The sequence below is a fragment of the Cryptomeria japonica genome, chromosome 9 (assembly GCF_030272615.1).
Source record: "Cryptomeria japonica chromosome 9, Sugi_1.0, whole genome shotgun sequence".
Lineage (NCBI taxonomy): Eukaryota > Viridiplantae > Streptophyta > Pinopsida > Cupressales > Cupressaceae > Cryptomeria > Cryptomeria japonica.
In genome coordinates, this window is record NC_081413.1 from 670,963,536 (window position 1) to 671,107,714 (window position 144,179).

At 36.5% G+C, this 144,179-nt stretch overlaps 1 protein-coding gene across 1 annotated transcript; it reads left to right on the plus strand.

Annotated features, from left to right (window-relative positions):
• The first annotated feature begins 41,974 nt into the window (after positions 1 to 41,974).
• On the plus strand, positions 41,975 to 92,386 carry LOC131033852 (uncharacterized). Its single transcript, XM_057965147.2, has 2 exons — positions 41,975 to 43,083; positions 91,424 to 92,386. Exons 1-2 carry the CDS (start codon positions 42,386 to 42,388, stop codon positions 92,103 to 92,105), a joined length of 1,380 nt encoding a protein of 459 aa, XP_057821130.2. The 5' UTR covers positions 41,975 to 42,385; the 3' UTR covers positions 92,106 to 92,386.
• Positions 92,387 to 144,179: the final 51,793 nt, after the last annotated feature.

Here is a 144,179-nt window from a genome sequence, read left to right on the forward strand (position 1 = left end):
ATACTTTGCAACTTCGTATAATCCTGACTTGGCATGATTTTTGCATGAATTGGCAATTATGGTGAATATCGCTCTGGTCCCTGCCTGAGGGACAGGAGCGAACTTCAATGTCCTGGGCTCATGCTTGCTTCCATCAACTTGTAATTACTTTCATAATGTAGAATGAGGTCCCTTTGATCCCCTTGGACACTTGATACTTGTTAAACCTTCAAAATCTAGGCCCTTATGAAAATTTCGCTCTGGTCCCTGACTGAGGGACAGGAGCGAACTTGGACACTTGATGTAATTCTTTCAATATTGGCGACCTTTGATACTTCGTTCTTCATTGAGACGCTTCAAAACGTCCTTGCCACCTTTCACCTTGACTTGGAGTGGTTTTAAACTTGGAGGAAAGGCACATAACTAAGATATCGCCCTGGTCCTTGGCTGAGGGACAGGAGTGAATTTGTACTTGTATGCTCCATCACATTTTGCCAACTTCAAAATTTATCTTCAACGGATTCGTAATGTATCTTTTCATTCATCCATGGCTTGGAATTCATTGTAACTTGGCAAGAAATTTGTCTAAGGTAAAAATCACTCTGGTCCCTGACTAAGGGACAGGAGCGCCCAGGCTAATATAGGTCCCATTTGGTGTCTTGCAATCTTCAATTTTGTCTTCAACGAATCCGTAACACCGTCTTTGCTTGCCTCAAACCCTAAACTTGCTTGATCTTTGCCTAAAACATGCCTTATAAGGAATTTCGCTCTGGTCCCTGGGAGAGGGACGGGAGCTACACTGAACTTCGCCCTGGTCCCTGACTGAGGGACAGGAGCGATTTTGCATTTTGGTCCACTTTTCTTCATGTTTGTGTCTTCAAATTATATTCAACTGGTAAAATGCACTTCCTTGGACCTCTTCAAATCGTCAAGTTGTTAAAATCCTGCAAGGACAAAGCAATATTTGATTTTGAGCTCCGGTCCTTCACTGAAGGACAGGAGCGATTTTGACTCCTGGGGCATTTCCGTGTTCGTGAAATTCTTCAATTTATATTCAACGGAAAGATCATGCCTTTCTTTACCATTTCTACTTGAAAAATCATCTTGATCCTGCAGAGACAGTAAGATTTTTGAAAACGAGCTCCGGTCCTTCACTGAGGGACAAGAGCAATTTTGCTCTTACAGGCCAAAATATCATGATTTCACAAGTTTAATCACTTCACAAGGCAAAAAACAAATCATTTCCGATGCCCGGGATCAAATATCAAAAAACTCAAAATTTGGTCAAACATACTCAATTGGACAAAACTCAATTTAGGACTATGCATTCAAAATTCCAATTGAAAATAGACCATTCTGGCGAATTCACTTTATTCAAAATTGCATCCTACGAAAGGAAGCTCAAAAAGCTCTCAAGACTGACTGGATTCTGGCCTGAAAACGTCAAAATGAAAAAAAACTAAGGCTTGACCCTAATCCAGACAACGGACAAACTAAACCAAAACCCTAAAAAGCAAAGCGAAAACGAGCAAAACGAGCAAAAACATGGGTCCCCATTTGCAATGGGGCGATGTGTGAAAACGTCACAACAGAACCCCCTGGTTCCAAAGTTCCTTCCCCCTTTGCCTTCTCTCCTTAGTTCCTTCGGAACTCCGAAACCCCGAGTTCCGAAATTCCTTTCCTAGCCCTCCTTTCTCCTATCCCGGAAGTCCGAAACCTCGAGGTTCCGAGGTTCCTTGCTCCTTCCCTTGTCTTCCTCACTTCGGGAGTCCGAACTTCCGAAGTCTCCGGGCTTCTTTCCGACTGGCGATACTTCCTGATGGCGTGATCGGCACTTAAGGCTTTGAATGCTCCGACAGTTTTGGTGACTTATGCACTTTTTGTGGAGCCACAGGGGTGCATTTAATGTTTTTGGCAGGATTTCCATCAAGGGAGGTACGGGGCCATGCTGGGTGACTTATGTCATGCCTGACTTTGGAAGGTAAGTCAATCTATCTTCCTCAAAATTGCCTTTGGAGGTATGGCTAGGTTGCTTGAATGTGCAAGTCAAGTGCATGCACTTCCCTACACTTCCAAACTGACATGCAGTGGTCATGATCACCATTGTAACCCATTTTTCTATATAATGGCTTTTAAGCCTCATTGTAAGGGGTTCTCTCCCTACTGCCTGGAGTTTTCTTATGCTCTCCTCTTCTCTTGAAGACTTGTAATTTTTGCATTTATGCAACTGTAAGATTGGCGTTTGGCCTTATGATTAATTGAAGAACACTATTCTTGCCTTCTTTCAACCTATGTATGTTGTGTATGCTTTCTTACCTTCATCATAGGTGCATGTTGTGGCTCTTTCTCTTCATATATGTTGTGTTAACTGGTTTTCTGAGTGTGACTTGTGGGAATCCTTCTCCCCTCTTGGCATTCAGTGGATTCTAACCTTCATCTATGCATTGGGGTTACTCATATAACTAAAAGTTGTGCATCTTCAAGGTGTTTCAGTTAATTACTTGTGTCATTTCAGTAGGGAGAGGAACTATCTCTTCTTGGTGCATCACCTCCCTTTGTTTTCAAGCAATTTCTCTCTTCTCTTTTCCTTTGCAAGTTGTTAGGGTAGGCTTAAGAATTAGCTTTGAAGTGTTGAGTTGGTTCAAAACCTGCACCTAGATAGAGAAGGAAGCCGGCCTTCTCCGGAGATTCAACCCCTTGCGCAAGGTCCCACACTTCGGGGTTGTTTCCATGTTTCACAAGGTTGCTGAGTTGATAGCTCAGCAAGGGTGCAAGCTTTTGTGATAACAGTTTTTGGCACGCCCGGTGGGACTTATTCAATTCACATGCTAAGGATTTAGTGCTATTCTTAGTGTTTTGGCCTTTTGAGGCAGTCATCTCTCAAGCACTTGGTGACTATGCTCAAGGACCAGTTCGTGCTCACACAAAATTCATAACTCTGGGACCCCGGAACCCCCAGGTTCCCAAGTCATCGTAACTTTGCTTACTCCGGAACCCCAAAACCCCCAGGTTTCGAGGTCAGTGAAGCCATCTTACTCCAGAATCCCAGAACCCCCAGGTTCCGAGGTGCTTAGCTCCGCAACTCCGGACCTTCGAGCTCCCGAGGGCAGTTGCAGATTTCATGCCCAGAATTCATACAAGGGCATCTTCTAGGGGTAGTTTCCAATTCATAGAGCTCCCATCTGCAGGCTCTAGAAGGAGGAGAGGTAGACATTCATTATCACTAATCAGGGGTGACGAGGTTGTAAACACTCCATCTCTTAGGTCTCGTTCTACTCCTCCATTTACAAGACCTTTTCTATCAAGGGCTCCCACCACTCATATCAATAGACCATTGTTTCACATGGCAAAAAATCAAGTCTTTGTTACCTTCAATGGGGGGAGTCCCCTTGTTTTGACTCAATGGAATGACATACCAGTGGTTGCATTGAAGAGTATACCATACTTCACTGGTGAAACAACTACTACACCCATTGAGCACATTCAAGACATTGCAAACATCTGCTCCGTCCATAACATCACTCAGGACGATGTTGCTGTCAGACTCTTGGCCACATCCTTGAAAGGCAAAGCCTTGCAGTGGTATAGAGGGTTGTCGTCTAGCTCCATCCACAATTGGGACGAATTGGGGGAGAAATTGTGCAACCATTTTGAAGACAAAAGTGATCACCTATCACTTGTGAAGCAGTTAACTACAATCAAGAGGGCACCCCACGAGTTCATGGGAGACTTCAACTTCAGATTCCATAAGACATGGAATAGGATTCCCGCTCTAGTGAAGCCATCCCCAAATCATGCCTTCTTGTATTATCTTAGAGCTTTCAACAGCGATATAGCTGTCATGGTACAATCGATGGGTGGAGCCTCTCTACCGGGTGCATATGACATAGCCATAAGAGCAGAAAATTGTTTGATCCAAGCTGGGAAGATAGCTCCAAGGCCTCCAAGGCCTCCAATGCCTCTCTTCCCAGAAGCTCCTACTCAACAACCAACCTTGGCCCCTATTCCCATGGCACCCGCAAGTCAACCATCCACGCCATCTACATCCTCTAATGAGCTCCATGAGGTCAAGGCTCTATTACAAAACTTTGGCAATGAATTGGTGGCACTGAAGAGGCAGCAAACTCAGTATAACAAACCTTACCAAGCACAAGGTCAGAATTATCAGCAAAACAGGCCACCCTTTCAAGGGCAAAACCAATGGAGCAATGCCAGGCCTTTGAATAGTGTGAACACCACAAACGCAAGCAAATCAAAGGCAATAGTTCCAATGCAAAATAACCTTGCCCAAGAGCAAGATTGGTGTCAACCATGTAATCAGCCACACAACCAAGGTGTATGCCAAAGTGGAGGGTTTGCCCAAACTTTAGTAGTGCAAGATGAGTCAACCACTTCGAGCCAGCAATATGACCCAAACAGCCTAGTGTGGGTCCCCAGGCTCACTTGCAAGGGGATTCTACCTTTGTCAATTGGCACGAGGCAGAATTTTATGGTTTGAACCAAACAAATGGTGAGTCCATGTTGCAGTATGCGAGGTCAAAGAAGAGAGCCATGGAGGCTACCTCACCTTCAACATCAGTCCAAGTTCCAACACCCAATGTAGTTGTCCATGATACAAGCCAAAGTACCATGCAAGGGAACAAGAGGCATGAAGAGGTCCAAGTCGTCCAAAGAGCAAAAGTAGACCTTGTAGCCTCAAAGGGGCCTCTAAAGTCAGCTAGTGTCCCTTTCAACATAGTTGATCAAATGAAGAAGGCCAACCTCAACGTCAATATGTGGGAGGCCCGTTCAATCCCATCTCAAAGGGATTTGCTTAAGGAGGCACTAAAGGAAGTCAATCAGTCAAGTGAGGATGCAATAGTCCGCGAAAAGGCAGCCTCCACCAGCTTGGTGCAGCCCAAGGAGGAGGAAGATTCAAGCAAAATCAGCAAGCCTCCCCCTTTCTATCTCTCCTTAATCATAGGAGATAATCTGGTTCACAATTGCATGATAGATTCAAGAGCTAGTAGCTCAGTCATGCCTAAGAAGGTAGCTGATCTTCTTGGCATAGAATATGAACCCGTGACCGAAGGGGTGGTCCAATTAGATGGCACTTCTATTAAAACAGTAGGGGTGGTAAAAAATCTGAAGTTAACCTTGCATGCATGCCCTGGTTGCACTGTCTTGCAAGACGTATCCATCATCGACCTCCCTTCCTTCTTCGCCATCTGCTTGTCTAGAGACTTCACAGCCAAGATAGGTGGGTACCTGTCTTCCGACTGGTCCCATATGCTATTTCGAACAAGGTATGGTACCAAGGTCACCATAAGGGCAGAGCCCATTGCCCAAAACCATATTGAGCCCTACACCCCTAGCCCTATAAACATGATTTGCACTTTGCATGAAGAGGGGGAGGAGTGCGTTGTCCGTGAGCCTGCTACTCTCCTACAGGAGGTCCCTGATTGCCTATTGGACGAATGGGCCAATGCTTTTCAGTTTGATCCATTAGCTGAGACTGAAGAGACTAGGCTTGGCACCTATTGTATCCATGAAGAGGATACTCCTCTCCCTAACCTCAACAAGACGCTTGGAGATTCAGAGGGGTTATGGAACATGTTTTTTGATGGTTCAAGAAACAAGAATGGTGCAGGCACTAGGGTAATGCTTGTTTCTCCTGAGCAGGAGAAATATTTTTTCTCTTTTAGGCTTCAATTTGGTTGCACTAACAATGTCACTGAGTATGAAGCCTTGATCCAAGGTCTCCAACTTGCACAAAGTAGAAAGATCAGATCTCTGCAATTATTTGGAGATAGTGAGTTGGTTGTTAATCACATCCGAGCCCAAAGTGTAGGAAAAAACAACCTACTCAAATCATACAAACGCAGGGTTTGGGACTTGATTGAAGGATTCAAGGCCTTCAATATCCAGAGCATTCCTAGGGGTCAAAACAAGCATGCTAATAGGCTTGCAGCAGTTGGTGCTCAATTCGACATACCAACGCATGTTGCACGAGAGGAAGAGCAACACATTAGACTTGTTGTGAGGCTTGTTGTCCCGGACAATCAAGTGAATTGGCAAGTGTTTGAAAGCGATCAGCATATTGTCAACTTCTTGCAAAGTGAAGCAGAGTTTTCAGCTAAAAATCAGTCCAAGCTGCAAGACCAGTATGGAGATCAAATCATGCAGCTCAACTCCAACAAGTTGCCAAAAGGTCTAGTTACCTTGGAGGGCATTTTCAACTCAGATGATCAGTTGAAGAAGAAGATGAACTTGGCTGCAAAGAGGGATTATTACAAGCCAGTTGTTGTTGCTGAGGGTAGGTCCTTGAACTTGGGCAAGGTGTGTTCCTCAACCGAGCAAGAGGCCTTCGTTGAGCTTTGCCAACAATATGATGACATAGTTGCTTGGGCCTATGAAGACTTGAAGGGTTTTGATCCTAGCTTAGCCCAGCATACCATAGAGCTAAACCCTGATGCAAAGACAGTTAGACGGAAACAAAGGCCAATAAACCCCAAAATTGAGCCACTAATGAGGAAGGAGTTGACCAAGCTCATAGAAGCCAATATCATCTTCCCTATCAAGCGCTCCTCCTGGGTGGCCAACCTTGTCCTTGTAAGGAAGAAGAATGGGGAGATCAGACTATGTGTAGACTTTAGGGATCTCAATAGAGCCTCCCTTAAAGATCACTATCCCCTTCCCTCTATGGAGCAGATTCTCCAAAAGGTCAGTGGCTCAGCAAGATTTTCATTCTTGGATGGGTATTCAGGCTACAATCAAGTCTTGGTCCAGGAATCAAACCAATATAAGACTGCATTTACTACTAAGTGGGGCACCTATGCTTATTGTAAAATGCCCTTTGGGCTAACCAATGCAGGTGCCACGTTCCAAAGAGCAATGGACATGGCCTTCAAGGTTGTATTAGCAAAGTTTGTACTTGTATACCTTGATGACATAACTGTTTATTCGAAACATGCAGCTGACCATCTTGGTAATCTTGAGCAAGTGTTCATGAAATGCAGGGAGTATGGTGTGTCCTTGAACCCTAGCAAGTGTGTATTTGCTACTGATCAAGGAAGATTGCTAGGACACATCGTATCCAAAGAGGGTTTGACCATTGATCTAGAGCGAGTGGAGGCTATTCTTTCTCTTCCACTCCCTAGTCACAAGAAAGGATTGCAAAGTTTTCTTGGTAGGATCAACTTTGTGAGGAGGTTCATTCCCAACCTTGCCACCATGGTAAAACCCCTCACTTCCATGTTGAAGAAAAACTTGGTTTTCAGTTGGACCAAGGAAGGAAGGGCCGGTTTCGAAGAGATCAAACAAGCAATTGCTCAGGCCCCCACCCTCGTCAATCCTAATTATTTAAGGGATTTTATCCTCTATACCTTCGGAGGAGAATCCAGCATTTCAGCTGTCCTAACACAGCTGAATGATGACAAGTTGGAGCAACCTATTGCTTTCTTTAGTGAGGGGCTAAAGGACTACGAACTTAGATATAGCTATGTAGAGAAGCAAGTCCTCACTATTGTAAGGGCATTAAAAAAGTTCAGGCACATGTTGTCCAACAACAGGATCCAGCTCTTAGTTCCGCATGCAAGTGTCAAGGATTTCCTTCTAAACAAGGATATTAGTGAGAAGAGGGCTGGGTAGATAACCAAGGTCATGGAGTATGACATCAACATCAAGATCACCAAGCTTGTAAGAGGCAGGGGCCTATGTGAACAACTTGTCTCATCTTCTGAGACTACTTCAGAGGTCGCCCTTGTGTTACAAGAGGATCAATCAACTGACAATAGCACTCAATTCAGTTGGGTAAGTGACATGACCACCTTCTTAATGGAAGGTAGATACCCCCAAGGTCTAGACCGGACCAAAAGAAGACATTTCAGGTTGCAGTCCATTCCCTATGTCTTGGTGAATGGCACTCTTTTTCGAAAAGACTCCAATGGAGTCTTACTAAGATGTATCGAGCAAAACCAAGTCAGCAGATTGTTAGAGGAATTTCATGATGGCTCTTCAGGGGGCCACTTCTCTGCAAGGACTACGGCTATCAAAATAATGAGGGCTGGTTATTACTGGCCATCCTTATTCAGTGACTCACATAGATGGGTGAGGAATTGCAAGAAATGTGCTCTCTTCTTTGGGAAGCAAAGACTAGCTGCCCTACCTCTTCATCCCATCCAAGAAGATCAACCGTTTGCCCAATGGGGTTTAGACTTCATTGGCATGATAAACCCACCTTCTAGTGCTGGCCATAAGTGGATCTTGGCCGCAACAGATTACTTCACTAGGTGGACAAAGGCAGTTGCATTGAGGGATGCTACTGAGGCCTCAGTATTAGAATTCCTTGAGGGAATTGTGACGAGATTCAGTATCCCCTCCACCATCATATCAGACAATGCCAGGGCATTTGTTGGAACCCAAATCAGTTCTTGGGCAGTTAAGCATGGTGTATACTTGAAGACATCATCCAACTATTACCCTCAGGGTAACGGCTTGGCTGAATCTTCCAACAAGAACCTCATCAGGATAATTAAAAGGACAATTGAAAACAATCAGAGGGCATGGCACACTAAGTTGAGGACAGCCTTATGGGCTGACAGGATCACACCCAAGAGGGCGATTGGCAACTCCCCTTTCATGCTAGTATATGGGAAAGAAGCAAGACTCCCAACTTCCCTAGAGTTGCCCTCTCTTGAGCTAGCACATCAGCTGGAATTAATAGAGAATGATGCCATGATAGTAAGACTAGCTGAGCTGATGGAGTTGGAGGAGGTTAGAAGTCAAGCTATGCATACACTTAAGACTCATCAAGAGAAGGTTAAGAAGGTTTTTGACAAAAAGGCTACTAATAGGGTCTTCAAAGAGGGAGACCTAGTTCTCAAGTGGGATGCAGACAGAGCCAAAGCTGGGCGACACACCAAATTTGATGCTATCTGGAGTGGTCCATATGTCATCACTAGTTGCAAGGAGGCCAATGCATTTCATCTCTCCAAGCTTGATGGCGAAGTTCTTCCAATCCCAGTGAATGGGATTCATCTCAAGCCTTGCTTCTAAAGAGGGTGTTGATGACTATGTAAATATTAGACTAGAGGTTGTTTTTCTTTCATAAGTGCTTATGCACATGCCGCATTCTCCTTAAGAGGATCTATGCTCTAGTTTCAGTTTTCCTCCAAGTGATGGCACACACATGCTTGGGTCTTCCATGACTCAGTGCCCAATGGATGCTTAAGGCTTCTGGACTTCATGCTTAGCAGGCAAGCATCCCGCAAAAATCGCCAAAAATGTTGTCATTTTATGACACCCTTGGTCCATCAGTGAGAACCGATCGGAGATATGTTCCATGGACCAAAGCTGCCCAGTTGATCAGGGAGAAAAGCAATGAAATCATGGTTTGAAGTGTTGTCTTATCGGAAGTTCCTTGGCCCTCTCTTTCTATAGCCCGGAACTTCGGAACCCTGAGGTTCCGAGTTTCTTTGCCTTAGCTTCTTTCTTTCCTACTCCGGAACTACGGAGACCCCGGTCTCCAAAGCTCCCCAAGTTCCTAAGTCTTCCCAACTACAGTGACTCCGGTCTCCGAACCTACCCCGAAACTCCGGAACCCCCAGGTTCCGAAGTTCCCTAGTCTTCAACCTCGGAACTCCAGAACCCCCAGGTTCCGAAGTTCCCTAGTCCTCTACCCCGGAACTCCGGAACCCCCAAGTTCCGGAGTTCCCTTGTCTTCTCCCCCGGAACTCCAGAACCCCCAGGTTCCGAAGTTCCTAGTCCAACTACGGAGACCCCGGTCTCCGAAGTTCCCCAACTACGGAGACCCCGGTCTCTGAAGTTCCCCAAAGCCAGAACCCCCAAGTTTTGAAGTTCCTAGTCCAACTACGGAGACCCCGGTCTCCGAAGTTCCCCAACTACCGAGACCCCGGTCTCCGAAGTTCCCCAACTACCGAGACCCCGGTCTCCGAAGTTCCCCGGAACTTCGGAACCCCTAGGTTCCGAAGTTCCTAGTCCAACTACAGAGACCCCGGTCTCTGAAGTTCCCCATCTAAGGAGACCCCGGTCTCCGAATTTCCCCTTCTCTCTTTAACCCTTTCCCTCTCTATCCCGGAACTCTGGAACCCCTAGGTTCCGAAGTTCCTTCCCCCTTTGCCTTCTCTCCCTAGTTCCTCCGGAACTCCGGAACCCCAAGGTTCCGAAATTCCTTTCCTAGCCCTCCTTTCTCCTATCCCGGAAGTCCGAAACCTCGAGGTTCCGAGGTTCCTTGCTCCTTCCCTTGTCTTCCTCACTTCGGGAGTCCGAACTTCCGAAGTCTCCGGGCTTCTTTCTGACTGGCAACACTTCCTGATGGCGTGATCGGCACTTTTGGCTTTGAATGCTCCGACAGTTTTGGTGACTTATGCACTTTTTGTGGAGCCACAGGGGTGCATTTAATGTTTTTGGCAGGATTTCCATCAAGGGAGGTACGGGGCCATGCTGGGTGACTTATGTCATGCCTGACTTTGGAAGGTCAGTCAATCTATCTTCCTCAAAATTGCCTTTGGAGGTATGGCTAGGTTGCTTGCATGTGCAAGTCAAGTGCATGCACTTCCCTGCACTTCCAGACTGACATGCAGGGGTCATGATCGCCATTGTAACCCATTTTTCTATATAATGGCTTTTAAGCCTCATTGTAAGGGGTTCTCTCCCTGTTGCCTGGAGTTTTCTTATGCTCTCCTCTTCTTTTGAAGACTTGTAATCTTTGCATTTCTACAACTGTAAGATTGGTGTTTGGCCTTATGATTAATTGAAGAACACTATTCTTGCCTTCTTTCAACCTATGTATGTTGTGTATGCTTTCTTACCTTCATCATAGGTGCATTTTGTGGCTCTTTCTCTTCATATATGCATTGGGGTTACTCATATAACTGAAAGTTGTGCATCTTCAGGGTGTTTCAGTTAATTACTTGTGTCATTTCAGTAGGGAGAGGAACTATCTCTTCTTGGTGCATCACCTCCCTTTGTTTTCAAGCAATTTCTCTCTTCTCTTTTCCTTTGCAAGTTGTTAGGGTAGGCTTAAGAATTAGCTTTGAAGTGTTGAGTTGGTTCAACACCTACACCTAGATAGAGAAGGAAGTCAGCCTTCTCCGGAGATTCAACCCCTTGCGCAAGGTCCCACACTTCGGGGTTGTTTCCATGTTTCACAAGGTTGCTAAGTTGATAGCTCAGCAAGGGTGCAAGCTTTTGTGATAACAGTTATGAAGCTCCTAGCTTCGCAGACTTGGTATTTGGTGATAGCAGAACCCCTTAGGCAAAGGATATGATGCAGCAAAGTCAGGATATTCTGAGGATTTTGAGGGACAATCTCTAGCATGCAGAGAATCAGCAGAAGTTGTATGCTAATCAGCAGCGTATTGAGCGCACCTTTGAGGTGGGCGACATGGTTTATTTGAGGCTCCAGCCCTACAGACAGTCTACTCTCAAGAAGAGTGGGGTTGAGAAATTGAAGCCTCGATTCTATGGGCCTTTCAGAGTCAGCAGAAGGGTTGGAGAAGTGGCTTATGAGTTGGAATTACCAGCAAGCAGCAGGATCCATAATTTATTTCATGTGTCTCGCCTTAAGAAGGCTCTGGGACATAATGTTGTTGCTTCAGCTGAGTTACCTCCGCTTGATGAGGAGGGAGAGTTGGTTTTGGTTCCAGAAGCTATCCTTGAATTCAGGGAACGAACTTTGAGGAGAAGAGTGATCAGGGAATACTTGATCAAATGGAAGAATCTACCAGCAGAGGATGCTACGTGGGAAAATGAGGAGATTTTATTGCACCCAGCCTTATATTTGCTTGAGGACAAGCAATTTTGGGGAGGGCAGACTGTAATGTCCCCTTCTCATTGACACTCTTTCAGTGGTCCATTAGCCTATTCCTGAAACCCGTAGGCTAGGTGGAATGAAGAATGAGGGTCTAGCATTGATGAAACGAGAACTTACTATTTTTAGTAAGTCAGGGAATGGCCATTCTGGTGATACTGTACTACTGAGCTCTCCATGTTTTGCCTCTGGACGCAATGATCATGCTTTTCTGAGCATTAGTTCTTGACTTACTATTTTTAGTAAGTGGCAGTGTGGCACAATTCTATTTTTGGCAGTAGACAGGGTTCTGATTCTGTAGCAGTTTTGGTGGTCGTCCTGACTCAGTTTCATCCTAGCAGTGTTAATAATCAGTACTAGAGTCATATGCGAAATAATTGAATATTAATTCCTTATCCTAAGGTTTAATATTTAATTAACTTGATTATTGACAACTGATTTATTAAAAATTGGGATTAATGCCTATTTTTCCTAAGTTCTTGGCGAATTTCATGTTTATTAAAGAGATATCGAAATATTGAGAAAGATATTATATTTTTTATAACTTATCTCTAATATTTGCCAAAGTGTAACGTGGGTCAAACTCAAAAGTAAACAATGCAAACGAAACACAAGACAACACAAACAATTATCATGGGAAAACCTCCCTCTTGGAGGAAAAAAACCTAGCCAAATTTCTCAGATCTTATTAATCAACGATCAGTAGGTCTCTTTACAATTAGCTTCAGCACATTAAGTATTTAACACGGTAGTATTAGGTCAGCAAATAGAACAAGCATGTAACTTATCTGCAGTCCACAAATGAAGTTTGTTGATCACTAATAAATTGCAGACCTGAAGGTATGTGTGCTGACCCTGCAAGATGGTTTGCTGACTATGATAAGAGGTTCACTATGCCAAAGGAGTTCACTAATCACCAAATTGCAAACTTGAGGATATGTTCGTTGTGCCTAGGAAGGATTTCGCTGATAGAAGATTGAATTTACTGAATGGAGAAGTTTGCTGAAGATGTGTAGATACAATGAATGATACTTGCATATATATAGGAGACTTGGCCTCCTTAATTCACCTCAGTCGGTTAGCACATATAATATTAATTTTATCCTTTAACTTGGTGCCAAAACCCCACAAGTTACATATAGGGCATGATTAATTACAAGACTTTCTTTTACCACCCAAAATAGGTCCAGACCTATTATAGTTTAATTACAATTATTTTGGGCCCAGCCCTAATGAGTTTAAACGCATAGATAATGATCAAACTTTAATTGCTTTTAGCAACATTAAAGTTTGATAATCCGAGCTAAGGTGGCATCCCAATCACTACTCCCTCAATCAAAGGAGGTCCTACATCAGCATCTTTGGATTCAATGAACCACGTTCATCCATGGGGACACAAACTCCAATGTACCTACCCCCAATATCTATTAGTCAAACATTCAAAAGAAAACATGTGTCCAAATCTTGCAATTATTTCATTGGCTGAGAAGAATTTGTTGTAACAAACCCTAATTAGGGTTTTCATCTTGTAATCTTGAGCATTGATCTCAAATCGATCTAAGCCTTTGAATTGTAAGGAGCTCTCTATATAAGGCTCAAACTTCTCATTTGTAAAGGTTAATGGAGGTTAATAGTTAATAGTTGTAGACACATAAAATTTGTCCTCCTTGCATGATCGCCTCCTTGCCTTAGGCGTGAGTTGACTTGTGGGAAATGGCGCCACTCTTGGGGTCCACATGTAGTGGAGCGAAATGCAAATGAAAAGCATTGAAATTGAAGGAAATGGCATTTGGGTTTGAGGTGTGTGGAGTTATAAATATGAGACTTGGGCTCCCATTTCCACATCTTTGAAAATTGCATCGTTATGCTGTCGGTTTGGCTACTGAAAATCTAACCTTCGAAGTTGGCTTTCTAGCTGAGTCTCAGTTTCGTACTTGCAATATAGTACCTAGCTGTGTCCTTGTGTTCCCATTGCTGATTGGTGAATGAGTTGCAGATTATGGAGTGTTCAATGTTGGATTTGAGTGTTTCTGGTTGCTAGTCACGAGACTGCTGAAAGTGAATTTTGCTCACACCTCTTAACCAGGCGACTCCATCATTCTGGGTACCGGCTCATCCTTCCTTCCTAGCCATGGCGATACAATGTGTGAGTTTTTAGCTATTTTAAATGAGCAATGATTTTATTAGATAAAATCGAACTTCCCAGGTATAGCATGGGTTTTTACATTTTCCTTGGGATGCGTGCCAAATGAATAGTGGTATGATTGAGTTGTAATTTGGTTGGGATGTTGTTGTTAGAGTTATATTGGGGGATTGGGATTGATTTGAGTTGATTCGGGTGAAAAGTGAGTGAGTTATGAGTATTTTGATGTTTCCATAGGCTGCTGAAACTGTACTTTTAGCCTGCAGATTAGTTGTAACAGAAAATTACAGTCTTGTGTAAAATCTAAAATTACTCTTCTCATCTTATCTCTATTTTGTAAGGTTGTTTCAGTAGTACTGATCATCCCTTCTTTTTGATATTATTTGTAATCCCCACTGCATAAGTGGAAGAGGCTGGCTTGCTGCCTTCTAAGTTTTGTAATTCAGTTTTTGTACTTAGTCCTCTCGCTGAATAACTGGTCGAGTGATAAGTTCAATACAATGGTCCTCCCGCTGAAATATGCGGTAGATTGATAGCTTAATGTAATGTCCTCCCGCTGAATATGCGGTAGAGTGATTGAATTTCAATTTCTTGTCATTTTCCCTTGGTCAGTTTACCGCCAAGAGTTTGGTTTCTATCTTGCTGGATAAGCAGAAGGGGCTGGCTTTCCGCCCAAGCATTGTAATTTTAGTTTGATTATTGTTGCTAACGATCCCCAGAACACCGTATGCTCTCACCCTCCCAGCCTGGGCTCTCGGTGAACAAAAGGTGGAAGGGTTCCCTTTCAGTAGTTTGGATTATTTCTCTAACCTTAACAGGTTATTTGTTGTGGATGAATTGTTATTGGCCTAAAAACAAAAGAAAAAATTACTGGGATATTACACCAGTCGCCTCAAAACAGAAGCATGCATCCCAATGCACCCCAAGAATGGTACAACCCAACTGAAAGGTACGATTTGCAACTAAAAATCCAATTCTCCAAATCAGCGGCTATAAAATTGCAAACTCTATCGCCTCCATGCCATGTTTTGATAGAGCCAATACCCAGAATGAAGGAATCACTTGGTCAAGAGGTATGAGCAAAATATGGTTTCAGCTACTCCGCGACCAGCAGCAAGGAAACACTCCAAAATCCACACAAAACACTCCACACTCAGCAAAACACTCTCTAACAGCACTGGTAATACAAGAACACAGCTAGGTACTATGTTCCAAGTACCAAGCTGAGACTTAGCTAGGAAGCCACACTTCGAAGCTCAGATTTTCAATCGCCAAACCGGTAGCATAACAATACAATTTCACAAGACAACCAAAATGAAAGCCCAAGGCACATACTTATAGTTTTCTCCTCAAATCAAACTGCATTTCCCTCCAATATGGGATCATTCAAATTACCTTTCATTTGCTCGTATTTCATTTCATGTCATTTCCTAGACTTGGTGTCCATTCCAAGACTCTTGGGCGAACTTTTTAAGTTGACAATATGTTATAAAATAATAACATTACAAAGCATCAATAACATGAAATTTGGGTGCCCACCTGACTTAGGAAAGATATGAAACGTAGGATAAAATAATATTACCCTTTTTTCCTAAGTTGTCCATCCAAAATCAATTAAATATTAAAACTCATGCCTAAGGTATTAATATATTAAAAAGTACCTTCATCAAAAATACAAATTATTGCCAAAATCAAGCATGAAGTTGTGCGATGAAGACCACTGAACTGTGCTGAATCAAGACCCTGACCGAGACTGTTAAAAATAGAAATGCTCAACACAGCCCTTTACTAAAAATAGTAAGTCAAGGACTACTACTCTGAAAAACATGATCTTCGCACCCAGAGAAAGAGCTTGGAAAGCTCAGTAGAACTCCATCATCCAAACAACCAAACCCTAACTAAAAATAGTAAGTTCTCACTTCACCAAAGAATCACATGCATGTTATGCCACCCTGGAGTCCATGGAAAACCCAGAAGGAAACCATAAGCAGAACTGAAGAATTCCCTCCTGACAAACCCTAAAAAGCTCGTGCAGAACTCCAGAGAAGTTGGAAACCCTAATTCTCTTTTCCAAATAGCCTACAGGTCTCCGGAATAGGCCAATGGACCACTGAATGCACATCACTGAGAAAAGGACATTACAGAAATCATCACACACTTGGTGTCCACCCAAAATAATGTAAAGCCCTTGTATCTTCTTATTACACAAAATTTTGAAACCATCTACCACTGACATTGAGACCTTTGAAATCTTATGATTCCAAACCTCTCTTGGATACCAAACCCTCATCAATGAAGTTATGGGTGCATGACTATCAATCAACACAATAATTTTCTGTCCATATAAAATCTCACAACTCTGAAGGATCATTACATAGGAGAACTTGGAAGTGTGGCAAGAGTACCTCTAGAAGTCTCTTCTTCTTCCTTCGCTTATAACTCTAGTTCTTCATTCTATATCATAAGATCTTCTTCATCAAACAACACCTATCAATAATGTATGTGTTCTTAGACAAGGCACCAATGATCATGAATCCATGGCTCTGTAAGGTCCCCTATCCTTTTTGCACTTATATTTTCAGTTTTGTGTGGTTTGTCATTTTGTCAAACACTTGGCATGTATTCATCTTTAGGACTGATTTTCTGAGTTTGTTTTTTTGTTTCAGAAGTTTAGAGTTTCTATTTGATATTTGTTCTTAATGCCAAATCATAGATAAACACATATAAATGATAAACAATAACATGGGACACAAATGATAAAGGAACAAACCATAAATTTATGATTTCTCCTTGAACAACAATGGAAAATACAATGATATCTGATACAAGTCTAATATTACTACAACAGCAAACGAGTTCCTTCAGATATGAGGGTTATAATTAATCAAAAAGATTTCACACATAACCGAATGCATAAATAGAAGCCCATTATCAAGTGGAAAGCACAACTACTTAAATGGTGCCCAAATATGAAGTATCTGGCTGATATAGGCAGCAAATGACCCTTGAAATTCTGATATATGAAGCTGACCTCCAAACCCTAGCTGAACAATGCCAAACTCTACCAAAATATGCCAGATCCTTCTTCAAAAATCCCCTCCAAACCCCAACTTAGAAAAGAAATACTAACAAAACCTTGCTCAAACAAATCAAAACCTACTACTAACACTGTTCACGTCACTGTAGCATCACTATTCACGTTCCTGTTCATGCACTATTCATGACACTGTTCACATCACCATTCACGCACTATTCATGTCACTGCAAATAAACCTAAACTATAGATTCATACAACCTCCAATCTGTACATTAGCTCCATTATTGGATCCAAAACTCTGTGAATAAGCTTAGTAGTGAATTCTAAATGAATCCACCTCTCAAGAAGAGTTGGGTTTTCGTCCAACCTATGAATTCTCAATGGTTTTCATCCTAGGGCACTGTTGACGTGTATTTTATACACAATCATACACAGAATAAAATACCAATAGGCATCTTATCCTCTCTTGAGAAAATAGTCTCTAACTGCTGAAGATTCGCGTAAAGGATCAGTTAGGTAGACTCCAATGTTCTTTTAGTAGGGTCTCTACGTGTGGACAAGCTTCCAGCGGTATGATGTGATTTGCTGTTTCCTCCAAGGGGCCTTACGTATTCCGAAAGTTCAAGATTTGCTAAACTAAGAAACTTTTCAAAAATAACAAAAGGATAGGGTTTGAAAGAGGTCTAATCTAATCTAACCCTAAGGATGACTTCGTGTAGACAGGACTTGGCAAGATTCAACCAACTTCAATTTTGCCATAAGATAACAACTCAATTGAAATTAGTGCGATCTTCTAAGGTATAAAATGATATTCAATGCATCAAAGATCAAGGACACTACCACGAAGGTACATATCCAAGATACAACAATGATTGAAGATTAGGGGATTCAAGGTATTTTCCAGTCGACCACGCAAGGCATTCCTACAATCAGCAAGAAGCTAGTGGTTTGGATTACGAATCCTACCAATGATCAAGTCTCACACTATGTCCTTCAAATTAACAAGCTACTTTGATTGAGCACAATTCAAGTAAATCAAACAACCATGAAGATAACTCAAGAAATTTGCAACAAAACACCATAACTTCAATATTTCATTGATTTCCAAGTCATCATATACAACAATTGCTTGAATTCCTCTCTTCAAACTCAATCTTGCTACAAAAATAAAATTGCTTCTAACTCTAATCTTTCTTCTCTATTACATCAACTATTGACTATTACACTCTTTACTATTTCCAAATGAAATGAAAAAAGGGGGTATAAATAGCATCCCCAATTACAATGAAAGGTCCAGATCGAAAGTAGATCAACGGACAAGATCATGACACCTAAACCCTAATTAGGGTTTGTTACAAATGGCCTCCTTTTTACTGAACAATATTAAATGCATAGCCAAATATTAAATTTTGGCACAAAAACCTAGGAGACATAAACCAATGAGAAATAAGATGTCATGTCATCTGTAACAACCTTTCATCTAGAATCTTATTCCCTTTCCAATTCTCTTTCTTAGCATATGCAATGAATCTTGAAACGATTCCTTCGATTTCTGCGATTGGAATCTCGGGAAGATTCTTCATACTCTCTTCTAAGTGGATGACCTGATCGAATGCATCTAGAAGAGCTGCGTCCCAAGTAGATTCAAATTCCTTTGTTCTTTCAATCAGGAGCATGATGGCGAACATCTGATCATACTGCTCATCTGTAACATTTGCGTCCTTGCAAAAGATGACCTTGATTCTATCCTCTAGTTCCTGCATATCCACATCTGTCTCGACCTCGATCCTTCTGCCAAGAATGGTACGAAGTACCTCAAATACTCTGTCCTGGATCGGATTGATCACCTCCTCAACTTGGCTACACCTAGTACTGATGTCCTCAAAGAAAACATTCTTCATATGGAGTAAGGTTGACCAATGAAACAAACTGTGAGATTCTCCCTCCAAGATCTTCTCTTGCGCTAAAATCTTCCTTGATGTGTGTCTAATAACTTTCAAGACAGGAATGATAACGTCCTTGGTATGGGCGAATGCAGCTACTGTTATCATCAAATTGTGGATCATCTCAAGAACCTGGATAGCTTGATGAATAATCTTCATCATCCTTGTTACAAACCCTATAGCCACTGTATGAGATCTATCCATCCAATTACTTGTACGTTGGACCATGTTCCTGAATCTTTCTGCTTCATTGATTGATTGAAGTGGAAGTGCCTGCACTGGTGATCTAGCTGGATCCTGACGTCCCAAAGGTTCATTGATGTGACTGAAATACGTCCTCCATGCACTGACCTCTCTCTCAAGTTTTCTATTCTTCTCCATTTCTTCTCTAAGCTTGTCTTTCAATGCTTCAAATGAATCGGTAGCATCATCTAAAGTCTGCTCTGCTGTAGGTGGTCCTAACTCAAAAGTCTGTATATCATATTCTTCTGCTAGGATCTCACCTTCATATTTGTCTGCTGCCGGTGTAGCTATCTGCAATTTCCTGGATCCAGTCTCATCTCGAATCATCTTGGACATTTTGGTAGCCTTTCTCTTCTCTGTTACTTCGTGTGAACGTCCAACAAGGCTCTCTAAATCAATTGCATTGTCCTCGTCTTCTACTACGATCACCTTGGTTAATCTTTCCTTCAACCAATCTGGGATAATCGATCTTGTTTCTTGAACTTGAATCTCTTTATGCACTATTTCTTCTTTTCTGGGAGGAGATGTTATTTCATTGTCTTCTTTGTCTTCATCTAACTCATAGTCTTGGAGAGATCCATCGGGTGAACCATGCTGTGCCTGTCCTTCTTCCTGCCTATCGTTCTGTACCATCGACTCCATGGATTCTTCCACTTGAATTGTTCTCTTCTCTGGTCTAGAAGATGTACCGAATGATCGATCTCTGTTGGCCTCTTGCTTCTTCTTGGAAGATTCCCTCTTTCCAGGTCTTTCTTTCCTTTTCGAACCTCTTGAATGGAGATTGCCCTCACTGGCACATCGAAGGTTTCCTTCACCTGAATTTCTAGGATTAGGATTGCCTTCACTCACACTAGCTCCACCTTCGGCAGGTTTCTCTTCCAAAGTGAAAGACATAGCTATGCCTTGTTCTCTCAACTTCTGATGCTGAATGTCAACCCATCTGCGAGTACAAGACAATACTGGTGCCATCAAAGTATCTAAATCCACGACCTCGGGCTCATTCCAATCTAACCTTATTGTTTTGCTTTCTCGATCATAGGAAGACTGGATATGTCTGCCACTGTCCTGAGCTTGGTCGGCCACTCTGTATATCCTGCATTTCCTGATGAAATCCAAAGGCAATCTAGAATGCATTTTTCGTTTCACTTCAAGATCATCTAAGAGATTCATCATAAAATCTTCAATCTGATACTCATGCCTAAACTTCCTGCCGACTGTCTCCTCTAAATGTCCATGTGGATCAAAGCTTTCTCTCAAAGCAAAAGATGAAAAAGAATACAAGGTTAACTCCTTCTCTGCGTCATCCATGGCTAAAGCATTAGGACATACCTCAACTGAATTACCCAAAATAATAGGTACTGGAACTCCATTCTGATGTCTGTGTCTGTATGCCTTCACATATGCTGCCAACTGTCTTGTTACTTCAAGTAACACAATTCTGTCTGTCGGATATCTCGGCAACATGTATGGAGGTAAAGGACATCCATGCACTCTAATATAAGTGAACTTCGGAAACTGAATGAACCAAGCACCGTACCTCTTTATGAATTCTTGTGCATCCTGAGATAACCTGTTGTGAATTCCACCTTGCAACGTCCTTGTGATGTTCATCGTGAAAGTATCATTAACCAACTTATAGTTGCTCCCTGGCGGATGATGCAAGTAGGCATAGGAATCACAAGCTCTGACCTCGCCGGGTCCTCTTCCAATCACTCCTCTGTGAGGTAGTCCTGCATACTCAACACTCCTGATCAAGGCATAGATGACATATGAACTCATGTGGAAGGACTTAGTAGCCTTGAGTCTCCTCAACTGTACGTCTAAGCAATGGCTAATCATCCTAGCCCAATGTATCGTACCTTTCCCTTGAACAATCACCTGGATGAAGTAAAACATCCACTTCTCAAAATAGAAGGCATGAGGTGCTCCTGTAAATCGGTTGAGCATGGTAATTAAATCTCTGTACTCCTCCTGGAAATCAATCCTGTGCGGTGTGTTCGGGACCTTGCTCAGACGGGGATGGCTCTTAAGTAGCCAGTTCTTATTGATAATGCTTAGACAAGCATCTGGATCATCTTCGTACATTGATCTGGCTCCTTCTATGCTCTTGTATATCATGTCCCTGTGCTCTGGAAGATGGAAAGCTTCACTTATAGCTTCCTCTGAAAGGTACGCCAAAGTGTTTCCCTCTTTGGACACGATCGTTCTGGACTGTGGGTCATAGTGACGAGCACATTCGATCATCAATTCATGGCACTGAATAGCTGGAGGAAAGCCGGCCGCCTTAATGATGCCACTCTATTATTCTCCAGGCGACAGGTGATGGCTTGCCAATGTAAGGGACCTCTCGAAACTTCTTCGTGCTAAAGTTCCCCAAGTTTGTATCTCCAATGTTGCTCCACTTCGACACGATCTTGGTCTCCACTTCTTCGGTCTTCTGATCTTCTTTCATGAGAGCTGAGCGACTGGTGGATGCTCCCGCCTTCGGGGTCGCCATACCTACACAACATTTCATAATGAGAAGCTAGATATTGCAATAAATAACATAGATTAGAGAATATTTTAGGAAACTTCATGATAAGTCTTTGAGTTATCATTTCCTAAAATAAAACGATTGAGCTAGGAATTCAAAACTTCAAAAATCAAAATTTAGGCTATGACGATGAACAAATAAAACAATAAAATCAAATCGCCATACCTCAATAGAGAGCTAACTCTAGAATGCAAAAAAGAACAAAATTCGCCTAGGCAAAATTGAGGTATAGATGGTCTTCAACGTGATCTCCTCAAGATAATAATTTCGCCACCTTTTGTGTCCTTGACGTGATCTTCAAATTCCCCTTTAACGCGATCTTCAAGCCTTGGCAAATTCGCTCAATATAGATTCGCACCAACTTGGAAGTTACTAGCGCCACCTTGTATTGATAGTTCGCACCACCTTTGATTAATAAACTCCAAATCGCACTTTCAAACACAATTTCGCACCTTCTTTGGATATAAATTCGCACTTCTCCCTTTGATCGCATATGAGATGGAAAAATGATAATGTGAAAATAATGATTTTCACCTCTCCCTTTATAGCGCTCACCTCTCCATTCACCCCAAGGCCGACTTTTATAAAATAAGGCAATTAAAAATGATTTTTTAATTAAATAACAAGGCCGACTCACCAAACCAAGCGCTCTTTTTATTTTTTAATTAATTTAATAATCAATTATTAAATGCCATCGTTTTTAATTAATAAACTTCGATTTTTTTTTTTTTACAAGGCAAAAAATAATTAATTAATACCAAGCGCAATATTTAAATGCCATTTTTAATTAAAATATCGATTTTGCTAGCATTTAAATAAATTCAAAAATGTTTATTTGAGCGCCAAAATATTTTGAAAATGAAGTATACGTACCTCATCGCCCTGGTCCCTTGGAGAGGGACAGGAGCGATCCATCATGTTGGTCTCGATTTTGGCATTTTTGACGTTCAACCTCTGCATTTCCACGTTCAAATCATCATTTTTGTCGGGTCCTTCGAGTTTGATTGACTTGCATGTGTGAAGGGATGCCCTTGGATGTAATATCGCCCTGGTCCCTTGGAGAGGGACAGGAGCGATCCATTCTTTTCTCCTTAATCTTTGTAGCTTCGAACTTCAATCCTCGTTGTGATGGACAAACAATGTCATTCCTTTATTCCACGCTCATTTTGCTTGAATTTTACAAGGCATTTTGGTGTTTAGAGGATCATCGCCCTTGTCCCTTGGAGAGGGACAGGAGCGATCCTTGTCTTCTAGCTTGAAATTCATCGTTTTTGATTCTAACTTCTCCTTGTATGGTGAATAATAATTTTGCTTGTTCATCCCATGCTCGTCCCACTTGCTTTTCACAAGACATTTCGATGTTTAAAGGATCGTCGCCCTTGTCCCTTAGAGAGGGACAGGAGCGATCCTTGTCTTTCTCCATTTTAAGCTCAAATCGGTGATATTTAACGTCCATTTCCCTTTGCATCGCCTTCCAAATGATGTTTAAAACCATGTGCGACTTTATCTTAACGTGATCTTCAAAGGATATCATGTGTTTTGGCAAATATCGCCCTGGTCCCTTGGAGAGGGACAGGAGCGATCTCCATGTCCTGGCTCAAATTTGTAAACGATTGATCTTCGTTCTTCGTTCATTGTCTTCCAAATAATGTCCTTTACTTCGTCTACCTTGCATTGTCTTGATTTTGAAGGAGCATGAATGTTTTTGATGAAATCACTTTGGTCCTTGTCCAAAGGACAGGAGCGATATAGGCTCTATAGCTCATTAGATAACATTTTGACGTTTCCAAACTTTGATATATCACTTTCAAAAGACGCCTTGAACCTTGTATGACCTTGTGAAGTCTTGTCTTAACGTGATTTTTGCATAAATCGGTCAATACACTCAATATCGCTCTGGTCCCTTCCTGAGGGACAGGAGCGAAGTTCCATATTTTGAGCTTGTTCTTGTTTTGATCAACTTGCAATTATCATCATCGTGTAGAATGAAGCCCTTTCGATTCCCTTGGATACTTGGGACGTGATCAACTTTCAAATTTCATTTCCTTATACAAATTTCGCTCTGGTCCCTTCCTGAGGGACAGGAGCGAACTGGGGATTTGAGTGCAAATTCCTTCAACGTGACGACCTTTGTAACTTCGTGCTTGATTGAAATGCCTTGAAATGCCTTTGCCACCTTGTTCCTCGTCTTAGAATGTCTTGAACTTGGAGGAACGGTTTCGAACTTGAATAAGAAGCAACAAACTCATTGTATCGCCCTGGTCCCTTAGAGAGGGACAGGAGCGATCCTGCTCTTGTAGGCCTTATTTCATTTCGTCATCTTCAAAATTTATATTCAACGGATTCGCAATGTTCCATTCCATTCATCCACGCCTTGGGATCGATTGTAACTTGGCAAGAAAATCATCTACAACAAAAATCGCTCTAGTCCCTTCCTGAGGGACAGGAGCGAACTAGGCATTTTGGGACCCTTGTTGACGTTTCAAAATCTTCAAATTGTATTCAATGAATTCATTTCACCGTCTTTCTTGCCTTCAAACACAAACTTGACTTGATCTTCACCTGAATCTCGCCCTATGAAGAACATCGCTCTGGTCCCTTGGAGAGGGACGGGAGCTACAATGTATTTCGCCCTGGTCCCTTACTGAGGGACAGGAGCGATTTTGGCATTCTGGACCATTTTTCTTCATGTTTGCTCTTCAAGTTATATTCATTTGACAAAACATTTTCCCTTGGACATCTTCAAATCGTTAGGTCATTAAAATCCTGCAAGGACAGAGCAATATTTGATTTGTAGCCCCGGTCCCTTACTGAGGGACAGGAGCGATTTTACTCCTGGAGGCAATTCCGTGTTCGTGAAAATCTTCAATTTATATTCAATGGAAAGATCTCGCCTTTCTTCATCACTTCCAACTCGAAATTCATCTTGGCCCTGCAGGAATAGTAAGATATTTGAAAACGAGCTCCGGTCCTTCACTGAGGGACAGGAGCGATTTTGCTCTTACAGGCCAAAATATCATGATTTTACGCATTTTATCACTTCACAAGGCGAAAACAATTCATTTCCAATGCCCGAGATCAAAAATCAAAGAACTCAAAATTTGGTCAAAATTGGTCAAAATTCACATTTCCCCTTCAACACTTAGACAAATTTAAGCTCTGCATTCAACATTCAATTGAAAATTAGACCATTCTGGCGAAATCATTGCATTCAAAATTTGCATTCTTACAAAAGAAGCTCAAAAGCTCTCAAAACTGACTGGATTCTGGCTTGAAAAGACGTTAATTAAAACCCTAAGGCTTGACCCTAAATCCAGACAACTGACTGACTAACAAAATCCTAAAAAAAACGAAGCGAAAGGCGAGCAAAAAGAGGGGGTCCCCATTTTCAATGGGGCGATGTGTGAAATAGTCACAACAGGCACAAAAAAACTGAAAGCCAAAAGCTCCCAAATTCTCCATGAGAAAATAATAAACCAAGCATGTCCATAAATGAGCTCTTAAGAGCTTTTTATAACTTTCCTGGGAGAGCTCACACTTTCCAGCCGATGTGGGATTAAAGATATATTTTTCCCTCTAACATTCATGCCTCCACATACTTTAATAAAAGGAACTTTTAATATTCAAATTACTTTCCCTTTTAACTTAAGTTCCCACATCAACAAAGTTAAATATTTTAATTTAATTTTATAACTTAACTTTATTGATAAATTAATTAATAATCACAAATGATTATTAAAATCTCAAATCAATATCATCAATAACCATTGACATGATATTATTCATGAACCACTGATGATCCTGACCTGGCCCAACTAACTTACCATAAATAGTAAGTATCCTTGAAACATATCAAAACACTTCAGAATTGCCTACACCTGAAACTGCCTAGGCTAAATATCCTCAAGATCCCTTAAATGTCCTGGTTAGCCTACATGACCATGGAGAAATAGGCTAACAACAACATTATACAACGTGTGCTAGAAAAGGGTACATTACATGTTCTTTGCATGAGATAAACGATATCTTCCTACTAATCTCATTCTTGGATTCCTCTTCTTTGATTGTTATTTATGGTATATCTCTTAGATGAGTAACTCCCTTTGAAATGGTTTTTGTGGCTGGCTCAAGGGTGGTGCCTTCAAGTTAAATTTTTTTTGGACACCAAGTTTTCCAAAGTTAAGGCTCTCTCAATGGCTTCTCGCAAAGTTGATGGGTCAAATATTACACCCACCCTTAAAAGAACAATGAGCCTTCTCTTGAAAATATCGAGAATTATCTTTAGAAATCTACCAAATAACTATCCATAGTGTTATACTGTCTCCAATGTGCTAACTCCCTAAAATGGATCTCTAGATCTTTCTTGTTAATCCTATAAATCAACCATTGGTTTAAATCATCATATGTGTTAATCAAGTTGTGCCCTTGGATGACTTACCCATAATACCACCACAAGTGTGCTATGCCTTCAAATGTTAGGTAGAAAATTTTATAGCCTTTTCCTCATACATAGGATTTAGTAAAATGTATGTATCCAATTTTGGAATCCAAACACAAGACAAAACAAAAATGGTTAACTTATCCAACTTATGTTGCAGATCTCTATGAAGCTGATTTGCATTTGGTTTCCTTATTCTTTTCTCCACTTCCCATCTTCAATTTGTAAAAACTTGTGAGATGCCTGGTTGTGTAAAATTCAATGCAAGAACCGCGCACTCCTCAAAGTAGGCTGCAAAATTATCCTTACTCTGAATTCGTTCTTCTTATTCAGCTGGCTCTTCTTCCCTTTGTAGAAATTTAGGCTAGAAAGGCCTAGATGTGAAACCAATCACAGTCCTATTGTTTGTGGTAGCACTTCCATCACCTATATGGTTATTGACTACTCAAGAATCTTTGGATTCTGCATTATTTGTAATAATTGTATCATGGGATCTGTTATTTTTTGTTGAGCCTAATTTATACCAAGAATGACATTATACTACATTACTACCTTCTCTCCATCTACCAAGATTCTTTGGCTTCACTTCTCCATTACTTATATTCTTTCACCCTAATCTTGTACCCTTTTAATCTAATTTCTTTTTCACCAAGCTGCATTTAAAATTTAGATCTAACCACAAACTAACAAGATCAAAGCTTTGATACCACTATGATATCCCTAGTTGGGAACCCTTGGAAAATGTACAGTTTTTTGTATATTTTTTGTTATAAAGGACTGAAATGAAAAGCAAAATAAATGAGCATCCTACAATACTATAGACAAAAATAACTTTTAGAATTTAACTCAGACAAGTACTAATCAAATGAGCAACAAATGATTGTTAGATAATGCTAAATAACTCTAAATACTCAAATCTAATTGGGAAGACAATGGTTCGTATTTGATTGAAACCCTTGATAAGGTAATCACACTTAAAACCTTAACTAACAATAATCATATCAGCATTAGAGGGTAGATCTGCCTTCGAACAGTAATAACAAATCAGATTCTGATTATAAATTAATCCCTTAGGTCTGTCTCAACTCAATATGCAAAAGGCGAACCCTATACATAAATTATCAGATCTAGGTGGCTAAATCAGCAATGCTTTACCACTGTGAGAGGTAAGTAGGAGCAATTAATAACCTAGTTTTAAACTAATAATGAATATCATTACTTTCAAGTAGCCATACAGTCTGTACAGCAGTGGTATAACCTTGAAAACGATGTTACAATGGCCCCTAATGAGTGCTGATGGCAATCACATACAAAAAAGTTTACAGAGTGATGATTAATGTGCAACGCAAGCCCCAAACCCAATAATAACGATGCAGTAATGTTGGTCACTGATTGGAATGGAATAGCAATGGTTAATGTTTGACAAATCTTCTACAAATCTGTAATAAAAAACTAAAATCTAATTTGCAAAATATCACTAAAAGTTTGCATAGCAATAGATAAATGTACAAACCCCACAAAGATGACAAATTGTCGATTTCCTTGTAATCATAAATGTTCTGACTAAAAATAGGCATTACGATAAGCTCAATTTCAATTCCAAAATAGAATTACCATTTATTCAATTGGATGATTTTCATCCACATATCCAAATTGAAACCAAGAGTATCTTCATCCTCTGGATTTAACAAACATGAATTTTCTTCCTTGAGAGTTCACAATTTAAAATTTTGAATTTAAAGATGACAAAAATGGATGTTCCAATTTGGATGCCAGTCTCTCCTTATATAGGTGCTCACAAAATAAGGCCCTTCATTATCCTTATTATTTCCCTCTAAGTGAACTAAAAAGTAATTTTAAAAAATAAAAAGGCCTCCTATGTCTCGTTTATATAGTTGTCAAAAAAAACATCTAATTTGATTTTTCATTTTGAAAAGGGAACATGACAACCAATCTCTCTTATAGGGTGGAGCTTCTTAGTGTTTCAGCCAATTCAATTGTGCACTTAAGTTCATATGGCAGAATTCCTAAACCACAATGTGAAATGAAGACATTCAATGTAATCATGTCAATCTCCTCTAATTCTTTTAGCCAAAATTTCATCACTAAGACCAATTTCAATACCCTAGGTAAGGATAAAAAATGTCCAAACCATTAGAAAAGTGCACCTTTATTAACTCAATCATATGCATCCCCTTCCTTCTGCCAATGCCTTTGATATTTTCTCTCACATCCTCATTTTCTTCCTATTGGACTCGTGGTGATCATCATCACCATACAAAAACATTAGTTGAAGCATTTAGATCATGACAAGTCAATCTGGAAAACAAGATTAAATGGATAACAGTAGAACAAATTTTGAGTTTCATATGGGTGTGACAATTGACTCTCTCCAAGGACAATTAAATAGTCATAAGTCACGAGAGAAATTTGGAATCTCTAATTAAAAATGGATGTGGCTAATCTCCACACAAAATGGCACATTTGTACATGGTCATACAGTTTCTAAAATTTGCAAAACGCGACGGATTTTCGTGAAATTTTCAGATGCTCAATCTTCATGATCCGCCTCCCCATTGCTGTTAAAACAAAAAAAATTGGGCAAAAAGACGATGTGTTTTGCAGATTTGGGGGTTTTTTGATGGTCCCGTTTTGTGTGGAGATTAACCTCGAGTGTTAAAAATTTGGCCAATTGCTTATTTGTGGGCAACAAAATCAAACCTATTCCTAAACATCCAAACAAATGATTAACCTATAGAAACACATCATGGAAATGGGAAACACATTACTAAAGACAAACATAGAGATATAACTACCTATGAATAGACATGAGGGGGTAAAGTAGAGATAGACAAAATTATTTACAAGCTGGGAAAAAACCCCTATTTGAGCTAGTAGTCCAGCCATGGTATCCCACATCTTAGAAACCTTTGCAAAAAGTTTATAGGAATCCACAATTTCCGATGATAAAGATGATCACGTAGAGAAAACTCAAGAAGTTCTATAATTTAGGATATTCTTCTTCCTCATTGAAACTTATAGCCATCTAATGAAGATACACTAGTTTCTAAATACAGCTCACAAATCTTCCTATGACCACCTCGTGTTTCATCTAACCTTTTCACCTATCACTTGGGCACACTAAATCCTTAACTTAGAAGAAAAATTGCTCAAAAGAAGTTGGAATTGTTGTAGAAAGGGCCATTACATACACTTGTCACTCCAAGGCTTCCTTGCATGTTGATGGTGAACCTTGTGCAAGTAATGCTTCTTCAAATTCTTTTCTTGTGCTTACTAAAACATGGTTTGACAAACCTTCATGTTCTAAATCTCCTTCAAAGAGTCCATTCATCAAAGGCAAGAAATACTTAGATTTATCATCTCTTGTAATTGTGTAACAACTATCTTTTGAGACAAGAGCCAAAGCGGGAACTCTAATAGCATTGCTTCTACACACATCATTAATAATTTTTCTATTGTAGTGAACCTTCTTGATACACCCCTTGACAACCATTGAGTTTTTAATAGTTGAATCCTCATTGATAATTGTAGGAAAATCTGAAAATTAGGATGAGTCAAAACTCAAAGAAAGTTGTTCTGCTCTCACTAGGTGTTATAGGGAAATGTTTAGTTTTGGCAACTAATCTTCTAAACATGCTTCTAACATGACACTGCCTCTAGAGATAAGTAATCTTCAAACAAAAGATCTTGTTCTTTGTCTAACTGTGCTATTTCCTCAACCTTTTCCAATGCAAGTTCTTCAAGAATCCTTCAAGTGCAATAAAGAAATCATCTAATGAATCTTCATCCACAATATAGGTGTCTTCTTGTTGAGTTCAAAAATTTGAATTAGCATTTTTCTTTGCAAATGCCTGTGATACGTTGTGTTCCTCAAAAAACAAACAACAAAATTATGCCATTCTTTCTATGTCCAAGGCAAAGGGTTGTTTTTCTTCAATTGATGGCCCTTCCTCTTCTTTATAAAAGAGGTTTGCAAGACACAATCAAAATCTAACTGGTCATCATGATTTATTTCTATAGACACAAAGATAGGCTCTTGATACAAGAGCATCTAGGGGGGTCAAGCAATTCTACATCCCCAAAAGAAATTATTTTATGTTGCTTTTTTGGGTGATTTTTAGTTGCAGCCAGTTTTCATGTACCTAGTTTGGGAACTCTCAGAGGAAAAGAAATTTATTTATTAATCTATCTGGGTATTTTATGGTTTAAAGGTTATCCTAAGGTGAAAAATGGGCCTAAATTAATGTAACTGATATTTTATTTATTGGCCCAAAATTTGTAATTTGGTGACTTGTAAAATGCACATTTTAATATGTCAAAAAGGACAAAAGTTGTTAAAATTGAAACCCAATGCCCAAATTGGGAAAAATACATGTTGGTATATTAATTATTTGTCAAGAGGATGTTTTCAACACCAATGTATAAAAAGGAGCCAATTTTGAGAGCTGAGCATGCTAGGAGTTATTGCAGGAGGAGTTTCAAAGTCGGAGGTTACAAAACTTGATTGCTTCTGCCAAAATTTTTGGGAAATACACAAGGGAGGGAATCCAAAATCTCATATTGGAGCTGTTTAGTAGATAATAAAATGGCAGTCCCAAGCGTGAGAAATACAATGCCCAAGGGTTAAGAAGGAGAAAATTTGGTGAAGGCTTTGTAATGTCCCCTTCACATTAGTCCTCAGTATTTCTCAGGATTGGCCTATCATCCGACACTTGTAGGCCAAGAGGAGTGTTTTGGGGGTCAAGTTGCAGTAATTTGAGGCTTCACATCTCATGTTTTATTGGTTAAAAGGAGTAATAAGGAGTTTACACATATTACAAGGCACGTGCACCTTGATTTTAATATAATATTATTTTATAAAGTGCAAATTAAAATAATATGTGCAATTAATAATAATAAAGTGTACCTACCCTCATAAAGTGAAGCTGATATTCAAAGGAGGAGTGTTGAGGGGATATCACATGCTAGATGTTCACATTTGAAGTCTGAAGCAAGTTCAAAATTCAGGGCCTTAATCCCAATTTTTGCTCATCCCACATTATTAAGGCATCAAAGGCTTATTGGGAGGGCAGCGATTTAATTAGAAGACAAAGGCGATTTACCTTTTGATGAATTGAAGGTGGATTGGGGTATAATCGGCCACATATGGACTGAAAACAAAATCAAACCAGGTCTGCCATTACTCATCGATTTTGCACTTATCATTCAGTTTGGCCTCCAAATTCTATATTGAGGATGGCGCTATACTTGAGCAACAAAGGCTATCATTCTTGGTGAAAGTTTGAGGTGATATCAGCTGTCATTCACTGTGATCTCAGACCTGTATACTGCAGCAGTAAAGGCGAATTTTGAAGAGGTTCGATTTGGCTTTTGGAGAGTCTTTGGACATCATTCCTTGCTTGCTCCTATAAGGTGTCTTGGCCAGGTGCTTTACCAAACTTTCATTGTAAATTTTCAGTGTGAATGCATAGGAAAAGTTGCAGGCTTCGTGTCTTCAGAAGTCTGAGAATCGATCATTTATGACAGTCCATGTTTTTGTTCATTAAGCTGCCTAGACTGTCTATGTAATGCTAATTTGACCATCATATGAATAGAGAAGCTTGGGTTTGCATTTTACCTTCTTTCTGAGGACGCATGATAAGTGTTTGCTTAAATGACAGTTGACTGAAAGTATTATTTATGTGCCTTCTATGTGTCTAATTTGGTATCAAACTCTTAAGTTAGTTGTGCGAGCATCTTAGACTAGTCCTCCAATCGTCAAAACACGCTTATATATGTTCATAATCACTGTTAACTTCTTGTTTCCAATCTGAGACAAACTTATCAGCAGCCTATATAAATCCAAAATCAGAGAGCATTAGCAAAATACTCCTTGTTTTCAGTCATCCGTTGGACGGGATATTTCAGGCTTTCAACAGTGAAGTTGTTGGAAGAATTTACAAAGGAAGATCCCAATGCCAAACTCAGTGATGCGGAAGATTTGGAAATGCATTTGTGAGTGCTTGAGGCTGATTTAATTAGTTTTGATTTTGTATTGCCAAATAATAAATTATGTAATGGATTTTTCAATTTGAATGAAGGTTTGATTTGCTCAATGTGTTGTTTGAAGAAAAGTTGTAAAAAATATAAATTTGTTCCATGAAATTTTTAATTGAATATGATTGCAAAGTTCTGGTATGAAGTTTAGGTGGTATTAAGGCTGCTTGGATGGTTGTTTGAAAAGACCCTGCATTTACGTACTGCATCAAATATTTGAGTAGGAGGTTTTGCTAAGCTGTGTTGAAAACTTGAAACAGGATATGTGGGTACAGTTTGTTGCTTGGATACGAATCAGATGAAGTTGTTTGCCTAAATGCATGGAGAAAGTTGAGAGGAAAATTAAAAGAGAAGAAAGTGCAGCCTTGGAAGTTGGATGGTGTCTCAAAAGGCCCTAGAAGGATTTGTTGCAGGTAAGAGAGACTTGTGACCATGAAGGGTAAAGGAGGCCATGAAGGGTAAAGGAGGCATTGAAAAATAGAAAAGGTATGTTTCACTTCAGTAATTTTGATTGAAAGTTGTGAGGTTTTGAAAAATAGACGGTGTTGAAAAAAAATTAGTTTTGTTTGAGATCAGGTTGGCTATCCTCCAACAAAGGAAGACTGGGTAGAAGGTGTGCAAACTTCCTCCCCTATGGGAAAGTGGGTGGAGGGGGTTTTGAGAGGTGCATCTTCCAGATCTTTGTTAGGTAGAGGATAGTTGTAGATTTTGTGATGGGAAAGATGATGAGTATGATGAGGTTCTCCTTGGGAAGTGCTTTAGAAATTTCGGTTCTTGAGAGAAGAGTAAGAATGTTCATGGCTATAAAAAATGAATTGAAGGGTATGTTGGGGGAATGTGAAGAGAATGAGGATAGCAATAGAATAATGGAAAGAAGAAGAGAAGAAAATGGTAAAAAAATGAAGAAGAAGTTACAACAGCAATAACAAAAGGTACTATTTCATTTTTCTGAGTTTTTGCAAAAATAAGAATAATGTTGATTTGCAAGTTGGAAAGATAGTAGATAATGTTAACCTAAGTGATTGTGAAGTTAGGGTAGCAATTAATCCTTGGAAGGACACAAAGTTGTTGAAGAAAATGACACCATTGATGGCAAGGGAGGAGCTAAAAGAAAAGAACAAGATTGCAAAAGGCAATCCGGAAGAAAAAGTTGGGGCAGCAATAGAGAAGTAAGAGAACACACAAGTGAAAGGTCATTTTTATGATATTTGTGAAAATTAATTTCATGTTAAGTTGCTTGCAAAAGAATTTTATGAATTTGTGGATGCGAAAATGAAGTTGCAGCAAAATTTGGCCCATTGAAGGACTTGAAAACACCAAAAAGTTTGGCACAGCAGTGTTAAAATTAGCCTTTCAGATTAATATAGGAACTCAGAAATCAGAATTAGCTCCTAATTAGATTGTTTGCTGATAAGTAGGGATAAGCAAAATGAACACAGAGACACAAATACCCTGGGAAAACATCCCTCTAGGAGGAAAAACCCAGCAACAACAGATCCTCAAATCTGATTATGTTATATTGAATTGTAAGTACAATAACAACCCAGCTAGGGCACAATTATCAGCTGAAACCAAACTTATCTCATAACCGCCGATTTGTGTGTGATTCAAGGGCTTCAGCTTGTTTGCTATCTTTGCAGCAGACTGTAGTAATTCGCATCACCAACAGAAGTGTTTCACAGCACCTTCCTTGCTAACCTTTGGAGGAAGAATTCGCACTATAAGGAGCAGAGATATTTCGCACCTCTCAAATCAAACTAATTCGCATGAATGTGAATGTGTATTTAAGCCTTGCAAGTGGCTGGTATATATATGGGGTTCATCTTTTTACTTATCTCTAAGTCGGCCCATTTAACCTTGGGCGCTAAAACCATTTTTGCATATACAATGATGTGGATAGGTCCACACGTTTGAAGGGCTTAACTTCGTACATTCCAATATAGGGTCGGCCCTATAATGGAAGCATGTGTTTCTTTTATGTTTGGTGTGTAGGAGATAAAGGGGCCAGCCCTATGCACATAGAGATAGGGCCCAGCCCTAGTTACGCGCTTCCTTAATGAAGCAGGGCCCAACCCTATAAGGATTCGGATGATGCCTTTAAGGCAATCCGAATCCTATTTTGTTTCCTGACCTAGTTACAAAATCAACACTCCCTCTTAACTAGCGAAGAAAATAAATACATAACCAAATTCACATGGACAAACCCATGGCATGAACATTTACAAGGTTTAGGATTAGGGCCCAGCCCTAATAGTTCAATCAATATACAATTCGTGATTTGATCACGCAATTACAATGAACCTTTACATGATCTTCTCTAGCAATGCCTGCAAAGGAAGAAGCCAATGCTTCATAACTTCACACTTTCCTGGGAACCTGCATATAACACCATTTATCTTTCATATAACACCATTATCTTTCATCATGCACATCCACAGAGGATGAAAGAGACTTTTCCATATGCACACCTACAATAATTAATATTCAAAGATATATATAGCCATATAACATAAATCATGCACAACCGCAGAGGATACATAAACTTCTCCCAGAGAAGGACAATCTATCACCTTGCACACTGTAGAGGGTGAACTCACCTTGCACTCCGCAGAGGGTGAGAGAAACCTACCACCTTGCACTCCGCAGAGGGTGAGAGAAACCTGCCACCTTGCACTCCGCAAAGGGTGGACTCACCTTACACTCCGCAGAGGGTGAGCGAGAACTACCACCTTGCACTCCGCAGAGGGTGGATGATACACCCAGTGTATCATGGTTAGTATCATCATAAAATAAACATTTTGCAATAATCAAGTAATTCATTTAGACATATCAATTTCATTATCTGAAACACAATGATTAGAACTCAACAAAATCAAGAAAACATGAGGCTCCCTCTAAAAGCCTATCTAGCTGATAAATCCACAACAAATTTCCTGACTTAAGGTTGGAACCAATCCTAAATCTAATTCATCAAATTTGTATCCTTAATAAGGAGAAAGTTTGAGTAGACTTTCAAATCTAGATTCGAAGGCATGAGCTGAAGTGGGCCTTCATGGATCATGCTTGTAAACCAATAATTTTCCTTTTAGAACAGCTGTAAGGATTAGTTTCCTAATACATCATTACTGAAATAAAACAACAAGATCAGAATATTAACTTAAGGATGGATCAACAAACCAATAGATCATAAGAGGAAATCTTCACGATTTGATACTTCATTTATGTTTGCATCTTCTTGCTCAACCTGAATTTGACAGTCCCTTGCAAAGTGGCCAAGCTTGTTGCATCGGAAGCATCGGATGTGAGATAAGTCTCTTGGTCTCTTCCTTGAATGAGGGGTAGCAGATCTGAAATCTCTATTTCTCTTGAGATCATTCTTCTTCCAATGGTTGCCTTCCTTCTTAGCCAAGAGGACATGTTGCTCATCATAAGGGTTCTTAATCTTTCCTTTTGCAGCCAGCCGAGACTCTTCTTGAATGCAATCTCCCATTAATTGATCAAACTTAGGAAGCTCAACTCTGGCACTGATTCCTTGAACAAACGGTTCCCAAGAAGGAGGAAGACCATTTAGGGCAGTCATAGATAAGTCACTGTCTTCAACGCTCTTCCCAACTGTAGCAAGCTGATCTCTTAGCTCAGAGATTCTCATGAAGTAAGCAGCAACAGGTTCTTCTTTCTCTAATTTGATGTAAGAGAGCTGATTCCTTAAAGCAAGTATGTAGCTAGTATTGTTGACTTCGTACATCTTTTCCAATGTGGTGAACATTTCCTTAGCACCAAGTGATTTTTGATGGAGTCTATTATTATCCTTTGAGCTTGGAAGTCCTTCTTCTTCCAAGCTTCTTTCTCACTTTCATTCTCAGGTTCCTTAGCATTCTTGCCAACATATTCAGCAAGATCATTCAATGCCATCATTATCCTGACCTTCCAAGAAGAGTAGTTTGTGTGACCTTCCAACCTATCTTCAGCCCTAATATAAGAAGCCATGAGGACTAAACCTTTGAACAGTAGGTTAGATGGGAGCACAAATCTGATCACAACCTCTATGCGAACCTAGAGCTCTAATACCATGTTAAAATTAGCCTTTGAGATTAATATAGGAACTCAGAAATCAGAATTAGCTCCTAATTAGATTGTTTGCTGATAAATAGGGATAAGCAAAATGAACACAGAGACACAAATACCCTGGGAAAACATCCCTCTAGGAGGAAAAACCCAACAACAACAGATCCTCAGATCTGATTATGTTATATTGAATTGTAAGTACAATAACAACCCAGCTAGGGCACAATTATTAGCTGAAACCAAACTTATCTCATAACCGCCGATTTGTGTGTGATTCAAGGGCTTCAACTTGTTTGCTATCTTTGCAGCAGACTGTAGTATTTCGCATCACCAACAAAAGTGTTTCGCAACACCTTCCTTGTTGACCTTTGGAGGAAGAATTCGCACTATAAGGAGCAGAGATATTTCGCACCTCTCAAATCAGACTAATTCGCATGAATGTGAATGTGTATTTAAGCCTTGCAAGTGGCTGGTATATATATGGGGTTCATCTTTTTACTTATCTCTAAGTCGGCCCATTTAACCTTGGGCGCTAAAACCATTTTTGCATATACAATGATGTGGATAGGTCCACACGTTTGGAGGGCTTAACTTCGTACATTCCAATATAGGGTCGGCCCTATAATGGAAGCATGTGTTTCTTTTATGTTTGGCGTGTAGGAGATAAAGGGGCCAGCCCTATGCACATAGAGATAGGGCCCAGCCCTAGTTACACACTTCCTTAATGAAGCAGGGCCCAGCCCTATAAGGATTCAGATGATGCCTTTAAGGCAATCCGAATCCTATTTAGTTTCCTGACCTAGTTACAAAATCAACAAGCAGTGTGAAGAAGGGTATATGGAGAAGGTGGAAAATAGAAAAACAGAAGGGTCAGTAGAAAATAAGGAAGAAGATGACTTACCAAAACAGAAGGGTCAGTAGAAAATAAAGAAGAAGATGACTTACCAATGCAGGTTGCAGAAGTTGAGGAATGGCTTGCATTGACAACAGGGAAAACAAAAGTTGTAGCAGTGTAGTGAGGTAAAGTTGAATATTATGAAATTTTTTTATGATGTTGGTTTATATGTAGATGATAGAATTGGAATGAAGGGATGTGAGGAGATTAAAAAAGACATTGCAACAATGGACAAGGAAAGGAGAATAGAGGCAATGCATTATTTTTCTACATTGAGCACAGAAGAAGTTGATGCTGATTTTTATTTTAGTAAAATGGTAAAAGCATATGAAGAAAGAAAAATGGAAAAGTGCAGCCATGAGATGTTACAAGCTGGGGTACAACAAGACTTAATTAATTTTGTGTACACATGAAGAAAAGAATGAAGGACAAATAGTTAAGAGGAGAAAAAAAATTATTTCTATGAGATTGGTAGTAATATCTGTATGTAAGTGATGAGATAGAGTGGGAAGATGAGTCATGGAGGAGTTTAAGTTGCAGTGAGATGAATTTCATGAGGAAGAAAGAGAGAAAAGAAGAGGAAAGGAAAATATATGAATTTTCTGAGCAGCATAAGAAGAAGAAAAATCAAAAATAAAGTAGACAAGAACAGTGGATGAAGAACAAGCACGGGATCTTTAAATGTTCATGAGTTCTGACTCATAGAACATTTCACTTACCTTGGATGTTTGATGCAGGAGCATCTAGCAACATCAAGCAATCCTATGACCCCCCAAAAACAAATTTATTTTATATTATTTTTTTGTGTGATTTTTAGTTGCAGGCAATTTTCAAGCATTCTTAGAGCATTAAAAACTTATTTATTAATTTGGCTGGGTATTTTATGTTTTAAATGAACATATCCTAAGGTGAAAAATGGGGCTAAATTAATGCAACTGATATTTTATTTGTTGGCCCTAAAATTGTAATTTGGTGACTTATATAACTCAAATTTTAATATGTCAAAAAGGGAAAAACTTGTTAAAATTGAAACCCAAAGTCCAAATTGGGCAAAATACATGTTGGGATATTAATTATTTGCTTAAGGATGTTTTCAATGCCCATATACAGAAAGGAACCAATTTTGGGTGCCAGGCATGTTGGGAGTTATTGCAGGAGGAGTTTCAAAGTTGAAGGTTACAAATATTGATGGCTCCTACGAATTTTTTGGGAAATGCAAGGAGGGAATCCAAAAAGCCATATTGGAGCTGTTCAGTAGATAAAAATGGCAATGGACAAAAATAAGTATGAATATTGAGGTTTGTATAGGAATAACAAGCTAAACCAAAAACATGAAAATGTGTTAACTTTGGTTTGAGCTTGGACAAGGATTCTTTAGGTGTGACATCCTTGAAGGCTCTACACAATCATTTGTTTAGGTACACAACCATTTATTTAGGCAATATGCTGTCATGCTCACTACTTCTCCCCAATATTTGTATTGAACACCTCTACTATCTATCATGCATCAAGCAATCTCCTTAATAATTTTTTCCTTCTCAACCACCCATTCTACTAGGAGGTGTATGGTGTTGTCAAGTACATATGAATTCCTTCTCAAAGAAGTCCTAAAGTTGCTTGGAAGTGAATCTGCCTCCATTATTAGACTTGAAGATCTTGATTTGATTAACCTTTTTTATTTATAACCAATGCTTTGAATTTGAAAATGGTTCCAAAGTAAACAATTTTTAACAGTATACCAAAACTTTCCTTGATTAGTGTCATGTCCCCTTTCTAGAGTGGACATCAGAGATGGAGGAGTTGGCCTATCATTGGAGTCTCGTAGGCTAGCAGAGGTTGATTGGGACTCATTCAGTGCATATAGTGACTAGATTTTGGCTTTACAGGCAGTTTGGAGCCAGTTTGGAGCAGTTCCTAGATTTTAGGGGATATCCCTAAATTTTAGGAGGTCGCGACAGTTGTCAGTCGTGAGGTTATTCATGACCTTTCAGATGGTTTCAGTTTCAGGGGATTTGGGTGTGTTTCCTAGTTTCTAGGAGCATCCCTAGATTTTAGGGATGAGACTGCCAGTTGATCCATGATTTCTGACATCAGTCACAGACAGGTGACAGGTTCAGTTTCAGGCTTTTGGTGTGTTTCGAGCTTTCTGTAGCTATTTGGTTTATATTTTTAATATATTTAAATATTTCCTAAGTTAGCATTTTAATATTTTAAATAAGGCTATGTCTATAGCCATTTCAGCATAATAAGGGGTTTTTGGCTTCATCTGAATTCATATGCCCATGTGTTATAGCTCGTTGGAAAGGTCTTGAACTTTTCTAAATGATTTTCACTTGCCAGGGTCCTTTTGGCGTTTGGAGTTATTTTATATTGAAAAAGTGGTGTTTTTTTCTATACTTGGGAGCCCAATATTGGGAAATATGACTTTATATTAAAGCGCACTTTTCATATATCTTTAGGGTTCGATTTGGAAGGAAAGAGATATAAGGAGAAGGAAACCTAATTTCTCATTATCTTTTACATATTGAAAACTTGTTTGGTGCGATATTGCTCTGGTAGAGCAATTCTTCAATCTGGGACGCAAACCCCATGATTGGTACTGGCTGGGACGTAGCCCTTAGCTATTGATTGGCAGTGGATTCTTTTGGCATTGGCATTATTGGTTAGAGTGTATGCGCTATTCCTTGTGGAGATTCAGGTTGCTTGGTGAGGGTTTCAGCAGGGTGGAATTTCCCAGCTGGGGCGTGATTGTTTCAGCTTGATGCCACCATTACAGTAGGTACACATTACGCTGAAAGTGGTGAAGACTTTCATTCAGCCATGGTGTTCTTGGTTTGTGTTCATCATCTACCCGTCAGTTGGCGCCATTATTGGATGTAAGCACATCCCCAATGCGTAGGGAATAATCTGGATATTATAAATCAGAAATCTGCCTGGTACGATTTGTATCAATTCTGATTTAATTGAATGTTCTTACTTGTTTCACCTTCCTTCCTTATTTGCTGTTCTTTATTCATTACTTGCTTATATATTCAAAAAAATACAAAAAGAAACCAAACATTCTGCAACTTCTCTCTATTCTTTAAGACCATTCACAGGAAAATATAGTTTATTATTTTAAAAATTACAGCAGATCAGCAAGGGGATCCATCAGGGATTTTTTAATTAGTCATCAACTAGCAACAAAAAACACCACACTAAGGATTGGCGATGATTTCTAAGATGGCTCACATTGATCTTCATGAATGGGATCTAAAGACTCCTTCGCACATCACACACATTTGAAAGGAAACAAATTTCATCTCTCCTTACCAACCAAACACTATGCACATACACATCGCTTCTTGTAGACAAATGACAATCTTGGAAGCACACCAGTTCTACTCAATTTGGTTAAATATTGAAGAGTGAGATGTCCATATTTTTCATGCTACGAATGCTACTATTGTCCTCCATAGCTAAGGAACACAAATTAACTATGATAAGGTTGACTAGCCGATACAAATGACCTTATCCAATTCCTAGGGCAGCTATTTTGTCTTGCTTGACGTTAGTCGTGATACATTTCTTTCCACAAAAAATCACAAAGGAATTTTTGTAAATTGAATCCCTCACTCTGAATTTCATTGCATCACTATGAATAATTAAAACATCTCCTATCCCTTCTACTACATATGTTCTACCATCACCTATAGGAAAAAATTCGTAGAACAAGAATTAGTAATAAACTTGACACACTAGTTTATGTATCAAATCTAGAGATACGCTAAAGTCAAAGAGCCAACAACTGGTTGCATCCCTGCTATCTCAAGAAGATGCCATAAATGCAAACCTTCCTCTTCAAAGTCTTTCTTTGCTTCAACTGCTATATTAGCCTAAGCCCACAGTTTCTTATTGATAGATTATATTGTAATTTTGATATTCTTTTTTGATATGTTCAAACTTTTAAAACTTCATGTTTTGTCTAGATTGGTCATTACCAGTTGATGTTTTCCTCGCTTTGCTCTTACATTGTGCAGCAAGCTCCATTTCATGGTACCGGGTATTCTTCTTTTTCTTTTAAACATTTGATACCTATATTTGCTTTTCTATTCCATTTCTTCCTGTAAAGGCCAAAATCCTAGCTTTAAGTGATCATTTCCTATTTAATATAAAAGTGGCATTGCGTCTACCGTCTATGGGAACAGTTGCATACCTTGCAAATAACTGCCAACAATAAAGAAAATACATATAGAAACGTGAGCAGTTAATATTGAGATAAGCAAAATGACCCAGTACATAAAAAATAAGTATGTCATGAAAACACACAACATTATGCTCAAATTGACTTGGATCTAGAGCTACTATATATTTTACTTACCTCATTATGAAGAACTGATTAATCAAAAAATTCGTCGACTGCCAGGACTACACCTTGCAACAGGAAAACTGTGTGCCGTGGGGATTTCTACACGAAAGTAAATGTTTGTTCAAATAATCTACCATCCATATATATCAATTCCAACGAATCATAGTCAAGCAATTTACCACTCATGTTAAGGGTTGTGTTTAAGGGTGAATTTCTATTGGGCTCTATGCTCCCAAAAAGATGGCCTTATTTGTACGCCCTCGTTGATTCCCCAAATCATATTTTAACCAAAAGCGTACCTGCTTGTCATTTATACAATAGCCCATGCTAGGGACCCACGTGTCTTTTCGCTAGTAAGCATTTTATATGAACCTATGCTAAGCATTCTTCACAAGCGTAACGATAATAATATAATAATAATAATAATATAACCACTTCTCTATTGCACACACATATATAACTTGTTAAATATACATTCTCACCCGCAGCCCATACATATAACTGCCAACGCAATACAATAAAAAAATTATTTTTCTGTACCCTAACTGGCCATCGGCAGGCTCAGACAAAGAGGTACTTAGAGTCATGATATCCTGCAAGTCTATTTTCCCATTCTATAGAGAGGTCCATACATATTTTTGCTCTTTCATTCTTTTACATTTTTTAAGGAAGCAAGTGCTCTGTCTGTAGTACAAAGATTCTCCTTCCACTGAAGGTCTCGACTTATTCAAGGTAGTGGCATTGAACGCCCTTTTTCTTAAATATGGTTAGCAACTAAACTCCTCTGCCCATTGTGCTTTACTTCTGCTCTGGAGAAGAGATCCCTGTCGTGGGTATTGGTAGAAATATATTCCAACAAATTCGGCCGTCTTTTAGATGAGATTTAATAGCAATGGACAGGGATAAAATCCTTGAATTCGAGAAGGCCTACAAATCAATCTGTAAAAAGCTGGAAATATTAAGATCAATCTATATCTCTAATCAAAATGTCAGCCTTGTAGGAAGTTCTGAAAATAAAGCACATCCAAGTAGGAGCTGTAAACCTCCAACAGACACAGAAACAATTGGCGTTTCGCATGCAGATACTGTTTCTCCAGCAGAAAATTCAGGTGGAGAACAAAAAAATATTGGGTGCTCTGTCAATGCCAAGGAATCAATAGCACACCATTCGAATGATTCTGCTGAAAATGTTGTAGTGAGAGTACATCATGTACAGGATGAAACATTAGAAAAGGAGAGTTCGCCGAGATTGAATAAGGGCATAAAATCACCTCAATCTATGGGATTTCTTAAGGAGCAAGCGCAGAAATGGGTAGAAGAACAGATTATTGACGTATTTGAAGAGCATTCAGGGGAAACAGGAAAACAATGCACTATGTCCTCATTTAACAATATGAGTGGTATTGTAGAGCATTTAAGACAGATTTTACAAGAAAGAGTGGACCAAATTGAAGGGAAGACCAAAAGAGTTGCTGAATTAAAAGAATTATTGTCTAAAGAAAAACATCTTGTGGATTCTATGCGCGGGGTGCCCGATTCTCTGCAAGGTTTACTAAATCAAGCTTTCAGTACGGCTGAAAATGGCATCTTGTAAGTTCTTTCAAATCTGATTTTTTTTTGTTGTATTTGAATGTACCTTAAATCCATTTTAGTTACCTGCGAACAATATTATAATTGTTTTCCTTCTTTCACTCTTTAAGCTCCACCTCCAAACCATTCGTTAACCCGTTTGACAAAAAAATATAGTGTTTTACACTTTCATAGGTTTGAATTTAGGACAACTCGCTTATTGGATCACTGTCTGAAAGATTAATTTACAGTTTCCAACTTATGATACTTTCAATGAACTTTTTTTATATATAAGGATTGGGTTCTGTAGAGATTTGACGGCAAGATGAACTTCATAATTGGAACATGTACTGGTTATTCATCTGTTTGGATGTATGTTTTATCTTAATTCTAGGTTAAAAACTATATCTCCTTGCGGGAAAATATTGAGCTGAATGCTTAGAAACTAAAAAATATTTCAGACTTTAGACAAATCCTTATGTAACACAATCATTGGACTATAATAAAATATTTAATGCTACTTGTAGGTGGGCCTCTGGAACCAAGATAATATAACTGAAGAAAGTCGCAATAACATTCATGTGGCTCCATTTCTGGAAATTTATTTAAATATTTCCATTCTTTTAAAGGATCAAATTCTATAGCTCTGATTTTAATAAAACTAATTCTAGTTTTACTATGATAAAATAATTGAAACTAAGAAACACTTCAGTTTGATTGGGATGAGTTAAAATGGTAAGTTGTCAGAACTTTTTAATGGAGACTTGTGTTCAAATCACTATGAGAAATGGTACATGTATAATTGTACGAATTTTGAATGGTTAATTGAGTAAAGTATCACATCCAATTGTGGGTGTAGTGTATTCTAAGTCAAATATAAGTCTTAATTAAATTTGAGGGAAAAGATACCAATTAATCATGGCATCTAAGCGAAATGATGCACCATCTAAATAATTTGCCAATAAAAAAGGTGCAATTCCTCATTTGTAGCATCTTAGTGAAAAGACATTCCATGTGGAATTACCCATCAAAAAAGGTACAATTCTTAGGCAAATATGACATAAGAGATATGGTCCCTTGATTGTGGCATCTAATTATAGAACAATCTACAAGAAGAATTTACCAATGAAAACTACGTTGTCAAATTTCATTGTTTCGTTACTTCCATGAGACCTTGCCATCTCACATTTATGATTGTGTCAAACCATGTCCTCAATTTCAAATTGTTGAATCTCTCTTTAAGTATTTTCTATGCACCAACTATAATCAGATTCAACAAACTTGTTACTTTTATTTGATTTTTTATGATAATGGTGCGTACAACCCTTGACAAGTTGAAGTCATAGATTCATTATTCATTTACCTATAACTTTCTTGGTGCATAACAAGCGAATTGTTTTGTTTCTTCTTTGGCCTACTAATCTATGCCTTGTGTAACTTTACCATAATCTTCAAGATTTTTGTAGTTAAGAATTCAAAGGTTATTATAGTTCATCTCTTTTAGGTTAAAATTGCACATAATGAATAAGTAATTTCTCCTCTACAATTCACCATATTTTTAAGAATCCATTTTTTAGAAAAAATCATAATGCACGGAGCAAGTGTTTGCATCGATTTCCTTTTTTTAAGTCATAACACTTTTCTAGCCACCATGTTGTTGTTAGGTTTAAATTGTTGAAATTATAATGATGTAGCATGCATGAATTGACTTTGTTTCTTTATTATAAACTTCAAGCATTGTAACTTTCATTAGTATCTCATTAGTTTGCAATTAAATACCCTATCAATGTGGATTTGTTAAAAAAGAATGAAAACTATTATAGGTCATCTATTTTAGGTTAAAAGTGTACATAACGAATAAGTAATTTCTTTCCTACAACTCAAATTGTTAAAAATTTGGGTTTTAGAATAAAAATGTTGATGCAATAACCAAGTCATTGCATTCACACCACTTGTTTTGAATTCCCGCCACTTTTACAACAAACCACAATTTCACTTTTGGGTTACCAAAATCATAATGATGTAATATATTTATGCTTGGATTTCTTTCCATTCTTATAAATTGCAAGCACTCTAACCTCAGTTGGGATCTCATTAGATGATAGTTAAATATTTTATCCATGTGGACTTTTTCAAAGTTTGGGACCTATTTATATTCTAGACTTAAAGATTGGAATTGTAGTTGTAGTAGTATATGGGTAAAAGTACATTGGAGTAAGGATGGGCTAAGTGACCAAAAAACAGAATGACAAGGGATTTGTCATGATTTGAACAACCATGTTGGCTATGGTGTGACCATGTTGGCTATGGTGTGTGTGTGTGTGTGTGTGTGTGTGTGTGTGTGTGTGTGAGAGAGAGAGAGAGAGAGTGCGTGCGCGCATTGTGTATATTTGTGTGTCTATGTGTGCAATTTTTAAGATAGAAAATATATATTATTTTCACAAGAATTAAACATAAAAATCTAAAACTGAACAATATCAAAGAAAGTAATTTTCTTTTGCTTAAATATTCATAACTATAGTTCACTAAGAATAGTCTTATAGAAAACAATGAGCACCAAGCATTCCATAATGACCAAGAGTTAAGTTCAACTTTTTTATTGACAATAAAGGTCTAAAAGCGTACAAAAAATAACCATATCATAAAAAGGAACAACTATATTAGTAACTACATAGCCTATGCCATATGAAAAAGAAGGAAATAGATATCACATCTCCTAAAAGGTATCCTTAAAATCATCTAATGGTTCATTCTTTGCATTATAAATTACATATATGAAACACTCAACATTTTTGTTGTCATGCCTAGACTACTTTTATTCTCCTAAAAAGAAATTGCCCATGAAGAGGACTTCAACTTCATCCTAAAAGATGTAAAAAGGCCACTGATCTAGGATCTCCATAATTCCACAACCTTCCTTACATCTGATGTGTGATTGTCATCTACTTGACCAGATCAACAAAATGACAAAATAATAAATGTTGACTCACACATGGCTTTATTGACAATAAAGGTCCAAAAGCATACAAAAATAACTATGTCTGGAAACTAAACAACTATATTAGTAACTACATATCCTATGTCATATGAAAAAGAAGAAAATAGATATCATATCTCCTAAAAGGTGTCCTTAGAATCATCTAATAGTTCCTTCTTTATATAATAATTTTTATATATGGACCTTTCAACTTTTTTGTTGCCATGCCTAGACTACTTTTATGAGCTTCTAAATAGAAATTCCCATGAAGAGGACTTTAAATTCATCCTAAAAGATGTAAATAGACTACTCAATTTCCTTTGCCGATAGGATCTGGACATGATTCCACACCCTTCCTACATCTGATGTAATGTCCCCACTTTGAAATAAAATTTAATAATAAATGATAATAATTAAATTAAATTAAAATATAAAATAAAATAATTAAATATAATTAAATATGATTAATTAAAAATTAATTAAGTTAATGAAAAGTCAAAAGAAATGAAAGGAAAGGTTGTGACTCCCTCAACAATGAGATATAAAAGGGAGAAGAGAACCTCATTTGAGAGGGGGAATAATTTGGAAATCAGAAGTGCAGATCTGATTATGAGAGGTTGTGTCCCTTTCAAAGGGCAGAAATAATGAAGAGTTTCTCTCTTTCAAAGGGTGTGTCTCTTGCCAAAGGGTATACATGATGAAGAGGTGTGACCTCTCCCTCACATTGAGAGATATAAAGGAAAGGAATCAAAAGCATCTAGTAAGATCACCATTGATCAGATCAGATCAGATCAGATCAGAATTGTTATCAAGTTATAGGCAGTAACATTTGTGTTCTTGGTGGTATGCATGGGGATGTGCTTAATAAGTATGCTTAATATATGAAGCCCAATAATGTTCTTATGCAAAATTAATAGTAATGCTAATATGGACCGCAATATGTATGACAGTCATACTTAATTTCATATATATATTCATAATACATAAGAAATATATATACTTATAGCCTAAATCATGTTATTACTTTCCGTATTTAAGAAGATGGGATTGAGATGTTCCAAAGAGGGGCAGTCTAAATCCAAGCAATAGGTTAAGTCCCAAGATAGGGTGAGGATCAGCGACCCATAAGCCTTGAGGGTATAGACCCAAGATAGGTAAGGGCTTGGATCTATAAACTTTGAGGGAACCTATTGTAGTTGGTCTCTAAGCGCTTTGGTAACATATGTAAACCCTTCTCCCTTAAAACTGAAGTAATAGCAAGGTTTGATATCTATATTAAGAACTATGAATAATGAAATTAATCAGCTAATGAGGAAAATAGACAAGCACTTGTTAATAACTTATTGAAGAAAATCTATCAATTTTAGTATATTTAAATAGATCAGGTAGGGGACATTACATCTGATATGTGATTGTACTCTACTTACCTAATCAACAAAATGACAAAAAAAATGTTGATTCACACATGATGTATAGATATAGGTATGCCAACTTATAAATATGTGTATGCCAATTATGAGATTACATCTATTAAAAGCGTGCAATTGTGGCAAATAGGAGCATTATATATGATCAAATAAATAATTATGATTTCCACTAGTTGTGTGGTTATGTGAAGAACAAAGATCTAAGTTGATATTAATTATGTGTAAATATAATAACACTTAATATATCATCATAATGTTTGATATCCTTTGGCTTATTTGAGCATAAAAAATTTCTAAATTGAAATGAATATTCAACATTTATGTTACTATAATTATTGCTATAATATTTGATTTTTATTCAGTTGTCCAAAATTCAAATAGACAACAAACTAAATTACAAGAACTCAATGAATCAAATCAAAGGAACTGAAGACAAGGAATAAAAATTCACAAAATTGCAATGTAAATGAAGCTATATTGAAAGTGAGTAATTTAAAAGAAGGTATCAATCTTTGAGAAGAGATATCAAGCTATGTTGATGCAACATGATCATGATATATGTATTCCAACAACAATTTAATGGTAGTCCTTAACAAGAAGTGAACAGTTTGAAAAAACAACAACATGATTTTCCTTAGAATATTCCAAGTCATGTGAGAAATTGTTCCCTAAGAAGTTGAGAGGATTTTTCATGACCTTAAGCTCATATAAAAAACAAGATTCTGATTTTTTAAAATTTAGAATTTTCTACATATTTGCATTATGCTATTTTTGGAACCGTACATTTTTGTGAAGGTCAAACTTTTTATGTCAAAACAACTATTTTGTGGTTGTAGAGAATGACTTAAGCTTTCTAATACATGAAATTATTTTGATTTTTTATTAGTAGTTAATGAATTGTTCTTTTTATGAGGTGACCTACTAGTTTACTGGTATTTTCCAAACTACCATATGGATCAATCGTCCCTCTTTTATACTCTAATTTCCATATAATTCAATTGTCTAACCTTTGGAAAGCAATGAGCTTCATTGCTTCTAGGTTTTATTTCTTATATACTTGAATTTCTTAGTGCAAAAGTGATTCCTTTTTACTTGTGTTGCATAACCCAACCAAAATTCATTTTTTTGCTAACTATTATTATTTATGAGTAGGGGTTCCATTAAACTATAACATGTGTCTACAAACTTGACAATTAAGGTTTGAGGAACTATTAGAAAAACATTAAAGGAAGTGGGAATTACTATGGTCAAAGACATATGGTATATGAAGGAAATTAAAATTTCATAGAAAAGTTTTAAAAGTAGAACAAAGGAAAAGAAAAAAACATCCTCATTATGGAGTAGCTTGAGGACAAGGCAATAATAGTATCGTAACCCATTGTCTAACCTTTGGAAAGCAATGAGCTTCATTGCTTCTAGGTTTTATTTCTTAAATACTTAAATTTCTTAGTGCAAAATTGATTCCTTTTTACTTGTGTTGCACAACCCAACCAAAATTCATTTTTTTGCTAACTATTATTATTTATGAGTAGGGATTTCATTAAACCAAAACATGTGTCCACAAACTTGACAATTAAGGTTTGAGTACCTATTAGAAAAACATTAAAGTGGGAGGGAATTACTATGGTCAAAGACATATGGTATATGAAGGAAATTAAAATTTCATAGAAAAGTTTTAAAAGTAGAATAAAGGAAAAGAAAAAAACATCCTCATTATGGAGTAGCTTGAGGACAAGGCAATAATAGTATTGTAACCCATTCAATACCATGGTCTTGGTAAGACTTGTAAGATGGAGGAGGATGAAGCATTAAGAATGTGGGAGAACATGCATGGATAAGAAGATATTTATTGGAAGCAAAGGCACCCATTTAGTTGACTCAAGAATACATGAGAACAATGAGTCCTTCTCCCACTGTACCATTATGAGGAGCCAACATAATAAAGGCTTTACGTTAATGGACTCTCAAAGGGAAGTTATGGACAAATCCCAAGGATATAGAAAATGTAGTAGTTTCCTACTTTCAAGATCTTATATAGGACAAAGAGAATAGGAATGAAACCTAAACCTTTTAAGTAATATTCACAATTTGGTTTCATAAGATTGGAATAGAGCCCAGATGAAACCAATTTTTGAAAAGGAAGTAAGAAAATCAACAATCAAGATAAAAAATGAACAAGTCCTTCAGCCTGATTTGATGCGATCAATTTTCTTCTAATGTTTTCAAAATATGAGAGAGGGAGATATTATAGGCCCTACAATAGATTCTATAATAGGAAACAGAATAGAATTTCAAAAGCATCAAGATATGAAGATTATAATTTTTACTACCCTTATCTTGGAAAGCTCAAACTCTTAAACACTACACAACTTTAGGCTTGCATCCATATGCAACACTAGTTCCAACATAATCTTGAAAGTTATGGCTAACAAGTTTTTAGAAAATCCTTCCAAAGATCATACTAGATAGGAATGGGGGCTTTATTAAAGGGTCTTAAAACAATTATAATGTCACAATAGCTTATAAAATCATATGCAGGCTAACAACTTGGGCAAAAAAATCTATACCTATAAAGATGGACATTATGTAGGTTATAAAGTTGTAAAGTTTTAGGTATCTTCAAGGATTGGGTGTGTTTTCCTACCCAAATGTTCTTGGTACATTTCAATGTGCAAAGTCTTCTTTAAATTTTCAAGGGCCTCAAGAAAGGTGATCCCTTGTCCACTTACCTTATATTATTCTAGTGAAAAATTTTGAGATAGCCTTGATTGAAAAGTGATTATAGAATCTTAAGGTTCTTTATGTCACAACAAATTGGGAGGCTATGACTCACCATAGGGGATTCATTAGGTATGCTATTGCATACCACGCTATCTCATTTTGAGTGATGCTTAATAAGAAAAATTAAGGCCGATATACCCCTATGTATTCAAGGTGGACAATTATTAAATTATATATAGCATTAGGCTATGTTACCTGATTCATCTATACAAACCTATGTGTGGAAAAAATATGGTTTTGATATGGTTTCAAGTTCGAGATGACACTGGCTTTACTCAAGGTTCAGCCTGGAACCCTAAACGTGGGCTCCAATGTATTTGCAACAAAAAATAGAAAATTTGAACACAATACAAAGAAAGGGTTAGCTTAGGGAAAAAATTGAACATTGTAAACTTATTTATACAATTGTCTGAGTATTACTCGACCTGATATATCTACAATGTAATGGAAATTTTGCCACTGCTACAATAAACCTCCATTGGTCAAAAGGCAAGAATAGAAACATTAAATTTTATTTTACAAAGGGAAATTAAAGTTGTTCATGAATACAAAGATATCAAAGAGGAAAACAAACCTAATTCGATAACTTTTAAATGTTTTGTATTAGTGATTATAAATATCCTACATTATAACCTTTATATATTATAATAAAATAGAATATCAAAAACTATATATATATATATATAAATTAAAATATACTATATATTATAGATATTAATTTCTTTATATAATTATAGATTTCTTCAATTGTTATTAATTATTATTAATGTAGTATTAAATATTATATACTATATTTATATGAATATCAAATATTAAAATATATAACATGTTATAAAATCATATTTATTATATATAAAATATATTTATTTATATATTTTAAAGTTTAATATAATACTATAATTATGTTGTAAAACTGTATTTGTATTTATATATATTATATAATATAATTATATAAATATTAAATTATAATATTTTAAAATTATATTTATTATATATAAATTTGTACCTGTATCTAAGAGAAAAGAGTTGTACCATCATGTTGGATACCCATATTCGGACCATTACCTTAGACATAAGGTAAATATCACAATAGCTTATGGGATCTTCATCAACTAACAATTTGAACAAAGAAACCCATGCTTATAAAGATGGACATGTTGAAGGCTGGAAAGCTAGAAATAAAGAGTGGATGGGCTTGTTTAACCAAATGTCTTCAGTAATTTTCAATATATATGGTCTTCTTTAAATTTTCAAGGACCTTGAGAAAGGCAAGCCCCTATCCCCTATCCCCTATCCCCTATCCCCTATCCCCTATCCCCTACCTTTATATTATTCTAGCTAAGAATTTTGGGAGTGTTTTGATTAAAAAAAAAGTGATTATAAAATATTAAGGTTCTTTATGAATCATTAAATAGGGAGGTCATGAGGTGTGCAATGTTATATCATGTTATTTCATTTTTTTAGTTTTCTAATAAGGAAATTTTAGGCCAATATATCCCTAATTATTTAATCTAGAAGTTTTATTTTAAATTATCTTATATATGATATTATGTGAGATATATTTATACATACATATATATAAAATGAGGTAACTTCATGTAACAAATCAAAAAACTTATCCACAAAATCTCATAAAAGCTAATTATTGAAGTTGTAGTATTTTGAATGTAGTCCATAAGATACCATTTTTTTTGAATAATATCAAATAATTTTGATAAAATTCACATGTACCTTTGAGACAATAGCTAATGTTTTGAAAAAGCACAAGGAGTAGGTGTTATTCACTCATTTTTTTTTTAGCAAACATTAATATTTTCCTATAAAACCTTATAGAAATGTGAAGGATTCATGGGTGGAGGTGTAGGACAAATAATTAAGTATTAACTTTTAATCTAACTTTTTGAAAACATTGAAATGAATTTTTTCATCAAGCATAACTTGGTCAAAGGTATATGAAATTAAAAAAAAATCATTATATGTCTAATAAGTGTAAGGTGTGCTTCAAACTTTTAGATTTGAAAAATTATACAAAGAGTGAAAGACATGCACATTTTTAATGTGCATATCTATGTATGAATGGTTGAATATTTCATTTTCTTTAATGGTCAGTTCAAGAATGCTTTTATATTGTTTTGGTGGAGCATGAAGATGTATGCACAAAAGGGCTTACCTGGTATGAATTTTTGACTTGATGGAGACAAAAAAAAGAGGAGCACAATAGAGCACATGCATGTGTAAAGAGAGTTCTAATTAAAGAACAATTGAAGTATTGAGGTGTTGCTACATTCACTAATCCAAAATCTATTGTTAAATGATGTAACCATGCATAGTTACAAAGAGTGACATAAAATTTTGAAGTTTGTAGTTTTTTTTTGGTTCGTTGATGGAGGGAATGTAGAACAAAAATTGGACTATGAGATAGTCACGGATTCGTCAAAGATGCACTCATTTTGAAGCTCAAATGCTAGTGTGTATGAAATATTTGGATGCAAAAGTTAGCTTGTTTATGTGAAATTTATATTGAATGTGATTGGGATCATTATAAGTCAAGCAAGTGTGTTGACAAATGGTTCACATGAGACCTTAACCCTTTATCTCAAGCTTAGTCATTTGCATTCAACAACATGGAGAACACTTTTGACAATGACCATCTTTCAAACCATGTACAACTAGGATATCTTTATAATGTTGTTTCACCACCTAGGAATGGTGAGAGATCACACTATTGGTTGGTGCAATATGTAAAAGGAAAACATAAGATCACATGAGCTACAACAATTGATAATGTCTCACATATCCTTTAAGATCTATTATTATCACTAGCACTTGGATGTGGATATCAATGCGAAAGACGTGTACACCTACATTTGAGGACTTTGAGCTACACAAGAACATACCCATGTATTCACACTTGGTTATAGTGACAAATATGAAGTTGTTGAAGATTTATGTCAACCCAAAGACCAAAGAACTAGATTGATAAAAACATTTGAAATTGTTGTAGAAATGAGCCAAAATTGAATTATAAAAGGACAAGTCATGAAGTGGGTTGGTGTCTCAATAGTAGAGCACACCAACAGAAAATGGGAGGTCTTAGGTTCAAGTCCTTGGTCCATGGAAAATTTCATATAGTATGAGAGCCAAAGGCCAAGAGCCCCAAACACTCATAGTCTAGCCTCAAGGGTTATTGGAGATATGAACAACACCTATGTCATAAAAGGACTAATCGCAAAGTAAGTTGATAACTAAGTGGCAGAGCATCCCAATAACAAACAAGAGGTCCTAGATTCAATTCCTTATTGATCCATGGAAAATTTCACAAAAATGTCGCTATATATAACTAGCAATTATATATGTACATAAATTTGACATATACCAACTCGCAAATTTTATATTGAATATTTGATGTATACTATTTGAAAATCTATGTACATTTAATACACGTTATATTTTTATATAATCCTAAGGCTCTACTAGCTCATCGGGTTGTGGTGGATCCTCAAAAAGTAGTTTCTTTGTGTGACAATGCCTACTAGTGGCTGGAAGAAAATGTGACTTTAAAATCACAAAACACAAATTAGATCAGTTATTACAATTATTAATAAATTCCCGAATGAGCCCTATAGCATTGGTTGAGAAGGGATTGATGCAAATGGACCAATAATGAGCTGCTAAATAAAATATGACAGCAAGAATGTAAGACCATGTAAAACATGAGATACGACATCAATTAAAATCAGAATCAATCATTGACTATGAATTATCAAATAATGCAAATTCATTTCAATTTGTTGTCAATGATTAGATAGTAATGAGGCGATGATCAAGTGTTCTACTTAAACATGTTGATTTCGGAAGCATATCACTAGGGGTGGGAATAAAGTTAAACTTAAAAAAAAAATAGTATTGATACTAAGAAATTAAGGAAATACATACATGAAAAGAAAAAAAATGTGTAGCAAAGGTTTATGTATTAGATAGTCTATAAAAAAATCAATCACAACAAGTGGCCATTCATTAACTTGTACATATTTGTAGTGTCTTTATCATAAATCACTATCATATAATTATTAAAAATTATTTTCATTAATTTTAAATTTAAATGAAGATTTGTGACATAATTCTATTGAAAATTTGGGCTGTGGGGATCAATAGACACTCCAAAGCTCACTAGATGGACAAATGTTGTGCCGTCTAATTTTTAGTAATGTTTAAGTTTTTTACATCATCATCAAGAGAGGGCATCAATGCACTATCTTCTCTTGACCTCACTTCAAGACAAAACCGTACCATACAAACAATTTAAGGTCTAGAATGTGGCTAATGATATGTTTCTATTAAATAAGCAGGGAAGGGCCCTGATCCCATAAATAAAAAGTAGAACTAGGCCAATACTGCCTAAATAAAACCATCAAACAATACTAGAAAATGTCAGCAAAACAGACTGACCAAACACCCACCCAACTAATTTAACAGCTAATTAACATATAACCATACGAACATAAAGAGTAAACTTTTGTTACTAAAGTCCAAAATATAGTCTAACAATAGATATAACCATTGAGGCACGAAGACCAATATAATCAAAAACAGAATTAAACTAATGGCTTAAGAAGTCCTTCATAAAGCCTATTTCAAAATGTAACCACTTAGGCATGCAAGCCATAATAACAAAAAATATTTCAACCATAAAACAAGAGAAACAATATCAATTCTTTTGAGTAGTGATCAGGTCCTAATTCTCCTTCAATGCAGCGAGAGACTCCTTCCATTCAGTTTTGGCCACCTTATTCTTATTATGATATGTTCAAAGGAGGTATACATTGAAGATAAACAAGGGCTTGCACTATAACATTGGATTTGTTAAGTTTATTAATATTGTTTTAAATTCCTTGTTGCATTGTTAGTAGAGGATTCAAAGTGGAAAGGGTGTTTTTAGATGTTTTTTTCTATCATATATATTAAAAAATTAAAAATTAAAAATTGAAGAAAATTAGGTTTTTACAATTAACATTTGAGTTAGATTTAAATTAAACTCTAGTCAAAACTTAAAAAACATTTTCAATAGAAAAAATATGTTTATTTATTTAATTTACATTAAATTTAGTTGATAAAAAAGTACTTGTATGACAATATCAATTACGAAGATTGGAAGTTCAAAAAGTATATTAGATAAACAAGATATATTTTTCTATGCTTTTGGGGAATATAGTTCTGCATGTCAAAATGTTTTGAATTTACGAGTCATGAGTTTTAAAATCCATAAAATATATAATTATTTCCAAGATAGATATCTGCTTCTTTTTAACCAAAAAAAATTTGATTTATTAAATTGGAAAAATTTAATTAAAAAAGCAAGAAAAGTACGTATATGACAATAATGATTGCATGTTGGGAGGAAGGAAGTTGGGAGTCGATATTAGATAAATTAGTATACATTTCTATATTAATGTGCAATATAAACTAGCGTTACAACATTTGGACTTGCCTTGGACTCGACAAACTAATTTTTGACTTGTAGTCAAACTCAGACTCATACTCAATGCCCAGACTCAACGCAAAATTCAAAAAGTTGAAAAACCCAAGAAATTAAAACTTGTTTCATGCACCTTTAATAAATAAACCTTAAAGACACAATAACCTAATCAAATAAAAGCTACTTTGATCACATGCACAAGTATATGTCAATCACATAAGTATAAGTGCAAATTTTAGCCCAAGAAATAATACATTTAGATATATAAATTATATTGTCAAATGTATGCAAAACTCATGGAATATGAAATCCATGGCATCAAAAGTTTCAAACAAATGTCAAAACAAAAGATAGAAGTCTATGTCTCAAAGGAGGTTGCATCACTCAACTCTCCTGCCTAGACATCTAAGATATGTCCTAAATGATAATGCAACCATGATCTATGCCTATGTCTCAATGACACTCACACCAAAATTCAAGGTTTTATTTGACTCTAGTTATGCTCTATCCTCATCCTTTGTCATGGCTACAACCTCTACTTCTCTATCCACCTAGTCAACCTAATCAAGATCCGAGCATCACTAAAGATAGTATCCCCAACCTCAATGATACAATCTGATTGTGTATCGACCTCCTCTAGTGCGATGAGTGATGAGTCAATGCCCAAAATCTATTAGTGGCAAAGGCATCTAGGTTGTAATGAACATAAACTAGATCGTTCAACCTCTACATTGATAGTCTATTACGCTTCTTGGACATTATGTGCTCAAACATGTTCCAATTGCACTCACAAGTTGAAGCACTGCATGATTGGCTCGATACTTGAACTGCAATCCTTTGAAGATTTGGTACCTTAACACCAAATCTTTCCCACCATGCATTTGAGGTGAGAAAAAGAGAACCGCCATGCATTTGAGATGAGAAAAAGAAAAAAATCAATCTTATTATCCAACTTTAAGTTTAAATATTTAATAATAGTAGAAAAAGAGGAAAATTTTAATTTTTTAAACTTAATTATGCCCTTAATAGATTTTTACCTGGCCACAATGTCAACCGAGTTGCCATACATATATCTCATGCAAAGAGACATCCTTGTGCAAACCTAAATATCTCAATCTCAATGACTATTTGTTCTCCAACACTAGAATCAAGCACCATCAGCTCTATGACTTTGTAAAGCCCACTCAAAACCTCCTCATCTGCCTTGACATCAAGGCGAAATTGAAATTTCTGATTGAGGAAATAAGGAGCTACATGTAGGGGCTTGAGAAGTTGGAGGTTCCATCGTCTATCAACATTTGCCAAATGGAACAATGCTTATCCTCAACTCCCGCATAAATGGATCTAATGGCCTCCTTGGCCCTACCCATGCCCTCAGATATGTAGCCCATTGTGGGATTGTCCCCATCAACAACTCATAGGAGAACCACTAAAAGCTCTATGAATTGCAATTATTGTGAAACAGTAATATAAGTATGAACAAAAATAAGCAAATAAAAAAATATGAATATAAATATAATGTAGGATTAGATTTACCTATACAATCTCCACAGCTGGTACCTAGAAGCTTTTTTCAATAAAAATCCAACTTGCCACATTAGCCCTTGCATTGGTCTTAGCATATGATGAGGAATTCCACTCCACACTAACTACCATGCACCTCAAAGATCCCTTTGCTTGAATCAAGGATTGTAATGTGATAAAATTGGTTGAGAACTGGGTTATTCTAGGATGAGCTATTCCCTATGAACTGCCTCATTAGGTTGAGAACCCATGTATGTGATTGTATATGAATTTACAAAGATTTTTGGCTATCTCTACATATGCTTTGATCCATGGAATCTTTGCCAAGATCCCTCAATATGTTCAGCCAAGGCAATGAGCAACACAAGGAGTCCAAAACAATGATGGGTGTCTATCCATCAATAGTCTACCTACAGCAACATAATTTTTTGGATTATATGTAACCTCTTACAACACATTCTCCTCGCCCACCTTAGCCAAGAATCCCTCTAAAGTTTCACAAAGGAATTCAGCATTTTTGGTGTTTCCTAAAGTATCAATAGATTTGATAAATATTGTATCATTTAATAAAGAAAAAAATTAAAAATCTTATTTACTAAATCAATGCATTTTAAGAAGTACAATCACCTAAGGAAGAAACAAGAAAATTTAGCAATGTTCTATTTCTTCTATCCATCCATCCATCCAAACATCAATCATGATGACCTACAGCCCTTTTTCTATATCTCTTGCTGCTCCTCTATTGTGACTTTCACATTAGCCACCTTTTGTGACAAAATGGGTCTGTTTACCTCCTCGGCATTGGAGGATTTTAACCCCACACTAAAAATAGTAATGGCATCAACTATGTTTTGCCAATAAGGAGACCTAACACAAATAAATAAAATAAAATAAGTATTGTAAAATAGAGAGTTTAAATTTGAATTCAACATACCTCTAAATATAAAAATTCAAGAGACAAAATCAAACTATATAATTTAAATGTACAAACAAAAAGAATTACCTAACTGCGTAGAATGGAATGGTGCAATAGAAACAAAAGTCTTCAATTTCACTCTTAGTTGCATCATATTTATCTTTGTTCCAACCCATGCTCTCAAGTGATGGTTGGAAACTTAGACTAGTGCATGGAAAATTATATGAATCTAACATAGATGCATGAGCTCTATGCCCAGTGCTAACACTGCCACTACCACTACCAACACCCAAAGATGGATGAAATGGTGGAATGGAGGAAGACCCTCCAATTCCACCAATGGCTGCCATCTCCTCTCTTTGCCTCCTTTTTAGGTCTTTTTGCTGCTCAATGCTTTCTAATTGAACTTACACTTCACACATAACCTCAATAGGCACATGTGAGCATGGATTAGCATCTCGGCCTAATATATGTGAAAAACGGTACTTTAATCTATTAATGTATCCCCCAAGCATAGGTGTTTTGCAATGAAACCAAGTTACCTCTCCTTTCATTGGCCCAGGTATAACAATAGCATGTTTTCAACAAGGATCCCTTATAACTGGGGTTTGGAACATTGTGATAAAGACAATTTATAACTTTAAAAGAATGTTTTAATAATATACAAATAGAAAAAATAACATTTATGGTTTATAATTAAACTAATATAAAAAAATGTAAGGTTTGAAACTATAAAACTAATTTCTTTTACAAAAATACCTTTTGGTTTGTTCAACAAAAAAATACAACACACCTAGGGTTTGTCCATTGGTCCATTAAAACAAAAGAGAAAAAGGAAAAAAGAAATGTAAAAAAGAAATGGACTTTTTGTTAAAAATGACAAAAACAAAAACCTTTAAAATAAAAACTTACCTCTTAAATATTTCTTTGGTGAGGTCTTTGCAATCCTTTGTATACTCCTCTAGATGCACCAAAAGTAGCTACAAACCTGCCCAAATGTGATACAAACACCGATTTTTGCTCAAACTTCTTGTCAGTTTTCCTTCATTGTAATCCAATTTTGGCTAAAAATTGTCTTTTTTCCTTCTCCTTTGGCTTGAAAATGAGATGAATTCTCTTTTAAGGTGTAGGAGACAAATATAAGATACAAAAACTTGAATCAATTGCTTTTCTTAAGTTCTTTTTGCTTTTTGAAACACTCAACTATGGCCAAGTCTGCCAATCAAGACTTGCCAATTCTATTGAGTATTGGGTAGCCAAGTCTCCCAAACTCACCAAGGGTCACTCGCTGAGGGACTCATCGAGTGCCGAGTCTTGGCAAGTTCTGGTGATTCTTGTAACAGTGATAAAAACCCACAAGATGAGAGCTTTTAAATCCATAGGTCCTAGATTTGTAAATCAGCAAAAAACATATATTTATCTCCAAAATGGATATATCCATTATTTAGTAACAGATATATCCATTTCACTTTGGTATATCCAAACCAAATTTGAAATGGACATCTAAGCCTAAAAAATGTGGCATATCCATTTCACTTTTTTGATTAAATTAAGGAGAGAGATGTTTTTTAATTTCCATTGTTTGACATATCATTAACATTTTTTGAAGTCAAGATAATATGGCAAATAGTTTACTAGATGTGTTCACAAAGATCCAACATATAAGTAATTTAGGCATACTGCAAATTTGTATAGTCTTCAATCTTATGTTTTGATTCATGATATTGAAATCTATTGACAATAGACTTAAAATGTAATATTTCTTAAAATAATTATGTTTACTTTTAATAAAAATTCTTTTAAAAAGTTTACTTTTTGTATTCCAAGTGTTGTCCGTATTTTTATATTCACAAAAATAGACAACCTCTTTAAAAAATTTGTTCAAAATGAAAACTTTTCTCTAAGGCACACTTCCTGAGGCAAAAATTTTCTTCGCCCTTGGACTGGCTTAATCTTCAGTCCATCCTCAATCCACATTTCAAATTTCATCGCATTCTGAGTTCGTTTGCTATGTTTTTTCTTCAATTTCAGGTTTTTTCTTCCTAACTGTAGGTGGAAAATTTTCCTTCGATTGCAAGTTTTATTTTTCTCTTGTTTTAGTGTTGTAGGGAAATTTTAAAACAATTACAAGTGCACTTTATTCAAAACTTGTAACTTACTTTTTATTTCCCCCTTTCTTTTTATGTCTTTTAAGTTGTTGTAGGAACTTTTTGGACAAATTACAAGTGAATTTAAAATTATAAGTTTAAAAAGAACTTGTAATTTCTTTCAAAAGATCCTACTTAAGTGATTTTGAGATGTAATAAGGATTTTATTTCCCTATTACATGCTTTTAATGTTTTTGGTCACTTGTAAAGGGAATTTTATTTCCCTATGGCAAGTTCTTTTTTTAAGTTAAGTCATTCAAACTTGTAAAAGGGATTTTATTTCTGTATTACAAGTTATTTTGACATGTCTTCTTGTTCTTTTCTCTCACAAACCCGTTTTTGCCTTATGAAGCAAAATTAAAACTTGTAAAAGGGTTTCTAAAACCCGATTACATGTCTTTTGGAAGCATTTTAAACTTGTTCTTTCTTCCCAAGAGCCCAACCTGCGTTTTTACCTCAAGGAGTTCGAATTTGAATCCATTTTTCTTGCTTTGAATCCAGATTTGATGGTGCCAAGTGTTGAGGGAAAGAGGCGTGGGAGTTCTTGCTTCTATTTTTGTATGGTTTCCTTGCCACGTTTTTGCCCTTTGCTAGGTGTTTTGAACCAACAAGTCATGGTTTTTCTTGCCACATTTTTGACATCCTTCATGTCGTTTTTTCAGCATCAATGGAGGTGTTTTGGTCTCTCTAACCTAAACGTTTTGCTTCCTTGCTTCAACACGTACCTTTGCTAGGCATTTGGACTCATTCCTCTTCCTCTTTGGATGTCGTTTTTGGTAATTATGGTTAAAATCCGAATTTGTTAAAAAAGTGGCAAGGATTTCAATGTTTTGGTTTTGCCTTCTATTTAAGGAGCTGATTGTTTCTTTCAAAGTTATTCCATTTCTTTGGAGGGCATCTTGATCAAGCAAGGTATGTTTTGTTTTCAGTTTTGTCTTTATTTTATTTTTTTGTTTTGAAATTCTTTGATTGATCATGATAGTTGTTTGTTTTGTTTTTGTTTCAATTCGGGTTTGAGAGATCTTCCCATATCTATCCAAGTCTTGAATGTAATTTAAGAATTGCATTGTCTTTCCCCTTCCATTTTTCCCTCTTTACTTGCATTCGAGTTTTTAAAATTCGATTGCAAGTAAGATGAAAAAGTGAGTTTTTCCCCTTTGGCTGAAACGACTTCATCATCTTTTGCCAAAAGTTCAAGTTTCAAAGTAGTAAAAGACTTGTCTTTTCCATTCCAGGTTTTAAAAACCTGATTACAAGTGAAGGTTTTTTCCATTCCCTTGAGGTTAAAATGAAGATTATCATCCAAAATTCCTTCCTTATTCATCCGCATTCATTACCCTTGTTCACACTTTATATTCCCATTATCTTTTCCATGTCAAAATTTCATTTTTCATACATCCTTCCATTTTTCTTATTACAAGTATACTTGCATTCGGGTTTTAAAACCCGATTGCGAATATGTTCTACCCCACTTGCATACTTGTAATACACCTCTCAAGATCCAAAATTGACCAAAAGCCAAGTTTCAAGTGTTCCTACTTATTCACCATTTTCCTCTCAAAAGGGATAGAGTTTTTTCCCATTGAAAAGAAGAAATATGTTTCATTCGGCTGATCTTGATGTTGCTTTGACAGACACTTCTAGATCTTCGTCACAACGCACCAGGCTCTTGTTCCATGACTGATTTACCATCATCTTCCTCTCACAAGAAGATGAAATATAAATATGATAAGTACCAAAATGAGATCTCTCCATCCCATGTTTCCACTCCCATGGAGCACATCAAAGATACAGAAATAGGGCATGTTGACATGTCAAAATTCGTTAAACGAGTGCAGGATCCCAAGGATAGCAATATGCAGCGCCTGTTGGATAGCCACATTCACCATGCTTCTTCCTTTCTAGTGTCTGCCCTATAACCTGAGTTCGTTCTTACTTGTGCCAATCATTTTGACAAAGAGACAAGAACTATCAAGAATGATGATAGGGGAAATGACAATCCATCTTGATGCGGATACTATTGAGAAGGTTTTCAGAATACTGCCAGCACCTGTGTACATAGAGATCTCCAAAGATAGTGCAGTTGACTACTTGTTGATGTGTCTAAAGTCGCATCGCTGCAAACTCCATCTGGCCAACGCAGAATAGAATGTACTCACTGAGTATCCTATCCTCTCTTGAGATAAGGAAATCCCTAATGTTGTTTTTGCTTTTGATCAAAGGGGACGACCTCAAGGTTTTGATTGTCAGGTCTTGACTGCGGGATTACTCAGTGGTTTGATGTGTTTTGCTGGAAACACAAAGGGACTTATGGTGAGATGAGCAATTGCTAGATGAGTTCCCTAAAATTCTAATGGTTTTAGTTGGATTGATACTAATTCGGCAGGACTACGGATTATTCTTGGTAAAAAAAAAGGGGAAAAAGAGGGATAGGGAAAAGAGATACAGGAATTGATACTTTAGCGCATTAAATCTAAACTTTAGCGCATCATCAAATCCAAAATTAGCAGTTTAAACTTAGCGCTTTCTGGAAACATTCTGGCGCGTTGGAGCAACAACATAGTGTTTAGAGATCTAGAATTAGCGCGTTGAGACCGTAAGTTAACGCATTGAGAATTAGGGTATTGATAACTTGCCAAAAAAAGATCCAAACATTTCGTAGTTCAGGAATAAGTTAGATGATTATATCCTTGACCATAATCCATCTTTGCAAGATCTGGTGAGCAAATGTAAGAAAATGCAGAAAGAAATATTGAAACTGCAAAGTAGAAAACAAACTGAAAAGAAATGTTTTTGGTTGATGCAAGATTGCCAATTAACCATAGATTAAACATAGATTCAGAAATTTTATATTCATCCACTAATTGTTTAATAACCGAACTAAGCATGTGAGAGGGTTCAGATTAACCATGCAAAAGGAATGACAGTCAGTCAATCCCTAAAGGTATGAACAGCGAGGATTCTATTAGATGTTTATCTAGAAAATGCTATAGAAAAATGAAAGAAACATAACAGAATAATTCAAATTGGTGAAGGAGACCATACACTCACAATGAAATAGAAACAGTCTTAACTTTGCATTAAATCCTGTGTAAATTTCGCCAAAGCTTCAGCAACAATCCATGAGCTTCTTACAAAATGAGGGAAAACCAGTCTCCTTTAAATAGGCTTCCAAAAACAAATGAATGGCCAAGATCTAAACTAAACAAGTGGCCCAGATTCATCTTTACAAAAGGTACCCATACCCATAAATGGAGGGTAAATATCAGCAACCACCCAAAAGGGAGCAATAACTACCTAAAAAAGGTAATTAAAATTATCCATAACAATTCAAAAAGTGCACATGCACAAAAGTTTTAAAGTTTACAGTTGACTTGGCAGTCAAATATGAACTTTGGCCAAAAAGTGACTTTTTCAAATTTGAAAGAAAAAAGCACTTTAGGAAAGCACTTTCTCTTTTCCAGTTGTAGATTCTTCGGTGATGAATTCAACTTCGTCGTGCAGGTACTCTCCCCAGATATCCCGATCAGCTGCACGCTCTACCCGAACGTAGTCCAGAAATCTCAGGCATAACTTGAATAATTCAGTCGTCGGCGGCATAGGTGGATTGAACATTTTGTAATGGATACCCTGTAGGAGGCTATCCAAATTCTCCAGCTCCTCTCCCCAGTATGATTTGTGATTTTGAAAACATGATATGTCCACTTGAAGCCCAGCAGCAAAATCTAGGTCCTCTACGGAGTAACTGACCCTGGGATTAAGCCTGTCCTCCCACTGTGGTTACACTTCACTATCCTCCGTACTATTTTTCCAACCGGGAACCATGGATTTGAGGATCCTTTCACCAAGATCCTTCACATTTGATAAAGTGTCATCGCACTTATCATGCATCTTATTGATATTATCCCTCATGTCGTCCTTCATGCTGAGGGTCCAATACCACTCTTTGAAGGTATTGACACTATAAGGATTTAGGATAGTATCAATAGCAGGGATTTGAGAGCAAGTCCAAAATAGAGCCCTAATGAGGGGCAATGCCCTGGCAATCGCCTCATGAGTGTTATAGCATTCTTTCTTCATCTTACACATTTTGATAATAATGGCTTCCCTATGGAGGGCCATTTCGCGTAGATCCTTAAAGATTTGCTCTCCTCTCTCTTTGATGCCTCGCATCCACTCCTTGACGGCCTTGGCAGTATCTTGTACTCCTTCAAATTCTGTGGTGGTCCTTTGCGCCAATGCTGTAGGGGGAATATGGGACTCGAAAGCATTATGCAATGGTCTCACGAGTTGATCAATGTACCCCTCGACCTGCTCAGCACGAACTCGATACATGTCCTTTTCAGTTGTTATCTCTTCGAGTTGTCTGAGCACGTTTTGCATGGAGTCTTTGAATTCCTCCCTTTCCTGCTCCTCAGTGGCTCGTCCGATGGGGACAGTTGTGATGCTATAATCAGCCAGTGTAACTTGATCTACTGGCTTATTGACAGGCGAGGTGGCGATATGAAGGGTACAGTTCCTTTGCTCATCATGGGTTATCCGGGAATATGCATTAGGCTTTTTCTTCCCCTTGGCCTTGGCTTGTTCCATGTGTGAGAAGATGTCTTCCAAGTCGATGGGTGGCTTGGTGGCTGCCTTGCGCTGAGCTCGAGCAACTAACCAGTCTTGAGGTACAGTCCGGGCTGATGCTATAGTTAAATTTGCACTCTGCTCTTTAATGTTTTCAGCCAGCTCATTGCATATTTGCAGCTACTCCATGACAGGAGTGGAGGAAGTGTCAAGTTCTTTGCTCACAACTGAATTCTCTCCCACTTCACTGAATGACTGCCTGGTATCCTCATGTGATGGTTTCTCTTCAGTCTTTTCAAGCTCGCGAGTCTCATCTGTCCTTTGCTCTCCTTCAACAGTGGAGTCATCCTTGGTAGTATTATGCAGTTGCAATTCATGGCGGCTCTGCTGGGTGGGTTCATGCATCTCCAGCCCTTGAATGGATGGAATCTCTCCTTCCTCCACTTGATTCTCAGGTTCGACAGATTCAATGGCTCTTACTTCGGTATCTAGCCTGTCGAGTGCATGATGATCATCAGCTCCGAATGCGTCAATATCGCTCTGGGAAGGCGGAGCAGTTATATAATCTAGTTCAACTACATCATCAGATGAACTGGGGTCTTTTGATGATGAAGTGACCTCTGGTCTCCTAATAGGGATCTTTTCCCTTCTTGTTCTTTTAGATGTCCGAGTCCCTCTGTTGGCTTTAGCCTTCTTCCTTTTCTCAGGCTTTTCAACCTCTTCCTTTGGTGCACTAGAGGTTCCCTCATCCTCGGAGGACTGAGAATCAAGGCAACCCATCATTTGGTAGGTGAACTAGACTCCCTCATGAATCAGTCGCTCAATTTGCTGGTGTAACCACTGGTCAGTGTATCTTCCTGGGGCTGCCATAACCGCCTCAAAATCAGTGATTGGATCTTGTGACCAATCGATGCCTGGCAAAAGATGTCTTACTGCCTCGAATTCCCGGACCTGTAGGCAATTTCCTAAATCTAGGAGAACTATTTTGTTGATTGGGTATCGCGAAAGTCGGAAAGGAGCGCCGTCAAAGCCAGCTATTCGGATGTAGGAGAACCTTGGGAACTAGATGAACCAGGCGCCATACCTCTGTACCAGAATGGTAGCTTGCTCTGAAAGCCTTATGTGTAGTCCTCCTTGCATCAGCCTGACCAGGCGCATTGTGAAGTTGTCATTGACGCGCTCATACTGACCAATTGCATAGGCAGGGCTATTCTTTTCACTTTGAGCTATGTCCTGATAGTGTAGCTGTGGATAATAGTCATATACCTTCACCTGATTGGGTCCATTCCCAATTTCACCTTTCATGATCAAACCCGACAGTGGCTGATTTCTGGCGAACATGTAGACCAAATAGGATGTCATAGTAAAGTAATTTTTCGCCTCAAGTTCAATCAATTGGGTGTGGATGTTGTCACTTATGATCTGAGCCCAGTCGAACTTGGATTTCCCAACAAAGACCTATTCTGTGATGTAGAACATCCACTCTTCAAAGTAGTTGGATTGGGGGAGCCCCATAATCCTGCTGAGCAATGTGACCATGTCTCCATGCTCATTGTGGAAGTCGCTCCTGGGGGTCTTTTTTCCAATCCTAATGCTTGGAGGTCTTCTCTCCTTGTACCACTCTTCATTTATCAGTGTTCTACATTTGGCAGGGTTCATATCATATGCCACCTGCCTTCATCTATAGTTGTTGCTATGGGGTTGTTTGGGAGGGGAATATTAAGTGCGTCGCCAGTGGCTTCAGGAGTGAAGTAAGCGAGGACCATATTCTTGAGGAGCACTAATATGGAGTTTGGTTGGTAATGCCGACAGCCTCCACTACCAGTTCATAGTTTTGCACTGACGGGGGAAATCCTGCTGCTTGGGCAATGCCACTTTCCATCATCCGCCTAGGCCTACCATAGGCATTAGGGGAGAAAACTCGGTCTCTGAAATCTTGAATATCAGTGTGCCCCAGGTCAGTATCACCTACATTTTCCCATACACTGAACTTTTGATTCCCTCAGTCCTCCTCTCTGATATTGATACTTCATCTTTTCGACTCTACGAGGAATATCTGACTTGGATGCTCGTGATGTCTCGGCTGCAGCAAGTGTCTTTGATGATTCTACCGCCGATTTAGGCATTTATCCTGCACAGCCGGACGCGGATTACGAGACGATATAAAGGAAACGAAGCGGGTTAGATAAAGGGATACGCCAGCATACAAAGATTAATTTGAAAACCGAATTTTAAAGAATAGCATGATACTTTAGCTAAAAAGCTTGATTGATTTAGACATGAATATTTATGAAGCTTTTCGACTACGAATTTACTTATTCGGTTGCGGTTTAGACGATTTTGACTGCTAAATTTACTCTTAGACATTTTAGGATCAATTTTCAAAATGGACGAAGTTAAGATTTTCCTAAGTCTGAAAATGCATTTCTAGTTAATTCCTAGGAACAGACTTTGATTTCAATTGCGTTGCCTGACATCTTATAAATGGGAAAAGATGCGATTTTAAGACTTAATCAATTTAATTCATTTCGCACACATATCTATACGATTCTGCAAATATTTCAAACGATTTCAAGAGGGACAAAGCCAACTTACCTGGCAAAATGAATGGCGTGAATCCGCACAATCTGTCTTGCGAGAATGATTTCCTTTGGATTCTAAAAAATGTCTCTCTTATGCCCTACGTTTGAAAAGACAAACTCACAATTTGCCAATTTCGAATGGGAGAGTTCTGCAATTTCAAATTTCAACGATTAACTCCCTATTCCCATTTTTCACGCCTAAGGTTTGGAAAGACAATGCAGTTTAGAAACTTGGACATAGCAATTTTACCTTGGGCGTTTTGAAAACCTTCCAATCCTTGAAATTTCTGCGATTTTTGAAATAGGTTTAAAGAGCTGTTGTTCTCTTTGATTCTAACATTGTGATTTACCTTATGGCGTGAAACTCGGAGGTTTTGAAGAGCTTTTGCAGGCTTTAACTTTCATCTTTCACGCAATTTTGGCGATTTTCAGAGAATGGGGGAAGGGTTTTCATACTTTAAAACTCGCGATCTCCTTCAGTTGCTGAACTTCGGCGATTCGGCGCCTTTTGCAAACTATATAAGCTTCGCGTGATCTCTGGAGAGTCTTCCAAATTTTCACTTAGCAATTTTCTGTATGGCGCGATTTCGGGATTATGACATGGTTTGCAAACTTTGAAATCGCGCACTTTTGCGAACTTCGGCAAATACAGAGGGTTTGAAAACTTTATAAACTTTTAGCACTTACCCTTTAGATCATGATTTTCGGCACTTGGAGAGCTTTTGAAAACTTCAGCAAATAGAGAGGGTTTGAAAACTTTCCAACTTCGACGTTTGGAGGCCTTTTGCAAGCTTCTAAATTTTCGCACATTTCCCTCAAAATTAAAACTTCAGGATTTTGGAGAGGTTTGAAAAGTTCGACGTTTTAGTGTGCTTTGTAAACTTTCATTTTTCACGCACCTTTTCCTCCAAATGCGAATTTCGGCGATTGGATTGCCTTTTACCAACTTCGGAGATTTAGTGGCATTTGCAAACTTTCAACGTTTCGCACTATTCCCCCCTTATGCGATTTTCGGGGTTTCCGGGGGTTTTGCCAATTTTGGCAATTTAGTGCACTTTTCAAACTTCGCACTTTTACCTTATAATGCTATTTTCGGGGTTTTGATCCATTTTGCCAATTTTTTACTTCTTGTATATTGCCCAATACTGGCGAATTTCAGGATTTTCACCCATTTTGTAAACTTTTCAGAAACTCATGCAATTTCCTCCTTAGTGCGAATTTCAAGATTTGGAGGAGTTTTTTGAAACTTTAAACCTTTTGCATCCTTTTATCTCTGCCCGAAGGCTCAACTCACCTTGCGAATTCACAGGCTTCGGCTCACGACACCATCATCTCATGGACTAATTACGGGCACGCCCAAAAGGACACAAGACACCCTGCGCGGAACTCAACAGGGCGAAGGCGAAAAGACCAAAAAAGGAAAGGGGGACCATGTCGGCGACAGGGAGCGTGTGCAATGCACAACACTACTATGCTTCAAGAGAAAAATATTGGAAACGTCATATCAATAGATGGATTAGTGAGCCACGGGTTGCTTTTACAAGGTGGGCAAGTTGTACCGTAGTGATTTCAAGTGGGAAATCGAAGACACGATCACTCTTCTCAGCAGGATGATAGGTTTGGAACATTCTAATGTTTTTGAACCATGGATGTATAAGTTCATCATGCTCATAAGGCAATCTCAACACATCTCTTGGGGTGAAATCATCAGTAATGCCCTTTGTGAACAACTTGTCACAGTTCCTTCCACTATGACGTTCTACATGAACTCATATTTGGTGTATATAGCAACATTGCTCAAACACTTCCCTGGTCTTTCTACCAAGGGTTATCACTCGCTTATACCAGTGTGGGATTACTATGACCAATTGCCTTTGAGACCCAGTAGATTGCACTTCAGGAGGGTTTAGGACACCTTCTTTGGTCATTATATGTGCATGTTTGATAAGACATTGAAAAACAGAAGTGTCAGATGCCGCATGGGAGAAGGTGAATGAATATGGCTACTTATTCCTTCAATTCCCAACTTTCACTTATATGAGAGTTGGATGTTATAGCGGCCAGCCATATATGCTTCCTATATATCCAACTGATAAGATCATTCTTATGGAGTTGGGAAGACAGATCATGGCTGTTCATGCACATCAATCTGTTAAGCATAAGGTTGGAATGGGAATTTCTACAAATAACCCGTTGAAAATTGGCCATTATTCCCTCATTACATCCACCAAAGCCAAGGCCATGGAGATCGAAATGCAGGAAATAAAACTCAAAAGACTCAAGCCAAGAGTAGGTTTTGATTACCGAGGCATGAAGGAGAAGATCAAAAAGTCCTTCACACATGTGCATCGGATAGAAGACATTTGGGTTGATCTTCGTACAGAAAAGGAGGTTCTTAAGATGGATTATTGCAGACTCACTCTTGAGCAGATAGTTGACCTGAACTTGGTAAACATTCCTGAAGGAATGATTGATGATGGAGAGATACTTGATCCTGAATATGTTGAAAAGAGAGTTGATGAAGCACCACTTCTATCAATTCAATGGTCACATAAGGAATGTACTTCCATTCTTGATAGATTTTAGCCTATCTTAGCTAATACCAATACTTGGCTCAAGGGCAATGGTGTTAGACTCATCAAGATCAAGATTGGAAAAGAAGATGATTCTACAGGACCTGTCGGACTCAAGTCTAAAATCAAAGTAGACAATAAGGAAGGTGCATCATCTTCAAGCACAAGAATCAAGTTGAGGGTTAGCAGAGCAATGGTACTTCCTCCTAAAGAAGTGACAATTCGAGGGAAAGAAAAGCCTCAACTTCATATTCATCTAATTGATGTTGAAGATCCAGAGGAGGAACTATAATCAAATAATGCTCCCAAGTCACCCATTTCGGAGTCACCTCATGAAGTTCCCCCTCAGATTCCTTTGGAATTACCTATGTCTTCTCTTGATGTGAGTGTGGATGCTTTTTCCATTGTTCATATTGTTCCCGTTTCAGCGGGTGAATCTCCTCAAAGAGTCATTCCGATTTCAGCAGCAGAGCCATCTCTCGATCATCCTCAAGAGAATTTTATGAATATCTTTGAGGATAATTTTGCATATGCTCCTTTGTCAAAGATTGATACTTCTGCTTCTAGTTTTGATGACTTCATAATGTAGTCATTAGGACCTTTGGTTAATGAGTAGTCTATAGTTGTTGTTCAAACAGTAACTTCTCCCAGGATGACGACTGTTGTTCAAACAGAAACTGCTTCTCCCTCACTTTCAGTCGTTGCTCAAGGAGAATTATGGCTTTACCTCCATGGCTTTGTTCTTTTACCCTAAAAGAAAGAAGAAAGAAATCTCTCTTGACATCTTTGATTTCCAGCATCTCAAGCAATCAAAAGTTCAAAACCCAAGGTTGCCAAAAGAGCTAAGACAATTTCAAGGGTAATAGTGGATAGTAACAGAATGAAGGTGGCTGAGATTGTTGATCCAATTGTAGACAAGCCACAGAAAGAGATGCAAGCTGCTGATTATAGGATCACAAGGGTGGAGTTGGGCAAACAAACGCATGAAGTGGTCAAACATGATGCTCAACATTTTGTAGCCTCATTGGTGCAGCAGTATGATGAACTTCTAGCAAAGAAGGATAAGCTAGAAGAGGAAAATGTGCAACTTGTTGCTGCAATTCAAAAGATCACCAAGTCTTCTAATGAAGGGGACAATCCTTCAACTTCATTAAATGCAAAAGAATAAGTCCAAGGAGTCGAAAGAGTTGCTCAAAAGGTACAAGTGTTGGATTCTTGGGTAAATAAGCTTCATGATTTATGTACTCAAGTATTGAAAGATGTGTTCCAAACGATGATCAAGTTGGAGACCATTGAAGAAAAATTGAACCAGGCTTCCGATGTTTTCAAACATAACCTAGAAAGAGTTGAAGGCAATTTGACGATTTGGCACAAGATGCCTCAAGAAAAGTTGAATTTTTTTCAAGAACATGACATTATTCCTTCCAAAGTCATGTATCTAGAATTTGAAGAACTCTTGGAGAACAAAGTCCTTGTTCTCAAGTCACTCATTGAGGATATTGATGATGCCATGAAATTACACACTGAAGCGTTCCGAGATGTTGTTTCTTGTTGTGAGAAAGCCTCTAGTAATATTATAGATCAGAATGGGGAATTGTTGCTAAAAGAAGAAGTTCTCTTAGATCTACAGATGAAGATTCACCATGAATGGAGGAATGAACAATTTTCAGCTATATCAATTCAAGCTTTGGTGAAATACCAAATCTTATTGCAGGAAATTCAGTCTTCTCTTGAGAAGAACAGCGTCACAATCCTTCGTTGCAATGATGTTGTTGTGAAAACCATGATCGTTGCGAACAATACTCACGAACCAAATCTTGATGAACTACAAATGATCATCCAGAAGTTTGAAGGGTTCATGGTCAAACATGTTGTAACATAAGTGTTTTTCAACACTTAGTTGTAGTCTCAAATTTGTAATTTCAGTATTGTAGTTTCCTTGTAGACAAGCTTACTTGTAAAAGCAAATTTGTAAATTGCAAGTTGAGTCATTACTTGCTTTTTTGTAATTACAAGCTGGTTGATTACAAATCAATTTAGAATAGGACTTGTAATTTTGAATAAGTCTTAGTAGTTCAATAAGTCATGGTGGTTGAGAGAGTTTCTCAAGTTAATTGAGATCCTCCCACCTTTTTCTCAAAACTCCTCTCCTATAAATACTTGAGGGGGTCTAATTTAATTTTTATCTTTTGAAAAGAAAGCAAGTAAACTCTACTAAAATTTACAGCAAGAAAGACTTAGTGCTTTTTATATGTAAATTGAAGTTGAAAGAAATAGAAGAAGATTGCTCAAGGATTGAGACTTTGTGCTAAATATCTTGTGCTTGTGTTCAATATTATCTTTCTTGCTAGTGTTTCTATAAGAGCTGAATCAAATTTGATTTGCAGACTTTGTGTTGCAAGTATTGGAGATTAATATCAGTTAGAGTAGATATTCTGTTGAGAGAAGTTGAAGGACTTTGTGCCTACACTTGTTCTTGAGAAAAAGTAGAAGTAGATTATGTGATAAGAAAGAGTTGGGAGACTTTGAGCTCACACTGGTTCTTGTTGTTTTATGTAGAGAAGAATAAGATATTTCAGACTTTGTGCTGCCATACTTTGTTCTTGTTATCATTAATATAGAAAAGGGTAGATAGGAATTCACATATTCAAGACTTTGAGCTTGATATTGTTGTCCCGTTCCGAAGGAAGTGACGGAAGTCTTTGTGCTCTCAAGAAACTTCATTTCCTTTCTCTCACTTTGTTTGATAAGTTGTTACTGCTGTAATTTTCAATTGCTATCACTTTTCTGTGAAGAGAAAAGGATATAGTTTTTCTTGAAGGAAGAAGAAAAAACTATTGTCTCATCCGTCTTTAGTTTAAGAATAGTTTATAGGTAGGGGGAGCCTTCCCTTAATTAGGAGAGTATCATACTCACACGCTGTGGCTGAAACCACAATTTTGTACATTCCCCAGGTGTACAAAATTTTCAGCCAACACTAAGATCAAAATTTTGTATGGGTTGTTGGATATATTGAATCAATTTTGGACCTTTTGATGGTCCAACAATTGGATTTGTTAGAGTGGTGGGGGTTAAACAAAAAATAAATGGATATAAAAATATCTCTAGAAAAAATGAGTAGCCAAGGTATTTAATTAAAATAGAGGTTATTTTTATTGGAAACATATAGGGTCTTTAAATTAGAACATAAAGACGTAGAAGAGAAATTAGGTGCATTATTAAGTACGCTACAAAAAAAGGTGACATGACATAGATTTATTGAGTAAAGACCTCGTGTTACACACTCACAATTTGTGGATAGCATAATGTTGGTAGAAGAACCAACCCTACTGGATTGTAAACTTGGTGGCTTTAGGGTAATTAATTAGCAAGGGAAAGACTTAGGCCTTGTTGCTAAATGTTAGAATCAAGGAATAGAATATTTTATTCTAAATTAGAAGATGTGAAGTATTTCAACTCATTCAAAGATACCTTTGGATGCCTCTCTTCAAAGGAAAGGTGAAAATTAAGGTGGAAGAAGCTTTTGGCCTGGTTTAGTGCAGAAATTTTTAAAATTTTAAGTAGTTGGAAAGGGAAATAGTTATCCTTAGTAGGACTTTTATCCCTTATAAGTCCAGTATTCTGGTCAGTCCCAACTTGAAAAGAAGCCAAGTGCAGAATAAACACTTCCAAATGCTAAATCTAATAGGAGAGATGATGCAAAAAAATTCTTACAAACCTTTAACTGCGGCAAATTAGATAAACACATTCAAAATCAGATTTAAACAAATAAACTCACATCAACAAATATATGTGGGAAACCCCTTTCCAAAAAAAACCCACACTCCAAAAGACAGACTCAATTGTATTATCAACAACAACCAACAATTACAATACAATGCCTAGAGCCAATTCTCTTTAGGAGTAAATACAACAGCAGAGAATTATAGAGAATATATGGCACACAAAAGCTTCTTAGAAGATATCCGACCTATCATACAAAATACACTACTAAGCTACATATTTATAGAGCTCAACACAAGTAGAAAGCGTCCATGGTTTCCAAAACCAACTCCAACGCCAAAGATGTATGTGGTGCCACAAACAACTTGCTAAACCCATGACACATTGCACATAGCAACTTCCAAAGCAACAAATCATAACTCATTGATAACGGTTACCTTTCCATATGCAACACCTACCCCACACCACTTGTCAAAGTGAACTCCACCATAAATACTAATTGTCAAATAATAACCCCCCATGACTTCCACAAAACTAGTAACCATCATAGAAATTGTCATAGTTCCAATTTAGCAACCTATGACACTAGTCCCCTCTTTTTGGGACTTCCAAAGTGGGTGTAATAAAATAAACATGTTTGGACTCTAGGTTGAGACACCTTAATCTCAACATTCTCCTACTTGTCAAAGACCTATCAAGAGTCAAAATTGTGTCATCTACTCAAGGCCTTAAGGCCCATAGAACCAGCACACCATCTAAACTTCCCAGTGCTCACTAGCTTCGTCAGTGCATCTACAACATTCGCCAAAGTATCAACTTTCTCCACCTTCACCTTTCCATCTTCCACCATATCATGAACAAAATGAAAAAGTTCCAAAAAGAGCTTTGTTCTGGCATGGAAAGTAGGATTCTTTGCTAAACAAATGGAACTTTGGCTGTGACAACAGATAGTAATCTGACTTGCATCAAAACCAATATCAGAATACAATCTCTTAAGCCAAATGACATCCTTACAAGCATGAGTAGCTACCATGTACTCTGCTTTTGTAGTGGACAAAACGACTACAGCCTGCCGCTTACTCATCCAATTGATAGCACCACCAAACATCGTGAAAACATATCCACTGGTGGATCTTCTACTATCAATGTCACTTGCCCAATCTAAATCCACATATCCACGAATGGAAACTAAATGTTGCGGTCTAGAAGTATAACCATGAAAATACAAGGAATACTCGGAAGTACCCCTCAAATACCTGAACACTCTTAATTGCATCCCAATGCACCCTACTAGGATTAGCCATATATCAGCTATGGAATCCCACTGCTTGGGCAATGTTTAGCCTCGTACAAACCATAGCGTACATGAAGCTACCAACAACACTAGCATAAGGTACTCTAGACATGTCCTCCATCTCAGTAGGATATTTTGGACAATCCTCCATAGAAAGCTTCATCCCCTATAACACCAGATCAACTAACTGCCTACAAGTTGACATGCTAAATCTCTCCAACATAGAGTTAACACACTCACTCTAGGTCATCCAAAGCTTCCTCCTAGCTTTATCTCTAATGATCTCAATCCCAAGAATATATCTTGCTACATCTAGATCTATCATCTCAAATTGTGCTGCTAATTGAGACTTCAAATCTAAAATCATTCTTCTACCATTCCCAATAAACAACACATCATCCACATACAGGACTATGATAAGAATGTGACCATTTTCAAATTTATAATACACACAATGGTCAGATTTAGATCTCAGAAATCCCAAAGACAACACAAGTGTCAAAATTTAGATACCACATTCTAGGAGACTATTTCAAACCATACAAATATTTCTTCAACTTACAAACAATATTCTCTTTACCTTTTTCAATGCTATGGATGTGACATATAAATTTCCTCCTCCAGATCACCATGAAGGAACATTGTCTTCACATCCATCTGCTCGACTTCCAAATCATAAAGTGTTGCAAGTGATAACAAGAATCGAATAGATGTCAGCTTAGCTATAGGAGAGAATATTTCACCATAATCAATTCCCTCCACTTGAGAATACCCTTCCATGACCAACCATGCTTTATACTTCTCAACATTGCCATCTGAACCTAATTTCTTCTTGAACACCCATTTACATCCAACGAGTTTCAAGTAAAGGTATCAAATCCCATGTACCATTCTTCTTTTATCCAGCCATTTCTTCATTCATGGCTTCCATCTAAGAATCTGGATCATGCATACCCATAGCCTCTCTAATGGTCCCAGGCTCGTCAGTGTTAGCAATCAAAGCAAATATGCAACTGGAATACAACAAAGAATATCCAAACCTTTCTACTGAATAACCGTATCTATCAAGTCGCTACTTATCATGGATAGACCTCTTCGATTGCTGAAGTTGAGGTTCTTTCTCTTCTTTAGAACTTTCAGAGATTTGAGCTCTCCTCATCATCAAGTCCAACAAGAGTGCGTAGTTCATTTCTTATCATAGTAGATGGTTCCTGAACTGCCTCCCTTTTCTATTTAACTTCCTTCTCTGGCTGCAAATCAATTGTGGAAGGTTTCAACTCATGAAAGATCACACTTCTACTATAGAATACCTTCTATGCAACTGGATGCCAAAGCTTGTAGCCTTTCACACCAACATCATAGACGATGAAGATACACTTGACCATTTTGTTGTATACATCCCTGATTCTTATGTAAAAAGTATTTTAACTCAACAAAAAGTGGGAGGCAACAAAAGAGGAGCATGGGTTACTAAAGTACAAGAGTATAATCTAGACATTAAGCCCACTAAGTTGGTCAGAGGACCGTGTTTGTGTAAATTAATTGCAGAAAATAAGTTAGCAGAGGAGGAAGAACTGCCCACTACCTTGTTTGTAAGTCTAGAAGATCCTTGGTTCTCCAATGTTGCACACTATCTTACCTGGAATGAATGTCCAAGACATCTGTTTACAAACGAAAAGCAAAACCTAATATTAAAAGCAGAAAAATATTTGATCTGGATCTTACCTTATACAAGAAAGATCTCGATGGAACTTTCTTGAGATGTGTAGATAAGGAACGACAATAGAAAATTCTAAAATCATTTCATGATGAACATTTGGAGGACTTTTTTCTTCAACAATGACAACCTTCAAAATTTTAAGACAATGTTATTACTAGCCTAGAATGTTTAAAGATACATATCAGTGGGTGGCAAGAAGTGAAAAGTGCAGGGAGGCCACATCTATCAGCTTTACCCCTTAACGGGTGGTTATTGAAGAACCTTTCCAACAATCTAGTCAATCCAATTTCAAGTGTTGGACATACCCATACTCTGACAGCTACAGATTACTTTACCAAATGGGTGGAAGCTATATCGGTGAAACGTACTACTTTTGGTGTGGTGTGTGACTTTTTTAAAGAAAATATAGTGGTTCGTTTCCGGGTGTCTTTAAAGATTGTTACCAACAATGCAACTAGTTTCTTTTCAGCTGAAGTTACTTATTTTTGCTACGAACACAATATATCACTTTCACATTGTTCAAATCATCACCCATAGGGCAATGGACAAGCAGAATCAAGCAACAAAAATTTAGTTGCAATAATGAAGAAATTGGTAAGTGACAATCAAAAAGACTGGCATAAAAAATTGTATGAGGCATTATCAGCTAACAGATTTACACCAAAGAGAGCTATAGGTATGTCACCTTTTGAGTTGGTTTATGGGATCGGAGCTGCAGTACCCATACCTATAGAATTGGCCGCATCTAAATTGTAGACTATAATTGAAGATCAAAAATTTCAAGATTCCTTGGAGAAGAGGATCATGTACCTTACAAAGATAGAGGAACAACAAACTGATATGGTGGACCGAATCACTTTGCATCAAGCAAGAATCAAGAAGGTCTTTGACCAAAGAGCAAGGCCAAGAAACTTTATAGAAGGAGACATGGTGCTGCTATGGGATAAAAGAAGAGAACCGAAGGGAGCCCATGAGAAGTTTGATTTGCTCTAGAAAGGACCATTTAAGATTCATCAGATATGTGGACTCAATGCATTTAAACTCACATATCTTGATGGCACAGTCGTACCCTTGCCATACAATAGGCAAGATCTCAAGTTGTATCAATTGTGAAGTAGGTGCCCCCTGCCTTGTATTATAGTAGTTTAATTAAATTTGTCTTTGTTTCTATTCTATCTCATTTTTGGTGTGTTGTGTTTGGTCCCTTCAATTTGTCTTCCATTCACCTCTATCGCCCATTTTGTAACCAAAGATTCTAGGTTCATTACTTTATCCTTGGCAGTCTAAGTCCACAATCAGAGCCAGTTGTTACCTTGTTTTTGCCATAGTCGTAAATTTCCATCTTATCTTGGCAAAAATGATGTTCTGAGGCATTTGAGCATCTTAAAAGTATTTCATTGAAGTCTTTGTTCTTTATAAAAGTCCCCATACTTAGTCAACTCTGATCATGTCGGCATTTTGCATGTTTTTGAAAACTTTGTTGGTAGTTTGCCAGGTTTTGCCAACTATGTCAGTCACTGACAAAGTTTTTCTAACTCCCCTTTTCACCACCTTCTCGAAACTATTCTTCTTGTTGGTGTTTTGAGTCAAAGTGATAACTTTTGAATACGTCAAATTTTCCCTCTTGTCAAGATTTCCAAAAACTTTCAAAATCTCCAAAAGGCCTATGGTGCCTTTCTATGTCAGCAATTTTAGGAGTTATCAAAACTCATAAAAATCCTGACATAGTTCAAAAGAAGAATTAAAATGTACAAGGAAAACAAAGTTCAAAGTATAAAGGAAGCTCCCATTGCCACATGCTTGGAAAACTTCAACCAAGTCAACTTACACAAGAATTGTGATAACATCCTGCCAACTTTGAAAGAAGAAGAACCGTACACTTGATCCGGTCTCTTATCTTGCTTAAATATAAATTTCAACTCTTGTACTTATATTATTTAAATTTTTCTGTAAAGGTTATGCTAGGTTCTTTTATCTAATAGACTATTTGCCATCAAGCCGTGTATCTCAGTTACATGTCACCTCAAGGATATGTCATGGTTATTCACTATGGGTGTATCACCACCGTGACTTTTCTAATGGCCCTCTTAGATATTTTTATGATTTTATATAATATAAATACTTTTCTTTTGTATTTTTTGATCATGCATATTGAAATAAATACGAAATACAAGACAACAGCTATTGTACTTCCATAATTACTAAATATTATTATTCTAATGGTAAAAATCTCAAAACCCAGAAATACTAAAACCAATACCATAGATATCCTTAAAATCCAGAATATATTAAATGATAAGAAAATATCACCAAAATGCAGATTACTTACAAGACTATTGATATATACCAAGTCTTAAGTATACAACCAGTCAAGGAAAGGATTACGGCAGTAATTAGAGTGAATACTTCAGCTAGACTATGTTGTCACTGAGAAAGCCATGGAACAACAACACATATTATTCCCAATTAATAAGCTACACCTCTTTTTATTTTGGAGTAGTATGGCAGACAATGAATAACATTCACCCTGCAATATGTACAGAAGACAAAGACAAATAATCCAAACAATATGATGTCCAGAAAGCTATGGCAAGTCCAAGGATAAGGTATGGCACACATAAAAATTCAAAGCCTATCATCATAAATACAAACAAGATGTAGTATAGTTTCTACCAATAAGGTACAGCTGTAATGTCAGCTGTAATGTCCCCTTCTTTCAAGTAAGTCATTTATTGGAAACCGAAGGTCTATTTTATTCTTGTCGGCTAAATTGGGTATTTTAAGGGAATAATTATTTAATTAAATTTTTAAATAGTCCTAAGCTTCTCAGGATTATTTATATTAAATCAATCAAAACCTAAACCTTGGTTATTTTAATAAAGTGAATTTATTTTATGTCATTAAAAAATTATAAAATGGGTCACTTTATGAGCAGGAAATTGAAATTAAAGAAAAGAAAATAAATAACTCTCTCAAAGATAGATATAAAGAGTGGATAGTCAAAAAGTAAACCATTCTTTGCTTTCTTATTTTATTGGAGAGCTTTGAGAGCTTCTCTTTCAGTTCAGCAAATCCTAGGACGAAAACCCTTTGACTTCTTGGTTGATTGGACAAAAACCTATTTCAGTCAACCTTGGTGGATTTGCAAGATTCGCAGATGTAGTTAATCAATGGAATAAGAAATTTATTGATAGTTGTAGACATCAAGATTGCAAGTACAAATTTAAACAAGTTTGTAGGCAAATATAAATTTGCAAAGTGTTGTGTGTGCGAATGAATATATATCAGAAATTATTTATAGTGTTGTGTGTGCCTGTGGAAGAGTATCATAAAATTCAAGATTTTTTATTTTATGCTAAGTATTTTAACCCAGCCATACCCTTTTGGGGTACTTGGAAGGGTTCATACATACTGAAGATATTCCTAAGAAAAGGAAAAGTTCATTAGAAGGCTTATTAACCTTAATAACATCTGTCATAGCCTTTGTAGGCTCTCCAAAAATTATTGAAGCAGCTTCATAAGGAAATTGCAGCTTTAATATTGCTTTCGTACCATTTCTAAATGAGCTATACCACTTTCAAAGGCAGAAATATATTTATTGATGGTTCCATACAAGTTTCCAAGGCAATCCAAGAAGCTGAATGGAAGTTGACTTCTTTTTTTTATATTCTCCTTTAAAGGTCAGCAATTAAAATATTTGATTTTTTTTTAAGTTAGTAGAAAACCTAGTATTTGTGTTAACAGCAATACATGTTTTGTCTTGTCTGAAGAGATTGTGTTAATTTTATATGAACAAGAATTTCTTAAGCATTGCAAACAAGATACAAAAGTTATTTGCGGATTGATAATCTTGAGTAGAAAACTGTTTTATATATATATCTGAAGAATTGTAATATCTATTTTGTATCAACTTGATCATATATTTGTAATATTGTAAAGTTCAGATTTGAAGTAAGTAATTATCTCATTGGTAACGTCCTTAAGGTAGGTGCCTAAGGACACTGGATTGGTGCCCAGATTGAAGAGTTTATGATAGCAAGAGTTGGTGCTCTTTAGAAAGGGATTGGATGATTCCTTAGGGTTGGTGCCCTTAAAACATTGTAAATCATTTTATCTATGAGGCTGGATTAGGACAGTAGCTCCTAGCAGCATTTTTCACAATAGTTTTTCCCATCCTGGTTTTCCACATATTTTGTTGTGCATTGTCTTCATTGTATGGTTGCATCTCTTTCTGATTTCAGATTTAATTCCTTTCAGATTTCAAATTGAAGTTTGATAAAGTTCATCAAAAGTTTATATCTTCTACTGATTCACCCCCCCTCTCAGTAGAAGAATTGTATTCTACAATTGGTATCGGAGCCTAGCGCTTAAAAAGACTTAATCAGTCAGAGTAGATCTTGGATATAGAAGACATGACTAGTTTGGAAGGATCCTGATCTAATTTGGCACCTTTGTTTAATGGTACCAACTACACTTTCTGGAAAAATAGATTGGAAACTTATATTTCTTCTTTAGGGTTTGATGTGTGGTTGTCAGTTGTAAATGGTTACACAATGCCTACATTTCCTTTGACGGATCCTCCAGATAAGAGAGACTATGAGAATAATGCTAAAGCAAAAAATGCAATTCTTTGTGGTTTGCCTAACATTGAATTTATCAAAGTGATGCATTGTTTTTTATTAAAAAAGTAGCAAAACAAGGGTGTTGGCCCTTTATACAAACAACCCGTAGGTGGAAAAAAAGAAAGGTAGCAAAACAAGGGTGCTGACCCTAAACAAACACAGGTCAAACAAACCTTCAACAAAAAAACAAAACCACTATTAAAGGCATGCCAAACCAATAACATCCCAAAGGGACTCTCCTCAAGAGTGAGGAGAAACACCCAGAACTCGATTCACAGGAGTTCTGGGGGCGGGGGGGAGACTTCCCTTTCCACCTACAACAAACAACAATCTAGGTAATACTGTTATTAGGAACATCATAAGAAGGATCAAGCTAGGAGATCCCCTCAGCGTTTTTGTCTGCAACTAGAACAAACTATTGTTGCAGAACAACATTAAGAGTAGACTCACCAAGAGCAGACCGTTGCTATAGAACAAGAGCAACAAGAGAAGAAGCCTCAAGGCCAGAGGAGGCCATAGCAGAAGTGATCAGGGGGCCAACAGAGGCCACATCGAGAGTCAACGACACAACCTCATCCTTATATGAGGAGACATCATCATCAGAATCAAAAGCCATGACAGTCAAATGATCAGTAGTAGGATCTTTCAAAGTGATGCATTGTTAAACAACAAAGACAATTTGGGATAAAAAAAAGAGCATCTACAAAGGCGATGACAAAGTGAAGCAAGCAAAGTTGCAAAGACATGAAGCAAAATTTGAGGGCTTAAAAATGAAAGAAGAGGAGCAGATTGCTGACTATCTTCTTAGGGTTGATGAGGTTGTTAATGCCATTAAAACCCTTGAAGAAGATATAAAAGGTACTATTGTAGTTTAGAAGGTTTTGAGATCATTGTCTCTGCGGCATGATTCTAATATTTTTGTAATTGAAGAAGCAAGAGATCTTATTAAAATCACAATTGATGACTTACATGTATTTTTACTGCATTTGAAATGAGAACTATAAATGAAGATACTCTCAAAAGAGAAGTTGCATTCAAAGCAACAATGAAAGTGAAGGAAGAGAGTTTGGAGTCAAGCAAAGATATGGATGAAGAACTTGTAAAGAAGCTCAAAAAGGGTTTTGGAAAATACAAAGGGAAACTACCCTTCAAATGCTTCAATTGTGGGAAAAATGGGCAGTTTGCTGCTAAGTGTCCCTATGCCAAAAATAACAAAGATGATGAAAAGGCTTCAAGAAGAACAAAGGCCAGTTTCCTTACAAGCAAAGAAAATCTTCAAAGAAGAAAGACTTATACATCAAAGAAGAAAGTACAAATTCAGATGAAGTGATGAATCTGATGGTGAGATATTGTTCATGGTAATTGGTTCACCAAATCAAAGTGATAAAGATTTGCATTGGCTTCATTGTATGGTTGCATCTCTTTTTTATTTCAGTTTTAATTCGTTTCAGCTTTCATATTGAAGTTTGATAAAGTTCATCAAAAGTTTAAATTGATTAAGGAACAAAAATTTATATCTTCTACTAATTCACCCCCGCTCCCCTCTCAATAGAAGAATTGTGTTCTACAATTTCAAGTTGATTGTGATGCGATTGGATCAACTATAGGAGGAGTTCTCGGCCAAGAGGGAAGACGAATAATATATTTCAGCAAGAAGCTAAAAGAGAAGAAAAAATATTCGGTCTATGATCAAGAATTTTATGCAATTGTGTAGGCGCTCCAAGAAGTGGAGACATTATTTGTTGCCAAAAGAATTTGTGCTGTATGCAGATCATCATGCTCTGCAATTCATTAACAGTCAAGATAAGTTGAATCAATATGAAATGGATTGAATTTCTACAGAGTTATTCTTTTGTTTTGAAACATAGAAGCAGTAAATCCAATAGAATTGCTAATGTACTAAGTAGAAGGATTTTGTTGTTGAATGAGCTAAAAGTAAATTTTGTTGGGTTTGATTCTTTGAGTGAGTTGTATGAACAAGACCCAGACAAGGAAGCATGGATAGCGCGGAAGAATCCAATGGGAATGGATTGAACTCCATGGCTAGAGTATTTTATTCAAGAGAATTTACTATTCAAAGGCAAGAGGTTGTGCATACCTCAAGGCTCCATGAGGTAGAATTTGATAAGAGAAAAGCATAGTGGTGGATTGGGTGGACATTTTGGTAATGATAAAACAATAGCCATGCTGAATGAGAGTTATTATTAGCCAGGGATGAGCATTGATGGGAAGAAGATGGTACAAGGATGTAAATATGTCACCATGCAAACGGAGTGAAGTTGACTACAGGATTGTATCAACCAATACTGATACCAAAGAGGCCATGGGAGCATATTAGCATGGATTTTGTTTTGGGTTTACCTCAAACATAGAGAGGTAATGATTCAATTTTCGTTGTAGTTGATAGATTTAACAAATTTTCTAAAATGGCTCATTTCATTCCATGCCAAAAGACTAGTGATGCTTCCCATATTGCAAATTTATTTTTCAAAGTAGTTCAGTTACATGGCTTGCCTAAAAGCATCATCTCAAACCGTGATACAAAGTTTGTTGGCCATTTTTGGCATACATTGTGGAAGAAGTTAGGCACATAGTTGGGTTTCAGTTCAGCGTACCATCCACAAACTGATGGTTAGACCGAAGTTGTCAATAGAAGTTTGGGTAATTTACTATGGTGTTTGACTAGTGACAAACCAAATTAGTGGGATTTAATATTGCAACAAACAGAGTTTGCCTATAATTATTCAGTCAATAGGAGTGTAGGAAAGAGTCCATTCAATGTTGTGTATGGGTACAGCCGAAGAGTGTAGATGAACTCATAAATAGTGCAAATTTGGTGAGAAAAGTATTGTAGCGAAAGATTTTGCTGATTACATTAGAGATTTGCACAAAGAAGTGAAGGAGAATATGCATAGAAGAGAACAATAATTTCAGATTGGTGAATTGGTGTGGGTTCATCTAAGAAAAGAGAGGTTTCCATAGGGAACCTATAATAAGTTGAGATGAAAGAAGATAGGTCCATGTAGAATCTTGAGAAAGTTTCCAGTTAATGCCTACGAAGTTGACCTTCTGGAGGACATTGATATCTCTCCTATATTCAATATTAGTGACTTGTATAAATAATATGAGGGAAAGCCTAGTGCATAAACACATCTACCAACAAATACATCTCATAAACCAATGTAGGTTGATTAGTTTCTTGAGAACAAATCTGAAGAGGTGATGCAATCATTGATTCTAGAGTTTCAAAGAAGATGCATGGAAAAGAATACATGGATTATTTGGTTCGATGGAAGGGCAAACTAGCTGAGGAGGCATCTTGGTTAAAAGACAAATGATTTGTCTAAGCATGGAATTCCAATTCCAGATTGGCTCAAATGTTCATGAGTTCCCACTCATGGAACATTTCTCCTACTCAAGGTGTCTAATGCAAGAGCATCCTAGGTGTATGTGCAATCCTCATCTCCAAAAAGAAAAAAATTCTTTCAATTTCCATAACATAGAGTATGCCCGACAAGTTTTCTTCTTTTCAAAGTGGTGAAGATTCCAATTTCACAAAGTTCTTTGGAGACTGAAGGAGTTCTTCGAACCACGCCTTACTCCAATAAGGAATTGAAGACTAGAGATTTGAAGATTTCTAATAAGGATCGACCATCTCATTTGGTTTTAAAACCAAGTTTGGGGCCCAATGAAGTTGTGTTAACTCATCTTGAGTTCAACAAAGTTACATCATTGGTGGAGATATTGAAAGTTCGCAAACAAGTTCACTTTTTTGAAAGGTAATGTATCGATGAAGGGGCTTTTCCTTAAGAGTCTTTTAGAACCCGACAAGTTTCCATAAAAACCATTCAATGTTGATAAGTTAGAAAGTGTTAGCAAATGCCAATGAAGTTAATTTCTAAAGTGTCAAAGGCAATGAGGCGAACACTCAAAGAAGTTTTCTAATTTGTTTTGGAACTCGAAAACATTTCATGAACTAGTGATCTCTTGGCAAGAAAAGTCTGATAGAGAAAATTAACAAATGCAGAGGCTTGAGGGTGTTATAGAACTCGTTTCAAGACCCAATAAAGTTATCCTAACCTGCTCGACCACCAATACTCATGCATATTCTCATTGGTAGTCATTGAAGAAGGTGAAAGGAAGGTGTTTTCTTTTGCCACATGTAAGCATCTGTAATGTCCCCTTCTCAGCTATAGCTAGTTCAGTTCACCATTAGCCTATTGCGGAGACCCGTAGGCTAGTTGGAAGCAGAAATTAGGGTTTCCTATCTTCTAGGAGAACTTGTTTTTCAGGGGTGTATTTGAGGGAGTTTATCAGTTTGGATTACAGATTCCTTCTAGGTTTTCTGAGAGCTTCGCAATGATGTAACATGCAAGTGAGCCTGAATACTTTTTTGAACTTACTATTTTTAGTAAGGTGCGAAGATCGCTCAGAATGCGGTGAAAATGACTTTTGGCACACTTACTATTTTTAATAGTATGCTATTTTTAGTAAGTGTTATTTATAGCAGTGCTATTTTTGGCAAGTTCTTGTGTTCGAACTTGGATGTCTATTTTTGGCAATACAGTTCAGTACCTTGGCCTAAGCACAATGTAGGCAATTGTTAGTTTTTGAAGAGGGCATATTTTAATGACTTTGGCTTACATGTACTTCATCCAAACTTGGACGACCTAGAGAAGGAAATATTATTTTATCCTAAGTCTTTTGGTGAAATATTTCACCTTCATTTTGGGATGCCATAGTGCAATTTTATTAATGTTATTTTATAAGCCTTAAGTTATCCAAAAAGTGCGACCAAGGGAGGTTTTTGACTTGGATGCCATATGCTAAGGGAATGAAATGAAATGCCAATGCCGAATTAGGAGGAAATGAAAGTGCATTTGATTTGGGCGCCATTTGGAGTGACTTTGAATTTGAATTTGGCCTGGTGAGAGGTTATAAATAAAGGCCTTGGGCTCTCATTTGGAGGATCCATGAATATTATAACAAAGTGCTGCCGAAATGTTGTTGGAATGCTTCGAGGAATGCTTAACTCCTAGACTACATGCTTAGCTTCTTGCTTGAAAGATAGCGACTAGTTGAGTTTTGGGACTGTTTTTCACTTAGAAGAATGGATGGATTCATTGCAAAGTGTGTTCGATTTTTCTGATTTTGGAGTGTTGTGTGTGTGTTCCAGGTTGCTAGTTTTGGTGTGGTTGTAGCTTATTTTCATTCATATCTCTCTGCCCGTGCGTCCGTTCATTCTAGGTATCATCTCATTATTTCTCTATGCTATAGGTGATCATATCTGTAAGTTTTTAGTGCCTATCTTAAATTAGTGCCATTCCTTACCTTACCTGAGCCCGGAAGGAAGTAGCTTGTTAGCTGGGGACCATCCAATAGTTTTTTAGCTGCTACCGGACCGTCCATTTTATTTTATTATTGTTTGGCTGTCTTGAATTTTTAAATGCAAATCAAATTTTCTACTTGGTCGTACCTTGTTGTAATTGCCTTGGGATGCATGCAAAATAGTTTGGGGTCCGTTTGATGCATTTTATCAGTCCTAGATTAATCGCCTATCTTCTAGCTTTCATTTGCATCTGATTTGGGGTCATTTCGTTGAGTGTGGGCAAAGTTGTAAGCATTTTGGTGAGTTTAAGGTTGCTGGTCTGCATTTTCCCAGCGTGTGGTTTGCATATCAGAATCTGAAAATTGATAGTGTGGAGTGTGTTCTTGGTGTGGTTGGTCTGTGTTGGTTTTGGGAGTGCTTATATTATCATTTGCAGCGATGGACAATGATGTTCTAATCTAAAATCTCATGCTCTTTATTGTAAACCGGATTAGTAGTACTAACAACTACTTCTTTCTGGATTGTAACATCAGACCACATTGAATAAGTGGAAGAGGCTGGCTTGCCGCCTTTCTTTGCTATTATAATACTGTCCTCCCGCTGAATAAGCGGTCGAGTAGACTGTAATTTCATTTTCAGTCCTCCCACTGGATAAGTGGTCGAGTGATTGTTGCTCATTTCAGTTTCTTAGATTTTGTAATTTGGCTGGTTGCACCGCCAAACTGCTATGGAAATCTCTATCACCCGTTGGATAAGCGGAAGGGGTTGGCTTGCCGCCTAGCATTGTAGTTTGCATTGAAATTTCCAGTTGATTATTAAGCTAACGATCCCCTTATCATTGTATGCTCTCACCTTCCCACACTGGCCTCTTGGTGATCAGAAAGTGGAAGGGTTCCTTTCAGCAGTGTTTGATTTTCATTTCCTAACCCTAACAGGTGCTTTGTGATGTTTGAAAACTGAAAAAAATTTGAAAAAAAAAAGTAAGGGGATATTTCAGCATCTGATTAAACTGTCTGAATGACCATTGAACTCCCACATTTTTGTATATAAATTCAAATTGCCAACAGTTGTTTAGTTAAGGAGGGACATAAGAGAGAAGTTAGGGAGTTGCCATCAGAAAAGGAAGTAGACAATTGTCAATTGGGGGTAGGAGAACTGTGTTCGAGAATGATTGCAGCAGAGATTGGAAGGATTTGAAAGTTTGCAAAGAAAAATGTGATTGAATGTGCAAACTAGAACATGAGGTAAATTTGAATTTCAATGTAATTTCTGACATTATTGTAAATTCACAATAATTTCTTGAATCTCTCAATAAAGGACATCATATATTTGTTACTGTGCATTTCGTTTCCTATTTGTGTTATATTTGTGCTGCATGTTTGGGCTTATCCTCGGGCATGACTACTCCATACACCAAAAGGTTTTCATCCTCAAGCATGGAGATGAACAAGATGCTCAAACTTTGAAAAATAGGTTTGATAATAATAACAATGAATGTCCTTTTCAATGCTAAACTCTTCTTTTAGATTCTCCTATTGATTTAGGTTTTCTTTTCTCATCTAATATTTCCTCTGAAGGTATTCAAAAACAATTTAATAAAACATTTATTTAGGTTCTCTTAAATAAAATAATAATATATAAGTTATTCTTTCTATAATATTGTAAAATAAAATTACTAGAACAACTTAAAATATTATTGTTAAATTTTTTCCCTGACTTTATCCTTAGCCCTGACTTTATCCTTAGCCTTTGAAAAATGAAAAAAGAGATTACAGAACTCCCAAATATTTTAATTCTAAAAAGGAGACATGATACCCTTTTAGACACCTACAATACCACTTCACGTCCTATCATCCTCTGAGTTGGTGGGAAAAATGAAAAGGGATTAAAATAAATGTTAACTAGAACATAGTCACACAATTTACCAAAACAATAAGCACAATTATGGGATCACTATCATGACATCCATAAGTCCCCAAATTACTTTATAATTTGGTGCGCATGGCAACGGCTGCCCCCTTTTTAGCTTATTTGTTTCTTAATGAATGTGTATCTTTTAGGAACCTACTAGATGTCATGAATGTGTGTAGCCATTGTACACCAAAAATGGTGCTCACATTAAAACTTCTCCCTCTCTTAATAATCGACAATAATGATGATGATGCTCCTCAAATACTGAACTATTTAGTCCATACATATAATTATTGGCAATAAGCATGATACATGTAAGTTAATCCTAACTTAATAACATGAAAGATGTCATAAATAAAATGCACCACTGACTTATATCAAAATTTTATTAAATATAATGAGTGTCAACTAGCTTCATTGTAGATAATCAAGTGGAAGGGATCCCATCAGGTCACATACAAAGTGATGTCCTTATTTACTATATGTGAAACACGTGTAAAATACTTTCTAATGGAGATCATAAATAAATGTTGTTGGATAATTTATTTTATTACTCAAAGTATAAAATGCTGATTTTGTCATTGATTTAGCTCAATAATTCTATCCATCATAGAGATCCAATAGATAAATTACAGTCCTAGTTAATGTTCATAATTAATGGGTCCAACACTAAATGCATACATTGGTTTGTGGGTGATTGGGTTTCATTGGGAGTGGTGCTATATTAAAACACACCTTTGGTGGTCTTTCTAAAATTAATCTCTATTGTTGATTTTGATTTTGTATTTTAATCAAGGTTTTCATGTTTTTGTTCTGTCCAACACTAGGAGAATGTTCTTACTTAGAAATGTCTGTTTAACTCTTTCTTAGAATGTACATCTCTAGAATCCAACTTTGAATTCAAGACTATTTTGTAGATGGTTCAAGATCTCAACATCTAGAAGGATTCCTTTTGGTGTGGCTCCTTGAGAAGGTTCTTGGATTTCATGTTCCTTGTGTGTCTATGAAAGGTAAAATGTGCAATGTTTTAGGTTTCTGTAGGAGCTTGGTAGCCAAACCTTGGGAATCTTTATCCTTTCCAACATGGAAGTTTGTCTCTCTTATTAAGTCAAGCTCATCTCCCCATTCACCCACAAGACAACCACCAAACCTATTATCTTCTTCACACCTCATATCATGGGTGGTACACACATAAAACATAAGAGAACAAGGTGACCTTGTAAATGGTATCAACAATTGAATTAACTGTGTAGCATACAATACAAAAAATGATACAACAATCTCAACCTCTTAGATTTCTGATAAAATTGATAAGTACCCGTAAATGCCAAAAAAAAATTAAAAAATGGGACATAACATATAAGAAAAGCTGGGAAATAGGACAAAACTATAAACTATTAAGGTACACCATAAATTCTAGATCCAAATTTAGCAGGACCTGACATTACACCAAGGAAAATTAATAATATGTGAACAAAATTCATCAATGGAGTTCCCGATTTGTGATGAAGAATTTTCTTCCCAGTATTCACTTGAGATTAGAAAAAGATTGACCTAGACCAAACGTGCATTTGAGATCATTATACATGAACCAAGGAGGGCAGCCAGTGTGTCACAAAATGGGAGTAGCTTTTTCATAAACGATGATCTTTTTGAAAAGTGGCATCTTTCTTACTCTTTGAGATGAATATAGCCATGGAGTAACCTTTGGCATTATGAAAATGTCCATGAATCCAGAGGGCTTCCAATTTTCATTCACTTAGGGTTTCAGAGTCTTAGGCCTAGGGAAGCTTACATGCACCTACAAATGATAACACATTTCTACAAGAACGAAAGAATTTTCTCCATCTCTTCAATTGGGAAATTGGGAATCGGATTCAAGGAGAGAAATTATCTTTAGGTAAGACCAATTAAACTTCTTTGGAAAGGTGGTTCGACTTAACCATTTTTTATTGTCATGCTGGTGAAGAATTTCAAAATATTTTCCCGGGAGAATTGAATGGAATTCTGAAAAAATGCATCCTTAAGGGATTGGAGAGACTATGGAGGATACCGTGGACTCCCAAACCATGGGGACTACAGAGAGATATTAGCAAGAGATGGATTGAAATTAATATAGAGGAAAGGGAGGGGATAGAATTTGAAACAGGCAAAATTTCAGAGACCATCACAATCTGAAGTCTTCAACAATTGATGAGAGCTTGCCATCAACTGTATCTATAAAAAAATATCATATTTCTTAATATAACAAGATGTGATTTTGCGACCATACCACTCTCATGTCAGTCTTTCCTTGTTTGTTGAATCCCATACGCCTTCATAGGAAAAGATTTTACATCTAGGATAGATTATGTTTGAGGGGTTATATATGTTATGTAGTTAATGTATTTCGTAAATAAGTAACATTAAAGACTCCACACTAGTGATAAGTATAATGTGTCACAATCTCATATAACCTTTCCTAACTGCATTCAGCTCAATTCTCATAAGTTGCATTAGTTCCTTATAGCTGTGTAATTATCAGATTTCATGTCAATACTAGAAATAGATATTATAAACTAAAGATATGATATTCTTTATTGACCTTCTAGATGTGTATTTGCTCTTGATAATGGTTTATTTTATTTCATTGTATTTACAAGGGATAATGTATAAAATGTAAATAGAATAATACATATGACAACATTTAGTACAATTCTTAAAGGATTCCCTTTAATGATTGACTTCGTATTCTTTGTTTTTCTTAGTAAGTTACAATATCTCACTCACTGTCGATATTGAAATATACAGCATGTGCAGCCAATGCCAGTTTGTAGCAGAGAAGGTTAAAGAACTAGACGTCCATGCAAAATTGGATCCTGGTCCTTCAAGTTGCCAGTTTACAGCGGAAGATGAATTGGAAATTCGTTGCAATGTCAATAATCTTCAGAATAAAAAAAGTTCTAGTGTCACCTCAATGCATTGCTTACGAGACGAAGATGGTAAAAATGATACTTCATTGATTCCACTAGTTCAAGACACTAGTAATGTGGCATGCCAACTTTCTTCCACAGTTGTCAATGAAACGCACAAAACGCAGCATGGAAATGTCATGGACATTGAAGATTCAAAACTAAGTAATTTAATTGAGAGAAGAGTGGAGCCAGAACTTGATGGTAGTGCCATGACTTGCGCAGTCCCTCCTTTGAAACGAAAACTAATAGATGATGATTGTTCCAATGAATCTGGATCCCAAAAGGCACCCAGATTCATAGTGCATGCATCCAAATTGCAATGTGCAAATCATAGTAAAGGGTGCTCTTCGACTATGTCCTCTGAAAATTGCTATACAAGGCATTCTCATCACGACATTGTCAGTATGTCAGATTTAGCCCCTGATCATGATAACTGTGAGCAGAGGGACCATTCAATGCTTAAAGAAACTAGTTTTAAACTTGCTCTAGAAGAAGATCTTGATGATGATGTCGAGTAGCTTTTCGAAAGTGCAATCCATGCACCTTTTTTCTCAGAGATAATCTGCTAATAAGATGCCTTTATTGATGGATAAGATTGATAAAGTGGCAACTCGTGGATAACATCTGATGGATTGATCTTTTCAGCATTAATAAAATAGACAGGAATAATCATGTTCAAAAGTAAACTGTATAACATTGTTAACTAAACCAGCATGAAAATTATTATATGGATCTCCATGTGACATCATGTAGATATAAATTGATTCACTCAATACCCTCATTCATATAATTTTTTATCTTTGCACATACGTTGATTACACAATTTTTTCCCATATTATATAAGCTCTCTAATTTTTAGATGATTGCAAATCATGCTTAATTTTGTTTTTAAATATTGGCAAAGTGCCCACAAAAATTAAGAGCACCTTAAGTTTCATTACTTCATTCAGTGCATAAATGAAAATAGGGACTGACTGATGAGGATGTTATCTTGGTAAGGTAATAAAAACCATGTTATATCCTACGAGTTGTTTAGAAGTTTTCAGACATAGTTTATTTCTTAGATTGTTTAAAATCTTAATTAACTAGAGAATGTGACATAGAATAACCATTTAGAAGCAACCAAAATTCAAATTTCTAGATATTCAATGTTCTTAACTTTTTGTTATTCTTAACTTTTCGTGATTCTTATTAGTTTAATAGTATTTAATTAACTAGAGAAATATCTTATGTCACAAAATATAAATATTCATGAAAGAAACCAAAAATCAAATTCTACATAATATTTAATACTAATGACAACTAAACTAGTGTGAAACTCAAATATAAGTAATACTGGACTCAACTATTTATGTAATAACCATGGTTTATCGTCCATCACACTCAACAATCTATGATTTGGAATTTTTTCATAACTAGTTAAATTTTACTTCCAAGTGAACCTAAGTAATTAGAGAGAATGTCCAATGTCATAAATATTCATCAACAAACCAAAAACAAATTCTATATGATATTTAGTGTTAATGACAATCGAACAAGTGAACTTAAATTTAAGTGAGATTGTTATATTAGTTTCATTTGAGGGCAAGTCTACAATTTTTTACATACAATTCCATTAGAGAATTGTTGTAGTCAAGTATGGACACAAACTTTTTCTTTCTACTAGTTTTGAAAAAATATAAACAAACCATACTATATTGGTAGTTTAGATTTTCCACTATTTTGTTCTCCAAGTGTAATCTTCAAGTGGAGATTAAATGTTGTTATTGTTTGAGTATTATCATGTGTGATACCGTTTTCCTCTCTTTAGAAATGGTAGTACTATTAGGATAAGTGGCATTAACCTTGCATTTCTAAGCATCTACACGTTTCTTAGAAAGTGTTGTATGTGACATGAGAGTTAAAATATTTAATATTTATTTTCTATTATAAATTGTAATTGCATTCTACAGAGGTGGGCATATGTCAATGGCAATTACAAAGCACAATGGAAGAATATTCTTCTTAGGTGTCCATTTTGGAGTGGGAAATTATTTGATGTGCAAGCTGCATGTAATTATATGATAGTGCATGTTTGGGTGCCATATCTTGCATGTTGTTGCATGTCCATTTTTTTAGCCGTTGAAGCCCTTGAGGAGTTATGATGCATTGAGGAAGTTTACAATTTTGATTAACTACATGCTAGGTGCCCATGTGAGAGACATGTGAAATTATTTTACTTTTTTATTATGTTCATTGGCTACCCTTTTTGCTAGTTGTGAGTTTTTTGTAGGTGAATTATTACCTCTTATTTCAAGTTACCATATCCCTCCCAAAAAATTCTATAAATTTGAGTCATGAGATAGTAGTTTCATATTGAGTTGCAAGTATCTAAGTGTTGTTGAATTGCTTAGAGAAGTCAAGTGAAATGTATTGTTGTTAAATCTTTGTTGAAGATTAATAATATACTTTCCCTCTTTCTTGTATGGATTTTTTCCCAAAATGATTTTCCACATAAATATAGTGTCACTCATGGTATTGTTAATTTTATGTTTTTTTGTTGAATGTACAATCATGTCATTTTATTGATTAATCTTATTTTCAGATTTACAATCACTTTGCATAAGTTAATATTGTATTTGAGTTCTATTAAAATAATATTGTAATATTTAGTCATAATGGTCAATTAAGTCTTTAGTATCATGTTTAGGAACTTTCCTTATTCTCTTTAGTTGTCTTCTACTTTTCTTAGTTGTCGATTTTATTCTTATTGGATAGATCTTTTCTAAGTTCTTATTAAGAATTCTATCACTCCTTTGATTAATAACAAATATCAAACATCTTGATAATCACTCTTGGTCATTACTTTCTATAATATGGTATTACAACTTAGGTATTCCTTCCTAAAGTTTTGGCATTTTTTTATAAATTCATTAAAAAATTTTGATGATTTTTTCTATTAAAAAAATTGTGGCAATTAAGATAAGTGGAGGAAGGGCCTCCAGCCCATTACAAAGAAAAATAGACCAAAACTATTGTAAGGAAACCACTAGACTAGTAGGAGCTAGTCACCAGAAAGGACTAACAAAAATTAAAGCAGCTATGAAACAACATAGAAACAACGAACAAGAACCAAAAATAAGCTGACATCAAGGAACCATAGAGACAAAAAAAAAATGAAACAAAAACATACTCCAAAGCAACAAACAAAGTAAATTAGCAAGAAGCCCTTGTAGAGGGTCTTCCACCATGAGTTCCAATGTCTCTTGCCATTCTCAAGCCATTTCAACAGACCCTATCTTCTTAGTCTTCTTAGGAGCCTTAGTTGACCTCACCTTTCTCTTTTTCTTTTCTTTCTTCTCCAACTTAGTACCAACATTTACAACCCCTACAACAATCTTCTACATGAGTCTATAAGTAACCATAACTATTTTTCTCATGGCCTCGTAGAAAGAGGCTAGAGTCTCCTACAAACCATCTCATTTTTCTGTATAGGATGGTAGTCTATAAAATCCTAGTACTTCTCAATATTTTCAAACCTAGCATGGAGGTATTCAATTAGCACCATAACATTCTACAAGTTTTTGTCCTTAATATCAATTTTATTTTCTTATCTTCTTCTTCTTTAACCTCCTTACTGGCTTTTTTACTCATAACCTTTGATATTTGTTAACCATTTCATGGCCTCCCTGGACTCAAGAAGACAACAATGTGTGTGTGTGTGTGTGTGTGTGTGTGTGTGTGTGTGTGTGTGTGTGTGTGTGTGTGTGTGTGTGTGTGTGTGTGAGAGAGAGAGAGAGAGAGAGAGTTAAATTCAACTACTCGGCCACATAATCATCGTCCTCATCCTTTCTTGGTCTAGAACCACCCAAGTCCTCTTCTAAACTTTTATTAGGGGATATAGAATTTGAGGGGGTTTTGGTCACCACAATTTTTTTGGCTATCGTAGGTAGCTAACCTCCTTTCTCCAAAATAAATCATAGTCTCTTCTTTAGTATACTCACTATCTGAGATGTCAATTAGGCTTGAGGGTTAAGGTTGCACTTGAATCCTTTCAATTCATTGTGGTGTCTATTGCAATGGATATGGTTTGCAAGATTGGAATTAGATACACAAATCCATGGTTGAAGGACATGAATTGATATTTTAACACTTATTTGTAGAATTATAAACCTCACATACTTTCTACCTAGCTTTCCATGTACTTCCCTATGGTCTACCATCTGAATGGTAGATGGAATATTCAATCCGTCAGTCACCTCTCAATGGCTACCGTTTTGGATCACAAACTTGCCCATTTCTCTTGGTGTGTCATATCCTAGGGACTCCCTCTTTGATCTCATTTAGTCCAAATGGGGTTGGCAAATCCATTTTATCATTTTTTTAGACATTTGGAAACCATAAAGAGCCTTTTCTTGGATAGAGACATATGACTTGTTCATTTTTCTAACTTAAGTTTTTCCTTTAGCATATTATTTTCTTAGGAGGCTAGCCCAATATACCAAACTCAAAATTGGCATTCTTTCCACATGGAGACTTTTTTTTATTATATGAAAAGATAAAAAAAATTAGCTTTACTATCTAGGTCTTTTATGTGCCAATATTTCTCTTTATATTCAACTCATGATATGTTTCAATGTGTTGTTATAGATTCAAATGCAAGTCAATAAAGTTCACTAGAATTATCTCATTTACAAACCCTCATAAGATAATTGGGTTGATGCTCCTTGCAATGCCACATATGTGTTACATTATCCTTATTGCAAAGGCACTTGCCCTCCTCAAGAGCACCAACATAGACATATTTTTCTAGGCATTCTTCTCATGGATATCATTTTTTCCCCTCTCACAAAGGATGTGGAAGTTATACTCAATCACGTAGACTCTCTTTTGCATCACACTCTCTTGATAGAGGCTTATTGGTTAGGCCTAGTAATGACAAGTTTCCTTAATGGTAGCTTATTTTTTTTCCTATTTGTGCTACTCACATTGTTGAAGATAAAGAATCAAAAGAAGAATGTGTCATTAATGGGTGGGAATCTATTGGTGATGACAAAGACCTCCTAACTAGTTGGGGTGATCCATATAGCAAGGATTATTCCTCTCCTTTTGATTGAAATTAATTTAGTTGCATAGCAATTTGAACAAAAAAATTTCTTGTTGACTTGCATAGACTTTTCAAGTTGTGATGCAATTCCACTTGCTTTTTTGTGAAATAGTGTATTTTATGTTTTATTAATATTAATATATAGAATTACACAATTCATCTAAAAAATAAATCCCAAGCATTTTAAATTATTATATTTACATGTAAATTCATATTTTATATACATTCAAATTAATATATGTTTAGCTAAGGTTGTGCATTTTGAATTTGAGTTTTACTTTTCAAAGACAATTTCTGCATTTTTTTTATTTTTCAATGCTAGGGTTTGCAAAAGTTAATGGTTTTTCATACTTTGTTTTCATTTTGTTTCTAATGACATGGTGCAGGGGCACCTATGGGTCCAAGGGGCCTATTAAGTGTGTTTGTCAATTTCTTTCATGTCTTGTTATCCATTTGAAATGTAATAAGGTCTTGAGGATCATCTTCAAAACATTTGAAGTCTCTTGAAGTCATTTTGTAAGGCCTTGATGCCAATTGTTTGCATATACTCAAATAGGACTCCATTGGTCAATGTGGGTCAATGCCTCCCAAAGTGTGGTATGGGAGTGGCTATAATGTATTTTATGTTTGCCTATAATGTATTTTATGTTTTTAGGTCCTATTTGACATGTTTTCAAGGTTCTTAGAGATCATTTGTGTCATTTGTGGAAAATGAGCAAAATTATAAAAGTTGCTTGACAACTTTTCAAAGTTGTCAATTAGCATAACACACAATCGGTAGTTGCAAGGCTAACCAATTCAAAATATGGTTATATCCTTTGGTTTTGGAGTTTAAATAGACTCCTCAAGTGTTGAGGAGGGGTTGGATGGTGATTTTATACAAAGAAAACAGTTTGAAGGCAATTTAATGATCATTTTCTCTTCAATTTTTTGTAAAATCAATGCTCTTTGCTTCATAACTTTCTTATTTGGATGAATTAACAAGTAATATTGGATGTTTTGGAAATATATTTGTGTTACATTTCATTTGGGACAGGTTTGGTTCAATTTAATTGAGTTTTGATCCTTCTACAAGCGGATTTACCAAAACTAGTCTGAAACCCTAAGTTTTGGGGCTTTGTCAAAGAAAAATGTAGAACTCTCCATTCCATAAATGGATTTCCTAAATACTTGGTGGAATGGTGGATATGGTAGTGTTATAGATGGGTTTTAAATAGTTTTTGCGAGGGAAGAACCTAAGTGGAGTTTTGAGCATTTGAGGGCTTAACATCCTCATGTGTTATGCCAGTTGGATAGCGTTTGAGAAGACATTTGGAGTTTTGGTACCAAAACAGTCAAGAATACCATAAAACCTATGAAATAATTTCATGTTTTATAATCCCTTACCTTCCAAGTTGAGTGTGCAGGTTGGTGGAATATCTAAGGGGTGTCTCTAGTGTATTTGGAGGCCTAATAGGGCTCTTGTAGGACTGCAACAGACAGTTTTTAAGCATTTCGGTCCAAAGCACCTCATCCTAATTTTGACATATGTTTAAAAAATTCCAAAAGGGTATTTGAAGTGGGATCATTTTTCTCCTTGTGTTAGTGAGTCAAAATTTATGGCTAAAAAGACTTTTGAGTAGGGCTACTAGAGTCTAGTCCTCCTAGAAAGCCAATGGTGTGGAGTGGCTAGAAGGGTTTGTTCCAAGGGTGGTATTGGTTATTTTGAGTCCTTTTGGGTCTAATAACATGTTGGAACTCCTTCCCATGTCTTTTGTTGAGTTGTCTCAAAGGACCTCATTGTGAAGCGTTGTCAAAGGGGTAGAAACCTTGGTTGAGTAACCCATTGTGCAAATTGGAGTTTGGGGTTGAGAACCTTAATATTGGTGTTTTGTAGAACATCTTAGACCCTCTACATCTTGACATCAATAAGTGGAAGTGGAAGTTGAAGTCTGGGAAATAAGGATGGTAGACTTGGAAGCATGACATACTAGGATCAACCATGGGATCAACCATTTGCAACTATAATGGATTGAAAATGAGTAGCAACATCAATTGTCCAAAATACCACCTTGAATAATTTTTTGGATTTAACATTAAATATTTCTTAATATTGATCCAAAAGTTATATAGGCGATGAATGCAACACATACTTTGACAAAGAAAAACAAATTAGATAAGATAAAGGAAACCAAAACTATTGCAATAAAGATGAATCCCAACATGGTGTGGGAATTGAAGGAAAAAATAAATATAGAGATTGTGGAGTTCTCTTGTGGTCCACAAATTAGTAGTACATCTACTTCATCAAGCTCTAGCCAAATGCAATCATAAGGAATTCATTTTATGAAATAAACCAAGTTAATAGTCTTGATTAGAAGATTTAGGTTGGAACAAGGAAAATCTTCACAAAGTACAAGTTGAATCCCATATATGGAGAATCTAATCATAAACTTGACCATTTTAGGGAAATGTTTTGAGGTGTCTGGTCCAAATGACTTAATGGGTCATTTCTCTAGAAAGTAATGGTAAACAAGAGATGGTCATGGAAAAGAAAAAATGGTTCAAGAATGTATGCACAATATTACCCAATGGTTAAAAAAGTGGAAGCAATCACATATTCGCCAACTTTATAATGGTCCAAATAGTTAGATGATGTTCTTGAGGTCCATCGATGCCTCTAACAAAGCAAATAATGCTAATAGTTTAAATTAAATGTTGGAGGAGATTGCCCTTGTTTGTATAGAAAATGTGGTCCAAATTGTGACAAATAATTCAACAACATATGTGGTGGTAGGTAGACAATTTGAGGAGAGACAATCAAAATGTTTTTAAAGCCCTAAAATTGTTTATAACCTTGATCTTTTATTTTAGGACATAGGCAAACTCGATTGGATGAAATATTTGGTACAAGATACCAAGTACATCTATGATCATTATTGAGTGCTTAGCTTGATGAGAGATCATACCAAGGTGAAGGAGCCCATGAGAGTGAATACTACATAGTTTGTGACTAACTGCATCATTTTGTAGAGCACTTAAGCCACAATACTTTACTAGAATCTCAAAATGCACTATCCCATTCTTTTGATATACACTATTACAATATTTCTAATGCCTTCTATAATATATGTTAAATCAGTACATTTTGGCATGTCTCTATTATACTCTCCCAACACTTAAAACTATAATATTCTTTCTTAAAAATTAAAAAGTATTAAATGTTTTTGAAAATAAATTATTATTTACTAAATTGTACTCTACATGTTTTATGGTTGAAATATCATATTATGATATTATATATCATATTGCATTCTTCATATAATGGAACTACAATTTATTGTAACTCATAATAATTGGCTTGTAAATTTGTTAACAATTATCTACTAAGAGTGAAGTTTTTTCTCTAATATATCATCCAAACCTACTTTTAACATAGTTTGATAAAACTAAAAAGGTTTGCCTAATATAAGTTCTCAAGAAATTATTCTTTTATCTTGCTTTATTATATTCTCCATTCTCCGGCATTCTCCTTTTGAAAGCATTATTGCAGTAAATTCATTGGTAAACCAAGTTGTATGAGGTCTTCTACATTTCTATATAGCTTCCCTAACATTATTCCAAATTAATTGAAAAGTTTGTACGATTCACCTAGCTTCATACACTTCCAAATGATAAATGATGACTTTATTGAGTCATTGCTTTAGTTTTGAATTTCTTCATATCAGTTCATTATTTTTACATTCTCTTGAAGTCGTTTTGTTTTTTGTTGTTGTTTTTTTTTTTTTTCATTTAATAATATATTAATTGATTTATTTTTTTTAACCCTATCTATAGACCACCATGAATTCAAGTAGTTTATTCAAATAATCATTCTTTTACATTATTTTTCCTCAAATGTTATGCTTTGTATAAATCATTATCTTCTTACAAAATTCAAATACTTTGCTTTGGGAAGATGTTTTCTTTTCTACTTTCCTTAATTCTAAATATAATTTTTCACTATGTTTTATCTTCCTCCATGTTTTGTTCTCATATTTCTATTATTTATTTCTCTTCACTTTCTTTGTTAAGATGTTGGTTTCTGTCAATGTGATTTTTTTGGCATGGCTCTTTTATCGTTATATTTTTTCTTTATTTTCCTCTTACTTTTGTTTTAATTCATTAGTTCCACCTAGGTTTTTCCATTTACATTTTAAGTATAGAATGTAGAGGACGATGTTCTTATCATTTTCTGTAATTGATTATGTTTGTTATTTTTCACTTTCCTCTTTGCTTTCATATTTTCTAGCTCTAATTTTAAAATTTTAATGATTCTTCAACATATTTTTTCTCCCTCTACTTTTAATAATGATGGGTATACGACTAATAATTATGGATATGCCACGAACAATGATGGGTATTCCACTAATAGTGATAGATATACCACATTATTGTTCATTTTTTACATATTTATGTTTTCACATTTTCATTTCACTAAAATCCAAAGAAAGATAACGATGTTCTTATCATTTTTTGTAATTGATTGTGTTTGTTATTTTTCACTTTCCTCTTTGCTTTCATATTTTCTACTAGTTTTGAAATTTTAATGATTCTTCAACTTATTTTTTCTCCCTCTACCTTTAATAATGATGGGCATACTACTAACAATTATAGATATACCACTAACAATGATGGGTTTTCCACTAACAGTGATAGGTATACCACATCATTGTTCATTTTTTACATATTTATGTTTTCACATTTTCATTTCACTAAAATCCAAATAAAGAGTATTTAATTAATAGTCAAAGTGGTGTGCCTAATCCACTAATTTGTTAACTTTGGTCACAACACATATGTACACATGTACTCTATGTTATGTATATTTGGATCATATGTAGGTAATACCCTAGTTGTGGGTCCTGGAATTCTACTATTCTAGCATTTAATTCTTGTTTCTTTTATATCCTACTAATTTATTAGTAAGCTCACTTTGTAATCAAAACTTAAACTATTAGCACAATCAAATGATTTAAAGGTGAAGAAGTATTTTTAGAGTTGGGTTCATTTGTAATTGTTTGACATTGAAGATGAGCCACTTTTAGGGATGCTTAGAAGAAATAATTCCTTACCATAATCTTTTGCCTTTTCTTATGGCCTTGCATATAGAGATGCTTTATAGTATCTATTTTTATTGACCTTTTATGATAATTATTTTATTGTAAAAAATATAACTATTATTACTAGTTATACCACTACCACTATTAAAATTAGATTGTCCGCCATGTTCTATATTAATTGAATCCAGAAGATCTAAAACCCCTTACAATGTTGGTTTTGATTGTACCTAGTATTAAGGATTTGAAGTTGAAACAAATCTAATTGTACCATGTGTGCTTGTGTGCTCTTTTTTCTTATGAACACTGATGCCTTACAAATCTATAAATTTTCTATGATTAAACTATCACACCCATTTTTGAGGCTATGATTACTTTTGAACTATATTTTTCTATTGTGGTCTCACTCACACTAGATCTGTATGAATAATCTCCACTAAAAACCTTATGACAATGGATTCAAGTGTTTCTCTTTAGTCACATTACTAGATTCAAAATTTGTTATTCTAGAGAGATTATTCACATTCTAAAATTCACGAAAATGTTTATCTTTTGAGTTTGAAGAAGTTTTTGGATTGCCTAGACCCTTCCTCATAGAATAAAAGGAAAATATTTTATTTTTCCAAATGAGCATCTAAATAATCTTCTTTTAGATTCTATAACATGTTTTTGTAAGAAGATTTATTAAAACCTTTTTGCATAAAAATTGTTGTATCTCCTAATTAGCACATCCACCTTTACTTGTGGATGCATTCATAATTTTTATTAACTCTTGAAAAGTAATTTTTTTTATCAAAACTAATCTATTCTATTAATTTTCTACCTCATCCCAATGCTCCATGTTTTTAATTTTTCTAGCAAGGGTTTACTTTCATGTTGAATTTCACTTGGAGAATTCTTAATGACCACTATTTTTTCTTTAATCACCTTGCATTGCTCATATTGCCGCATTGTTCATATTGTTAGTGAGAGTCCATCAAAATTAAGAAAATGTAAAATTATGTGTTAAAGTGAATGTTTTTCTCTTCAATGTGAACCCTTCGCATGAAAAAGGTAAGGAAGGAAATATGCTCCTCTTTTAAAGTATACTTGATCTATACTATTCATCTATCATATATTACAATACAAAAACATTTTTTTATCACATGTATTAGAAGTTTATGGGGCTTTTTTTCCTAACCAAAAAAATATTAGCACAATATATCCTCTATGAAGTATTACTCACCCAATTTTAGTTATAATTCTAATTGAATGGAATCTCTAAAAAAATTAGGCAATCTAATCATTGGTGTATTTATAATTACATTATAAATTAGATCTAAAGAGTTAAAAAATAAAGTTCCTCATATGATCATGCATTCTTATCTTATAGGTCCACTGAACAATTAGAACCAACCATTTTGTTTGTCCTCAATCATCAAAATAGGGTCAAATATGAAGCTTATTGACAGAAAATCATAGAAATAAATAGCACAAGTAGGTTGTGAACCTAAAGCTCTTAATGTTGGAACAATACTAGCATCTAGAACAAATATCCTTAATATATTGTTAAAAAATTTATTTTAATAAGGAAGCTTCTCTTTGAGTACCTTACCATCATATGTTATTTTTTTCAGAAGTTTTCTTTGGAACTTTAAGTGGTTGCTTCACAATCACTAGAAATTATTTTTAGGTTAATGGGAATAGTTCATAATGTTAGAACATCCTTTAATCATTAAAAGATATGGTATACTTTATCCAAGAGGTCCATCCACTTTCTATCATTATCCAATCCAAGCAAAAATATTAACATAGAAACAATATCATTAATTTATTCTTTATAAATTATTTTCAAAAGGAAGATTCTATTTGGGTACCTTACCATCATATGTTGAAGATTCTTTATAAATTGTTTCCAAGATGGCATAACTTGCAATTGATTTTGTGGTGGAGTTTTAACTTACTATTTTTAGTAAGTTAGGGTGTGGCTGACTGGATGGTATAGTTTTACTGAGCATTCCGAGCTCTTTCTCTGGGTGCGAAAATCATGTTTTTCGGAGCAGTATTTCATAACTTACTATTTTTAGTAAGTGGCAATTTGAGTATTTCTATTTTTAGCGGTATAATTCAGAGCTCCGGTTCAATTTAGCTATCGGTCTTTCTGGCACTGCAATCCTCAGTGGCATTGTTCTACATTTGGTCTACATATTAATTTATTAAATATTAATACTTTATCATTAAATATTAATACTTTATCATTAAGTTTAATGTTTAATTATTTTGAACGACTTAGGAAAAAAGAATTTTTATCCTATTCATGAATTTTAATTACATATTAATTTATTAAATATTAATACTTTATCATTAAGTTTAATTTTTAATTATTTTGAACGACTTAGGAAAAAAGAATTTTTATTCTATTCATGAATTTTAATTATTTTCCTAAGCTGGGCGTTGAATTGGGAAATTAAGTGATTAAGTTATCACTTATGGACCTTGGATAAGTTTGACTTGTCTAGATAATGCAAAAATACATCGTGGGTGGCCACTTAAGGGGTGAAATGAAATGTAATTTGGAAGCTTTTTGGGCGAATTACATTGTCATGTAATTTGGGACGAATTTGAGGGGCATTTGAATGTGATTTTGGACAAGAAAATCTATAAATAAGTGAGCTTGGCTTCTCTTTTTTTTATCCATAAAAATTTATACAACAAAGTGCTCCCGAAATGGTGTCAGATTGTTGCTTCGAAGTCGTGAGTTTCCTAGCCCTTACTAGTTTCGTGCTTGAAATATAGCACCTAGCTGTGGTTGTGACTATTTCTCACTTCGAGGAATAGATAGAGCGAATTGAGAAGGTGTGCATGTGTTGATCTTGTTTAGTGCAAGTTTGGTGTGTTTTTGGTTGCCGGTTGGCGTCCTGGCTAAGCTTATTTCCACTCACAAGTCTCTATGCGAGTTCCCATTGATTCCGGGTATCAACTCTTTACTTTCCTATGCTGTTGACAAAGAGATTTATAAGTTTTTAGCCCTTGATTTTGAGTTTCAATTTTTAATTGCAAATCGTACCTTTCTGCCTAGGTGTACTTTTTGGGGTGTGCATTGGGAAGTGTGATGTTAGTTGGAGCTCATGTTGATGTTTTCTCTCTATTTGTACTTGATCGCCTAATGCATAGTGTTGGTTTGGGTGTAATTTTGGGTGATTTGAGTGAGTTTTGAGTGAATTATGAGCATTTTAGGAATTCTTGAAGTTGTTGGTTTGCGTGTTATTGATTTCCAAAATTTCATATTTTTATGTTAAATGAGCTTTTGGGATGTAGTGATTAGTTGGAGACATTTATCAGCATTGGATAGCATTACTCCTCTATTCTAAATATTCAATCTCATTATTGTGTAAGGTTGAGTAGTAGTACTATCAACCAATTCTGGACTGTAAGCATACCCACTCAACAAGTGAAAGAGGCAGGCTTGCCGCCTATTTTTAATTATTTGTAACTCAATCCTCCCACTAAATAAGTGGTCGAGTGATAAGTTTTATGTATTGTCCTCCCGCTGAAATATGGGGTAGAGTGATAGCTTTATGTAATGTCCTCCCACTGAAATACGAGGTAGAGTGATCGAGTTTGAGTTTCTTGTTGTTTTCCTTGGCTGGTTTACCGCCAAGAAGTTTAGTTTCTATCATGTTGGATAAGCAAAAGGGGTTGGCTTGCCACCCATACATTGTAATTTCAGTTTGGTTTATGGTGCTAACGATCCCAGGAACACCATATGCTCTCAGCCTCCCAGATTGAGCTCTCGGTGAGCAAAAGATGGAAGGTTTCCCTTTCAGTTGTTTGGTTTATTTCTCTAACCTTAACGGGTTATGGTGTTTGCTTTGTAATAGTCATTGAAAATAAAAATAAAAATTGAAGGGGAATATTACAATCTTCATGTGTGGTCGTTGCAAGTGTATCCTCCATTCATATTTGTTACTTGTGCATGATGTCCTTGACCGAGATTACCTCCTTGTTGTACTGACCTTGATCTTGAATTTCCAAAGGAAATTCAACATTGTTGTAACATCTTCCATTTGCAATGTAACTCTTGTCGCAATGTCTTGAACGTTCTTTTGAGTCCTTCACCATCTAGCATTACTTGCACATGTGAATCTTAACTTCTTCATTGTATTGTAGAGTCTTTTCATCCATTGAGTCGTGATGTTAGATCCTTCATCAGCTTGTAGAATCATCCTTTGTCTTCAGCATTCTTATTATTGAGGTTGTAATGTCAGAGTTGTGAAGTCCTTCTTGGAGTAGTTCTTCCTCCATCTTCATTGTCATCTTTCTAGCTTGATACCTTCTTTCCCATCCTTCTGAGTAACACCTGAAAAGAATCATGATTATAAATAAGCCTTACTTAAGCAAATTGCAAAATAAAAATGATAATTTAAGAAAGATCATGATAATCAAAGAAAGCTTTTACTCCCTCTTTCATGTCTTAAACACCTCATATTGTAATCCTGATTGGGCTTGTCATCTCTTCACCATTTCGTGCATTTCGGGATTTCTAAGGAATGATGTATGATTTCGGAATTATCCCATGCCTATGTATAAAATCAGGAATACCATGTTCATATGTAAGAAATCGGGATTTTGCCATCGACATGTATGCATTCAAAAATTTCACCTTGCTATGTTGAAACTCAAGTTGCAACACCCTCTTGTAAGAAATCGGAGATTTAACCTCTTCATGTAATCACTTGCGGATTTATCATCATGTTGTGCAATAAAATTCAAAGTTTGCCCAAGGTCTTGTAATAAACTTCAGAAACAAGTAGATATCATGCATAATTTCGGAAAATTCAAGTGCCCATGCATGAAATCGGAAATTTGCGCCTGTCATGTCGTTTTTTATCTCCTCAGTGATTTTGTTTAGCATTGGACTTTATTGCTAAGAGTCCATCCACCTGCCCTTTGATTCACCTATGCTCTTGATCAGGTTTACTATGCTCCTTTAGTTTATTTGACTTGCATTCTAATGATTAATAGAATGATCGCCTCTCACCTTCTACTTATAGGAGTTGTCCAAACTTGAAATGGAGTTTGCCCCCCTTACATTAAACATATTTTGCATTATATTTCACTTCTAATCTCAACTCGACCAGCTTGCATTCTTTTCTAATTTTTAAATTTTGAAACTTAAATCATTTTAACTCCATTAAGGTCATCCAACTTAATGTTTATGAGCACTTGTATTAGATTGTCTTGTGCACAGGTTTTGAGGGACTTGTTGATGTGTTTTTTAGGCACATGCGAACATAGAATAAAATACCTTAAGTATCTTATCCTCTCCTGAATAAAATCTCTTGGATGCTAAAGATTAGCTTAAGGATCACCCAAAAATACTCCAAGGTTCATATATGTAGGATCACTAAGTGTGGATAAGCTTAGTTGGTCGTTGTGATTGTTGTTTCATCAAGGGGCATTTATGGTTCGAAAAGATTTCATGAAGTGATTGGCAGATGATATGCAATGAAGTTTCTTCCTAAGACTACTAAATGATTATAAAAAAAAAAATGGCAAAAGATAGGGGTTTAGAGAAGTTCTAAACTATCCTAAGAATGAATGGATGAGGGAGGACATAAATGAAACTCAACCAGTTATAGCTTTGCCATACACAAACAACTCCACTAAAACTAGTGTAATCTTCTAAGAATGTTTGGAGATTTTCAAATCACTACTTATCATAGACACCATCAATTGAATGAATATCAATGATTAAGCAGTAATCAAACTAAAGCAATTTCAAAGGTTCCAGTTGACCACACAAGGCTCACTTACAATCAGCAAGAGGCTAGTGGTATGAATAACGAGTTTCACAATATATCAAGTGCAACATTCCATCATTTAATCTAAACACTAAAACTAACATCAAAGATTGACTTGAGATGACAAAAGAACCATGCAATAAGCTTCAAGGATTGAGCAAAACACCATAACTTCAATGTTTCATTGATCCAATAGCTAAACAACAACTATTCTTCAAATCTTTCTCTTGCCAATACTCTAACACTATTACTCTCTCTTTTACTCTATTGCTATTACTAACATCATTAACATTGATATTAACCATTACAAATGAAATGAGTGGAGCTTATATAAGACTCCCAAATACAATGAAGGGTCGAGATTAAATGAAGATCAAGGGCCAATATCTTGCCACCTAAACCCTAATTAGGGTTTAATACAAACGAAAACCCTATCAAGATAATCATCATCATGAATCAACCAATAAGAAGACAACATGTGCCGACATGGAAATCGAGGAAGCATCATCCAATAGGGAAATGAAATGCCAAGTGGAATCATAACAAACTTTCTTCTAGAAGTTTGTTTCCTTTCTCCTTCTCCTTTCTGGCATATTTAATGAATCTGAACGTCATACTTTCAACTTCAGAAATTGGAATCTCAAGTAGATTCTTCATACGTTCTTCTAGGTGGATTACTTCATCAAAGGTTGCAAGAAGTGTTATCTCCCATCCATGCTCAAGTTCTTTTGTCTTATCAATAAGGAACATAGTGGCATGCATAAGATCCAACTATTTTTATGTGATCGATCCACCTTCTCCTTGAAAGATAACTTTTATCATGTCCTCCAATTCTCGAATGTCCACATCTGTTTCAATTTCTGTCCTTTTGTCAAGAATGATGCACATCACCTCAATTATCTTGTCATGAATAGGATGGACGGTATCTTCAACTTGACTGCATTTGTTACTAATGTCTTCAAAAAGGAGTTTCTTCATTTGAAGCAAGGTCGACCACTGTAACAGATTAGGAGTTGATTCTTTTCTAATTACCCCTTCTTGTGTCAGTATCTGTCTAGATGCTTTCCTTATTGCTTGCAATATTGGAATGGTGACATCCTTAATATGAGTGAAGGCATCAACTGTCACCATGAGGTTATGAACTATCTCAAGAACTCGAATGGCTCTACCAAGTATTTTCGTCATATTTCTTACAAACTCATTAGCCATCGTGAAGGATTTGTTGATCCATGCCTCTAGAAGTTGTGTTGAGTTTCTCATTTTCTCCATAAGATCAGATGAATCTGCGGGAAGCAAGGGAGGTGGTGCGGTTGTTGTACTTTGATGTGTCAATGGTTGCTTAAATTGTTGAACATAGTTCCTCCATGCATTTACCTCATTTTCTAACCTTTTGTTCTTCTCTATTTCGGTCTTTAGCTTCTCATTGACCACCTTCACTGAGTCAGTTGCTTCCTCCATGGCTTGCTCAGAAGTGAGTGGACCTAAGTCAAATGTCTCCAAATCATATTCCTCTGCTATAATCTCATCCTCATATTTATCTACGGCTAGAGTGGCAATTTGTATCTTTCTGGAGCCTGCATCATCTCTTATTATTTTAGACATCTTTGGAGCTTTCTTTCTCTCAATGACTTCTTGAGGTCCATTTAGATGACTTTCTAAATCAAATGCTTGTTCTTCTTCTTCCTCTATTACCTCTTTGGTAAGCCTCTCTTTGAGCCATTTGGGGATAGAAGATCTTCCTCATTTTATTTGCACTTCTTCAGGCAATGGTTCATTCTTGGGAGGGGAAGTTACTTCATTATCATCTCCTTGTTCTTCATCATCACAAATATGGATACGAAGGGCAGGATTTGATGATTCTTGAGGCATTTTTCCTTTATCTTGCCTATCATTCTTGTCATTTTGTATTGTAGACTCTATTGATTCATCTACTTCGTAGACCATGCCTTCATCTATTCTTTGATCTTTGCCTTGATTTTCTTGCTCGTGTCTAGAAGAAGCGCTAGGAGGATGATCGGAATTTGTCTTTTGCTTCTTCTTGGATGCTTCTTTCTTTCCTTGTTCATTCTTCCTTTTTGATCCTTTGGAATGAGAGGTTCTCTCACTGACACTTTCCCTTTCTTCTTCTTCAGTCCTTGTCTCCAAATTGAATGTCACTGTCACATCTTGCTCCTTCAATTTCTGATGTTGAATATCTACCCATCTTTGTGTGCAAGTTAAAACTTGATTCATCAATTCCCTCATATATGTGACTTTCGTTTCATCCCAAATAATTTGTATTCCTTTATCCTCCATCTCATAGGTAGATTGGATATATCTACCACTATCTTGTGCTTGATCGACCACTCTATAGATTTTTTATTTCCTAATGAGATCAAGAGACAGTTGAGAGTGCATCTTCTTTTTTATCTCAAAGTCATCTTGTGCATTCATCCAAAAATCTTCTACTTGAAACACATGCTTATGCTTTCTTCCAACCATTTCTTCTCCATTACCATAGGGATCAAAATTATCTCTCGCAGCAAATGGTGTAAACAAATAGAGAGATAACTTTGGCTCGGCATATTCAACTACTTAGAGGGAAGGACAAACTTCTACTGAATTTCCAAGTGAAATGGAATTAGTGGTGACACTTCCATGTTTTTACCTTAATGACTTGGTACATGCTAACAATTGTCTTGCCACCTCGAGAAGCACTATCTTGTCTGTGGGATAACGTGGCAACATATAAGGAGGGGAAGGACATCCTTGGATCCTTATATATATGAATTTGGAAAATTGAATAAACCACGCACCATATTGTTTGACAAGTCCTTGTGCCTTCGGAGACAATCTTTGATGGATCCCACCCTGTAGAGTCCTGGTGATGTGCATTGTGAAAGTATCATTGATTGTTCTATAGTGTTGTTTAGGTGGGTGATGCAATATTTCATAAGAATCACAAACCCTTATCTCTCAGGGCTCTCTTCCAACTCTACCTCTGTGTGGTAGCCCCGCATATTCATAACTCCTTGCTAGAGAATATATGACATATGAGCTCATGTGGAATGACTTGGTAGGAATTAACCTTCTCAATTATACATCTAGGAAATTACTAATGATTCTTGTCCAATTAATCTTAGAAAATTACTAATGATTCTTGTCCAATTAATCTTTCCTTTCCCTTGAATGATTATTTGAATGAAAAAGAACATCCATTTATCAAAACAAAAGGCTTGAGGAGCACCTATAACTCGACCAAGAAAGGTGATCAAATCCTTGAATTCCTCTTGGAAGTCAATTCAGTTTGGCCCATTAGGTATCTTGTTTAGGTGAGGTATACTCTTTTGCAACCAATCCCTATTGATGATTGATAGGCATGCATCAGGATCATCTTCATAAATTGATTTGGCTCCTTCTAAGCTTCTATAAATCATGTCCCTCTGTTATGATAGGTGGAAGGCTTCACTTATGGCCTTTTTTGATAGGTAGGCAAGAACGGTTCCATCCTCGGCCACAATTGTCCTTGAGTGTGAATCATAGTGCTTGGAATATTCAATCATCAATTCATGACATCTAACTGCAGGACGGAAGCTGGTTGCTTTGATGATGTCGCTCTCTATTATCCTCTTGGCTATTGTTGATGGTTTGCCAATATATGGTGTCTCACGAAACTTCTTCACGTTGAAGTTCCCAAGATTTGTATCTCCAAAGTTGCTCCACTAGGATGTAATCTTGGTCTCCAAGTCATCATTCTTCTGATCTTCTTTGATGAGAACCTACCTTGAGGTAGATCCTCTTGTCTTGGGCACTACCATCGTTCACCTATGAAAAATGCTCAAGTTAGGATCTTGACAAGGTTATGAAGATTAATGACTTTGAGCTTGCAAAACCTTAGAAATGAAGATGAAGTACTGATTTAAACAAGTCCTACATTTTAAAGATAATTGAATGTTTCATAAGACTGTCCTAACTTACAAATACATCCTAACTTGAATGAATTCTGCCTTTCAGCCTTTAATCAAACCTGATTTTAATCTTAAAATGTAGTCCTTACCTCTGAATTCGATGATATCCTATCAATTGAATGACTGACACTACTTAATGAAATCACTATTTGGAGTGCAAGTCTGATGCCTAATACAAATTTGGGTTGTCCAAGGTGAATTTGCTAATGATAGGCCTCTTTATTGAGCAAATTAAATTCCTCTTGATCTTCAAATGACAAAATTCACCTTCTCCAAAAGACTAACCCTACAATTAATGGTGAATTTCTGATAGGGTTTACCTAGCTTGCTCACACTTCACCTAGTTGGTGTTGCTCAATTCCACCAACCTCACAAGGTCTAGCTATTCTCCAAGACCTCCAAGTCCTTCCCAATCTCTTCTAGGACTTTCTCCTTTCCAATCTCAAGGTGTTTACAACAAGTGTTTGACTAAGAACTCTACCATTTCAATGTGTTTTCCATATGCTCAATATTGCAATATTGACAACAACTTATCGATTTCTCACTTTTCTCCCCCATACTGTTGTGAGTCATTGCAGAGGTGTAGAGGTGGCATTTAACATGGAATGAATTCAATTTGTTCCATTTTAGGTTTTGCAATCTCTATCTTCCATACCGATTTCCTAAATTTGCCTAGAAATAGGCCTACACGGATGAGCCCCAATTAGGCCTCCTAAATCCGATTTTTTAGGGTTTTTGGTTTTACAGTCCAAAAGACCTTACAAAGAGTTTTATTTTTCTTCAATCACTCACCCATCCTCAATATATTTTGTAGGTTTTAGCTTTCCAATTTTCCGTAGAGTGCCCTAACCCAAAAATGAGGGTTTGCTAGGTTTTTTAGGCCTTAACCGGCAGTGACTGTCCAACTTTGTGAAATGGGAATCTAAAGGACTTTTCAAGGATTCTCCTTGCAGTTGCAACTCTGTATGGACCTCATGAACCATTCCAAATGATTTGGTTAAGGTTTTGTATTCACCCCTGCAGTATGCATTCAATTTACACCTTGTTTCCTCTAGTCAGGTTGCTTCTGGACTCGCCTAGAACAAAGTGGAAACTATGATGAGCTCCACATCCAAAAATCCTCCCTGCATATTTACACTTTACATAGGTTTTCCTTCTATGTTCCAATAGGTCATGATGGTAGCACGGAGGGATTTTATGGGGCAACCATTTTACACAAATCTGCTATTTACAAGCCAAAACTGGCTGATTGAAAACAAAACAATAAAAGTACTAACAAACACTATCTAGAAATCATAAAATGAACCAATTGATACTGGAACACACCAAATAACTACTATCTAAAACTGGATCAATGGATTCAATCCATTTGTGTTCACATTTATGCAAAATAAGACAAAAACAGTGATAACAGTACGAAAATGAGAGGTTTCAGATTGTCATCCACAAAATTTAATGCTTCCAACCTTGGTAACCATGCAAGAGGAGGTTTAAATAGTCTTCCCCATGTTTGGAGGCATCCTAGGTCAATTTTCTAACCCTAACTCCATCGCTAAGCTCTTTTAGGACCAAAATTGTCATGACAACTTTTAAAAGTTGTCATGACAACTTTTACAACTTTCCACTTTTTGTCTTTTCAACTTGGGCAACCTATTACAAGTCATTTTTCATGTCTTTTTAAACATTCCTATGACTATTCTAAACCTCTCTAATTATCTTACCAATTTATGCCTCTTTTGACCATCAAAAATGCCATTTACCTACTCAAACTACCACCTACTCACAAAATGCAAACCTAGAAAGAAACTAACTCAACTAGGCCTACACTTGACCCAAATCAAACATTACACACACACCTTGGACCCTCCTAGAGTCCTTATTAGAAACCTAACTTGGCTAAGGTCAATACAAGCCAAAATTGTAGAATGACTATGAGCCTAAGTACTAGGTGCTCCTGCACCAAGTTCGCCTTATATACTGATTGAAATTCATTGATGTTTGGTGAAGTTCACTGACTTGCTGTAGTGATTCGCCGATCTGCTGCTAAATTTCGCTTATAGAGAGGAATTGTGTTTTGATTTGATGTTAAAATGATCTTTTAACCTCTCTTATATATGCAACTTAGGGTAAAGGTGTGTCTTTTGGGTAAAAGGTTGACTTGGTCTAGCAAAAATAAAACCACAAATTGTTTTCCTCATGCTGGCCAACTTGACACATTATAGTTCTCTTTTTACCAATTCAAATTTTGAATAATTTTAGGCGCCAAAAAATTATTGTCTTGTTGAATATCACTTAGGTCCTTTGCAAGATACACACATAATTCTCTCTAGGACCTTAAGAAGGACAAGGTCAAGGTGAAAATTTTGCTCTATGTCCTTTCCAAGGACATGACTTGTATAAAAAATTCGCCCTCTGTCCTTTGAGGGGACAAGTCCTAAGACAAGATTTGTCCTTTATCCTTCGGAAGGATGGGACCTAAAATGAAATTTACGCTCTATGTCCTTTGGAAGTACATACCCTAAATCAAAATTCCACTTCATGTTCCTAGAAAGGACATGACCTATAATGGAATTTTTCTCTTCGTCCTTAGGAAGGACAAGGCGTGAAGTTAACTCTAGGACCCTTGGAAGGACAAGGAATAAGGTAGGAAATTCACTCCACATCCTTTGGAAGTATAGGACTTAAATGACAATTCGCTCTTCCTCCTTAGGAAGGACAGGACCTGTAATACCATTCGCTCCAAGACCTTTCTAAGGTAAGCTCAAATGATAAAGTTCACTCTTGTACCTTGGCAAGGTACACTCATTATTCTAGACAAAATTTCATTTTAAGACTTCTCCAAGATACACATATTCAAGTTCGCTCTAGACCCTCAGCAAGGACAAGGCATGAAGTTCACTCTAGGACCCTTGGAAGGACAAGGAATAAGGTAGGAAATTCGCTCCAAGTCCTTTGGAAGGACATGACCTATAATGGAATTTTCGCTTCAAGACCTTGGCAAGGAAAGGACCCATAATGGAATTCTCTCTATGTCCCTTGGAAGGACAAGGTCAAGCTGGGAAATTCACTCCACGTTCTTTGGAAGGACGGGACTTGAAGAAAAAATTCACTCTATGTCCCCTCCGAGGACATCAATTCAACATCTGCCTTAGGACCTACCCAAAGACATGACTTGGAATTCACCACTTTCTTTTACCTCATCGATTTAAGCCTTATGTTTTGCAATCTCTTCACATGAAAGCATCATCAATTTGACCCTTAAGAACACCTATAGAGGAAATTTGCTCTATGACCTTCGGTAGGATAGGGCCTAAAACAAAAAATTTCTCTAGGACCTGAGAAAGGTATGGGGTCAAGGCATTTAAGCAAATTTTGCTCCAATGACTGTTTTTTGATGAAAATTTTGCACTCAAATTGGGGCAAGGTAGATGACCTTATGGATGATTCTTCTTTATCTCTTTCACCTAACTTTGCTTAGCTTATTGAATCTTGAGTCCTTCATCTACTAATCAATTCTTTGCAACACTTGATGATCTATTCCACTCCACTCACTAGGAGAGAGCAAAGAGAGACTAATCCTTGAGAGGCAAAACCTAAAAAAAAGGGGGGGTCCCCATCTTGATGGGGTGATGTGTGATGTGGTCACAACAGGACTCATATCAAATTCAACCATCTTGCATGAAAGTTTCTTGCATTTAAAATTGTTTCCTTTGAGGTAAATTTTTGTTTTCAAGGTCATCCCTCTTCATTGAGGCTCATTTATCTTGTTTCAACAGGTATATATGTAAGCTTGAACGCCTCATTTTCAAACAAACTCATCACATTGAATTAGTCATTAATTTGTTCTGCCATTCAGACCTGATTTGCATGTCTGCTCTGATTTTTTATCTAATTTGCACCTAAAATGACATTTTTTTCTTGCCCTTGTAGCATTTAACATGTTTGAAATCAACCCTCCCCCAGCTAGGAACCTAGTTTATTGCTATTGATTTTGCTTTACCCTTATAGGGTCAACCCTGTAGGATCAATCACTCGTTTTTCTTAAAGTATGGCTTGTGGACTTTCACCTATTGCATGCACAAAAGGCTTAGCGCAGATATTGATGGTACTCATGTATAGATAACCAAGGTCAGATTTCAGCTATGCTCTTGCTTTGGAAAGGGAAGAGTTTAGAAGTATACATGCATTGAGAAGGCGGAAATTCCAAGTGCTCATGTATTAATTGAAGGTCGGATTTTTGAGGACCTCATGTATTTAGAGAGGGAGAAATTTGATAAACTTATATGCATTGATTGAAGGTTCAAGGGTGGGATTTAGCATAAGTCATGCATTGAAAATGGGCAAAGTTTAGTGATGTTCATGCATAAAACAAACAAATTTACACTTGCCCTTGTATTCTTCATTTCCACCAAACCTTTGGTGGAATTTCTTATCACTCGTACATAAAGCACCCCATACATGGCGCAAATTCACCCTTGTTGTATATAAATCACCCTATACAAGGTGGAAATCCAATCTTGTTGTGCATAAATAGTCATATCTCTTGACTTAGGGCCGTGTTCATGTGTATTTTACGCACATACGAACACAGAATAAAATACCAATGTATTTTACCCTCTTGAACAAAATCACCTTGTATGTTAAGATCACTATAAGTTCATATGATGATTCCAACATTTCTACAGTCAATTCTTGACATGTGGGTAACTCAATGGCTTGATGTGATAATGTTGTTTTCATTCAAGGACTTACGTAATTGTTCAATATGGAGACTTTTCATGAATCGGATTTGGAATAGGAATGTTGATGACTTAAGATTTTGCAATTCAACTCTTGGTTCTAATCTAACAAATATTTTTAAACAAGGAGCAAAAGGAATAGGGTTTATGAACTCTATTCTAAAGCCTAGAATGCAAGAAAGAAAAAGATGAATGACTCAATGGAATCCTACTTGGCAAGGTCTCACCATCAAGTCAAACAATTTGACACAAGCTTAGTGCAATCATCTAAGGTATATTTCAAATATGTTCAAATCATTACCATCAAACATTGATACCATTCAAGTTAATGCATAACAATGGACGTATAACAATTGAAGTTAAGTGCACATAAAATTCCAGTTGACCACGCAAGGCACACTTACAATCAGCAAAAGGCTAGTGGTATGGGTAATGGATTCCACACAAATACGTTCAACAAATTATTTCATTCAATCTAACAATACTTGAAAATAAATTATAATCTAACTTGGAGGCAATGAGAACCTCAAATGCAATGCAACACTTAAACAAAAATCACCATCAAGTCGAACAATGATTTGTATTCATATCTTCAGCATATACTGACAATTCTCAAAAATCTCTCTTTTACAAATGAGAGGCAATGGGGTTTATATAGAGCCTTAAAAGAAATGAATGGCCAATATTTAATAAAAATCGAGGGGATCATGCCAACAATCCCCTTAAGTTTCCCTAATTAGGGTTTACATTAAAAATGGAGCCACCAACATATGGCTCAATTGAATGATGTATAATCATCAAATAGGGAATCTTCTAGAAGATTTTGGCCTGCATCTCTTTCTCTCACAACATATTCCAAGAATCTAGCCAATACAGAATCTAATTCCTCTATGGAAATATTGGGCAAGGCATCTTGCTACACATCCAACACATCAGAACAAGCATCTAAAGTGTTCTCTGAATCTAGCATAAGCTTATGTGAATTATGGATATGAATCAGCAAGGAAATCAAATCATCCATCTGATTCTTCTTTAAAGAATCCAACTGATTGAAATGTATGAACTTCATTTTATCTCTCAACTCTGCTAAGTGTAGACCGTTGGCATCACTAACGTCCACTCCCAATAACTCTTCAATTGATGTAAGGATCCTCGTGTTGGGATCCAAGAACACTGAGAGGGGGGGTGAATCAGTGTTCTGTCGGTAAGATATGATTTTACCCTTTTATAACATACACATATAAACTGGTAAATGAAGAAACACATAACTTGAAGCAAATAAACCATCCACATAAATGAGCACCATAACACACAAAATTTATACGTGGAAAACCTCAAAGAGGAAAAACCATAGTGGGATTTGTGACCCACAATATCAGTTCACTGGCCATATGAAAGATATTACATAAAATGGGGGCCTGCACATGCAGGAAGGCACACTACCTAGAGCACACTGCTCATCACAAAAGAGTCTCACTGACTACAAGCTTCTGCTGAAATAAAACGGTAATAATAAACTCACAAAATGCATCTACTATGCCGAAAATGACCAGTATCTCCTCTCCTCCAAGAATGCTTTCCAAACTATTTACAGATCATTGCATGATATAACATTTGCATACAAATGATCTACATACATATACTTCTCATTACACAGTCTTCTATATCCTTATTACAATCTATCACATCACTTTTTATAATGACCTTAACAAACTGACCTATATACCCTTCACAAGCAATATGCCTTATGTCGGCTTACAATGCATTACAAAAGATATACAATGTCGGCCTTATACAATAATTACAAAATAATTTTACAAATAAAACTTCCTTTGGGTCCAAGACTGTTGTCGGCTTCACTGAAGTGCTGGATGTTGGTGCCGATGTAACCCTGGATACTCCAATGCTGGTGTCTATCAATGAATGCCCCCTAATGCCGATGTATGCCAGTGTATGCTTCCTTATGAATCATGTTGCCAAGTTACCATGTTTCCATCAATGACAACATACGAATCCAATTAGTGTCAATTGCCAGCAATCTCCCCCTTTTGCATTGATAGCAGCACTCTTGTGAAAAATGGATTCCCTCCTGGTTCAACCAAAAGTATGCTCCCCCTGAGCAATACACTCCTTTCTGATATCCTTCCCATATTTTTATGTCTGATATTTTTCACATTATATACACTCCCCCTTCGGCATCAATGCCAAAGACCGGCGAAAGAATTGAAAGAATTTGGTGCAGAAAAAGAACGAATAAATACAGATTACTTTACCGGAGCTTGACCAATTTCAGAATTTTCTAGTAAGCCTTGTCTAGCAACTGTAAATATGTATCCCAACCGGTTTTGAAGGTTTCAGATATGGATACAAGTCCACTCAGTAAGTGTGCAAGTGTTTCCTTCTCTTTAAATTATGTCGGTGTGGGCTTAGCAATCATATACATACATTCCCTCTTATGTACACTGAATGAATCCAATCTTGGACTCACCAATCCTCTGAGACTCCTTGCTCTCCGAATGATATTGTCTCTTTCCTTTTCAAAAGCAAAAATTTGGTTCTCCAAAGACAAAATTTGTCCATCAACAGATGTTGTTAGTGAGTTTAATACATCAAAAGAATTTGCAATATTAGCAACCTTATCATGTAACTCCTTTAATCTGCTATCTACATTTGTTGTAATAATTTCTATGTTACAACAGTCCCTGTAGATATTTGTACACTATTTCAAACAATTCTCAATAAGAATCAATTTTCCTTCAATTTTCTTCTTATCTATTTCAATAATCTGATCAAAAGCAGCTCTCTTAGCCATAGTAAATCTCTCAAGTGCCTGTCGGTCTGAAATTTGCTACAAAGATTGAAAGTTGTTAGATATATGCTCAGTTAATGCCTTAAGCTTTCCGGAAGGGCTTGCTTCATTTTCAATCTTACAATCAGGAATTAGTCTGTGCAAAACTGTGATTGAGTGATCTATTATTCCTTTATCTGCCGATCCCTCCTTTATTAGTTTTTGAGTAGCCATCATCATTAACTACTGGGACTCATCTCAGTGATTGATTTCTTCTCAACTTGAGAAGTGTCAATTGCCAAAACCTTTGTTGGGGAATCAATATTAACTGCATGTATAGTCTTAGTTCCCTTTACCTTATCCTCCTTAGCACCAGTGGCTTCACCACTTGGTGTAGTATCAATTACTGTCGATGGAGTATTATCTACAATATTGTCAGTACCCTATACATTGCCTTGTTCAAAAGTTGTCTCTATGGGTATTGACTATACACTCTCCTTTACTATCGGTGGTGTCTGTATACTTATAGTTACTGTCGGTTTATTCAAAATTGGAGTTGAACTACCCAAAATACCATTCCCATTAGATTTGTTCAGGATGGTGGATGTTGTTGCTTTTACAAATTCTTCTTGGGAGTTGAGAAAATCAGGATTCTTTTGGAAGAATTTGGTCGAACCATCTTTGGTCTCATTTACCGCCTCATTTACCCTGCCCATCATTAGGCTTATTTGTTGGGGCTTGCTACTAAAAACTATTATGTTTGCAATACCAATGCATCGTTTCATTTCCTCATTGTTTATTGAACCACAAATACACAAAAGTTCTAATTCCTTAATTTATCTATCTCTCTTGAATGCATCAAGTCTTCTAGCATCTCATTTATTGTATAGTGATAAAGGAATTTCCTTCAAAATTTCCACTAAGGCTTTCTTATATATATCTATATGTAACAAAATTGCCTCTTCAATCTCATTCTGCTCATTATCCTCTTAATCTTCATAATAAATGGATAGATTTTTCAAAATTCCATCCTTGGTTATTTCATCAATCAATTCAGCATAGGTCAGTGTAGCCTTACCAGATTCAGTAGCATCATCACTATTCTTCTTCTTGCTAGGGGTTGCCGGAGTGGATGTGACTAGTTTCCTCTTCTGAATAGGTTTCCTTGCGGGAGGTGGGGGTGCATTAGGTTTTGTTACTTTTCTCACAAGCTTCCTCCTTGGCTCCACGTTCTTCTTCTCTATCGGAGGTTGGTCAATTTTATTTCTGCGTACCCTTCTGAATGCTAGAGGTTCATTATCCTCTGGATCAGAGTTAGAAGTGACAGAAGAAATGATCAAAGTTTCAAGCCTCTTTGCCTCAGGACCACTAACCATTATTGGTTCCTTTGTCGGTTTGGATCCAGAACCCAATTCAGTGTCTATCTTATGGATTACATTCTTTACAAATGCAGACATCTTATCAATTTTCTTCTCTCTTCTTTTCCTGTAGAAGCCAATCTTGACTTCAAGAGCCTTTTCCTCAGCAGTACCAAAGTGTTATGTCTTATCATCCAATGGAGCTTCAATCAGCATTTTTGCATAAAGTTCAAAAATGCTATCATCCACTTCATTCCAAGATCAGTAACCCATATGGTCCTAGGTTCTACTACCTCCATAAGAGTTTCATCAGTCTTCACCATAAAACAGATATCAGTGGAGTACTTCTCTACAATGGGCTTTGATATTCTTTCCCTCTATCTCATATTTTCCTGAAATATTTTGAAATAAACCCCAAAGCTTTTCATCCTTGCCGATACCTAGACCAGTGAATGCTTCCTTGATTTGCATACCTACCGGTATGTCATGAGCCCAACGCTTCTTCCCTAGACCGGGTAGCTCATTTATGAAGTAAAGCATTAAACAAGAAATGATATTTCCAAACCTAAAAGTTCCTTTCTTAACACTCTTAATCTTTCCAAGATTCAGCATTATTTCACTTCTCAGCCATTCACATAAGTCATATTTTCCATTATTCCTTAGCATTTGGTGTGCAGCATGAATGCAAGAACTGGCAACAGAGTTTTGTTGACTAGATTGAGTTACCTTATAACCGATGATCATGCTAACAAACTTCACATATATGTCCTTGTTTGTGTTGATCCTCATCGATCTTCCATCATGGGTTGCACTGGTGATCTTCTCAACCCCTTTGTTGGAAATTTTCTTGCCAGGTTCTTGTCCGGCTTTGGGTAGGTTGGTGACTGCTTGAAATTCTTCCTTTGTGATCATGTAGGGTCGATCCAGCCAGATGAACTCATTGTGAACCCTGCTGAGAACGTATCTGATCACCTCATGTTTGAATTTCGATATGTATAGGATACCGATTAACCCTAGATCCTCGATGAACTTATATTTCGGCTTCATTTTTCCGGAGCTTCCTAGTATCACAGAGTGATACATGCCCTTTATCTCTTTTGTACCTAGATTCTCCAAGGTGTGGTGAATATATGTCATTACATCTTCAACATACATCACGCCGTCGGGAACCCAAGAGAATGCGCCCACAGAGTCTTCTTTCTTAGCTATCTGAGGAACTTCCTTGAAAACGGTTCTTAGCATATCCTTAAATTCAACAATGGTGGTATTTGCAATGAAAATAGGAGCAGATGATCCGGATGCCATTTCGAAGAAATACCTAAAAATGATCGCCGGTGTGAAGATTTGATTGCTTCTTAGATGATTGCTGGAAATCCTTTCAGAATGCCTTTTCTCGCTCTTAATTGCCTGAGATTCACCTTTGCTTCACTCTAGATTGCTTGAATGTTGGGTGAGTGAAAATGAATTCACTTTTCCTTTTTATCAGCAAGTAAACCATAATCCTTCACTGTCATAAATGCTTCGCAATGTACCCAATCGGATGTCGGTTTCACAGTCTTATGTTGGGTAAACCTTCATCAATGATTAATACAACTCTACAAATCTCTTCCAAATCTCTTTCAGATCTCCTCCAGGGAATATGCAAGATTTGCAATAAATTTGCCAACCCCTAAGGCATATGCCTCAGTTACCGGTGGAATTTCCTGTCAATGCAGGAATGCTCTATTCTACCGGTGGAGTTACCGGTGTAGATCCATCTCCACTTGGTTCTTCAAACTTTCTAACCCATCTCTTTGTGTGATCTTGTTGTATTTCATCTACCTTCTTCTTTCTTTTCTCATTTTCTTTATCATTGCTAACCGGTTGAGTCTTGCTTCTGCAGTACTTAGCAATATGACCTATTTTGTTGCATGCATAACATGTAACATTATTCTTTAGAATTGCTTTAACATATCCGATGTCATTCCTTGACCTACATTGATTAGCCAAATGACCAAAATTTCCACATGCATGACATTTGACATTCATTCTGCAATCTTCTTATTTATGACCATATTTCTTGCAATTTGTGCATTGACCAGGAACAGAATTGTAGTTTTGATTTGCTCTATTTCTACATTGCTTAGCCATATGCCCAAATTTATTACAAACAAAGCATCTACCATTGAATTTATAAGCATTAGATTGTCTTACTGGTTTCCTCTGGTCTGATGAGTTCTGTATACCAGTTGTTTGATCTTCATTTGTTGTACCAGAGCATTCACCTTGTACAAATCCAAGTCCTCTAGAATCATCATTTTGCCTTTGTCTTTTCAATAAGTCATCCAACTGTGTAGCACTAATCCTGAATTTTTCTTTATACTCACTTGCAGTAGTCAGACCATCTCTCAGAGTAGTTATTTGTCTTTCAAGCTCTTGTTTATTATTCTGGGAGTGTACCAAATCAATTCTCAACAGATTATTCTCATGAGTCAATCTGCCACATTCATCAAATTTGTTCTTCAAAGAAATAACAAGATTTTCTTCCCTCTTCTTTCTGTCCTCAATATCTTTTGATAACCTCATAGTCAGGTCATTTCATTCTTCATGAGTATCTTTGCTTGACTCAATTTCTGGCATTGTTCCTTAAGTGCATTTTTCTCTTCATGATCCTGGTTTTGCAAATGTTCCTTTCTCTCAGCTTGAGCTGATGATAACCTTTCTTGCAGGACAAGAATGAATTCATTATCAGAATTCAATTCATCTTGCAATTTTAAATTCTTCATCCTTTCAACATCATAATCCTCATGAGCCATCTCAAGTTGCTTCTCCATAGCCATGTTCAATAATTCCGGTTTCAGGATCTTCCTCAAGTTGTTAAACTTCTTTCGAGGAACTAGGCTTTGATACCAATTGTTGGGATCCAAGAACACTAAGAGGGGGTAGTGAATCAGTGTTCTACTGGTAAGATATGATTTTACCCTTTTATAACATACACATATAAATCGGTAAATGAAGAAACACATAACTTGAAGCAAATAAACCATCCACATAAATGAACACCATAACACATAGAATTTATACGTTCAAAACCTCAAAGATGAAAAACCAAGATGGGATTTGTGACCCATAATATCAGTTCACTGGCCATATGAAAGATATTACATAAAATGAGGACCTGCACATGCAGGAAGGCACACTGCTCATCACAAAAGAGTCTAACTGACTACAAGCTTCTGTTGTAATAAAACAATAATAATGAACTCACAAAATGCATCTGCTATGCCAAAAAGAGTTCGGGTTATAGTTCTGCTCTGTACCGGTTCATAAACTCTGAACACTTCTACTGGTATCTCCTCTCCTCCAAGAATGCTTTCCAAACTATCTACAGATCATTTCATGATATAAAATTCGCATACAAATGATCTACATAAATATACTTCGCATTACACAGTCTTCTATAACCTTATTACAATCTGTCACATCACTTTTTATAATGACCTTAACAAACTGACCTATATACCCTTCACAAACAATATGCCTTATGTCGGCTTACAATGCATTACCAAAGATATACAATGTCGGCCTTATACAATAATTACAAAACTATTTTACAAATAAAACTTCCGTTGGGTCCACGACTAATATTGGCTTCACTGAAGTGCTAGATGTCGGTGCCAATGTAACCCTGGATACTCCAATGCCGGTGTCTGTCGATGAATGCCTCCTAATGTCGGTGTATACCAATGTATGCTTCCTTATGAATCTTGTTGCCAAGTTACCATGTTCCCATGTTGCCATCAATGACAACATATGAATCCAATGAGTGTCAATTGCCAGCAATCTCCCCCTTTGGCATTGATGGCAACACTAATGTGAAAACTGGATTCCCTACCGGTTCAACCTGAAGTATGCTCCCCCTGAGAAATAAACTCCTTTCTGATATCCTTCCCATATTTTTCTGTCTAATATTTTTCACATTATATACACTCCCCCTTTGGCATCAATGCCAAAGACCGGCGAAAGAATTGAAAGAATTTGGTGCAAAAAAACAATGACTAAATACAGATTACTTTACCGGAGCTTGACCAATTTCAAAATTTTCCGGTAAGCCTTGTCTAGCAACTATAAATATGTATCCCATCCGGTTTTCAAGGTTTCAAATATGGATACAAGTCCACTCAGTAAGTGTGCAAGTGTTTCCTTTTCTTTGACTTATGTCGGTGTGGGCTTTGCAATCATATCCATACATTCCCTCTTATGTACACTGAATGCATCCAATCTTGGACTCACCAATCCTCTAAGACTCCTTGCTCTCCAAATGATATTGTCTCTTTCCTTTTCAAAAGCAAAAATTTGGTTCTCTAAAGACAAAATTTGTCCATCAACAGATGTTGTTAGTGAGGTTAATCCATCAAAAAACTTTACAATATTAGCAACCTTATCATGTAACTCCTTTAATCTTCTATCTACATTTGTTGTAATAATTTCTATGTTACAACAGTCCCTGTAGATATTTGTACACTATTTCAAACAATTCTCAATAAGAATCAATTTTCCTTCAATTTTCTTCTTCTCTGTTTCAATAATCTGATCAAAAGTAGCTCTCTTAGCCATAGTAAATCTCTCAAGTGCCCGTCAGTCTAAAATTTGCTACAAAGATTGAAAGTTGTTAGATATATGCTGAGTTAATCCCTTAAGCTTTCCAGAAGGGCTTGCTTCATTTTCAATCTTACAATCAGGAATTAGTCTGTGCAAAACTGTGATTGAGTGATCTATTATTCCTTTATCTGTCGATCCCTCCTTTATTAGTTTCTGAGTAGCCATCATCATTAACTACTGGGACTCATCTCAGTGATTGATTTCTTCTCAACTTGAGAAGTGTCAATTGCCAAAACCTTTATCGGTGAATCAATATTAACTGCCTGTATAGTCTTAGTTCCCTTTACCTTATCCTCCTTAGCACCGGTGGCTTCTCCACTTGGTGTAGTATCAATTACTGTCGGTGGAGTATTATCTACAATATTGTTAGTACCCTGTACATTGCCTTGTTCAAAAGTTGTCTCTATGGGTATTGACTGTACACTCTCCTTTACTATCAGTGGTGTCTGTATACTTATAGATACTGTCGGTTTATTCAAAATTGGAGTTGAACTACCCAAAATACCATTCCCATTAGATCTGTTCAGGACGGTGGAAGTTGTTGCTTTTACAAATTCTTCTTGGGAGTTGAGAAAATCAGGATTCTTTTAGAAGAATTTGGTCCAACCATCTCTAGTCTCATTTACTACCTCATTTACCCTGCCCATCATTAGGCTTATTTGTCGGGGTTTGCTACTAAAAACTGTTCTATTTGCAAAACCAATGCATCGTTTCATTTCCTCATTGTTTATAGAACCACACATACTCAAAAGTTCTACTTCCTTAATTTCTCTCTCCCTCTTGAATGCATCAAGTCTTCTAGCATCTCATTTATTGTACAGTGATAGAGGAATTTCTACTAAGGCTTTCTTATATATATCTATGTGTAACAAAATTACCTCTTCAATCTAATTTTGCTCATTATCCTCTAAATCTTCATAATAAATGGATACATTTTTCAAAATTCCATCCTTGGTTATTTCATCAATCAATTCAGGACAAGTCAGTGTAGCCTTACCAGATTTAGTAGCATCATCACTCTTCTTCTTCTTGTTGGGGGTTGTCGGAGTGGATGTGACTAGTTTCCTCTTCTAAATAGGTTTCCTTGCCGAAGGTGGGGGTGCAGTAGGTTTTGTTACTTTTCTCACAAGCTTCCTCCTTGGCTCCACCTTCTTCTCCTCTACTGGAGGCTGGTCAACTTTCTTTCTTTGTACCCTTCTGAATGCTAGAGGTTCATTATCCTCTGGATCAGAGTTAGAAGTGACAGAAGAAATGAATTTTTCAGGCCTCTTTGCCTTAGGAGCAATAACCATTGCCGGTTCCTTTGCCGGTTTGGATCCAGAACCCAGTTCAGTGTCTATCTTATGGATTACATTATGTACAAATGCAAACATCTTATCATTTTTCTTCTCTCTTTTTTTCCATGTCGAAGCCAATCTTGACTTCAAGAGCCTTTTCCTCAACAGTACCCAAGTGTTATGTCTTATCATCCAATGGAGCTTCAAGAAGCATTTTTGCATAATGTTAAAAAATGCTATCATCCACTTCATATCCAGACTCAGTGACCCATATGGTCCTAGGTTCTACTGCCTCCATAAGAGTTTCATCAGTCTTCACCATAAAACAGATATCAGTGGAGTACTTCTCTACAATGTGCTTTGATATTATTTCCCTCTATCTCATATTTTCCTAAAATGTTTTGTAATAGCCCCAAATATTTTCATCCTTGTGGGTACCAAGACCGGAGATTGCTTCCTTGATTTTCATACCTACCGGTATGTCATGAGCCCAACGCTTCTTCCCTAGACCGGGTAGCTCATTTATGAAGTAAAGCATTAAACAAACAATGAAATTTCCAAACCTAAAAGTTCCTTTCTTAACACTCTTAATCTTTCCAAGATTCGGCATTAGTTCACTTCTCAGCCATTCACATAAGTCATATTTTCCATTATTCCTTAGCATTTGGTGTGCAACATGAATGTAGGAACTAGCAACAGACTTCAGTCGACTAGATTGAGTTACCTTATAACTGATGATCATGCTAACAAAATTCACATCTATGTCCTTGATTGTGCTGATCCTCATTGATCTTTCGTCATGGGTTGCACCGGTGAGCTTATCAACCCCTATGTTGGAAATTTTTTTGCCAAGTTCTTGTCCGACTTTGGGTAAGTCGGTGACTGCTTGAAATTCTTCCTTTGTGATCATGTAGGGTTGATCCAGCTAGATGAAATCATTGTGAGTCGTGCTCAAAACATATCTGATCACCTCATCTTTGAATTCTGGTATGTATAGGATACCGGTTAACCCTAGATCCTCGATGAACTTATATTCCAACTTTATTGTTCTGGAGCTTCCCAGTATCATAGAGTGATACATGCCCTTTATCTCTTTTGTACCTAGATTCATTAAGGTGCGGTGAATATATGCCCTTAAATATTCAACATACATCACGTCGTCGAGAACCCTAGAGAATGCACCCACAGAGTCTTCTTTCTTAGCTATTTGGGGAACTTCCTTGAAAACAGATCTCAGCCTATCCTTAACTTCAACAATGGTGGGATTTGCAATGAAAGTAGGAGCAGATGATCCGGATGCCATTTCAAAAAAATACCTAAAAATGATCGCCAATGTGAAGATTTGATTGCTTCTCAGATGTTTGTTGGAAATCCTTTCAGAATGCCTTTGCTCACTCTTAATTGCCTGAGATTCGCCTTTGCTTTGCTCTGGATTGCGTGAATGTTGGGCGAGTGAAAACGAATTCACTTTCCCTTTTTATCAGCAAAGAAACCCTAATCCTTCACTGTCATAAATGCTTCGTGATGTACCCTATCGAATGTTGGTTTCACAGTCTTATGTTGGGTAAACCTTCATCAATGATTAAGACAACTCTCCAGATCTCTTTTAGATCTCCTTCGGGGAATATGCAAGATTTGCGATATATTTGCCAACCCCTAAGGTATGCCTCAATTACCGATGGAATTTCTTGTCGGTGCAGGAATGCTCTATTCTACAGGTGGAGTTACCAGTGTACATCCATCTCCACTTGGTTCTTCAAACTTTCTAACCCATCTCTTGGTGTGATTTTGTTGTATTTCATCTACCTTCTTCTTTCCTTTCTCATTTGCTTTATCACTGCCAACAGGTTGAGTCTTGCTTCTGCAGTACTTAGCAATATGACCTATTTTGTTGCATGCATAACATGTAACATTTTTTTTAGAATTGCTTTAACATATCCGGTGTCATTCCTTGATGTACATTGATTAGCCAAATGACCAAACTTTCCACATGCATGACATTTGACATTCATTCTGCAATCTTCTGATTTATGACTATATTTCTTGGAATTTGTGCATTGACCAAGAACAGAATTATAGTTTTGATTTTCTCTATTTCTACATTGTTTAGCCATATGCCCAGATTTATTACAAACAAAGCATCTACCATTGAATTTATAAGCATTAGATTGCCTTACCGGTTTCCTCTGGTCTGATGAGTTCTGTATACCGGTTGTATGATCTTCATTTGCAGTACCGGAGCTTTCACCTTGTACAAATCCAAGTCCTCTACAATCATCATTTTGCCTTTGTCTTTTCAATAAGTCATCCAACTGTGGAGCACTGATCCTGAATTTTTCTTTATACTCACATGCAATAGTCAAATCATCTCTCAGAGTAGTTATTTGTCTTTCAAGCTCTTGTTCATTATTCCAGGAGTGTACCAAATCAGTTCTCAATAGATTATTCTCATGAGTCAATCTGCCACATTCATCAAATTTGTTCTTCAGAGATATAACTAGATTTTCTTCCTTCTTCTTTCTATCCTCGATATCTTTTGATAACCTCATAGTCAAGTCTTGCATTTCATTCTTCATGAGTATGTTCGCTTGACTCAGTTTCTAACATTGTTCCTTAAGTGCATTTTTCTCTTCATCATCCTGGTTTTGCAAAAGTTCCTTTCTCTCAGCTTGAGTTGATGATAACCTTTCTTGCAGGACAAGAATGAATTCATTAGTAGAATTCAATTCATCTTGGAATTTTAAATTCTTCATCCTTTCAGCATCATAATCCTCATGTGCCATCTCACGTTGCTTCTCCATAGCCATGTTCAATGATTCCGGTTTCAAGATCTTCATCAAGCTGTTAAACTTCTTCAGAGGAACCAGGCTCTGATACCAATTGCTGGGATTCAAGAACACTAAGAAGGGGGGGTGAATCAGTGTTCTGCCTATAAGATATGATTTTACCCTTTTATAACATACACATAGAAACCGGTAAATGAAGAAACACATAACTTGAAGTAAATAAACCATCCACATAAATGAACACAATAACACACAAAATTTATACTTGGAAAACCTCAAAGAGGAAAAACCATAATGGGATTTGTGACCCACAATATCAGTTCACTGGCCATATGAAAGATATTACATAAAATGGGGGCCTGCACATGCAGGAAGGCACACTACCTAGACCACACTGCTAATCACAAAAGAGTCTCGCTGACTACAAGCTTCTGCTGAAATAAAATAGTAATAATGAGCTCACAAAATACATCAGCTATGCCAAAAAGAGTTCTAGTTATAGTTCTGCTCTGTACCGGTTCATAAACCCTAAACACTTCTACCGATATCTCCTCTCCTCCAAGAATGCTTACCAAACTATCTACAGATCATTGCATGATATAACATTCACATACAAATGATCTATATACATATACTTCGCATTAAACAGTCTCCTATATCCTTATTACAATCTGTCACATCACTTTTTATAATGACCTTAACAAATTGACCTATATACCCTTCACAAACAATATTCCTTATGTCTGCATACAATGCATTACAAAAGATATACAATGTCAGTCTTATACAATAATTATAAAAAGATTTTACAAATAAAACTTCCTTCGGGTCGAAGACTGATGTCGGCTTCACTAAAGTGTTGGATGTCGGTACCGGTGTAACGCTGGATACTCCAATGTTGGTGTTTGTCGATGAATGCCTCCTAATGCCGGTGTATGCCAGTGTATGCTTCCTTATGAATCTTGTTGCCAAGTTATCATGTTGCCATGTTGAAATCAATGACAACATATGAATCCAATGAGTGTCAAATGCCAGCAATCTCCCCCTTTGGCATTGATGGCAACACTCGTGTGAAAAATGGATTCCCTACCGGTTGAAGGTTGAACCGGTACAACGAATGAATTCAATATTGGACTCACCAATCCTCTAAGACTCCTTGCTCTTTGAATGATCTTGTTTCTTTCCTTTTCAAAAGCAAAAATTTGGTTCTCCATGTTAGGTCCCGAAGACAACTGAGAGGGGGGGGTGAATCAGTTGTCCAAATAAATTCAAACCAAAAACAACTTAACCAACTAAATGCTTAATACCGGTAAACCAGTCATATATACCGGTAGACAGTTTTATCAGTTAATTGCAATACCGGTAAAGATTAATGCATGAAACAAAAGGGAGAATAACATCTGCAACATATAACACCAATATTTGTACATGGAAACCCTGTAAGGGGAAAAACCACGGTGGGAAGCCTTACCCGCAATTAGATGATACTATTGCAGATAGTAAGTTCATACAAATGGGGTTTGCACATGCAGAAAGGCCAAGCACCTAGAGCTCATTGCTCAATCACAAATTGGAGTCACACTGACTACAATTGGATGGTTAAATCCAATGATGATGTACTGCTCAAAATAGCATCTGCCTATGCTGGATTCAGTATCGGTGTAGTTCTGATTGTCTTCACAAGAACCTTGCTTCACCTTCTAAATGATGTCTGTGTGTATAGTCCTGCTTAATCTCGCATATACCTTCACACAATCCTTTTTCGCATTCCACACATGATCTTAAAAATAAGATCTTACATTTATATCATAACCTAGGACCAATTTTAGTAGGTCGGCTCTAAAGGATATTACAATAAAATCAATTTATAAAAACAATGTTCGATGCAATAACCGATACAACATGTCAGCTTTAATGCATTTACAATAACAATAAAATCATCTCCAAAGTGTGTCGTGCTGATCTAGAATAGATAAGCCTGTCGATGCTTATCCTGGACCTATTTGCCGGTAACAGCAAATATGCAATTAAGAATATGTCGATGACCAAAAATCCATAATAAAGTGTCCAAACGATATCTTCAATATAACCAGGTGTTTTCCATGCCATTCCAAGTGTCGATGATCATTATATCCTATCGGTTTACCAGATACTAGTGACTGTGCATAAGTCACTTGCCTGCCGGTCAATGTTGTTGATTCTTCAAAGTGCCAGAGTTTAGTAGGTGTTGACATTAATGACAAAACTATACCAAAATACCAACAATCTCCCCCTTTGGCATTAATGGCAACACAAGATGGAAAAACCATCAAAGTGCCAAAACAGAAATGCCAAATACCAAAAACCAACAATTTCCAAAAAGGAATCATAACCAGAAATCAAAGTTTAGATATCTCCAAAAAGTAACAATCTCTCCCCCTGAGAGTGACATGGATTTTTCTTGTGTAACAATTTCTTTCTTGTTTTTTTCCATACCAATCTCTCCCCCTTTGACATCAAATGCCAAAGTAAGATAAAACCATTTCAGATACAAAATACCAACTAATTCAGTATACCAACTACTCCCCCTGAGAAGTAGCTTCCCCATCAAAGCCGGAGTAAAAGATTTCTCTGTTAATTATGTCGGTTGATGTCAGTCATCAACTTTCTAAGTTTCTACCGGTGGGGGTATGACCCCAAGCTGATCTCTTAGATATTCAAAAGTCTCCTTAGGCAGAGGTTAAGTGAAAATATCTGCAATCTGCTCTTTAGTATTCACATAAACCATTTTTATTTCTTTTGCTTCAACATTTTCCCTTAGAAAATTCAGTTTGATAGAAACATGTTTGGTTTTAGAATGTAATACCGGATTCTTAGATATATCAATTGTTGCAGTGTTATCACAATAGATAGTTATAGGTTCCTTGCAATTTACTTTTATGTCCTTCAACATTTGCTTAAGCCATAGTACCTGTGTACAATTAGTTGTTGCTGCAACATATTCTGATTCTGCTGTTGATAAAGATGTGCAACTTTGTTTCTTAATTAACCAAGAAATTAATCTGCTACCAAGAAAAAATGCTCCTCCGGTGGTGCTTTTTCTGTCATCTATATCTCCTGCCTAATTTGCATCTATGTATGCACATAATTCAAAGTTTTCATCTCTAGGATACCATAATCCAAGATTTGTAGTGCCTTGTAAGTACCGGAAAATCCTTTTTACTGTTGATTCATGATTTTCTCTAGGATTACTCTAAAATCTTGAAACAATACATACTGCATTAATGATATCAGGTTTGGTTTGTGTCAAATATAGTAAACCTCCTATCATAGATTTGTACCTAGTCAGATTAACAGGTGTAGAATCATCTCTTAGTGATAATTTGTCATTTGTAGTCATAGGTGTGCTTACCGGTTTAGAGTTCTCCATCCAAAATTTCTTTAGTAACTCCTTTAAGTACTTGGATTGACTCAAGAATATACCTTTATCGGTTTGAGAAATCTGCAATCCTAAAAAGAAATTTACTTCTCCAATCATAAACATTTCAAATTCTTGCTGCATTTCAATAGAGAAGTCTTTACACAATCCATCTTCTCCTCTAAAGATTATATCATCAACAAAAACTTCTATAACCAAGATGTCATCATTAGTTACTTTATAGTATAAATTGTTGTCAGCATTACCTTTAGAAAAACCAATCTTCAAAAGATACTTATCTAATCTAGCATACCAAGCTCTTGGAGTTTGCTTCAATCCATACAAAGTTTTTCTTAACCTGCAAACCATATCTTTGTTATCTGTCAGAGAAAAACCATCAGTTTGTTCAATGTAAACTTCTTCTTCAAGATCTCCATTCAGAAATGCACATTTGACATCCATTTGATATACATTGTAGTTCTTATGTGCTGTAAAAGCTAAAAATAATCTAAGTGCCTCAATTCTAGCTACCGATGCAAAGGTTTCATTATAATCAATTCCTTCTTTCTGAGAATATCCCTTACACACTAGTCTTGCTTTATTTTTTATTACCTTACCATCTTCATTAAGTTTGTTTCTAAATACCCATTTAGTTCCAATTACATTTTTGTCTTTAGGTCGGGGAACTAATGTTCATGTGTTATTTTTCTCAATTTGTTCTAATTCTTCTTCCATAGCTTTAATCCAGTGTTTATCCTCATATGCTTCATTAATTGATGATGGTTCAATTTGAGAAATAAGACATACCTCTTCATTTTCCAATCTTCCTCTTGTCATAACTCTTTTATACTTGTTTCCAATTATCTGATCTTCAGAATGATTCAATCTTACATATCGGGGTGTCGTTGTTTGTTGTTGTTCCTCAGTTACTATGGAATTTTTAGATGATACCTGTGTAACTGGATCTTCATTTTGTATCGATGGGTTTAGTGTAGGTTCATTTGTCAGAATTTTTGTTGCCGGTTCAGAGTCTATATACCTTGAAGTTCCTCTCAATTGTTCATCAATTTTTACATTTGTACTTTCAACAATTTTTTGCAATCTTTTGTTAAAACATCTATATGCCTTGCTCTTAGATGAATAACCAATAAATACTCCTTCATCACTTCTAGGATCAAATTTGCCAATATACTCATCTCTTCTAATATAGCATTTACTTCCAAATATTCTAAAATGTTTAAGAGTAGGAGTAATACCAAACCATAGTTCATGAGGGGTCTTACCGGTTTCACCTTTGATGTGAACTTTGTTGAATGTATAGACCGTTGTACATACTGCTTCTCTCCAATATACATGTGGTAGATTTGATTCAAACAACATACTTTTGGCTGCATCCAAGATAGTTTCATTTTTCCTTTCTACAACTCCATTCTGTTGTGGTGTCCGGGGTGCTGATAGTTGTCTTCTAATTCCATTTACTTCACAGAATGCATTAAATTCCTTAGATGTAAATTATCCTCTTTGATCTGATCTTAGATATTTGATTTTCTTACTGGTCTCATTTTCTACCATTGCTTTGAACAGTTTGAATTTCCCAAGTGCTTCTGATTTTTCTTTGAGAAAAGTAACCCAGCACATTCTAGAGTAGTCATCAATGATTAGCATGAAATATCTATCACCTTGCAAACTTTTAGTTCTAGCTGGACCACATCAATCAGTATGCATTAAGTCAAGAGCATTATTGGATTTTTCTAGAATACTTTGAAAAGTAGCTCTTACTTGTTTTCCAAATTGACATTCCTTACATACCGGATTGTGAGGCTTAACAATCTTAGGTAGATCTCTAACTACCTTAGTAGTACTGATCTTCACAATGCAATCAAAATTTACATGACAGAGTCTCTTATGCCATAGCCAAATTTCATCAATATGCGCAATCAAGCATGTCTTTTCATTATTATTCAGATGAAAGATATTACCTCTAGTTTGATTACCAATTGCAATTTCTAAACCAGATCTGTTCATAATTTTGCATTTTCTATTCCTAAATTGTAACTGAAATCCTTTTTCAACTAATTGACCAACACTCAAAAGATTATGTTTTAGACCTTCAACATAGTAAACATTATCAGTATCGTGCTTACCATCAAGAGATATTGTACCTTTTCCTTTAATCAAACAAGCTTTGTCATCTCCAAATCTTACTAGACCTCCATTATACTCTTGAAAAGTTATGAATTTACTTTTATCACCAGTCATATGATGTGAGCATCTTGAATCAATGATCCATTCATCCTTAATTTCAATTTTAGCTGTTGAGGCTTTCTCTACCGCTTGAACAGTCGGTGTCGGTTGATCTTCTGTTATAGTAACAAAAACCCATCCATTGTCTTCCGGATGCTCATCAGAATCATTAGTGACTCCTTCATCAGCAAGATAACAAGTTTTGTATGTATTCTTCTTAAATTTGTATCTATGATATTCAGGGTTAGGCTTATATGTTCTTCTAGCTTCTTCTCTTAGTCTAGCATGTCTATCAGGGCATCTTGAAGCCATATGACCAATCTTATTACTGTTAAAACATTCAAAGGGCACTTTACCTTCATACTTACTTCCAACTGGACCTTTAGGCATTTTCCTTGCAAATAGTGCTTCAAGTTCTTCAAGTTCTTTATTTTCCCTCCTACTTTCTTCAAGTTCTCTTGCATAAAAGGCTTTCCAATCAGACTTGTCAAATGATGGTGCAGATGATGTTGATGCCTTAAAAGCTAAGTCAGTTTTTATAGTAGCAGCAGGACCAAATTCCTCAATTTCAAAGGCTGATAGTTTTCCAATCAATGTATCCCTAGTTACTGATGTGTTAGGCATTGTTCTTAGTTCATTTATAATAGTAACTTTCATCTGGTATGCCGGTGGCAATCCTCTTAAAACTTTTGAAACAATTTTATCTTCACTTAAGGTTCCTCCACAACATTTAATACCCAAAACAATTTCATTGACTCTTTCCATAAAAGCAGAAATTCTTTCATCTTCTTCCATTTTCAGATTTTCATACCTGACCCAGAAGCTTTCAAGTTTTGCAATTTTGACTGTGGAATCTCCTTCATTCAATGTTTCCAAATGATCCCAAATAGCTTTAGAAGTAGACCTATCTGATAATCCCATGATTTGTTGATCTGATACTGCGCTCAAGAGTGCTTCTCTTGCCTTGCAATCATTCTCTTCATCTTTAGTTAGATTTGGTGGATTAGGATGACTTGTAGTAGGAGCAGTATAGCCATTCTTTGTAACATCCAAGATATCCTTTCCAATGCAATTTAGATGTGTCTCCATCTTGATCTTCCATATCCCATAGTTGGTTCCATCAAGTTTGGGACTGTCCTTCCTGAAATAGTTAGAAGACATTGGATCTCCTCAAGCTGTTAAACTTCTGCAAAAAGAGGACTAAGCTCTGATACCAATTGTTAGGTCCCAGAGACAATTGAGAGGGGGGGGGGGGGGGGGGGGGGTGAATCAGTTGTCCAAATAAATTCAAACCAAAAACAACTTAACCAACTAAATGCTTAATACCGGTAAACCAGTCATATATACCGGTAGATAGTTTTATCAGTTAATTGCAATACCGGTAAAGATTAATGCATGAAACAAAAAGGAGAATAACATCCGCAACATATAACACCAATATTTGTACGTGGAAACCCTATAAGGGGAAAAACCACAGTGGGAAACCTTACCCACAATCAGATGATACTACTGCAGATAGTAAGTTCATACAAATGGGGTTTGCACATGCAGAAAGGCCAAGCGCCTAGAGCTCACTGCTAAATCACAAATGGGAGTCTCACTGACTACAATTGGATGGTTAAATCCAATGATGATGTACTGCTCAAAATAGCATCTTCCTATGCTGGATTCAGTATCAGTGTAGTTCTGATTGTCTTCACAAGAACCTTGCTTCACCTTCTAAATGATGTCTGCATGTATAGTCCTGCTCAATCTCGCATATACCTTCACACAATCCTTTTTCGCATTCCACACATGATCTTACAAATAAGATCTTACATTTATATCATAACCTAGGACCAATTTTCATAGGTCAGCTCTAAAGGATATTACAATAAAATCAATTTATAAACACAATGTCCGATGCAATAACCGATACAACATGTCGGTTCTAATGCATTTACAATAACAATAAAATCATCTCCAAAGCATGTCGTGCTGATCTGGAATAGATAAGCCTGTCGGTGCTTATCCTGGACCTATTTGCCGGTAATAGCAAATATGCAATTAAGAATATGCCGATGACCAAAACTCCATAATAAAGTGTCAAAACGATATCTTCAATATAACCAGGTGTTTTCCATGCCATTCCAAGTGTCGATGATCATTATAACCTGTTGGTGTACCAGATACCGGTGACTATGCATAAGTCACTTGCCTACTAGTGAATGTTGTTGATTCTTCAAAGTGCCAGAGTTTAGTAGGTGTTGACGGCAATGACAAAACCATACCAAAATACCAACACTCCAAAGACAAAATTTGTCCATCAACAGATTTTGTTAGTGAGGTTAATCCATCAAAAGAATTTGCAATATTAGCAACCTTATCATGTAACTCCTTTAATCTGCTATCTACATTTTCTATAATAATTTTTATGTTACAATAGACCCTATAGATATTTGTACGTTGTTTCAAACAATTCTCAATAAGAATCAATTTTCCTTCAATTTTCTTCTTCTCTGTTTCAATAATCTGATCAAAAGCGGCTCTCTTAGCCGTAGTAAATCTCTCAAGTGCTTGTCGGTCTGAAATTTGCTACAAAGATTGAAAGTTGTTAGATATATGCTCAGTTAATGCCTTAAGCTTTCCAGAAGGGCTTGCTTCATTTTCAATCTTACAATCAAGAATTAGTCTATGCAAAACTGTGATTGAGTGATCTATTATTCCTTTATCTCTCGATCCCTCCTTTATCTAAAATGTGCTTTGATATTCTTTCCGTATATCTCATATTTTCCTGAATTTTTTTGAAATAGCCCCAAAACTTTTCATCCCTGTCGGTACCAAGACCGGTGATTGCTTCCTTGATTTGCATACCTACCAGTATGTCATGAGCCCAATGATTCTTCCCTACACCGGGTAGCTCATTTATGAAGTAAAGCATTAAAAAAACAATGAGATTTCCAAACCTAAAATTTCCTTTCTTAACACTCTTAATCTTTCCAAGATTCAGCATTAGTTCACTTCTCAGCCATTCATATAAGTCATATTTTCCATTATTCCTTAGTATTTGGTGTGCAGCATGAATGCAGGAACTGGCAACAAAGTTTAGTCGACTAGTTTGAGTTACCTTATAACCGATGATCATGCTGACAAACTTCACATCTATGTCCTTGATTGTGCTGATCCTCATTGATCTTCCGTAATGGGTTGCGTCGGTGAGCTTCTCAACCCCTGTGTTGGAAATTTTCTTGCCAAGTTCTTGATCGACTTTGGGTAAGTCAATGACTGCTTGAATTGCTTCCTTTGTGATCATGTAGGGCCGATCTAGCTAGATGAAATCATTGTGAACCCTTCTCAAAACATATCTGATCACCTCATCTTTGAATTTTGCTATGTATAGCATACCGGTTAATCCTAGATCCTTGATGATCTTATATTCCAGCTTGATTGTTCCAGAGCTTCCCAGTATCACAGATTGATACATGCCCTCTATCTCTTTTGTACCTAGATCTTCCAAGGTGAGGTGAATATATGTCATCGAGAACCCTAGACAATGCGCCCGCAAAGTCTTCTTTCTTACCTATCTGCGGAATTTCCTTGAAAATAGGTCTCAGCCTATCCTTAACTTCAACAATGGTGGGATTTGCAATGAAAGTAGGAGCAGATGATCTGGATGCCATTTTGAAGAAATACCTAAAAATGATCGCCGATGTGAAGATTTGATTGCTTCTCAGATGATTGTTGGAAATCCTTTCAGAATACCTTTGTTTGCTCTTAATTGCCTGAGATTCGCCTTTGCTTCGCTCTGGATTGCTTGAATGTTGTGTCAGTAAAAATCAATTCACTTTCCTTTTTTATCAGCAAGTAAACCCAAATCCTTCATTGTCATAAATGCTTCACGATATACCCTATCAGATGTCGGTTTCACAGTCTTGTGTTGGGTAAACCTTCATCAATGATTAAGACAATTCTCCAGATGTCTTCCAGATCTCTTTCAGATCTCCTTTGGGGAATATGAAAGCTTTGCAATAAATTTTCCAAACCCTAAGGTGTATGCCTTAGTTAATGGTGGAATTTCCTGTCAGTGCAGGAATGCTCTGTTCTACCAGTGGAGTTACCGATGTAGATCCATCTCCACTTGGTTCTTCAAACTTTCTAACCCATCTCTTGGTGTGATTTTGTTGTATTTCATCTACCTTCTACTTTCCTTTTTCATTTGATTTATCCTTGCTAACCGGTTGAGTCTTGCTTCTGCAGTACTTAGCAATATGACCTATTTTGTTGCATACATAACATGTAACATTGTTCTTTAGAATTGCTTTAACATATCCGATGTCATTCCTAGACCTAAATTGATTAGCCAAATGACCAAACTTTCCACATACATGACATTTGACATTCATTCTGCAATATTCTGATTTATGACTATATTTCTTGGAATTTGTGCATTGACCAAGAACAGAATTGTAGTTTTGATTTGCTCTATTTGTACATTGTTTAGCCATATACCCAAATTTATTACAAACAAAGTATCTACCATTGAATTTAGAAGCATTAGATTGCCTTACCAGTTTCCTCTAGTCTGATGAGTTCTGTATAACAGTTGTTTGATCTTCATTTGCAATATCGGAGCTTTCACCTTGTACAAATCCAAGTCCTCTAGAATCATCATTCTGCCTTTGTCTTTTCAATAAGTCATCCAACTGTGGAGCACTAATCCTAAATTTTTCTTTATTCTCACTTGCAGTAGTCAGATCATCTCTTAGAGTTGTTATTTGTCTTTCAAGCTCTTGTTCATTATTCCAGGAGTGTACCAAATCAGTTCTCAACAGATTATTCTCATGAGTCAATCTGCCACATTCATCCAATTTGTTCCTCAGAGATATAACAAGATTTTCTTCCCTCTTCTTTCTGTCCTCAATATCTTTTGATAACCTCATAGTCAGGTCTTGCATTTCATTCTTCATGAGCATGTTTGCTTGACTCGGTTTCTAACATTGTTCCTTAAGTGCATTTTTCTCTTCATCATCCTTGTTTTGCAAAAGTTCCTTTCTCTCAGCTTGAGCTGATGATAACCTTTCTTGCAGGACAAGAATGAATTCATTAGCAAAATTCAATTCATCTTGTAATTTTAAATTCCTCATCCTTTCAGCATCATAATCCTCATGAGCCATCTCAAGTTGCTTCTCCATAGCCATGTTCAATGATTCCGGTTTCAGGATCTTCCTCAAGCTGTTAAACTTCTTCCGAGGAACCAGGCTCTGATACCAATTGTTGAGATCCAAGAACATTGAGAGGCGGGGGGGGTGTGAATCAGTGTTCTGCCGGTAAGATATGATTTTACCCTTTTATAACATACACATATAAACCGATAAATGAAGAAACATATAACTTGAAGAAAATAAACCATCCACATAAATGAACACCATAACACAGAATTTATACTTGCAAAACCTCAAAGTGGAAAAACCACAGTGGGATTTGTGACCCACAATATCAGTTCGCTGGCCATATGAAAGATATTACATAAAATGGGGGCCTGCTGTGCTGAAATAAAACAGTAATAATGAACTCACAAAATGCATCTGCTATGCCAAAAAGAGTTCTGGTTATAGTTTTGTTTTGTACCGGTTCATAAACCCTAAACACTTCTACCAGTATCTCCTCTCCTCCAAGAATGCTTTCCAAACTATCTACAGATCATTGCATGATATAACATTCGCATACAAATGATCTACATACTTATACTTCGCATTACACAGTCTCCTATATCATTATTGCAATCTGTCACATCACTTTTTATAATGACCTTAACAAAATGACCTATATACCCTTCACAAATTATATGCCTTATATCGGCGTACAATGCATTACAAAAGATATACAATGTCGGTCTTATACAATAATTGCAAAATGATTTTACAAATAAAACTTCCTTCGGGTCCAAGACTAATGTCGGCTTCACTGAAGTGTTGGATGCATGTGTCAGTGTAACCCTGGATACTCCAATGTCGGTGTTTGCCAGTGAATGCCTCCTAATGCCGGTGTATGCTTCCTTATGAATCTTTTTTCCATGTTGTCATCAATGACAACATATGAATCCAATGTGTCAATTGCCAACACCTCGACTGTATCTCTTGGATTGATCCTTCCATCTCTGCACAATCCTTGCGCGCATGCTCATAAGTGGATTTCTTCATGTCCAAACAACAATACCAGCCATGGAAATCATATCTGTCTCCATCATGTACAACTTTCTCCTAAATCAATGTAAACATTGGAATTTTCTTTGAAACTCTGAGGGAGGGAATATGTGAAGACCACAAGTATTATTTGCAAGAAATTTTCAGTTTGTGTGTAAGCTGTAAGTTTTCTTTGTTTTGGCTTTCTCTGAGTTTTTTGTTTTTTTGGAATTTTTGACAAATATATAAAATGCATGCATAAACCAATTGCAAGTAACTATAAAAATCTCAATTGAAATGCATTTAAAATGATAGGAATTTACATTGCAATGAGCTGAACCACAAACTGAAACTTCTTATTACTGAATGACTAAAAAGCAATAACAATGGTGACTTAGGAAACCTGATTCAACTGTTGCAGCATACAAATGTCACTTCCAATCTCCTTCAACGATTTCCCAATGACCAAATAAAGGGTGTGTTTCTTCTCCTTGAATTCCTTCCAAGCTTCGCACAATGTTTACTAATTGTTTGAATGCCCCCTTAATAGAAATCGCACCAGCCCTTGCTATGACCAGCATGTATAGGTACGACAGGGAATAGTAGTTGTTGTACACCCTGATTAGATGAGCTAATGATTGGAAAATTGTCACCAAAACTTTGCCATTCGATCTGCAGTTATTTTCTTTTTCAGTCTACTTGAAACCCTTATGAATTCACCTAAATTTTTCTCTAATAGAACCTCTGTATGAAGTTCTCTTGTGTGCCACATTCAATGGTTATTTCACCACCTCAAATGGCTTCTTCTCATAGAGAAAATTCATGAAAAATATGCACAATAGAATGAAATCGATTTCATTGAGGGAGTATTTATAATTCCTACTTAGGGATCGATTTCCCATAAAAGATATTAATAACATTTAAAATGTTATTTCGTTAAGTTTGACATTTATAATTAATTCGTCAAATGGTCCCCTTTTCATGATGAATTGACCCTCAAGTTATAACATTAAATTATAACTTATATTATCATATTTTAATAAATAATTATCATCTAGGCCAATTAAACATTAAGAACTTCTCGAATATTCATTATTTCCCAATTTCGTCTGAACCCAGGGGTCAACCACTATGTTCACTATTCATCTGATTGCCTTACTAAAAATAGTAAGGGTCCCTCTCAAGCATCCCCTGACTTACTATAAATAGTAAGTATGAGAAATTAAGCCCTGTAGCCCACACAAATGCCAAATCCAAAATTACCAAGCTCTAGAGGAGAATAATTACCCATTCCCTAACTAAGTCTCTACCTCAAAGGACCCTCTATCCAACCTTATTAGCCTACGAGGGTCAAAATAATAGGCTAAACCATCCAAATGGGAAGGAGCTAAAAATGGGACATTACAGAATAGTCTTCTCTTGAAGAGGCTGGAACTCATCCCAAACTCCTTCCAAATATTGTATCCTGAATATAAGCGTCGTTGTCCTATCAAATGCCTGGACAAACTAAGGAAATCATATGCCTGTCTTTTCACGTCTGCAATCCATTTTCCCAATTCCGAGAGTATAGCCCTCGCTACCTCAAAATCAATGTGAAGTCCACGATCAACTGCAATAGGGGAAACAAAGGCGAGATTCTTGCACCTTATCCCCGCAATATACTCCCTAAGTCTGATATTCTCTTCTTTATACTTCTCTTTCTCTTCAATCTCCCTATCCACCCTTGCATTGATTACCCGAACTGTATCATTGAGTTCATGAAACTCTTACTCTTTCGTAGTTCGTCCAAGGGAAACCGAAGTGATCTGGAAATCCATAGCAGTATCATAATCCATAATCATATCACCAATAGGGATGACCACCTATGCAATCCGCATTCCAATTTCATCTCTAGCTATGTGTGAAAGTATCTCAGCCCTTCTAGGCTCTCTCTCTTGATTTCTCCTAGCTAAGTAATCGTCAATATCATCAATAGGTTGTGCCTCTATCATCTTCTTACTTTTCTCCATGCTCTTCAACAGCAAATCGGGAATAGCAGTCATCTCCATCCTGTCATCAAGACACATCTCTCGATCAAGTTCTTTCAATACCGAGATAACATCATCATCATCATCATCATTGTCCTTAGTCAAATCATACACATTCTTTCCCAAGCTAACCTCCAAAAGGACAGTGGGAGACCCCGCTGATCATCATCCTCATTAGGTGGTGCAGATGTAGCCGTGGCATGCAACTCCTGAGTATTATTTGGTATAATCACCATGTTGGAACATTGTTCAAATTCTCTAATCTTTTCGAGCATATCAATTTCCTTGATTGATGAGAAACTAAGGGGAGGCAAAGGAGCGCTAGGCTTTTGCTTCTTCTTCTTTACATCTTCAATCTTCTTCCCCTTAGCCTTAATTTCTTTTGGTGTATTCTTCCTTCACTTTGGAGCTTGACTATCTTCATCTACATGAATCCTTATATCACTAACTATTCTCTGATCATCTTCGGAAGAAGAATCCTCCTGCTTCATCTTCTCATATGTGAAGATGACACCCATATCTACTAATCTATTCATCTGCTTGTCAAACCATTCTCTGGAGAAACTTATGACTTCTCTCATCAATTCATTCAAATTTGTCACCTCCTGCTTTGACCAACTAGGCAATAGGATAGACCTCTTCATTTCATTGTCATATTGTGAATGAGTATGATCCTTATCATCCAATACTTGATCAGGAATGAGAAAGAGTTCACACTTTCTCATGAAATCCATGGACATCTTGGACCAAATTCTTCTCTTCACTTCCTGCTTGTCCATCAAGTTGGCCCAATAATCTTCAATGTCTTGCTTGTGTATGAATCTATCTCCTCTGATCCTTCCAACTTTCTTGTGTGGATCAAATCTTTCTCTTTTCTTGTATGTTCCAAGGCAATAGAATGCAATCTCTTCAATCATCGTACTAGCTATAGTAGTGGATTAGCACACTTCCAATGTTTTTCCTATGAAAATAGGAAAATTCATCCCAGTTCTATGCTTCTCCTTCTGCATGAAATCATATTCCAAAAGTTGTCTCACCACTTCCAATAGGATCATTCTGTCTATAGGATACTTAGGAAGCTTGTAAGGTTCGGATTGGAATCCATGTATCCTTAGGTATGGTAAAGTGGGAAACTGTATGTACCATGATGCATATTGTTCAATTAATTCCATTGCCTCTTTGGACAACCTCTTGTGGATTCTTTCTTGCAGCATCCTTGTAATATACATGGTGAATGCATCATTCACCCTCTTGTAATCTTCAATTCTATACATGCTCAA

What these genes read in the sequence shown, in the direction of transcription:
- LOC131033852 (XM_057965147.2), top strand. Translation starts at nt 42,386, where the DNA reads ATGGACAGGGATAAAATCCTTGAATTCGAGAAGGCCTACAAATCAATC. An exon ending in ACGGCTGAAAATGGCATCTT is followed by an intron (nt 43,084 to 91,423) that starts GTAAGTTCTTTC and finishes TGAAATATACAG; the next exon opens with CATGTGCAGCCAATGCCAGT.